At 46.5% G+C, this 120,365-nt stretch overlaps 3 protein-coding genes across 4 annotated transcripts in view; 1 reads left to right on the top strand and 2 right to left on the bottom strand.

The window, feature by feature from the left end:
* Positions 1-11,468, top strand: part of LOC126547210 (cholesterol 7-desaturase nvd-like) — a 19,947-nt gene extending 8,479 nt beyond the window's left edge. Inside the window, exons 4-5 of the mRNA XM_055063038.2 lie at positions 4,215-4,810; positions 11,258-11,468. Coding sequence (XP_054919013.2) covers positions 4,215-4,810; positions 11,258-11,422 — 761 coding nt within the window. The 3' untranslated portion in view covers positions 11,423-11,468. The remainder of the gene's footprint in view (positions 1-4,214; positions 4,811-11,257) is intronic.
* Positions 11,469-14,921: 3,453 nt separating this feature from the next.
* On the bottom strand, positions 14,922-17,335 carry LOC140218497 (piggyBac transposable element-derived protein 3-like). Of its 2 annotated transcripts, XM_072288245.1 has the most exons (3): positions 17,133-17,335; positions 16,715-16,854; positions 14,922-16,652 (listed from the first exon to the last, which is right to left on the bottom strand). In XM_072288245.1, the coding sequence occupies exons 1-3, from the start codon at positions 17,161-17,163 to the stop codon at positions 15,018-15,020; spliced, it is 1,806 nt and encodes a 601-aa protein (XP_072144346.1). In that variant the 5' UTR covers positions 17,164-17,335; the 3' UTR covers positions 14,922-15,017. The 2 variants fall into 2 exon arrangements, with proteins under 2 accessions (XP_072144346.1, XP_072144344.1); XM_072288243.1 differs by having other exon boundaries at positions 16,715-17,335.
* A 7,534-nt stretch (positions 17,336-24,869) lies between these two features.
* Positions 24,870-94,892, bottom strand: LOC126547318 (cholesterol 7-desaturase nvd-like). The gene is made up of 6 exons (XM_072288061.1): positions 94,524-94,892; positions 42,997-43,132; positions 36,153-36,341; positions 35,381-35,634; positions 26,741-26,908; positions 24,870-25,136 (listed from the first exon to the last, which is right to left on the bottom strand). The coding sequence occupies exons 1-6, from the start codon at positions 94,890-94,892 to the stop codon at positions 24,975-24,977; spliced, it is 1,278 nt and encodes a 425-aa protein (XP_072144162.1). The 3' UTR covers positions 24,870-24,974.
* Between the last annotated feature and the right edge of the window lie 25,473 nt (positions 94,893-120,365).

Raw genomic sequence — 120,365 nt, forward strand, 5'->3', positions numbered from 1 at the left:
TGCCGCCGCATCGCTCATGTTGTTGAGCAGCTTGTATGTAATGGCGCCTGTTCCGGGTGCGCTCGTCTTATTACTTTCGTCTATGGCTGTTAATAACTCCGTGATGGTGAACGGTTCATTATTGCCGGATTTTCCGGTCCCCCGTACTCATCCGGTATCGGAAATCGCCCTCTCTCCATCTTGAGGTAGATCGCCATGAGGTCTGCAATGAGCCTTTGGCCGTTGCCATCGTAAGCGTTCAGCACTTTGGTGCGGTTGCGGTTGGTTGCGGTCTTGCTGCTCAACGGGGTGATCAGGTGTCTGAGCAGGCACCAGGTATTGCGCGCCGACAGCTTTTCCTGCAGCCCGTCGCACGTACTCATCCAGTTCTCACGGCACAGCTTGGTTGCGTATTCAGTGATCTGTTTGTTGAGTATCGCGATGCGTTTGACGAGCTTCTTGTTTCGACGTTGACGCTTCCATCTTCGCGTGAGCGAGTGCCGCGCCGGCCACATGTGTGCTAGCTTGGCGTCGACGAAGGGCGTGTGCATCGTTGTCACTACCCCTTGAGTAAATCTGAAGAGCGCGATCTTTTGTTCTCACGCCCATTCTGCGTACGTTTGATGTCTGCCATCCTCCACGTTTTCTCCGGAGGTCTCGTTTTCTTCGTCTGTGTGCTTGCGCATTCGGTCCCAGAAGGTGATCTGGGCTTTGCCGAGGGCCGCCCGGAACCTTGTTCCCTTGAGCGTTATACTTATGATGCTGTGGTCGGAGCCCAGGTCTGCGTCTTCGTTCCGCCAGGCCACTTCTAGGGATCCCGCCATCCACGACAGGTCCGGTGTGGTGTCCCTGTTGACGCTGTTTCCCTTTCGAGTGACGACGCCTGGTTCATTAAGGAGCGCCATTTCGTGGTTCTCCATTGCCTTTTCTAGAGCCTTGCCTTGTTTCGATTGGTATTTGTAACCCCATGTAGTGTGAGGAGCGTTGAAATCGCCTAGGACCAGGAGCGGCCGGTTCCCCGCCAACCTCTTCGCCTGGCTCACTGTTGTTCCAAAGTCGTACTGCCTTTGTGACGGCCTGCAGTATGCGCTCATCACAAACAGGTTTCCGGCACTGCCAATCGTCCTTGCGGGAACCTCGACCGGCGTGTGTTCGCAGCCCTTTTGCGCCGTGAGGTGCTGGGTAGCTGCTATGTTGTTGCGCACCAGTAACGCCGTGCCGCCTTCCGTGGGATCCGTGTAGGTCACGTATCCCGGGAGTCTGGGTCTGCCGTGCGTCTCTTGGAATCCGATCATATCCGGTTTCTGGTCGAGCGTATTTATGTGAAGTTGTAATTCGGCCTCCTTGGTGTGGATGCCCCTGCAATTCCATTGGTAAATGATCGTTGTTTCCCCCCCGCGGATTTGCTTTTTACTGTTCGGCGTCTGCGTCATCTTCCTTTGCCATTTTTATACGACCGCGCCTGTACGCGATCGATTCCTTGACTTCATTGGCGCGTTCTTTCTTTAGCGCTGCGAACTTGTTCTTCATGGTTATCGTTACTGTCTTCTCCGCCAGTCGTTCGTGCTTGACTGACAGGGTCTTTATTTGACCTTCTAAGGCCTCTAGCCTGGCATTCATATTGCCGAGTTTCTCGTTTATATGGTTGATGGCTGCGAGAATCGCTGCCAGTTTGCCCCCTTGCGGCGGTTGCTCTTGTTGATGCGACGTCTGTGGTGCCGCTGCTGCCGTCTCGCAGTCAACGGTGGTTCAGCGTCCATCGCTTCTTGAACATTCAATGCTTGTTGCATGGGCTGCGCCTCTCCTCTCCGCTCTTGGGGGGGCGAGGGGGGTCCCTCCGCGGCACCTTGCGTTTCTCGTTGGCGTCCTCGGGCGCCGTGCTCGTTCTGGTTATTTTAGTCGCTGAGATGCCGCTAGCTAGCGCATCTATTTTACTCATGAGTCCTCTGATCTGCACGTTCTGTTCCTGAATCAGGGCGTTTTGCCTTTTGATTAGTCTAAGTTGTGTGCATTCACCGCACTCTTGACGTGTGGCGGCGTTTTGGTTAGAGGAGGTATGTGGGGTAGGGTTGAGGGGTGGGAACTCTCTGTCGTTCCCTAGAGCGACGGAAGACCTGTCGGTGCAGCCCACCTTTTTCTCGGCGAGTATCCCTCGTTGGTTGGACTCGGCCCGGGTTCTCGATCTGGTCCGGGACCTCGAACGGGATCCCCGGCGTCTTCCACTCGAGCTTCGACTGCCTCCTTTCCCCATCGTCTCCCAGCGGCGGCCGTCCTTGGAGCCAGCCGATGGCGTCTGGTCGGCCCCGTTCGGGCTGCCCCGGGAACGGGATCTCGATCGTCGGCGGCTTTGGTGGTCGCCCTTGCGGGCCGGCGGTCTCAAACGGCTCTGCGAAGAGATGCTGCGTTGGGGTCGCCCTGCAGGACCTCTTTCCTCTTGGTTGCTGTCGTCGTAGGCCCGGCGCCGCTCCCAGCGCCGGCGCCGCACCACGTACGGCGTCTTAAATTTTGCCTTACAGGCCCGGTCGGCGATGAGATGCTTGCCGCCACACAGGCCGCACTTGGGCACGCACGCATGCTCTTTCTCTGGGTCGGCGATGCCGCACCCCCGGCAGATACGATTTTGGGGATTGGGGCACACGTCCATTCGGTGTCCGACGCGGCCGCGCTGGTAGCAGACGTCGATCTGCTTGTGGTGCAAGGAACATTCAACGAGCAGGTTACCGTAACGCACGTAGTTGGGAACCTTGGGTCCCTCGAAGGCGATCACCACGGATCTGTTATTGCCAAACCGTTTCGCCTGTAACGCCATCGGGTTGTGCTTGTGCATCACTAGGTCTTGAATTTCTTGGGCGGTGTCCTCTAGCGGGATGCCCCGTATCACTCCTCTGTTCCGTGAGGCACCGATTCGTAAGCGCTCACCTCGTGGGACGTCCCTCGAATGTCGATGCGTTTCACCATGGCGTACTTGTCGGCGTGCTCCCTCTTCGAGGTACTCACGACGATTATGTTGTGCTGATGGTTTGGACAAATAATATATTCTCTTGCTGTAATTGCATCGACTTGGGCCGCCCCAGTAATGGCTCGGCTGATTTCAACCCGGGCCACATCCCTCACTTGAAGCCCGCCGCGTGGCCGCATTACAATCTTCACGTCTTCGCGCGGGAGGTCTGGCATTCTCGCACCCTTGAGCAGCTTGCCCTTGTTTACTCGTTTCATCCTGTGACGAAGGCTCTTGCCGGTGGTGCCATCGAGGTCTTTGCCACGTCTGTTGCTGACGTCAGCCGCGGCTTCGGCGCCATCTTGGCTTGCGTGGCTCCTTTGCTTCAACTTCTCGCCAGCGGTTTTCCACCCCTCGGCTCTCGTGAGCTGATCCGGCGAAATTTCTTCCCCATCTACCCCAATTCCCCTAGCAGTCGACATATTGGGTCAGTGTCCGCTTGCCAAATTAGCGATTTGTCGGTAATTGGCTGCGGCTCGATGTGACCTGAGGGTAGGCCTACCGCTTCCCTGGCCGAAGCCGAGGCCTGTGGGCGGACCTCGTGGGTCACAAAATCAGCTCTAATTAAAAAAGAAATACACCGCTACCTCGGAATTGGGTATCCCGGTGGTCCACGTAGGTTCATACATCCGTTCGATGCACTTTCATGAAGATCCGATTTCAATAATCAGCACAATTAAGGAAAATTCAGAGAGCTGCCGTGAAACACGTTCATTCAGCAATGCAATGGCTCATACCATTAAACCGAAGTACACATATGAAGTCTCTCGCGTGAAATTCGCCAGACGGTGAGGAATAAGCAGTAACATCACTTATGGGTGTCTACCGTAAAAGAACGGCAGTTGTGCTCTTTGGCTGTTGAGTTTCGCTCTTATGTGGACAATTCGCCATAATTCATTTGGGCAAAAGAAATAATTCATTACGGTGCGTCAACTGGTTACATTTCCGGAAAGGGTTATGAGCTCCTCGGATGGCGTACTTCAAGTCATCCATTCGGCTCAATCGTACGTTATTTGTTTTTGTTAACATAAATTAAAGAAGACGATTGCCTATTCGTCTAATTTGCACCTCTAGTCCGAATATAATATGCGCCTCTGTGATAAAAGCAACAATGAGGAAATAACTTAATAATCGCATCTTCCGTTTCCTTGAGAACTTTCGAACACATTTCATGAAACAACCGGTATACTACACCTTTATCGCCTCTCCTTCAGCTACGCTGCTTGCCTTCCTACAGTGCCCGACTTCGTCAAAATAAAAACTTGGACCACGGCCGAGCTTCTGGGCAACGTGTTTTTGTGGTACCACGCCGACGGCGAAGAGCCCAGCTGGCAGGTAGAAGACGTTCCCGAGGTGACAAGCGGTCGTTGGAAAGCGGGGAGGCGATACGAGGAAACGCTGAGCTGCCACATCCGGGACCTGTCCGAAAACGAGTCGGACGTGACGCACTTCAGCTACTTCCACGGACCCAACGTGCTGCTGCCACCGGAGGAGTTCGCGAAAAACGCGGGCGACACCGGCTGGGGCCGCTTCGTCACACACCTGTGGACGGCCAAGTGGTACACAAAGGACCACCGCTGCTGCGTCGACATTGCCGCCAAGATCCGAGTTCTTGGCCGGTGCCCACGCTTCTTCGACAACGTGACAAATCTGACGCTGCAGGGACCCGGGCTGCTCGTGGTGCGCGTAGAGTGCGACTTCGGCACCCAACTTACCGTGGTCGCAGTCACGCCGATGGGTCCGTTCCGTATCCGCGTGGTGCACACCATCCACTACGAGCCCCGCGCAAGCTTGCTCTTCCGCTGGCTGGCAAGCATCATCTACGCGAAATCCGTGAGTGCACTTCATCGTTCAAACCAACGCACGAACATCCATCATTCACTGCAGCGGTGACAGGAAGACAAAGGACAGAAAGGAATCGACCACACAGGGATCTGTGTGTTCGCCTCGTTCCTGCCGTTTGTTTTCCGTCGCGCTGCAGTTAATAGGGAATCGACACCTACTAACCCGGCTTTCAGTCTTTATGTAGACGCAAGACGAATAATTAAAGAAACTAATAATAGCTGTCTGGGTTTCCCGACGTATTTAAACAACCAGATTTAATTGCTCCTAGGAACACCTAATATCTTGGTTAAAAAAAAGAAAGTTGTTTGTGGAAAAAATTTCAATAAAGTAAATATGGGGTCTTACACGCCATAACCACGATCTGATAATAAGGCACGCCGTACTTTTCATTACTTGAGGTTCTTTGAAGAGCAATTAAAGAAAAGGGAAGCTGGTAAGAAAGAAGCGACGCATAAAGCGGGAGAGACACACGGTCCGATTCGGTGTCCGATTCGGCATCCGACGCGCCGGAACGGCAACCGGAATCGAGGTGTTTTGCCGTGCCGAAGCGCCGGATCGGACTTCCTGCGTGCGACAAACGGGGCAGATTTTCATCATCCGACAACCGCACCGTCGTTTGGCCGCAGCCAATGACAGCGCGGCTGGCCGGTTTCTCGCCGTCTTTTAACGCGACAGCGTTAAGGAGCTAGTGTCGCTGAAAAGCCGGTGTCGTCGGCGTCGGCGGCGTTGGCCGTGAGCGCAAAATTGCGGAAGGCAATTTATAAATAAAAGCAACTTGCTAGATGGGCTGGGTGGGAATCGAATCAGGGCCTCCAGATTGTGAGACGGAGACGCTACCACTTAGCCATGAGTTGGATAGTTCAAAGCGCGACAAAAGCGCCTCTAGTGAATGCGGTGTTGCCTTAGAAACGTGCCGTAGAAAGTTATAATGCGGTGTATATCGGTAATTATGAGCATGTTTTTTACAGAAGTCGCCGTTAAACGTGTAGCGAAGTGCGTTTCCGCTACATTTCTTCTGCGCTTGCCGCACACGCAGTACCCTCTTGCGGCAAACACAGAAGACCCCTTCCTCGCAATGTACGGCACTGCCCCGACAGGGGGCGCGCCACTCGACCGCTTCTCGCGGCCGTGCGGGGACCGGTGCGGAAGTGAGTCGCGGCCCGGCTGTCCGTGCCGATCACGACGTTCGGCTCGCGTAGATCGTTTCTCCCTCCGACACACCGAGTTCTTTGGTTCGTTCCGCTTGCTCAGGCGCACGTTTCGTTGCCGCGCCGAACGCTGTGTTGCTCGGCGCTCATCGCGTGATTGGTGGGTGCAAAGTACGATGCGGGGCGACTCGTAAGTGATGGCTGTGCCGTAGCGCATTGTCTTACACCCCTTGGCGGGTCGACGGGAACGCTATCGCGTTCCACTCTTAAAGGCGAAGCTTAAGCGTCCTCCAATTTTTTTTCCTTGCCTGCTGCAGTTTGTTTGCGACACGAAATATTTGACAGTTCAGTAAAATTATCTCGAACGCGTGCCTGTTATGCAAAGCAGTGCCTAGTACACTAGCACTAAGCTACTAGCGAGATAGGGAGCCGCGACGCGAGGGATCTCGAGGGCAGACAGCACACACCGACCGTCTGAGCGAGGCTACTCGCTTCGCTTGCACGTTTGCCCTTCGCAACGACTGCGTCCAGTAAACCAATTGTATTTAATTACGGGCGACCCAAGCGTACAGTGTTAATTGTTTTGGCAAAAATAAGCCCTCTTCGGTGAGCTTTAGTTGGATTGCAAGCGCCGTCGTCCGCAGCGTCCGCCTAGCTAGGCCTACAGGCCCTTTTGCTGGCTGTTCGCGGAGCCGTCAGTGGACAGGCGCCGTCGTGAAATGTTCTGTCACTTGCAGGGGCATAATTTTATTGACAGCGTTCGCGTAAAGCAAAGCAGTGTTGTGCAGAGTTGTTTATATTGCGTTTCTCGACGTGGATATGAATTCAAGCTGGGGTGGGGGCTGGATGTTGGCGGGGCTTACGCGCCGCTCGATCTTTCGGATGCACGCACCGTGTGCTTCGAATTCCCGTATGCCGCAAGCCGGAGCATTCAGCGCCGCACGTCGGATCCGACGCCTAACCGTACCGTGTGTCTCCTGCTTAAACGGCAGACCTGCGGCGACGCCACCGCGAAGTTCCTGCAACAGAGCCCCACGGCGTCATAGATTTTGACGGCGTCTGCACCGATTTGGTGAAGTTTTTATCGAGAGATATAAACTGCATTGTCTTCTAAAGAACCTGCACAGTTTCGACAACGTTTATTGGGAAAAAACAGCTTTAATACGCTGACACACTTTGAAATCCGTGTGGTCATATTGAAGAGCCAGCGCTGGTGTATCGGGGTGGAAAAAGAAGTGAGCATTGGTCTTCATTTACTGTTTCAGTAATCAACGTGTTGCCTCGAAATTAATGAAAATATAATTTTCGAAATATAATCGACCAGTCTAACTTCATTCGGCATTTCCCTTTACAAATGTGCGCCCAATGCATGGTATACACGAGCTATTTTTTGCATTCTACCGTCATCGGAATGCGGCCGCCGCGGCCGAGATCGAAGCTCCGACCTCGTGAACAGCAGTGGAACGCCATATACAGGGTGTCCCAACTCTCATGCACGAAGATTTAAAAATATGGAAATGCCATGTAATTCGACCGTACAAAGGTAATATTGTTTGCCGTCGCTTAGAGATACCCAGATTATATTTTCTTGCATTCCGCCAAATTACATAATTAGTCTCATTTAGTTGATCAAGTTCTTAAATAATATAATTGGATTAAAAGTGTCAGTGAGAAAACCGAAGAGCAAGATGATAAAATCCCGGTACAGCTTTCTGTAGCTCAATACGCGCTACATAAAAGTGTTTTTCTGAGTGCGAAAGAAACCCGCGAATACATGCGAAACTGCTACACTACTAGCCGCTCGATGCAAATTGCCTGTATTCGCGAGCTACTTTCAAGCTCGGAAAAGTACTTTACGTAGCACGTATAGGAATCTCTAAAGCACAAAGGCCTGCCGCTAATAAGAGCTAGTCATTGCAACGGTTTCAGCATTTCAGCAGATTGGGTGCCGCATACAAACTTGGACGAAACGCGTGGAGGGTAACAAAATAAGCACTTGCGCACTAAGAACGATACTTTGCAACTAAACCTCCACTGGGATTCGAATTCACATTCCTGCGGCAACGGGAAAGTGGAAGTGAGACACGCTACCCACTGCGCTATTACGTAACATTCGCGCTTGTTACTTTGCGCAAGGCTTTGCGCCCTATGCACCTTCTCTGAGAGGTAATAGTGTAGAAGACGAGCATGACGTTGAGTTTTTTGCAAAGAAGTTGTTCATCCCAATTTCATCTGTGAGAATCTAGCATCTCACCGTATCCTCGCTGCCATGATCTATATTAGGCGTTGAATAATCATTGGTGTCCGTCAAGGTAACTTCAGGTTCCATTCTAAAGTTCGAGCTACCGTATTTTACCGTGAAATTTCTCTATCCTGAGTGCGTCGATTCTGCCGTCAACCCGAATCTACTGAGCTTCTACTTATTTCGTGGTCAATTTTCAAGAGAGAGAGAGAGAGAGAAACAACTTTATTCGGTCCACTGTAGACGTAAGCAAGCTCCACGTCACCTGGCTAGGCCCACTCGGGTACCATCAGGTGAAACCTGACGGCCCTCTCGCGAGCCCTCTGGACTGCCAGGATTTGAGAGGTCTGATCCTGGGCCTTAATTAACTTCATCATTTCCTCTTGAGTGAAAGGGGGACCGGCAGAGGCGCAGCCCCACAGGACATGTTCGAAGTCCGCATAATCACCACACAGAGGGCAGTCCGGGCTTGGGAACCGTTCGGGGTACATTGTGTGCAGCGCCGCGGGGCTCGGGCAAGTGCTTGTTTGCAGAAGCCTTAGAGTGACTGCCTGGGCCCTGCACAGCGAGGAGTGCGGCGAAGGTACGAGTCTTCTTGACAGATAATTATATTTGCAGATTTCGTTGTACGAGCAGAGAGGCTCGGGTCGCCCAGGAGAGGACGCGTTGCCCAGCGCACGGTCAGTCAAACCTCATGTAGCCGAGTGCGCCTCCTCGTTGGGGTTGATCGAGGCACCCTCAATGGTTCCAAGGTGCGCAGGGAACCAGGCCAAAGAGTGATGTTTCATGTCTTTGGCACTTGGGATGATACGTAGGGCCTGGGGAGCCACCATTCCCATCTGAAAGGCCCTGACAGCGGCCTTGGAATCAGAATAAATCGTGTCATGTACACTGTCCGTTAATGCAAGAGCAATAGCAACCTGCTCTGCAACGCTGGAATTAGAAGTGCGGACGGTAGCGCAGCTAAGGATTTTAGAATCACCGTCGATGACCACTGAGGAGAAGGCCTCTTCTTGAACATACGAAGCAGCGTCTACGAAGCACGTTCGGTCCTTGTTCAAGCGGGCACTGGCGAGCAGAGCTTTGCCCCTGGCTCGTCTTCGCCCTTCGTTGTAGGTGGGATGCATATTTCGTGGCAACCGGTGTATGTAAATCTTGGACCTTACGTCGCTAGGCAGCTTCACAGCGTCGAGACTGACGACCGTGGGGTTACGTCCCAGCTTGCCAAGTATGGCTCGGCCCGCAGGGGTACCGGAAAGTCTGACAAACTGGGAAAATTCTTGGGCTTCAACGATTTCTTCGAACGTGTTGTGAATTCCCAAATTGAGGAGGTCTTTTGTGTGCGTTCGGATGGGAAGGCCGAGGGCAAGCTTGAAGACTCTTCTGATTAGGGCATTGATCTTGTTGCGCTCCGATACGAGCCAGTTGTGCATAGCCCCTGAATAAGCGAGGTGGCATAACACGAAGGCGTGGATAATCCGGATCAGATTGTCTTCCTTAATTCCGCGGCACCTGTTGGCGATTCTTGTCAATTTTCAAGAGAAATTTATTTACAAATAGGTTTTCGCAGATTTGGTTTTCCCTAAGCTGGTTAGTCATTCCCTCCCTCGGGGTGACTTCGCAAGACTCCGGCCACTAGGACGCCTTATAATTTTATCTGTAACACAAATCAACTAACATATTAAATTTCTGAGAGCGTCTATTGCTTCACTTTAAAAAAATCATACTCTCAAAATTCTTTAAACATCGTAGGATGAATCAGTGGCTGCCATTCGTTTATCTCTCGCTAGAAATTACCCACACCCTTATTTATAAAACGATTATCGCCTGCTTCGTGTCCAGTCGCCCATATAGAGGTGAGCGCCCTGAGAACTTGGGAACTACAACTTTTGCAATAAATAAGCTCAACGGCGGAGAAATCACTCTAGTCTGCTTATTTTTCTTTCTTTCTTCCTTCACATTTTGTTTATGTGCGTTGACAAATTGTGTCAGAAAGGGAATATAACATTAAGGGAATATTGCTTTAAGGGTTGATTTCAACTTTAGCGTGCACAGCCGGCGGCCATCGAATTGGATGAAGCAGCTACACATCGCTGTTATATAAAAAGCACCAATGCCATATTGCAGATCGAGCGACGCGTTATCATAACAATTCTAGAACAGAGTACAAGCATCGTAACAAGTATACCATAGGCCCATGTGCCCCGGTGGTTAGAGATGCAAGAAGCGCTTCTTCCCAGAGAGCGGCGCCATACAGCCACTAATTAACGAGAAAAAGAGAAATCGAGGGACCCTATTTTTTTTTAGTCACGCCCGTATGAAGCCAACAGTTACTGAAGCTAAGGAAAACCTAGGGCAAATAAATCATTCGTTGTTTTTCATTGAAGTGTAGATATTCAAGGCAAAGGAAAATTAAAGTGAACGATAAAACATCTTGCCTCCGGTGGAAGCCACAGCCTCCGCATTACGCCTGCGTTGCCTCTACCACTGCCGCTACAGCCACGGCGGTGGATGGTCGCATTTCCGCATTCTTGGGTGTTTTGTATGCGTGCAAGATGTAACCAGGGGAGCATTAATCAGCGCCAGTCATGGTAACGGCAGCGGATGTGGAACATTCTCTTGACCGTTCGATCGCGTCACGTAACCCGTGAGCTCTGGCAGCAAGCGGCTCCTCCTATAATTATACTGAATTAAGCCATATTAAAAGATGCACAATGAAAAGTGCAATAATTAACAATCGTGGAGTTTACCAAACACTTCAAGCGTAAGGGTTGGTGTTTAATATTCAGTGCGTTAAGAGACGGCTGAAGACTACATATCCATGCAACTAATGTTGTGCACCAAAAGATGCGCGGCACATCACCGGCATATCTAAACTGACTCATTTCACCACCCTTAAGCTTTAGCGCATATTTAGTTAGGTGATGTCGATTCGACGTTGCCATGACACGCGCAGATCATTTCGTTGTTCTTTGTGAGATATAGTGCTATGTATAGCACCAGTAGTTTAATAGTTCTTGTCATCTGGTCCTTTCTGCCTCACAGTTCGAAAGGGATCTGCTCGTGTGGAATCACAAGAAGATGCTGTTGAAGCCGCCCTTCCAGAAAGGAGACAAGACTATTGTCGAATTTCGTAGGTGGTACAACCAATTCTACAGCCACAGTAGCCCCACGTGGCAGGATATTCGGTCTCGCACTCTGGAATGGTGAACGTCAACTTTTGCGGTGTTATAAAATACATCGTGCTTCTATGAGTTATTCAGTTTGGTTATTCGTGTCTGCTCTTTTCCTACATTTACATTGTTTTGCTACAGTGAGCTACTATGTACAAGTCATGATCGCACGTCTGTTTCCTCGATTTCTATGCCATATTTAAGTCTTGCTATGATTTTAGAGCACAACTCTTCGGCCCCGTTCCTGTGGCGAGCGTCGGCGTAACCGAGCGAACGAGCACAGCGAAAGATGAAAGTGAACTCGGAGCGCAGCCGTCGAAGGAAGACGCAAAGAGCAAAGAGGAAAGGAGGGTGCAGTGGAAGCATGAAGCGGAAAGCGGCGGAGAGTATCGTGAAAGCGTGAGAAGAAATCTGTAGTGCGGCGACGATGGCTACGAAATGGCGCCAGAGTAGCGCGCGTCATCTGGAAGGTCCTGTCGGCGACGGCGGCTGTGAATTGCACCCACGCGTCACCCACGCGCTGGCTCTCGCTATCTCCAGATTAGCCAGGCAGTCACGCCGCACCTCGCGCCATAGCAACGGGCCACACAAAATAGGTTGTCCACGCCAGCCCATATACCGCGAAATGAAAACACGTATAGAGCTGGGCTCAAATTGCGCATTAGGTAGTAGCGCAATCCACAGGGATTTTTTTTATTTTAAGAAACGCGGAACGAAGGACGAGAAGATTGCACACAGGTGATTGACTATCAGGGCGGCACGTCTTCAGATATACATATATTTTTTTTTTTTTCAGTCGCCAGCAAACAAGCTAGAAAGCTTATTATTCGTGGAGACTTCAATGCGCCCCCCCCCCCCCCCCAGCCTAGGGGTACTAAACAGAAACTCCAAAAAGCCGCCGGCTTGCCCACGTCATGATTCTTCCTCATTTATCCTGCTGATAGAACTTGACACACCAACCAGAATAGGTAGCAACATAAGCAGGGAAACCTGCCTCAACCTAACAATGGTGAAAGGGTTAACTCAATGCTTCTGGAAACCCCAATGGAACACCTGGGCAGAGACCACAGCACCTTAGCCACTGAAGTCGAAGTGGCGACGACACGCACCCCAGAACGTGTAATCAAAATATAAAGCTAGGGTAGTTTCCAGCACAAGATATCCAAGTCTGAACAACATGACACAACCTCCCTGCACGAGTGGACACAAGAGCTACAAGCAGATTTTAAAGCTTTCACCAAGCAACTCAGTGAAACAAGGGAGAAAGCGGATATGGACAGATATCTGCTCCACCTCTGGGAGGCGCGAAGAGACCTGACCAAATGACGGAAGAGGCAGCGGCAGAACCGTAGGAGGAAAAAGAAATCGCACGGATGACAGCAGAAATGGAATACGCCACCGTCCTAAATAAGAACTATTGGTACAACCTCTGCGACCGACTTAAGTGCAGACTTAGCACGCCCTTAAACGTGCTCCCTGGTACGAGCACTGCCTAGCCAAACGCACACAAAAACACACACAACTAACGCCATCCGCACTATCATCCACAAAGAACAAATGGATGATGACGCTGTGACCCATGTCGACATTACAATTTATCTTGTGTTGTCAACCAGTCATATATCGCTACATCGCATGAATGCATACAGGTCCCTTGCCTGGCATAACTATTTCACGAGCGGGTGGGTGCGGAACCTGTCTGCCAAGAAGTTGCCGTCAAAGCGTGTCGTCGTGCTTACCCAGGTGAGTTGAACGCATTTCTTTTCGCATTTCACAGCCGTGCGAAATACCGATAACCACGTAAAGACATACCAGAATAAATGAAATTAATTATTTAAAGCTTCAACAATCTTTAATTTTGTCATAGTTGACCGCGCCGTGATCTCGCCGAGTGGGGAAGTAGGGCACCAAATTTTACACTTGACTCATAAATAAGCCAACGCAAAGTGAAAGTAAGAAAAATCTCTCCTGCTTCAAAAGTGATGTGATGTTAGTCGAAAGAAAAGTGGAACTAGTGGATGCAGTGTTTACAGAAACAATCTCTAGTGTGTCGACTCCACCGAACTGTCGAGTTCTCATTTATCGCTGCTTTTTTTCCGTAAATTACTTGCAATTAGCTGCAGCAAGAGCATGACAGCTTCTAGCAAAAGTTGTGCAAAATCATTGCCTGCCTTCTGTAAGCCAACAATCAAACAGCAAATCAGGTGCTCAGTCGCCACCTGAATTTCTTTAGCAGCTGATGTTAAATTATCCTTGCCACGAGGGTGAACGATAGGGAGGCATATGGAAAAGAAAAATTAGCTCGTGTGTTCACCAACAGCTCACCAATATGCTGTTCATTCTTTCTCTGCACGTGAACCAATTGATGTTCAAGCAATAAGAGTAACTGGTCATGTTGAGATTGAACTGCACAGTAAACCACCCAGTCATACGCAAAAAAAAAAAAAATCGACATTGTGCAGCAGTGTCAAACGAGAGATCATTCAGATATATAAGAAAGAGTAGGGGCCCAAGGACGGACCTCTAGGAACACCTGAAAGAACTGGAGCCATTTATAATTTAGAGTCGCCTATTTGAACATATTGTTGGCGTTGCCTTAGGTAAGAGTCAATTCACTGCAGGATACGCTCATTTCTGAAGAGATACTATAGTTTTAATATGTTGGAATGCGACATGAGGTCAAAGCCTTTTCCAAAGTCTAGACAGATTTTGTCGACCTGGCAACCATTATCAAGAACTGCAAACAAATCGTGAGTAATGTGAAGTAACTGGGTCACTGTGGAAAGGCCGCGCCTGAATCAATGCTGACTGGTTAAGAAAAATATCGTTGCCTTCCAAGAACTGCTTAAGTTTGAAAAGAAAATGTTCTAATATCTTGCTAGCTGTGCACAATAAGGACACCGGGCGATAAGTATAGTTACTGTGAGCTTATCCCCGGTTTTATGCACCGGTATAATTTTACCTATTTTCCAATCGGCAGGAATTTCCCCCTTCTGCAAACTTTCCAAAAAAATAATATAAAGATACTCAGCACACCACTCCGCGTATCTAAACAAAAATTTATTTAGAATTTCGCCGGGTCTCAAAGTTTTCCTAATGTCTACATTCAACAGTGCCGAAAAACATACCTTCTTCCCCGTTTAGTAGCTGGGAAAGTTCATACCTGGGTGCGTGGCTGAATTTTGTGCCCTTATCGGTACTACATAAAAGAAAAACAGACGAAAAGTACTCATTGTATTCCGTTGATATGCAGGTTGCGTCAGTAACGTCTTTATCGTGCATTCTCAAGTGATTCCTTCCTCTGTGTCATTTGAAGCCAAGACTTTCTCGGATCCGTTCAAATAACGTCGTGCATTTTGACTTTAACCCTTTGCGACACGCATTAGGATATAGTCATCAGAAAATTTTGAAACTGCCTGTGTGCACTCTTGATGAACAATATTTCAGTAAAAAACCATAAACAAGCCGGTACCTTAGGTACTTAATAAATTAGGTCGCGTCCTCATATGTACACACTGTGACTCAATACAACTAAGTCAGCAAAAGTCAACCGAAGGCTTTATTGCATGAAAATATTGCAGGTAGAGCGATAAAAAATTCCTCTTTGGTCATCAGCTGATCAGCCTTCTTGCTTACTTGGTGTGATATTCATAAAAACAGTCATTAGTGGCGGACAGGCACAAGAACACTTCGCACTTCCTGCACCGAACTCGTGATTTGGAATTGCATCCAGGCTTCCGGCAACGCTGTGGGAATCGTGCATCCACGTGCTGAGGCCAGTGCGCTTTACCATCCAAACGAACAGTGTTTGTAAGGAGGGGTCCACTATTATGAGGTGCTTTTGATACCCTCTGTAAGCTTTCCGCACTTGGTCGCCCTCGCTTCTTCTCCAAAGGTTTCTCGGAAACAAGCAGGCTCATGGCAGTATCGGTTTGAAACTGTAGCATGTCCATCGTGTTCTTTCGGACAAGGCCTTCAGCAGAAGCATCTCTTAAATACTGCAACCATGAGTTTGCAAGCGCAAATGAGGTGAGGTGTGAAATTACCCTTACAGGCCATTTTTTTGTCTTTGCTCTGATGTGATAGAGCGACATGATAAAATCCAACTTATCAACCCCACCCATGTGGCGATTATACTCTAGTATAGCCTGTGGGCATTCTACCTCGATGCGCTCCTTTTTCGAGGAGCTCCACCTGCTCACAGCCCTAGCTTCACCAGTGGAAACCTGTGTTGAGGCCACCGTGACCAGATTGTTGTCCTTCCATCGCACAAGGGCAACGTCTCCTTCCTCTGTCACCTTGACATCGGTGCTCCCACGCTCCTCCTTTCGCATTTCTTTTTCGCCCTTCAGCTTACAACCCAGCAGCCTGTTGCACCTGATCGTACCCGTGGCAAGGATTCCAATACCTTTTAGCTCCCTCAGAAGCAGCACGGACGTGAAGTAATTGTCAAAGAACAATTTCAGGTTGCGGTGCTGTGGGAATGACTCCACAAGTCTCATTACCACACAGCCCCCTAGACCAAGGTAGGAGAACTCCCGGTCTACTCCTGTGCCTTTGCCCTGATAGAGTTCAAAATCATGCGCCAGACCATCGGTGCTGCATCGCACAAAGATCTTCACACCAACAGGGTTTGGCTTACTTTTCACCACCTGTTTTGCTGGGACCCTTCCTGTAAATGCCACCATCTGCTCATCAATGCAGTTATGTTCAAGCTCTTCAAGCTGAAGGCACCGGGACCTAATGACATCGAGGAGCGGCCTCACCTTCCAGAACTTGTCCACACTGGATGCATCCCTTGGCTCATTCTGGTCAGTTATGTGCAATGCGCTTCGCAATTTAAAAAATCTGTTTACCGCCATTGCATCTGCAATTGCAGAAATTCGGGTACCGCTTTGCCAATACATGCGGACACGTGGGAATTTCAGGACACCCATGTAAATGAGAATTCCAAAAAACACTTTCATCTCTTGCACGGAGCACGAAAGTTCGTTTCCTGTGTTCTGCAAGGCATAAATATTTGTGTACTTCGTGAAGTCCTCGAACACTTCATCGGTGAAATACTTCATGAAATACTTTAGCGGTTCTTCTGGCGTTGATCCGCCAAGCGGGTGGTAGGTGCAGCGCGTGTCCACTGGATCGAAAGGTTTGGAGAGCCACTTGACATGCTTCACTTTTTTCGCAGGCATCTCATCACTGTCACTGAGATCACCCTCGTCGTCTGCAGGATGCATTTTAGGGTCATGCTCCTCATTCGATGCAGTTACCTGCAAACGTAAAGGCAAAATGATGCAACTGCTAACAAGAAATTTCGCTATTTGCCACTTACCGCTTGAGCTGCCTGTACATCGGCGACTTCATCGTCAGAAAGATCGGCGTCTGACACATCTCCATTCATGATGGCGTCAAAAAGCTGGTCTACTGACGAGTTCGGAGTCTTGCGTCTTGTTCTCGCATGAGTCTGGATGCCTATAAAAGGAAAAAAAGGCTCAGTAAAGCAGAAAAGCGACATTCGCCGCAGTTACAGCAGGATGAACCGGCGGCCGCCTAAACGGTGCATTTGTGACACGTTGTGTACAAATAGACACGCCATCGTAAACATGACCACCGTTTCCTAACCAGTAGTACAATAAAAAATAATTCCGTATTATTCTTATCTATAGCACTTAGTTATCAGGTCCACAGCTTTAGTTCCAGCTTAATCAACGTTTTAAATAGGCAGAAAAGATAAAGCCAAGAGCACCTACTTGACGCGCCGTAGAACGTCGAGGCGTCCATCTTGTTTTCTTGTTTTGGTAATGCATTTGGCGCGGCAATCACGAGATGGCAGCACCGTCCGGTAGAGCGGTAAATTCGAATGCGGCTCCAATGGCCCAAGTGTTGATGACGACGATAGAAGCTCGCAAAAAAGCTCGTGAAAATCGCGTGTACAATTGTACACGCCGTGTCGCAAAGGGTTAAAGAAAGTGTATCTGCACGATTTTATTTTTGAACGCAAATCTGATCGCAGCATAGTCAAGATGCCGCTATCTCTCTGGGTTTTGGACTATAGTCGTTTTATGCCCCGCATTAGATTAAGTATTTCGCGCGTTATCAAGGGACTTTGACGTTTGTTTTTGTTTTTCTTGGATGTATTTATTCGTGCAATATACACCACCCACTTGAAGTGCTGCCACAAATTATTAACACTTGTGAAGTTCCTGTGACACTGTAAAAAGTGATCATAGTCTTGTTCCATGAAGTCTAATATGCTGACATCGTCCGCATTGTTAAAGTAGGACCGTGGTTTGCTGCGCTCAGCTTTAGGCCACAGATGGCTTTTAAATAGGACACAGGAGTGGTCCGATATACCAGGCACGATGTCAAGAGCGTAACACAGCATACTGACGTTATTGTATATGAAGACGAGATCACGAATCGAACTTGATACTCAGTCTAGGGCATTGCGGTATCTACTATCTGCTGTAGATCGAAGGCATATATATGTGATATCTAGCAACAGAACCGCGTATTGTCATTTTGAAGTAGTACACACCAAATCCCAATCTAAATTAGGCAAGCTGAAGTCGCCACTCATTATAACGCAATTATAGCGCTTTTTTTTTTGTCTTACAAAAAGTCGTGTAATGCTTCCAGCATAGAGATGTCAGCATTGGGTGATGTATAGACAGCTCCGATAAGTGCGTTTTGGCAAGAAAGTTTGGCAGCTATCCACACAACTTCAATCTTCGTATTGTGTGGGACTAGTGTATATTAAACGGCCTTCTTAGCAGAAGTGCCACTTCTTCCGCTCTTGAACAGTGACAGTGACGGACAATTTCATGCGTCACAGGTACAACATCTGCATTATCTATGCTGTCGTGAAGTCAAGTCTAAGTTACCACGGTGATATCAGGATCATAAGCAACGAATAAAACTTCCAGGTCGTCGCATTTCTTTGCAATGATCCTAGCGTTGACATTCATAAGAGACAACGTCCTTCGGTTGTAATAAACTACTGGCTGTGATCGGTGGTTATTTTGATTGCACTGTTGGGTGCAGTCGTCCCAAGAGCCTGGTCATTGCGTAGTAGATTGAGCAACTTCGTTCCGCGCCTCATTCCAGTGATAAAGGGTTCCATTGATTTTAACCTTCTCAAAAGCAAGGATAACCTTATCCCAATGGGACCTGTTTACTTCGGTACTTGTCCAAAGCTTCTTACGGCTAGACTGCACCATAAGTGAAAAGTCCTCCGAAATACTGAATCCCGAACCTCGCAATCTACAGCAGTTTTTCAAACTTGCACAGACAATGGCAATATGCGGCCCCCTGCACACAACCTTACGACGGAGTTCCGGAAACCTAAAGGCATCGAGTTTGCCTTATCCAAGGCAATAAAAAAATAATGGACATCATTCACATCAGCTCTCCCGACTCACGTGAGCCATCGCACCCAATGCCACAAATTCAAGCTACAAGGCGAGAGGAACTTGAGCAGTGCCATGCCTCGATTGCAGCAGCTGGAGTTATTCCTGCTTTATTTATGTTCACCCAAAATATAGTTCAAACTTTCATCCACCGAAAGAGAATGAGCCTTGTTTTGCCCACACACTAGGAAGCATAAAAGCCAAAGCAGAAGATTTGCCAGCATTGGTGGTTCGCGAGAGGAAGTTTTCCATTCACTTTCTATATCTCAAGAGTTGGTGAATCGTGTTGAGAGGAACATAAAAGAAAAGTCCAAAAGTTCGAAGTGATTTGCACACCTAGCTGTTATAATAACCGCATCTGTAGCTGCGCAACAAGCATGAGCCAGCCATCACTCACTTCAGTTAAAAGAATTTGTTACGGTGAGAGTAACAAATTTCTGTCAGCAGCTATAGGATGGCGACTGTAGCATGAGAACCCGCATGGTGGAGAGAAGTAATTAATAAACGGAAAATGAGACTATTACGTCAAACCCTTCCCTTTACTTCTCATTTGATAAATTCAACTTCGCCTGCCATCTCCTAGCCGCCTGATTAGCTCAGATGGTAGAGCGGCTGCTCCGGAAAAGCGGTGGTCCTGGGTTCGGGTCCCGCACCAAGACGAACTTTTCTTCAACTTCGAAGCTTTTCTTTCGAGGAACCCGTATGGGTTTCCTTTGTAGCACTTAGCTACGTCTGGGTGGGTGTCTCATTTTCCCTTTATCAATGTAGCATGAGAAGCTAGAATTTTTCGAGTTACAATGCGGAAGCAATGCAAAAGCACTAGGGTTATGTTCACAGAAGAATGGGTACTTATTTTTATGCGTGAAGCAGCCACACCTTGCAGCGATCCCTGATTCATTTGTTAGTTGTGCATGGTGTGGTTATTATATTGTTCAACTCAAGTGAGTGTCCATATTCTGCTGCCCGTTGTCACATTTTGCAAACCATAAACACTTCTAACTGTTGCTTTGAGCAAATCGATGGAGTGGTTCATATGAAAAGCACACATGCGTATTACTTTCAGCTCCGAACGTACATTCTAGTGTGTTGGGGTTAAATACTGTGATTGGTGTCGTGTGGGCGCCAGCGTTTGCCTCACATTGAAAGAGTGGTGGAGGACACACATTTATTAAATGAAATGTTGAGAGCGGTGACATGCTTTTTCACCCAGAGCTGTTTGCAGGTTCAGGACAACATTCATTTGGGCATTAGTTGGCGCTATTCCTTCCTAATTCACTGTTTGCAGGGTTTTTCACGAACAAAGATAACTCCAAAGCGGGAAGTGGTGGTTGAGCTGCCACATTCTCCTACTTCATGTGCCCAGAAACTGGAAAGCTGTCTGTTTGCGATGGCAAAAATTGCCCTTACAAGTGGTTTCATTACACTGCCAGAGGAATTAAGCGGGCACTAAGGCAAAAGATGCGGCTTTCTTTGGACTGTTCAGCAGAAAAATGTTCTTAATAGTGTTTTGCCATGTGCCTACAAGCAGAAACACTTAAATGGCCCTTCACCAGGAGCAATTGCAAATTTTAATTATACACTGAAGTTTCAGAACGCTATCTACTAACTGAAACACCGGAATATATTGCTACAACTTTTCAAATTTGTCCGTTATTAGAGGAGGCAGGATAAATTGAAATGTCATCTTGTAATGTTGCCAGGAAGCAAGCTATACTGCCAGTATAGATGCTCCCCCATTTGCCTTGACTAGCATATACAAGCGTCATTCCTTCCGTGCCATTCCCTATAAGCTTGCCAAGGTCCCTTGCCTTGTTTACACCATGAGCCCCACTTACTTCTCTCTTCATTTTTCCTGTGTGGCGCACTCTCAAACAGAGGTATTGTCCGTCCTGCATTGGTTTACTCATCGAAGTCGGATGCCATAATCGGTAGCGTTGCAGACAGTGTCTTATCTAGAGGCACTTGTGCATCGACCTCGACTCTCTTGAAAGCGGGGGCCTTATGAGAGGATGGGCGTGCGGGGTTCAGCTTGAAATTTCAGCTGTGTTCGTCCCGTGCAGCCATTTTCTAATTTGCAGAAAGCACTGCGATCCACCGCACTTGTCACTTTGCAAGCTGTGTTCTTACAGTGTGTGAAATCAAACTTGTAATAGGCTATGTCAGCAGGGGAGAGGGTAGGGTGTGGGGAGCCGTTCTATTGCGTTCGCAGGTATGTTATGTCAGAGTGTTCTGTCAAACGAGGCTAAAAACGTTATGGAGTTTAATATGTCTGGAACTGGACATTGGGTAATGAGGGATGCTGCAGTGCATGTCTCGCAACTAACTTTGACCATCTGGGTGTAGCATGCACAGAAAGCATGATAAATGAGTATTCTTGCATTTTGCTTCCATTGAAATACGCCTGCAACAGCCAGGGATAAATGATTAAAAAGGCATGGCGTTATTCCTATCATTCTGGGCCTACTCTTATTTAGAGTGCATATATTTCACGCAGGCGGGTCCATGCAATAGCGCAGAGGTTTAAAGAATAAAGATAAGGTATGACTCTTGTTAACCACTCTTCTATTTCTTTTTGTAATGTGGAATTGACATTTTTGAACGGAAAGTGATACTTCTTGTGCTAAGGTTGTCATTTCATTTCCATTAGTTTTATTTTAATATTCTATCAGGCTCTAAGCGTGCGCCGCGTTGCAAAAAGTTTGTTTGTAAACTTTAATCGGTAGTTCACTACATGTAAGTGTTTCTCTTTCGTGTCCTTAACTGGTGCTGCTTGCAATACATTGTTACCAACTAGCCTATCTTGTCATCCTAATAACATTATGCAGTCAGTAGCGTTTTGTTTAAGGCTGATCACGTGTTATTTTTCTTTCTTTTTGAGGATGGTTTTGTGATAGGCACTGCGAGAACTTCAATGTTCTGACCCTTAAATTGTTATGCTTGCGCTCACTGTTGCCATGGCTGTGCCCTTACACGGGCTGGCAAAAAATTAAACTGTCATTGTTCTTTTCGCTTCAAATACTTTCAATAATTTGTAACAAAAGGTACGGTAAGCATTCAGATGTATGCACGCTTTGAAACTAGCGAGGTGTGACATCAAAATAAAAGAGTGTGTATTTATGTACCATTGTTGTAGGAAATCCCTAAATGTGCTGTACACTTATATACAATTTTATGCAATGACATGTTTCTTCCAGCCAGATGGTCCAATAGGAGCTTTTTTTTTCTTTTTAATTCTTAGTTCTGGAGTGTTCACAAGCTTTGAAACTATCCAGGTCTGACCTTTGCATTTCGTAAAATATATAAGAAAATCTGGAAATAGCATTTGCATTTATTATGCAATTTTTGGCACGGACATGTTTCAGCTGAACAATGCCTTAACTCCTTGATGGACAGAGAGACGTATTGTTCTCACTTTTCTGGGCAACTTCACTGCCTTTTTGGGGTGAAATACAACTACGATTGTATTTTTCTTTGTTGTTCTTTTTAGCTCTTGTTAGAAATTTTGTTTTTTTTTGTTAAATTTCGTATAAATGAACAAGGTTGCACTGATTACTTACCTAATTTCTTTACTGCTGTGCTTTTTTTATACTTTCACCAATTTATTCGTTAAATTTCTTGCACTAGACGCTGGAAATTGCCAAGCCCGTTTTCCGCATAAAACAGGGCGTATTATTTTATTTGTTTTAATTCTTTAAATACTTTTATACCTCTGGTTGTGCCAATGAAATGGTTACCTTTTTATCTTCGTTTGTTGATAGGCTCTCTTATTGTTATATTGTTATTTCCTATGTTTGCTTTCAGCTCCTTAGTCTGGAAAAGATACAAATTGAAGAGAAAACCTTGAGGAGGCTTGTTTACGCATGCAGTGCTTGATGCAAAATAATGTTCGGCATTTTCATGTTGTCCAAGTGGCTTGAAATTAGAAGATGGGAGTGTTCAAGATTGCCATTCCCTGGCGGATTTATTGCAGCTACCACTAGCTGAAACTGCACAACATGAGCCCCGCACAACTTGTGTTATGAACTGTCCAGTAGCACCACCACTCGCAGTAGACTACTTTGTAAACAAAACTGCGACTTCCGCAAAGCAGGAAACAATACATCACTTGTACATGTCATTGTTATCTAAAAGTTAACGTCAGCCATAATGGTAAATGTTTATATGCAGGAATCAACCGCAACTTTACACATTATCGTAATTTGCCGACAATTTATAGCTCCAATAATTCTGCTCGAGATGATTCGATAACTGCGTAGCTTCTCCCTACACTAATGGGGCTTTTAACATTTCGATATCGTTCTCTTAGCACTTGCAATACAGTATTTCTGATTGCCATTTCTTTTCAGTGTTTTCAGTGTCAATAAAGCACTGAAAACCGCAACATAAGCTGTTGTTCATTTGTTATAACAAGTTTATTTCTGCAGTTACATCAACCGACACAAAATCAGTAAAATCTAGGGATGTTCGAGCATTGAATTGAATATTTCCATTATCTATGCAAACTGAAGTAGTATCAGGGTTGCACGGAGTACCTTTGGCAAACAAGCTTACGTTAATTCATACATGTGATACTCTTACTCTAGAAGTCTGGTCAAATGAGAAGGTTGCATATATGAAACAATTGGCACCTGATTGTAGCTGGTGCTTCATAACACCGATAGTAATTAGAAAAAGAACACCACACGCATGTTGTAGTGTCGTGATAGTTGAAGGAGCTAAGTGTAATACTACAACACTGCACACCTCTTTAGAGGGGCCCTAAACCACTCGTCGGGCTTGGTGAAATGGCATAGTCCGCAGGTAGCACACGCTCTTTTGAACATCTCAGCCAAGTTTTGCTGTCGTACGCGGTGCTGTGAGCCCGCAAGCGGAACGCGAAGTGACTTTTCTGTCAAATGCTCTTTTTTGAACAGAATCCTGCTCTTCATTTTCTCTGACGTAGTAGTTCTGCGGAAACCCGCAAGGTGGAGAGAAGTAATGAATAAATGGTAGTCCCGGGTTCGAGTCCCGGACCAGGACGAATTTTTCTTCAACTTTGAAGCTTTTCTTTCGCGGAACCCGTATGGGGTTTCCTTTGTAGCAACTGCTACGAACGGGTGGATGTCTGATTTTTCCTTTATTCTTCATTTTCTCTGGACACTTTATTTCATAATAAAGTCGATTCCCGTACGTTGCTGCTATTGGTAGCTGCAGTCTGCTACGTAGCGTAGATACCACGGCCGCCGCGGGTTGCCGTCAGGAGTCCATTGACTAAGCGCACTGCGGCTCTCTGAGGACAACGGCGTTTGGCTTGTGTTTAGCGCGTCGTAGGCGCCGAAATCGGAAGTCGTGGTGTCTACGTTACCATCCAAAATGAAATTATAACTGCGCACCACGGTGACATTCAGAAGGCGGAACATTGTGGGCAAGCCCCACTCCGCCGTAGCCTTCGCAGTGCAAGGCATTGAAAAAGTAGAGGAAACACAACGGAGGCCGTGTTGGATTACCAATAACTCCGCTTTTGCTGAACGCATTGGAGTACTTCTTGCGCAACGTTTTTCTGAAGTAGCCTATTTTCCCTTCAAATGCCTGTCTCCACTTCAACAGAAAGTGGTTCAGGGCCCCTTTAAAGAAATACAAACATGGTGAGGTTGACCCAACAGTAAGTCGCTGCGCCTACTTATTTGATGAATGGAAATAATTGTGGAAGTGACTTGGTCCATACATCTGCTCATAAAATGTTGCCTCTGATTAGCAGCTGCAGCCGCTCTGCGGCAAATTCACTCTGATGGGTCTTCATGTGCATCAGACTTTCTTCCTATCGTCTGCAACAACGCTTGTCAGCCCTGTTAGCATTCGGTAGAAATTAGTATTTGACAACCTCAAATAAACGTCAAATCGAATAGCATTTCAAACATTTGCACACCCCTTGCACGAAATGTTCAGAAATACACACAATCGCACATTCAGAAAAAAATGCCCTGCGTGCGAATAGCCCATCAATACCCCCCCCCCCCCCTTTACAGGAAAGAGATTACATGCAAAACGCATTCCAAGCACACATGCAAGACAAGCACCGACAGACAGATAGCCCAGGAAAGTGCGTGAAGTGCCCTGAGAATGCTAACGCTCCAAAAACCTTATAATCAGCATAGAAATATAATGGGAACAAAGAGTTGACTCTTATTCACAGACGTCCACGTATCACCAGGACAAGCTTTTGTCTTTCACTTGTTGCCATGTCGGACTGCTCTTGCTGTAAAATTGGCTGTACCAATTTCTGAATTCCTTGATATTGTTATCTTCATCCAACAAAGCAGGCTCTTTAAAGGTCTTCTGATTCCATACAGCGACGTCTCTGTCCATCTGCGAATGAAGTTAGGAGCAGGATTTGTAGTACTGCGAGCAGCGAAGACATGTGTAAGTGTTTCATTAACTGACTAGCTGTTGAAGTGAAAATGCAAGCGCTGGTTTGATACTTGGGACACGTGCTCCAGTTATACAGTTGGGGGAATTACCATACATTGACTTTATGCGGCGTCTGTACATGAGCTACTGTAAGACCTCTCGTGGTTGCTTTCGGATGCATGTGAAGAATACTACTGCCTGCTACCAAGTTGTGCTATCTTCAACTTGCGCTCAGTCAAAGTGAGCCATAAAAATGTCATAGAATTCCATAGATATGATTACAGCTCTTATTATAAATGCTGTTAAGTGTAAGTAAGTCCAAGTTATAACGCATTCAATTGCAAACACAAATTCAAGGAGTTACTTTACAAACTGCGCTATATTTTGAAAATTATGCTGCTTAAGTCTGCACTCTAATGATACATGGTATTTTTAATTTAATTACCTCTTTATTCGAGCCCTCGGGGCAGTTTTATATATGGCTCTATTGGAGACCGTCACATTTCAATGCACCGCTAATTTTTTCAATCTTGAAAATCACGCCTAATTTTAGATGTTCACAATCTAATTACAACGCTCAATCCAAGCAATAGGAGTTTGTAAGAACCATGTGAGGCCTTCTTCAATAACGCGCGCGCCACACTCATATAGATTTTTTTATAAAAAAAAAAGTTGTTAGTGTAGCGTAAGGGGTTTTTTTTGCAGGTTAGTTTCACGTCAAGGCAGACATACTTCAGTTTCAGTTTATTCTTTAAATACAATGCATTGGTAAGATACAATATACAGATGAAGGTCCCAAAGTCAGAGACTGCCACGCGACCCTCGGTTAATAACAATGTAGAGATGCATTAAAGAAGAGCAAGCTATAGTAAAACAAACAAACACAATCGCGAAAATACAACCTAGAAAAATAATATAAATGAAAACAAATTGTATGTATATAAGCCTATACTGTATAAAAAAACTGTCAATACATACAAATGACAAATGTAGTGTAACGAATGACGTAAACTTAGTTACACATATAAAACAGCTTAAGGGCATGACTAAATGTACGAAAGCATGAAGATTTGACGCTAACGGGTAAACCATTCCACAGTTTTAGAGCAGCGAATGATGTCATTTTTTCATAATTAGAATGAACCATAGGTAGTAGAAAATTAGGTTTACGTGCCGCTAATAACGTACGAGAAGAATCATTAACGAGCAAAATTAATTTAACCATTTTTAGAGTCCTCGCCTCGGGGCAGTTCATATGGGAAAGTTAGAGGTAGTTACACCTTAGCTATGTGTATGACAACTTCATTGAATATCCTGAAAATTGATGGCCTGGATTTTCAGTCACTAGGAGCCACCCATCTATAACAACCGAGGCACAGACTTACCATGTTGATGATACCATGTTCTGCAGCGTGGCACCAAAGCCAAGACAAAAGCCCAGGTCTCCCATAAGAGCGGTGAACAATGCGCGTTCGAAATGGAGCCTCCGGCGTCGCCGAAACCACCGCAACGAATTCTCCGAAAATGTTGCGGACCGTGACAATGGTCACAGCCGGGCCCACCTGCCTCACGACGCCTCGGCATTGAGCGAACTTCGGCTTCCATCCCATCAGCGACATTTGTATGGACAACGACGCGGAGACCTCCTCACCGGCCACTGCGAATTTCGCGTCCCACTTGAGCTCCATGAGGCGACACAGCCACGAATCTCTGGGTCGCCTCGTGAATTCCTGCATGAAACGCAGATAGCGTTTGTTACAGAGAACATAAGAAGATCAGTAGACGCCGTATATATGGACACTCCAAGCGCATTTCAGCCGTCCCCCTGAGATTCCGTATAAAGTCCAAGGGCGATAAAATCGTCGTCGCACGCCGTATGCTGTATGTGTGAGTGAAAGCGTGCGAGGGTGAGCTGGCGATTGCGGCTCAATTTTGCGCACGGGAGAAAGGAAAGCGGGAAGGGAGCGCGCCTTCTTCTTTCGCGCGCAAGGCTCCGGGGGGAGGGGAGGGAAGGGGACGCGGGGGGGGCTCTGCTCCAGGCGGCTGTATCTTGAAAGCCAGCTGCGACGGGGACAATGTACGCCGTATGTGGGAGGGCGGGGGGGGGGGGGGTGCTGCGTTCTACTGCGGGCGGCGCACGCCCGGACCTCTGTAGCTTCAAAGCTTTCTGCGACGGGGACAGAGTCCACCACGCGCTGTGTTTTCGCGGCTTAATTTGCGTTGATGCGAGACGGACACATAGGTCAGTTCGCTCGCTGCTGCTGACGCGCTTCCTCATTCCAGCGTTCTGAAAGCGAGTTTCCGCGGTCATCGAGTAAGATGTGTTCATGTTTTCTTGTGCGCGCGTGTCACCATGGCTGTTATGTTAGTTAGTATGCCTATGTTTAAAAGTTGATACGGCCGAAAAATCTACTATCCTTACTTCGCATAGATGTTCCCTAATTTGCTACCACAAGCGATGCTTGGCCTTTCAGGCTAAAATGCGGATTTTTTTTTCTCGTGACAACTGTAAGGTATGTGACAATGCACAAGGTGAACAGCGCGTAACTATCGGTGAAGGAAATTTAGTAGTGCAGGTACGGAGCATGAGGGTGGTGCGGCGATGAATGATGAGTTTACCACGAGAGCGTGTAAGCTTGCTTGTAGTGTATTTTGTCTAGTAGTTCTTGCGTGCTTTTTTAATCACTTCAAGAATCCTGCGCACTTTATCGCAGCCACTACTTACTGAAGGTGTGCCCTAATATGTGAAGTTTTAGTCGTTACGGTTAGTGCCTAGTGTGCTATTGCTGCTGTTGTGTGCAGTCGTCTGAAAAACAATTGCGGACCACGTGAAAATATGTGAAATTGAATGTTCATCCCAGCTATACAAGCCCGGCACGTGCAGTCTAGATATTGTGCGCTCGGAGGCATGATATATCATTCACTTCAGCCCAACGCCTACTGACGGTGAGCGTTTGGTGGAAAGCTGAACGCAATGTTGTTAAACCGCAGCTGACGTGGCCCGCTTTTGGCTGGGCCGCTGAGTAGAGGCCACAGCTGCTTTTGAGTTAGCAGAGGTCGCTGAGCATACCGTACGCACGTCTGCGAAGTGACACAACTAGTCAAACAGCAAAAAAAATATATCAACCAACGTCGACGCGAAAAAAGACAAAGCAAACGTGCGTGGTATATGTATTTGTAGGCACTGAAATGGGAGAATTAAAGATGGTTCAATGTTCCATAATGGCATGATATTTTTGCATTATTTACATTACGTTTTCGTTCCATTGTCAGATCAATCTCTTTTTCCGGACCCTCTATTTAGTTATTTCAGTTCGAGTTTTCATTAGCTTTATTTTTGCGTTCTTCTTACGCGCGTGTACGGCGACGTTGTCTTCATTCGCGTCGACTCTGGTTGACACGCCTTGCTTTCTTTCAATTCGATATTACACCCTGGAGACGCGAAAAGGCCAGTTTTTGACCAAGAGGCCAGGTACGCCGATCCCGGAGACAGCGCAATATATGCTGCAATTTTTCTACTTTCTTGACGCTAATTACGCCCGTACCATTAATTTTACCTACTCGGCGACTAATTCTCGCTTCTATCATTCAGACCTACATTTTGATAGCTTTTGTGACTCGCCACGAGGCTCTAAATGCGCGAAAGGGCCTGTTTTCTGACCAAGAGGCCCGATAGATACTCAGATACCACGTGCGCCAAACCCGTGTGAAGCCGGCAAAGATGACCTTTTCTCCAAGCAGAAAGGACACAATGCGCAGTGCTTATAAGCTTTATGTGTACAGGGAAAGCATCCTCCTTTTGGAGGCGACGCTGCGACCGTTAATGTTTGCTGTCATGAAGGAAAGGACACATACACCTGCTGCACCTTGACCGAATTGTATCACCTGGCTGCCTTGAGTGCTGCAGTGCGCTTTCGGTCACTGCTTTTTTTTTTTCGGAGCCATACTTCTGTTCCGGATACGGTGCAAGTAGCGCAGCCAGCAGAATTAGGAACCAAATTCCGCAAAAAGCGACAGCAACATGAAAATGCATATGCCAGATTCGCTGCTCTTTTTGGTATTTGTGGTGGTTGGTGGAACGCCTCATTAATTCACTTATAGAAGAATTGTGCGCAATGCATCGCCACTAATCAGAGTCGACTGCCTGTTCTGCTGCGGCGCTATAGAAGCAATCTGTAGAGCAGCCGTGGGACATTACCGCCATAAACAGAGAATAGGGGAATATGTTACGGTGGCATAGCAATGATCTGTTTAATGTGTTGAAGAAAACACCATATTCACAAATTCCAGCACATGCAGAACCCAGTATCTCGATGTTATGTCGCAAAAAGCGGCAGCATGCAACAATTCTGAACGTGTCGAATGCGTTCGAAAGGGTCGTGTGGCAAAGAAAGCTTGCTCTTAGCATCTGAGAACCTCTAAACGACCTACTAGTGAAACTATAATCTCAGAAGAAAAGTTTTGATTGAAATAGACAAACACGCCAGTTACTGTTTACTGTAGTCAACCTTTCGAACAAAGAGTCACTGCTCTAAAAGAAGATATAACAACGGCCTCACCAAACGCCCCATCAACAGCCAATGTAAGCACTGGTGCGCCTGCTGTCAAGCGGCCCCGTGTTCGAATGCATGCAAGGCTACTATATACGTGTCCTACCTGTCTTTTTCTTTGCTCGCAAGTGTTTACAATATTCTCTTGCCGTTGCCGAACTCTCCTAACATGCACCACCGTGTATTTCTAATATGCAAGATAGCAAACGAGATAATGACTTCCTGTTGACCCCTCTACATTTTCTCTTATTAACATCGTAATAATGATTTTTTGACATCATCTTTGAAACGGGACGGCGACAAAAAATCACCAAGGCTGCTTTAGGTATTCAGGTTTTAGTACATATAGTCCAGCCAAGCAATTTGCCCATCTCTCTTCGATCTTTCCTTTCTTCGTTAAAACTTATCTATACAACGACCCCCGCTCTGTCTATCTCTGCTATTTTTTATCTACTGGCGGTAGTCTAAACTAATGTCCCTTTATGAGCTTTAAAAGCTAAGTACCGGAAACATTTGCGGTGCCGCCGACGCACTTTATCGGACAGCGCCCAATTCCAGCTGGAAGCTGCTTCCGTCCGCCATGTTCTTCCTGGGCCGGTCCAGCTGCTGAGTTATACGACGCTAGCACGCTTGTTTTCTTGCTTGCGCAGTTGTGTCGGCTACAGATATTCAGCGAAGGTGACTTCTGTATGTCTGTCACTGTTTGCTGAAGGTCAGCGTATCCTTCCGGACGCTTCTTGCTGCCTGCTGCGGCAATGTTTCTTTGTTCGCCTCAAGACAACGATTTACGCATATTAAATCAGATAGTACAACTGCGGGCACAATGCACGTTTCGAAAAGCCCAGCATCAGTCTGAATAGCGCTAACAAGATTCGGCTATGAACGGTAAATTCGGCTTTGTGATCGTGGGTTCGTTCCCGAGCGCAAATGACGCGTAATCGCGCAGCGCGACATCCTACTTAAAATCGCTTAGTTGAGCTATTGTTAAATATTTAAACAGCAATGTACAGGAGATTTGATAGTGGTTTATTAGAGTACAAAACGAAAGGAAAAGACGCTGCCGGCCGCGACAATTGCTATCTGAGGTTTTGCGCACACAAGCTGCGGCCAGCATAAATAAAAGGGATAGGGAGAAGATGGCAAGGAGAGGGACTGAAGACGGCGAGCAAGGACAGGGAAGAGCTACGCGCTCTGTTTACTGAGTACGAAAATAAGTTTGCACCGCTTGCACGCGAGTGTTCCGGCACAGTTCTGAATTGTACCACGGACGAGTGATCGTTGCAAAAATCTGGAATAACGCACTTCATATACAAAGCTGCAGGCACATTACTGAATTGTACTACGTACGAGCGACTGATCGAAACATCGGCAATAACGCTCTGCATATACAAAGATGCGCGCTTGCACTGTCCCCTCGCAAACTAGGCAGCCACACTACGACTACGCAGTTTCATCGCTCGCACCGTCTACAACAAAACAGCACGTAGATAACAACTGGAACGTATTACTGGCCCGTTTCCCTTCTTGTCAGTACCTAACTCATTTGCCACGTTTCTTTACTGCCTCTCACAGCAAAGCCATGACTGAAAATGCTGCGCTCATGTGCACACAGCGCGTACAACCGCGCCGCCGGAGCGCGTTAGGAAGAACATGGCGGCCGACTCGAGCCGCAAGGGAAAGCGTAGAAGGAGAGGAGGAACTTTTCGCTACTTAGTAAAACCGGATCTTTGGATTTTAGTCTAAACGTCTCTTGCTTACCTCGACCGCTGACCGAACGGTCAGCCGCGGGCGGCTGACGGTTCGGCGCAGCCTAGGTGACTCGCGTGAAGGCCAGAATACATGGAGCGAATATGCGACGAATAGTCGGCGTTCGACGCCCGGCGGCGTACGCGCGACGCGCGGCGGCGGAGAAAACGTCGTTCGCCGCCGATCCAGCTGGCGCAGAAAAGTTCGTCGGGCGGCGACGACACCGGAAGCGGCAAACGAGCGGCGCCCCAAAGCGAGCCAATCAGGTCTCACTATCCGCCCCGACTTCCGGCTAGGCTTCCCCGCTTGTCCGTGTATCCCGATCCCGCTCTATCGTTCACGCCGGTCTCCCACTTTTCGTATTCATGGCATCCAAAGTGGCGCGGCTGGAATTTAACAAGTTAATAACAGCCATGGTTAGACAAGCTCACGTGCGCTACTTTCGGGTCTGCTTGCTTCGGCCGCGCGCGCGTTGAGCCACAGAGTGAGTGAGTGAGTGAAAACTTTTGAGTCTTTCAAGAGTTTCGCGGTTACGAGGTCTCCGTCGTCTTCATCTTCTTGGCGCTGGCGACTTGAGACTCCTCTTCAGCAAGGGTGGGCCCCTATTCCAAGGCTCCACTGAGTCGTGCTGCATCGTTCGCGTGCTGCACTAGGGCCCTTTGGGCCGTGAGCTCGCCGCTGGTGAGCCGACTCTCCCATTGCTCCGCACTCGGGTGTTCGTGTTTGTGGAATGCTTTGTTGCGAACAGAGCCGCGGAGTTGGAGGAGCCGAAAGTTGTTTACCCGCCCAGTCTTGCCACAACGCATAGCATCGCCGCTTTCTTTAAACTACATCGGCACATGAATGTCTCAAACACATAAAAAAGACTAGACATCATTTCTAAACAAAATTTGACGCGTTTTTAGAGTGTTCCGTAATTCAAAAGCGATAATAATTGTCGTTAAAGTTTTTTTTTTGTCATGTGTTTCACGACAGCGCATTTGCCTCGTCTAGCCACACTGATAACAACGCAGCGACTCGCTGGCGGCGGCCGGCCTGGCTTCGCTCCATGTAGCGCAGCCCGACGAACATACGGCGTCGCGCCGCGGCAGAATTTCTCCCGCCCGAACTTCGTCGTGAAAGTTCGCTCCATGTATTCTGGCCTTGAGGGGAAACTGAACGGAAACTGACCGCGCGTTTCGAACAACCATCTCCGATCGCTCCGCAAATAATGTTTGCGTCAGCTTTGAATCCCAACACTTGTGGAAAATGGACGTTCCCTACGTGTATTGCTAAGTGAACATATCGGCATTCCATTATTACGTGCTGAAATGTATCTGGAGTCTTGCTGCAGCAGGCAAATGCCTCATCCCGTTTCGAATAATTGATCCTGTGTGTTTTCGTCTTCGGGCAGCACGGGCCTCAAATAGCGAGGCACTGCCCGTTGTATTGTCGTAGAAATTTTCTCCTCTCCTTTCTCTTGCGTATTTGTAAATTTCCATTCACTTTTTTGTTTCCATCGTTTGCATCCAGCTTACTATATCTCTTTCTCTCGCTTTCTATTCATGAGTCCGGTATGTCCATTTACACTTTCACTTACCCTGTACTTGGTTGCCAGCTTTCTTGACCTCTTTCTCCATCCTGAGATACGTGTGCACTTTAGCCGTCGACTTCTTTTCATCCATGTGCCTGAGTCTTTCTTCAAAACTAATTCTGCTCTGCCCTTCTCTGGCTACAAAAGAGGACCAACCCTTCGAACCCTGCGCTGCCTCATGTGTGGTTTTGAATGTGTGGTTTTAGCGTGGGCCCCCATCGTAAGTCGGCCCACCGAGCTTTGGTTACCTCCCAACCACGACAATATCTCTGACTTTAATCACAAAATGTGATTCGCAAGCATTTAGCGCTGACACTATTACTCCTTTCCGAATTTCTCGCACCACCTCATCTTTATTTTAGGCCCAAAATGTTCTGTTTCATTATACCTGCACTCCTGTTCCTCTTCATCCTCAAATTATGTATGTGGATATACGGGTATATGTTTCTTTCGTTTCTGTATACACCCAACTATTTTATCTTAGATGGCTCATGGAACGAAAAATCCGATAACCGGCGTTACGTTATGACAGGCGTTATGGCACCAAAATTCATGGCATCAAAATTCGGAGGGAGTCGAGCTCAATACCTGTGCTGTGAATTAAGATGAATTTAATTAAGACCCACAACCTTTAGTGGCAGTCGAACCCACGACCTTTGGTGTTAATCAGGGCGAATTAGGCCATCAATTTCTTAATAAGAAAGCGTGCAACCGAGGCGAAGGAGAAGCATTAGCACGACCTGTGGTGTTAAGGCAAATTTATTTAAGGCACTCGGACCAGCAACCTTTGGTGAGAGTCGAACCTTCAACCTTTGCTGGAACCAAAATTGAATGGCACGAACACTGGTCGTGCCACCATTGATTCCCGAACCAACGACCATTGATTGAAGTCGAACGCCCGACATTTGGTGTTAATCAAGGCAAAGTTAAGGCACAGTTAATTAAGATATAGTTAAATAAGGCACTCGCACTCACTACCTTTTGCGGGAGTCAAAACCACAAGCTTTGGTGTTTAATAAGGTAAACTTAATTAAGCCACTCCAACCCACTACCTTTGGGGGAGTCGATCCCGCGACCTTTGAGGGGACCAAAATTCAATAGCACCAAAATTGTTGGTGCCACCATTGATGGCCGAACTCACGACCACTGGGAGGGAGTTAAACCTACGGGCTATGGTGTTTCATAAGGCAAACTTATTTAAAACACAGTTAATTAAGATAGAGGCAATTAAGGCACTCGAAGCCACGACCTTTGGTGGGAGAACACAAGTGATAAGAAGTAACAACGCATTCGAATGAGAATGTCAAGTAATTTAATTAATGTCTAGTGAGCGCTCAGGCTTTCGCCTTCATCCTCTTTAGAGCATGCTAAAATTACCCACTTTTTATTCTTTCACTAAGGGGATGACTTCCTGTTGAATTGATACCACGTCATTACTCGTCTCTTCATTGAAAATCATAATTCCCGATTCCTCTGTGCTAAACTTAAGGCCTAGATTTGAAGCTACATTCTCACTTATATTCGCAACTCTCTGTAAATCCGTTGCATCGTCTGCTAGTAGCGCTATGTCATCCGTGTGCATAAGACAAGGGACCCTCTGTTGCACCCTTTGCCCGTTGCCCACCGCTGTGAGATAAATCAGAAGTTAATTCGCTGTTTTCCAGTCGTCTTTCTATGCCCTTAACATAAAGCGTTAACAACAATGGAGATAGAAGGCAACCTTGCTTCAATCATCAGTGAATTTCCAGAACTTCATTGCATTACCGACCTTCCCATGCGATTTATACTCCGTTGTCTATACATCTCCCTGAGTAGCTTCAAGAAAGTCATCTGTGCCCTCATGCTTGACAATATGACGTAGAAATTCCCAGTCTATGTTGTCGTAAGCGCCCGTAATATCTAGAAATGCTATCCATAGAGTTGATTCTGAGCTACTGAAAACTCTATGCACTGATTCAATACAAAGATACAATCCTCTAAGCGTCTGCATGGCCTGAAGCAATTCTGTAGTTACACAATTTATGACTGTTCTCCACCGACTTCAACAACATGAATTTTATTGTTCGCATTGCCATTCTGTACATCACCAACGTTACTGTAACTGGTCTGTACGAGCTCGTCATATCCTTATCCCTTCACTTTTATAGATAAGATTCATCCTGCTTTCACTTTCGCGATGCCACTAGTCAGCTGGGCGCTGCTGCCTTGCATAGCCCGAAACATTGGTGTCTATAGCGGCCGTATAGCGTTTTGGAGCAGTGGCACTTTCTGTCACTCATGCATTGTGCCATGGGGCGCCTATGTGTTTCGAGGCCTTCCACGGTGTTACGCACCTGTAGGGACAATAGGCAAGTGGCTGCGTGCAGGCAGTTTAGGTGAACTCCGTCGGCCACCTTCTGGGCAATGTCCTGGATGTGACCCGAACAGAGCGTCTCATAGCGTGCCATCTGTCGCATCGTGCCGTTGGCCACATCAGTCGGAGCGTCGATCATCCACGAGGGTTCCTCTCCGTCCGCATGGAACCAGACGACAATGAGGCCGCACGATTCTCGACAAGTCCATGCTTTCGCCGACACGAATGACGGCGCTGAAACAAGCAAGTAAGTCATGAATATGATCGACCGCTCTTCAGTCGAAGAGAGTAAGCGACCTATCGGCTTTCTTTTTAAACCGGTTTCACGAATGCTTCGTTACTATTGATCCAACCCAATTGCACGCACGCGATATAGCGGTGTTCTTAAGCAGCATTTCGAAACCTGGGCTGGTATAATGCAAGAATTCACCTCGCTCGAGGAATTCACTCATCGCTAACGACCTGCGCGCTGTGGTGATAATGTAGGTGGAGCGCCACTCCTACGATTGGCGAAACGTGAAAAGGAAAGGAATTGGAATAGAATCGTTACATCATTCTGGACCTGCATGTATTCTGCGGCTATCAGTCTGAAAACTTTAGCTCCTACATGAACGCACCTATAACAATGTATGACGTTTTCTTCAGCCGTGCTTCACATGAATAAGTCACGCAATTCTAATTTCAGAAGGTTTATGCAGCATGAAGTTAAAGAAACAGTGATATTGTTTATAAATAAGGGCTCCACATCTCACTTTTGCTGGCATACGGTACGTATGCGCATGCTCCATTGTTTCCTCGGAACCTCCACCCATGGAACGGGCACTCGATGCAATCCCCTACCACGCGCCCCAATACCCCCAGGTGGGCGCCCAGGTGGGGGCAGTAAGCGTCCAGAACGTGCGCAACGCCGTCCGTGGTGCGGAACGCCACCAGCTCCTGGCCTGCGAATAAAAAAAAAAAATAAAGCTCGAGCAGAATAGCTACCTGTGGTACAGAAATAATTGCAGAAGAATTGCCTGTGGAACAAGATATGTTTATAGGTATGCCTAGGCATAACATTTACTTCAATCCGTGCAGATTTTTGTGCACGCCATCTAGCCACCGTACAAGGCCGCTTTGCTATAATCTTCTACATGCATGTTAGAAAGCAAATATATTTAACTGCTTCTGAATTCGGCAAAGGGGGCGAACAGTGCAGAAATCAAAATGTCAGTTTGCATGCGGCATGCTACCTTCTCAGCGGCATTCACATCATCCCATTTGAGCACCGTTCTCCTCTCTCGTTTGCCATGAACTTCGTAATCGTAGTGGGAAATTACGCAGCAGGTAATGACCACTTGACAGATGATAGTAGAAAAGCATTCGCCAAACAGCATTAGTCGAACGCACAAATAATGCTTGCTACCACCTCCATCTCTTCCCGTCGACGCATCACCGCTGCTTTGTCCTGCGGTGCCCGCACACTCCTTTAAAGCGAGGCTTTCTTTGCCTACCGTTCCGGGTTTGCAATGTTTGCTGGCTGGTGCACTCCGCATCTCCTCGGATATACAGTAGCGAACAAAAAATGATATTTTGCATTTGGGTAATGTGTGCTTACTGTTAAAGGGACTGGCAACCAATTTTCATAGTACCCGTGTTTCTTTGTTTTTATATTGCAACAGAAAGCTTACTGGTCAGGGTGTCCAATCCTACAGCGTAACTTAGGAAAACGCCGTGCAAAATTTTTTATCAGATTTTTTCGATCTGCCTAGAGGGTGTAGTCGTGATGAACAAACATGCCAGAAACAGTGACAGGTGAGCTACATAGCGATTATACGCCGCCATTGGCGGGAAGCAGACAAGTGCGGTTCTAAGTGTAAGAAAGTAATGTTACAGCGAAGCTCTCTATGGCTACAGAACAGCATATATTTCAATAAAGAACAAGCTCAAAACAAGCATCCGAACAACATAATTGATAATACGGTGCTCCTGCACCTACATGGAATCGAAGCACGTAGCGCTTTCCGCATACGCTTGCCGGTAAAGATTACTGCTGCGCAAGCTGCCACGGCGACGGCAACTTGACTGCAGCATACGAAGCAAGGAGTGACGTAACGACACTTTCTTACGTAAAAGAAGAACCCGCCTAGCAACTGATTTGTGTTCTAACAGTGCTATGGGAGGGCCACGTATGGTGAGGACTCCTGGAGAGCAGCGCGCATACGAGGCGCGGCCGAATTTCTCTTCTCCCTGGTCCACTCTTTGTAGGTGCACGAAGTCGCGGCGCATGCCAAGTCGCAAGCCGTCAAAATGTCTTACTATAATAATTACATAAAGTACATCCGAATGCCCCCACGTCAATAGTTTCAATCTATATCGCAATGGGTACGATCGTTCTAGTTGTGGTTTACAGCTTCGCTGTCACCACCTTCAACACGTGGATTGGAGGCCATTTTTTTTTTTTTTTTTATGAAGTCGATGTTCCTGCCTTTCATGCTTTGTGAAGCATGAAACTCTCTCACTGAAACACGCATGAAACACTCTCACTTTTGCAATAATAGGTGGTGTCCGAATATACGCCTCAGCGACGGCTCCCTCCAACTAACACAAACCGATACCGAAGGCCATGCTTTTGCTGGCTGCATGCACCAGGCTTTATTTAGCCAAGCCAAGCTAAGTGGTAGGATATGACAGTAGTGCTATAATTGCATTGCTGGCACCTATTCAAGTCACTACTCGTCCAATGCATTTTCTATATCAAATAGACTGGGGGTACTAACTCGCAAACTAGGGCGCGCACAACAGCCCTCATGTGCACCGTCATGCATTGTACAGCTGTGTCCGGTCTGACGCTCCACTCGTTGGCACCAAAGCAGCGTTGCTCGCTAGCGTGAACTTTTTTTTTACTTCGAAATACGTGTAGAATAAAGCGCAAACGCTTAATAATACCCGAAGTGCAATTTTAAGCAATAAGTATGCTGTACTTTATAACAGCGTACTTATATATATACTCATATACTACATTCTAAGTACCAAGATTTCACCGCCAGGAAATTATACGTAATTCCTACATAGACAGCGCACAGCACGCTGGATTCTTATCACTATGAATCATGGTCATTTCATTTCCATCAACACGCTTCGGATGCTCCTTCTATCTATCTGTCATAGTAAGGTTTCATGAGCACAAAATGTACGTGCCATGTGAGTTTGCATTGCCTTGAACACTCGTGTGTGGCAGGCTTCACTTCATTAGTAAGTTCACTATGTCGGCGAACAACTTCATATGGCTCAAAATATCGGCAAAGAAGTTTTTCGAACAGCCCACGACGCCGTGCACGGGGTGCAAATACCCACTTTCTCACCCGGCACATAATTCGTTTCACGATGTCTCCAGTTGTAATGTCTTGCGTTGATCCGTTGTTGGCGACGCACTTGGTATCTCGACAACAGGCGGGCTTCTCGGCTGTTCGAAAGAAACCATCTAACTCTGGAGGGTAATCATCTTCATTTATCGGCAGCATAGCATCCAATGTTGCAGTAACTGCACTGCCGTATACAAGCTGGAATGGTGTGGCTCTAGTCTTTTGTACGGCCGTGTTATAGGCAAAGATGACGTAGGGTAAAATTCCATCCTGCATCTTATGTTCAACATCGACATACATAGAGAGCGTGCCAGCGAAAGTTCGATTTAGGCGTTCACTTCGACTATTGCTTTGCAAATGTCAGGTGGTAGTTTTCCTATGGTGCGTATGAGTCAGCCGCAGGATGCATTGTTCCGCTGTGATGGCTCTTCCGCGATCAGTAAAGACGACGGTTGGAGCGCCATGCCAGAGGAGTATGTTGTTTCCGAAAAACTTGGCAAATTCAGCCACCGTCCATCGGTGCAGGGAAAAAATTAATTATGGGATTTTCCGTGCCAAAGGTACGTTCTTATTATGAGGCACGCCGTAGTGGGAGACTCGGAAAATTTGAACCACCTGGGGTTCTTTAACGTGCACCTCAATCTAAGTAGACTGCTGTTTTCGCATTTTACCGCCATCGAAATACGGCCGATGTGGACAGGATTTGATCCCGCGACCTCGTGCTTAGCAGCCCAACACCACAGCCACTAAGCAACTACGGTGGGTTCGGTGCAGGGAGCCTCTTTCAGCGTATCTGGTTAAGTTTATCTGTAACAATCATGATACACTTTCTCCCAAGTGAAGATGTAGGGAAACGTTCTTGCCACACCAAGACAGTCGATTCCAACTCGTTGAAATGTTTCTTTCGGCGGATCTACATGTTGTAGAAGGCTTGCCTGTTTCACAGACGGCGATTACGCCTTCGACATCCGCGCAAGACTTAAGATAATGCTTCACTGAAGCCGACCATTTGGGCCAATAATAATTCAAAATAATCCTGGCGAATGCTCGACTCGCGCTCAAATGTCCAGGTGTGGGTTCATCGTGACTTCCTTGGGAAATTTCTTGCCGCATATATATTTGTAAGCACTACAAACAAAACCTTTTCGCTTTTTGCCTGAAATTCCTCTTGTATAGGACCTTCCCTCCGAGGCAGAACGATGACAGGCCTCTGGAGAAAATTTGGGGTACTTGGATGTGGAATCCTTCTAATCGTTTAATGAGTGGTAGTAATTGTTTGTCAGCGCATCTGACTTTCCGCGATTTGTGTCGTTTCGACAATGCCTAAGAACGGAAAGTCATTTTCTTGTGACAGTGCTGCGTCTACAGGTGCGCGTAACGAGCAGTCGCCATCGGTGTGCTTTCCTCCAACACTGTATACCACCGTAATGTCATAATCTTGCACTCGGAGGCTCCATCTCGCTAGTCATCCAGATGGGTCCTCGAGGTTCACCAGCCAGCAAATTGAATGGTGATCACTGACTGCTTTGAATGGTCTGCCGTGTAGGTATGTACGAAATTTACTTATGGGCCAGAAAGTTAGACATTATTTTTCTGTTGATGAATAGTTGGTCTCTGATATCGATAAGGTCTGGCTACCGTAGGCTATAACCTATTCGCTATTTTGCCACTGGACCAGGATGGCACCGAGGACGACATTACTGGCGTCCGTGTGCATTTCCGCGTCAATTCTCTCGTCAAAATGAGCAAAGATTTGAGGCGCTTGCAGGCGTTTTCTTAACTCAATAAAGGCGCTCTGTTCCTCACTTTCCCACACGAAGGATATGTCTTTTTTCTTTAAAGTTTTCTTAGAGGTGCCGCTATTTTTGAAAAAATTTTTGACGAATCACCTATAGTAAGCGCATAGACCCAAAAAAGCGTCGTTCTTACTTTTTGTCTTTGGCCACTGAGAACCTTGAGACGGCCGCTATCTTTTCGGGATATGGTCGAACGGCTTGAGCGCTGATGACCTGTCCAAAGGATGGAAGTTCTTCAAATCCGGATTGACACTTTTCCGGCTTGATTGTTACGTTCGCCGAACGGATTGCCTCTAACACTAACTGCAGTCGCTCCATGTGCTGCTCGAATATTGCGGAAAAGATGACCACTAGGCATACTAAGCGAGGCTGACATTTTCAGCTGGAAAGTACAGTATCCATCATGAGCTGCAACGTTGCCGGCGCAGAAGAGAAACCAAGTGAGGAAATCCTTGAATTCAGAGTCCATCTGGGGTGACAAATGCAGTATTCTCGCGGTCTCGATCATCCACTTCAATTTGCCAATATCCGCCTTTCAGGCATATGGAGGAGGAAGATATTGCACTTCGTAGCCGATCTAAACCCTAGCCCTGCTTAAAGAGACGCGTGGGCTTGGCGAACAGTAACGGATAGGGTATGGCGACCGTGGTTGGTGATGACGAGGTGAGCTGAAACTCTGACGCGTACATAAGTATTATTCGATATCGGATGGTTTTTCACCCTTCTGGGGGCATAATGACTACATGTAAAATCCCCTAAGACAAGCTTGACGGTATGGGCGAAACAAGTGCAGGTGACCAGCCTCTCCACAGTGAAGACACAGAGACCTACGGTCGGCGTCACGCCTCACGTCCCTTTTTCTGGGTGCGCGGTATGATTTCGATCACCACACGAGCGATCTGCGTGGTACTTAACTGAATGCAGGCTACATGACAATATATTGTCGGCTCACATGTATCTCTAAAGCACACCAGCGTGTTGATAGAATTATGAATTATATTGTCACGGTGCACCGAATGGGAGATGCGAGGTCACGTATTATAAGAACAGCCTGATTAGAATATCAAGCATAGAGCCGTCTTTTTCGTCTTTGGACCTTCCACAATATACGAGACGGAGTTAGATAAAACTCCCCGTCGTCGCCTTTGTCGATTGCATAGAGCAAATATGGCAATATTTAATGGATTCTCTCATTTACATTATTTTCCTTGATAAAGTCATTGTCCCTTCTTGGCCAATCCTCCAGAATTGGGTATCTAACACATGAAGACAAGAGGTACAGATTTTCTAAAGGTTGCTAGACAAGCGTAGTACTTTTCTGCACATTCAGCTGTCATCACCATTCTTCCCTCGAGAAGCATCATACATCGTCATCGTCCTCGTGACATCGTTCCGCAGACGTCTCACACAGTGCGTCCGACTCATTGGAAGTTTGCATTTCGAAATAGCATGTGAACGATGTAGTGCATAAACATAAAAATTGTATAATAAGAAAGTTGTGACCTTTGTGGTGAGTAAACAAAAACAGTGCATGACATTAAAGGTTGCATGGGATGAAAGTAAATAAAATTGTACGCAACACCGTTAGTTGTAAAACATCCAATTAACAGATTTAGAAAAGCTTCGCTTCACTTAGATTGCAACTTCTGCACTGGGTCTGCATATTTATCTCTCCTCAGCTCATTGAGCAAACCTTTTAAATTATGGGGTTTTACGTGCCAAAACCACTTTCTGATTATGAGGCACGCCGTAGTGGAGGACCCCGGAAATTTCAACCACCTGGGGATTTTTAACGTGCAACTAAATCTTAGTACGCGGGTGTTTTTGCATTTCGCCCCCATCGAAATGCGGCCGCCATGGCCGGGATTCGATCCCCTGACCTCGTGCTCAGCATCCCAACATCACATTCCGCAAACCTGACACATGAGGCAATTCACATTTCGCCGTGCAATGATAGCAGTCATTAGCCATGCTTACATGGATGCAACAGTGGCGCATAGCATCGAATCGTATTTCTAGCACATCGCATTCAAGCAAAATGCGGTAATGCGCTGGGGAGGCGAATCGCATTTATATACTTCGAGATGGTAGATCGAGTCTGGGTAAGACAACTCACACGGTTCTGGCGTATCGTATTGGGGGAAAGGGCACACATTGATACAACGGGCAGCGTGTGCTCTCCTCCGCATTCACCGGCGAAACGCCCTGTAGCGGACAGAGTGTCAGGCTTGTTTCAAACGAAAGGGGATGCTGTACATGTAAAGGCTATCGCATAGCAATATTTGTAAAGTCCATCACGAGAACCATTTCACCCTGAATGCACATCGAACTCGACGTGCCCCAGAGAGCTCTCACAAGCATGGCAAGCTGACGACTGACGCGACCAAACAATCAACGCCACAGGCTATAACAACCGTGATTCCCTCATTAAATCTGTTCAGAACGCTTATACTTACCAAATGCATGCAGCGGTATTACGTCGTCGACACCAAGCTCCGACGACTCTAGCACCGGAATCCAACCATTTGGGAAAACTGGTGGCAGATGTTCGCTATCGGCAATGTGCCTGCGCCTCCAGTGTTTACTGCGTCTCTGGAATTACGAGTGTATACTAACTGTTAGCTTATGTGTAACACTTGCATGCAGATATAGTGGGCTGCCTGAGGTACCGACATACGGCAGATTATACTTAGCAATGCGCAAAATTTCACTAGAACCACAGTAATATGTTCAGCGAAAATGTCAGTTAGATCGCAAAGCAATCTGCCGGCCACGAAAGAAAACGTTGGTGTAATTTGTATAACATTCTCGGTTTATCCCACATGTAAATGTGAAGTTCGTACTCGTAGCGCAGCAATAAATGCATAGTCTGCAGAAAAAACAACTATCAGCAGTTTTGACCAATGATCGAATCAGTGACAACGATAGCTTGCGCAACACTGGAGAGGTGCCACAGCGAACCTTCCTATCTATATTCCTTGGTTTCGCTTTTCACTTTAAGAGTGTTTAGAATAGCCGACTCGTGAAGGGTCTATTTGTACTGAGCACGAGAATTGAGTGCACAGTGACTTGTTATACTGCCCCCCCCCCCCCCTCTATTCTCTGAATACCAAAATCCCCTTCTACTTGGCCCTTCTTTACCCTTCCCCCCCCCCCCCCCCCTTCCAGAGTAGCACATACAGGCCGGTAAACATCTCTGCTTTTGAATGAAGAGCTCTTTCTATCTCTTTCTCAAAGCAAATAAGTTTGCTCTCGCCAGACGAGCAGTAGCGACCGGAGGCACGTAGCAAAATGGATAGCAGCCTCTGATTGGGTGAAGATGGTCGTGACGTCTGCACTGGTGTCTCCAAAATCTGGATGCACCTGATTTGAACGCAATGCGGTGCCGTGCGCAAGCCAGTACTAGTATGGTACTAGACAACATATACAGTAACTCTAGCCACACCGAGGCATACTATTGATTCACGTCTGGCAACACCACATTAGGTCAAGAACGCCCACTTTCTCGTGAAACAAATATTTTGTCTGTGCAAATTACATAATTTCAAGACACTCAAGTATCAATTTTGCAACTCTGTAACTCATCATTAAAATACGGCGTTATAACTCTGTAAACCACGCCTATTAATATACCCAGAGTAGACAAAATTGATGATTACAGACCACGCAGATATATACGAATAAGTTGTGAGCTGAAGTTTTGGAAAGCCCTCGTAAATATCGTGACAATCTTACGTAGGGGATCAATTAATATATCAAATTTGTACGCTCTAAATGCTCCAACAGATGCAGTTTACATAACTTCAATGTCCGTTTGGTGCAGAGGTATGTTTTTGTAAACTTCATGTCACAATTTTTTTTTTATTTAGCAGCTATCGATAATTCCTGTGAGTGAGTGAGTGAGTGAGTGAGTGAGTGAGTGAGTGAGTGAGTGAGTGAGTGAGTGAGTGAGTGAGTGAGTGAGTGAGTGAGTGAGTGAGTGAGTGAGTGAGTGAGTGAAAACTTTTGAGTCTTTCAAGAGTTTCGCGGTTACGAGGTCTCCGTCGTCTTCATCTTCAGCAAGGGTGGGCCCCTATTCCAAGGCTCCACTGAGTCGTGCTGCATCGCTCGCGTGCTGCACTAGGGCCCTTTGGGCCGTGAGCTCGCTGCTGGTGAGCCGACTCTCCCATTGCTCCGCACTCGGGTGTTCGTGTTTGTGGAATGCTTTGTTGCGTTCGCACTCCCAGGTGATGTGGTAGAGTGTAGGTTTGGCACCGCACCAAGGGCAGGTGGCCCTGTATTGTGTCGGAAACATCTTATTGAGCACGTGTAAGTTGGGGAAGGAGTTTGTTTGTAGTCTGCGCCAGCTGGTCGCTTCCTCCTTTGTGAGGTCTCTGTGTGGTGGCGGATATCTAATTCTAGTTCCTCTATGTAAGTTCAGGGTCTCTGCGTATCCCCCCTCGCAAGCCTGTAGGTGGGTCTCCGGGGCATCCGACCGCCCAGCTCGGAACGCTGCACCTCGAGCTAGGCTGTCTGCCCTTTCGTTCCCCCCTATGCCTACGTGACCCGGGATCCAGATCAGTTTGTGCCTGGGCTTTTCCTTCTCGGCGGAGGTGGCTCCGCTGAGTATTCTGAGGGCAGTTTTGCTGATTCTGCCTCTCGTATAGTTCCTGCACACCTCTTTTGAGTCCGTCAGTATGTTGAGAGATCGGCCTGTTCTATAACCTTCCGCTGCCGCCAGCGCTACGGCAATCTCCTCGGCCTCCGCTGTGCCAGCGACCTTTGCCGTGGCATACGTGATCGGGTTTCCTTCCTTGTTAACCACTACCGTCGCGGCCACGCGTTCTCTTCCGTGTAGATATATGGCGGCGTCCGTGTATACTGTATTGTCTAGCTGGGCTAGCGTTCTCTCAACGTATTCGGCCCTAGCTTTTCGCCTGTTTTCGTGTAGGTTGGGATCCATATTTCTCGGCAGTGGTCCCACATTAATGGTTTTCCTGAGGTGGTCCGGTACAGAATTCCTGTGAAATATTCCAAGCCATGAATCAAAATTCTGCTTCTGATTCAAAATTCTGATTCCCTCGAATTTGACTTTTTCTCTCAAATTACAACAAATATAATTCGAATCAGTCCAGGGGTCGCTTCATCAAATCATTTCTGCGTTTTGCGAGTATTTCAATTAAGTAAATTATGGGCTTTTGCGGGCCGAAACCACGATCTGATTGTGAGGCCCGTCGTAGTGGGGGACTCCGGAAATTTGGACTACCTGGGGTTTTTTAACGTGCACCTAAATCTAAGTACACGGGTTTTTTCCGCATTTGGCGCCCATCGAAATGCGGCTGCCGTGGCTGGGATTCAATCCAGCGTCCTCGTGCTTAGCAGCCCAACCTTATATCCACTCAGCAACCAACGGTGGGTACATGTATTTGAGTAGGGAAAGTGGAGTTAAGGATAGTAATCGGAGCCAAACAAAAATTTCATAAAAGGAATAACCCATTTTTATGGTGCCCATTTTCTTTAGTGCAATGCAAAGCTGCAATGATGCAATGGTAAGAATGTCGAACCATGATGCGGTACAGCAGAAAACGCGGTAGGACACTTCATATCAGAATTTTCTGTACGCATTGAGGATGCAGTCGTTCACTGGAAGCATGCTAAAAACAGTGATAGATGAGCGCGATAGCAATTATACGCCGGCATTGGTCGAAGGCATACAACAAGCGTGGTCGTAGCTGTGAGAAAGTGTTATTTTCTGGATCAAGCCCACTTTCATGCGATTCATGTTTTCCGAAGTGTTAAATTTTAACGCGATAGCGTTGAAGGCCCCGTGTCGCAGAAAATGCGGCGTCCAGCTTCGGATGTCGTTGCGGCTAAAAGAATTTCTAACCATGCGGACCCAGGCCCTCCATGTGGCGCAGGGAAGTTGTCGAACTAATTGAACTTCTTAAGCTAAAATACGTAGAAAAATCGTAAAGTACGATTTACACACAACCTACAGACATGTTATCGTCGGATTGTAATTTGAATATACGAGAAAACATAATTGTGTTACGCGAAAACTAAGAACACACGCAAGCCACTTTTTCAGCGTTTTTACCCTTCTATAGCGGCCATGGCCTTCCAGATTTGCTCGCGAAGTCTCAAAGGCCATAAAGCGGCGCGCTTCTTCCTTGCAGCACCTCCAGATGGCGCTCGCCTCCGCTGCATCGTGGCCCACGCAAGAGGCAGCGTTTCTACCAGAAGGCTCGCCTTCGTGCATAGCGTTCGCCGCCAGCGCTTTCCGGTAAACATCACGGTTATACATAAGCTGTAGTTGCCAAGAAACATGAGAAACAGTCAGGGATCTTTGAATGCTATCGTGTTCCATTAGGCCAAGCTTATGCGTCCGCCAAATTTTTCTTCAGTAATAGATACGTGTTTCATAGTTTCCTGTCGAACAACTTTGGTCATTAAGAAGTCAAGGACGTTTTTTAGCCAAGCCAAGTTCTCTAAAGTGAAGCGACGCTTTTACACGTAATACGCAGTTAAGCGGGCTGTCGTCGCCGCGCATGCGCTTTTGATTTCCAAAGCACGTCGTCTCTCGAAGATATAAGCGAGCTGGAGCAAAGGATTTTATTAGTTCGCATGCATGCTCAGACTTTCGCGCGCGTACAACAGCAATCATGTGCGCCACCAAGTGTTGAGTGACGCTAGCGCCGCTCCTTAGCATGTACATGTTTTTTTTTAATTCGTGATACGTATGGAATAAAGCAGAAAGAAATAATAATATACGAACTGCAATTGTAAGCAACAAGTACGCGGTACAAAATAACAGTCGACGTATGTACTCCAGTAATCTCATATACTACATCCGAAGTACCGAGGGTTCAGCGCCAGTTCGCGCCACTTAATGGCTTTCGAGACTTTCTTTGGCAATATAAAATATAATTCCAATTAAATCGCCAAAAGCACGATTGATTCTATCAACATAAATCAAGGTCCTTTAATTTGCGTGAACGTTTCACAACATATTCTTTCCAGTTGTCAGTTCCCTTAAAGCACATATTTGTTTTAATTATCATCGACGATTTTCAAACGTTCTCAGCTCTGGTGAGTAGAGCACATGTAGAAACGAGGATATAAACCTAGGACGCGCATGCATGAAAAGACGCTTACAAGATGTAGAGAAATAGACCGGCAGCTCATCCTGTTTTGTACCTCTTTCGGTTCGCGTACCCGGTTAGCAATGGTGCATGTGTTGGCCATCCATGAACCACCAATGATGCCATGAAGAAGTCCGGTAAGCTTACCTTGCTAAATTTTTTGGAAGCATGACGTGGCAATATAATCCACCATGCACCGCACATCAACGCAACAACGGATACCGCAACTCCAATCTTCCATGTTTGCGGCCCCAGCCAGTCCACACCTCCGTTTCTGTTCATATCGTATCGTCTTCAAGCGCGCTGTCGAGCAGAAGGTGACCTGCATATCATATACCACTGCAGACATAAGTATAATAGCAAGCAACTAAATACACTCTCAAATGAGATTATGGCCTTTGGAGCCGAGTTATCGGCTCCGAGATCAAGCGGTGCGCGGGCGCGCCATCCTGTCTCTGAGGCTGTGGGTGCGTTTTTTGTTTGTCATAGAGTCATGGTTCACAACAGCGGCACTGTAAGACACAAGATATGTGCTACTGGTACTACTAAGCTCAAACGGAGAAACCGCTGATTTAATGCACAACATCTCTCAACTAATTAATAGGGCAAAATACAGCTTACGGAGTTAGTATTGAGGGATACCCGTGCTTGTAGAAACATGAGCTAGCGGGGTTAACATGGAAAGCCACCTAGCCACGGCCCTTGAGCTCACCATACTAGATGAAGCGGGCCAATCCCAACAAAAAGACCACTCCATCAACGGCTTCATTTCTATATGTCAATACTTCCGAAAGGAATGTTTCAGTCAGCTAGACTAGTGGCTACGAGTCAACAGCCTCTTTGAGCGACTATATAGTACCGTTGTGCACCTCAGGACGAAGCGACAACACCAGTGTCTTTTTTTCTCCTTTCATTCTTTCGTCTCCTAAGTCCCGTTCTCTTACGTAGAGTAGCAATCTGGAGGTGCCTTTTGTTTTCCTCCCTGCTTCCCTTCACTAATATTTTTCTCTAGGTGAAAGGGAATATAGCTAACGCCACCTTGTTAGGATCCAGTTTACCTAGTTTCACGCGGAGGTGTTCCAGAATGTACTTAGAATTGCACGATTTGAATTATTCTGGCCATCACTGAGCCGAAACCGCAGTGGAGAAAAAGAAACATCATCATAATCAGCTTATCTTATATCCACTAGAGGATGAAGGCATCTTGCTGCGACCTCCAATTACCCTTGTTCTGCGCCAGCTGATTCCAACAGGCAACTGCGAATTACCTCATTTCATCGCTCCACCTAGTCTTCTGCCATCCTTCTTTTCTGCTTCTCTTGGGACCCATTCTGTAACCATAATGGTCCACCGTTATCTAACCTACACATTACATGACCTGCCCAGCTCCATTTTTTTCTCTTAATGTCAATTGTAATATCGGCTATCCCCGTTTGCTTTCTGACCCACACCGCCCTCTTTCTGTCTCTTAACGTTACGCCTAATATTCTTCGTTCCATCGCTCTTTGCACGATCCTGAACTTGTTCTCAAGCTTCTTTGTCCGTCTCCAAGTTTCTTCCCCACATGTTATCATTGGTAAATTGATTGTACACCTTTCTTTTCAATGGTAATAGTAAGCTTCCAGTCAGGATCTGACAATGTCTGCCTTTTGCGCTCCAACCCATTTTTGTTCTTCGCTAAATTTCCTGGTCATGATCAGGGTCTCCTGCGAGTAATCGACCTAGGTAAACGTATCCCTTCACAGACTCTAGAAGCTCACTGGCGATCCTGAACTCTTGATCCCTTGGCCCGTTATTGATCATTGTCTTTGTCTTCTGCATATTAATCTTCAATGCCCCTCTTACACTCTCTCTGTTAAGATCTTCAATCATTTGTTGTAACTCGTCCCCAGTGTTGCTGAACAGGACAATGTCATCTGCAAGCGAAAGGTTGCCGAGATATTCGCCATTGATCCTTACTCCTAAGCCTTCCCAGTTTAATAGCTTGAGTACTTCTTCGAAGCATGCAGTGAATAGCCATGGAGAGATTGTGCCTGTTTGTCTGACCCCTTTCTCTATAGGTATCTTTCTACTTTTCTTGTGGAGAATTAGGGTAGCTGTGGAATCTCTGTAGATATTTTCAAGATATTTACGTAAGCCACTAGTACTCCTTAATTATGTATTGCCTCTATGACTGCTGGTATTTCTACTGAATCAAATGCCTTTTCGCAAGCTATGAAAGCCATGTAGAGAGGCTGATTGCACTCTGCAAATTTCTCAATTACCTGGTTACTTGATTAATTACCTGGATGTGATCCATTGCACAGTATCCCTTCCTGAAGCCAGCATGTTCTCTTGGTTGACTGAAGCCAAGTATTGTCCTTATTCTATTATAAATTATCTTGCTGAATATTGTATACGATACTGGAAGTGAGCTAATGGGCCTAGAGTTTTTCAATTCTTTAGCGTCTTCCTTTGTGTGGATTAGGATCATGTTGGCATTCTTCCAGTTCTCTGCTACCTTTGAAGTCGATAGACACTTCGTATAAAGTACCGCCAGTGTTTCAAGCATTATGAGTCCGCTATCTTTGATTAAAACGACTGTTATTCCATCTTCTCCTGCCACTTTTCCACGTTTCACGTCTTGCAAGGCTCTTCTAACTTCATCGCTAGTTATAGAAGGAGCATCTGTATCCTGTTCGTTACTACCTCGAATGGAGGTATTGTGGCTGCTCTGGGCACTGTACAGGTCAGTATAGAATTCTTCCGCTGCTTTGACTATAACTTCGAGATTTCTGATGATATTACCCTGATTTACTTTAAGTGCGTACATCTTGGTTTGTCTTATGCCAAATTTCTTTTTCAGTGATTTTATGCTGCGTCCATTTTTTACTGCTTCCTCAGTCTTTCTCACGTTATACTCTTGAATATCCCTTATTTTCTCCTTGTTGATCAGTTTTGACAGTTCCGCGAATTCTATCTGCTCTCTTGAGTTGGACAGTTTCATTCTCTGTCATTTCTTTATTAACTAAACATGAGAATATGATTAAAATAAACCCTAACGCCCACAAAACAACCAAGCAAGATAGCAGGACTAATTTAAACATTCATGATGCTCTAAATGTTCTCACACAGGTAAACAACAAAAAATGCCCCGACGATTACAATACACCGTAATACGAAATTTGAGCGCAGCTCTACTCATGCTTTCCTTTTGCGATATATTGGCTGGCAGATACAATCTGTCTCTTGCAGTACGTTGGAAACGGAGCGAAGTGTGACGTGACTGTCTCGCTAATCGGGAGATCACGACGGGAGCGCGCGGGTGACGCGTGTGTGCGATTGACAGCTGCAGCCGCAGACTGGCTTCCGCTCATGCAGCGCGTCGTTTCCATATATGGTATCCTGCGACGCACTCGCCGCATGCCATTGGTGAACAGGCGACAGTGCACTCCTCTGGCGTCATCTCGTAGTGGTCGTCGCAAGTGTTGTGCGGCACTATGCTTTTGTTCTCACGCTGCGCACCGTGTTAGAAAATTGAAGTATGGTGTTTTACGAGCCAAAACCACGATATGATTAGGAGGCACGCCGTAGTGGGGGACTCCAGAAATTTGGACCACCTGGGGTTATTTAACGTGCACCCAAGTCCAAGTACAGGGGTCTTTCCGCCCCCATCGAAACGCGGCCGCCATGGCCGGGATTAAATCCAGCGACCTCTCGTGATTAGCAGCCCAGCACCATAGCCATTGAGCAACCACGGCCGGGTCGCTGCGTGTTTGCTTTCATCTTTCGCTGTGCTACATCGAGGGACAACGCCGATGCTCGCCGAAGGAACGGGCGCCTAAGAGTTGCGCCCTAATGTAAGCTGCGTGATTGGCCACAATTGCTCGTCAAGCATCTTGCTGCTGCAAGACATCGGTCGCCTGAGGATAAGCCGCTTCTTGCTCTTGGGAATTATCCGCAGCTCGACCATGGTGTCGCAGGAGGAGCGGGTGAAGCTATTCTTGCCTTCAGCCCCCTATTTGCTGGACCAGCGAACACCACAGGCTGGAAGGTAGGACGGAGGCTTTCGAACAAGCTCCCAAACAGTTATTTCTGGTCCCGCTTACTCTTGAAGCTCGGGTTCGCAGCCCGACAGCGTCGATTCTCCGCCCGCCACATCCGTAGTCTTGATGATGATGTTGACGTTCTGCTTTGATGGCGTGTATACATTAAGTGGGATAGGCCAAGAATCAGACGGCAGGAATTAGCTTCAGAGAGTTCCTATTACAAGAGGAGAAATTGAAATTAAAATGAAAAACAAAAGGAAATATCGGAAAGACTAGAATAGTACGCGAGTGAGAAGTCAGACTAAAGATTAATTAAATCATGGGGTTTTACGTGCCAACACCACTTTCTGATTATGAGGCACGCCGTAGTGGAGGACTCCGGAAATTTCGACCACCTGGGGTTCTTTAACGTGCACCTAAATCTAAGTACGCGGGTGTTTTCGCATTTCGCCCCCATCAAAATGCGGCCGCCGTGGCCGGGATTCGATCCCGCGACCTCGTGCTCAGCAGCCCAACACCATAGCCACTGAGCAACCACGGCGGGTGAGAAGTCAGACTAACTGAATGAAAAATGTGAGAGAGTTAATAGGAGAGTACAAAGGAGAGTATGAAGACAACCGCCAGTCTTCTTAAAGCCTTGTTTTCCTTTCTTCTTCTTATCTCTCTTCAAGAATTCATGTGATTGACTGTTGGTATAAGTTTATTTTATTTATTTATTTATTTATTTATTTATTTATTTATTTATTTATTTATTTATTTATTTATTTAGTTATTTATTTATACTGTCAACCCTCATAGAGGGTCATAACAGAGAGGACAATACAATTACATACATCAAATATGTACAATTCCAATGTACGTAAAGTAGCTCAACACATGTCAATTCACAATGAATAAGCTATTCACTTAAATGATGTTCAGCACACTTCTGACATTTATCAAAGTACTTACAATGAACATCAACTCGCGCATATCACTTGGCACTTCAAAGCTAAATTGGAAACTCCCGTAAATACGCCTCAGAAGCATTTTCAAAATTGGTGACATCTTTTAGGCTAACAATAGCGTTTGGCAATTGGTTCCACGTTTCTATTGCATCCAGGAAAAAAGAGTATCGAAATGTATCAGTGTTGGTACGGTACGGCTTTATGACGTAGTCGTGGTTAGTTCGCGGGTTTCTTTTGCCTGGAGCGTGTAGATATTTGAGCCTATCAATCTTAAGTTGACCCTGCATCATTTGATAAAGCATCTTCAGCCTATATTTCTTTCTACGTACTTCAAGAAGATCCAAGTTGCAACGTTGTAACATAAGCGTGACCGATTCCTTCCTTCAGTACGTCGAAGAAATGAAACGCGCCGCCAGTCTCTGTATCCTTTCCAATTTTCTCTTAAGCGTCTCTTGATGGGGACTCCAAACAGCGACTGAATATTCTAGTATCGTCCTAATGAAGGTGGTGTATGCAATAAGTTTTACATTACGCGATGCATGTTCCAGTTTTTTTCTCAGAAAGTATAACTTTTGATAGGCAATCATGCAGACGTTATCTATATGATGGTTCCATGTCAAATTTCGTGTTATTGTTACCCCTAAATTCTTGAACTGGTGCCCATTCTCCAATAAATGTCCTCCAATGCTATAAAAAAAGGAATAGACAGTTTTCTTTTTGGTGATGTGTGTATATGTAGATTTGGGATAATTTATTTCCATTTTGCATTTCCTACACCAATCGTCTAAATTTTGCAAACATTTCTGAATATTAAGCTGGTCATCAAGTTTAGCAATTGTGGTGTAAATTAAGCAGTCGTCTGCGAAAAGCTTAACTTGAACACCCTCTTCTGCCACGCTACTAATGTCATTGATATAAAGGAGAAACAATAGTGGTCCCAATACTGAGCCTTGGGGCACTCCTGAGAGTACAGCTAATGAATCTGATACATAATCATCCAGTTTACCTACCTGAGTACGGTTGGTTATATATGCTTCAATCCATTTTATTATCAATTCATTTATTCCTGCATTACGTAATTTGAAGATTAATTGGACATGAGGTACTTTATCAAAAGCTTTCACAAAATCCACGCAAACCACATCAACCTGTTGTCTTATATCTACTGCACCCGCAAAGTCATGAATTACCCGCCGTGGTTGCTCAGTGGCTATGGTGTTGGGCTGCTGAGCACGAGGTCGCGGGATCGAATCCCGGCCACGGCGGCCGCATATCGATGGGGGCGAAATGCGAAAACACCCGTGTACTTAGATTTAGGTGCACGTTAAAGAACCCCAGGTGGTCGAAATTTCCGGAGTCCTCCACTACGGCGTGCCTCATAATCAGAAAGTGGTTTTGGCACGTAAAACCCCATAGTTTAATTTTAAAGTCATGAATTGTTTCTATTAACTGTGTAACAGTTGATAACCCGGTGCTAAAGCCATGTTGATAAGGATATAGTAAATTGTTCTGATCTAGAAACCTAAGTATGTGTTTTGCTATTATATGTTCGAAGACTTTGCAGGTAACTGAAGTAAGTGACACTGGACGGTAATTTGTTGCCTGTCTTCGATTACCTCCTTTAAAGTGCCGCGACCTGCGATCTAAGTGCCGCGACCTGCGAGCTCGCACCGTATTTAGCCGCTCTTTCAAATGCATAAGCATTTTTATGCTTACCCAACGAGAAAACCCATCCATCCGTCACGTAAAGCGAATCGCTATGAAGAAATTAATGTTGGCGAGGTTTGCAGCATTCAAAACAAATAGCTAAAATCTAGTGGTTGTTGGTAGCGAATTTTTTAAGCCGTCAATTTTTTAATAAAGCTTGTTGAACATCGCACATCTAGAGAAAACGAAACTAACAAATTTACACTTCCGTAACTCAGAAACGAAAACAGATAGCACAATTCTGTAAATTACATTGATAGTACATCTAAAGCGGACAAAATTATTGTCAAAGTGGTGCCACCGCTGTCAAATTGACCCCTAATGGGTTAGTTGGACTTTTGCAAAGCCATTCTAAACAATGTAACATATCAACGTAAGATATAAATTGATACAGCAAATCCCCTTGAATGATCCACTTGAATGATCTAACGAATGCAGTAGACACTACTGCGATATCTGTTTTTAGTGCAGAGCTACGAATTTAAACGTCGTGCTTTCATTTTTTTTTATCTTACCAATTTTTGGAAGTTCTTTGTGAAAGAATCGGGCCCTAAATCAAAATACCGCTGGAACACTCGCTGTAATTTACCTTTATTTCTCGAATTCAACAAATTTCATTAAAATAGGCCCAGTGGTTTGCTCGGAAAAGCGTTTCTGCGTTTTACTTCTATTTGAATAGGCGGTATCGGAGTTCGGCACGAGCTATAGGTTTAGCTGGGGGCTCCTATCGAAATACATGCGAAATCGGCAATAATTTTTCATAGCAACCCCTGCATCAAATCTTATGAGTTATGTTGAATTTAAAAGAAAACGTTAAAATCTACCGATTTTAGAAAGCGATATTTTATTTAAGCGGCCTACTTGCTTTACGTAATTTCTTTTTTAATCCCAAAATTTTAAGACAGAACTTGACGTGTGGAATTCTACCTCAGACACTAAAAACGATATCGCAATTCTGTAAACTGCACTAAATAATACAGCTAAAGTGGACAGCAATAATACATCATATGCCACCCTGAAGTATACCACTAACTTGTGAACGTTGTATTTGCCAAACCCTTCCAAACATTGTAACAAATTCACACGAGTTGTAAATTCGTGCATAGAATTTCTCCGTTTTTGATGTTCCAATGGATGCAGTTTATAGAAAAGCGTATTTGTTTCGCATGGGTAAGTTGCAGATTTGTAAACTTCATGCTGCTTTCCTGCAAGTTTACCGATTTCCTGAAATGGTTGTGAAAAATTCCATTCTCTAAATCAAAAATATATTTGCTGTAGTGACTGCAATTTCCCTTTCTCTCTTAAATGCAACAAATTTCATTCAAATCGGTTTCGGCGGTTTTCTTATAAAAGCATTCCTGCGTTTTACATCTATTTGAGCAGCCGGCATCGGAGATAGGCCCGAGCTAAAGCTTCTTGTTAAACAGTGAGTCACGGCGGTTCTATAGGAAATCCATGAAACAGAAGCCTGACGTATCCGCAAGCCCGTGGCCACCGTGGTGCGGAAATAAAAAAAAAACGCTCAAGAAAAAAACATTCATCGGAGGCGTCCCAGGAGCCGTTATCCAATCCAGACAATATCTGGAATGAAGACGAACTGTCTGGCCAGGTGTCCAGCAAGATCGTCGATTCATTGCTAGTAGAGCAAGTAGTTGGCCATCTTTGAGATAACGCTGATAAGCGCACTCGTTTCCAGGTGCCGAGGGGAAGAGACATTCCCAGAATGAGTGAGTGAGTGAGTGAGTGACTGATAGAGAGAGAGAGAGAGATTGTGTGTGTGTGTGTGTGTGTGTGTGTGTGTGTGTGTGTGTGTGTGTGTGTGTGTGTGTGTGTGTGTGTGTGTCCTTTCTTTATTGTGTTTTATTTAGTTGTGCGGCATAGCATACGTCATGGCGCGATTTTCGAAATCTTTAAGGTCGGTACGCCACGTGGTGGCGAAAAAATGAAATTGAACGAAATGTCTCTAATTCCTGGGTACGTGGTCTGTCGAGCGCTTCACAGACCTCGTCTGATAATGTTGCCCATTAATGGCATGAAGTCGGTTCTTAAACAATCGATATTACATGTCTTTTCCCGCATCAAACTTTCATAACAAGACTCAAATGCGTGCTCTACTGTTTCAACATCATTAAAGACTTCCCCGTGATACCTTATTTATTTAATTTCTTTATAAACCGCATGTTTCTTCTCGTCGCTTTTTGCTCGTTTTGCTCCAAAAACTCTCGGCCCATCTATAAACTATCGGCCCGTGCCCTTAATACCACACCCCTTGTACTTTTGTTCATCCAAAACTTCAAGCTCAGAGTTCTGTGATTTTTTTCGAAAATAATCCCCACGAAGAGCTTTCTGCGCAGAGCATGGATTTTAACCTAAGATGCAATTCCTCTTCACGCTCTTTTTCTTTATGCTGGACAGTGCATGCTCTTTCGATTGCAGTGTATTTAAGGTCTCTTTTAAAGAATTCCCATTGTGCAATGAATACGTAGTTGTGCACGCTACCCAACCGTTTCTGCAAAGCGGCGCAAAACCACGCGTCTATCGTCTTTCGCAACCATAGTAACGCGGAGGCGCAAGTGGCGTGACTTCACTACCCTAGCAAACATGCCGAGCGTCAGCGGCAGCACAGCGTGCTAAAAGGGGCGAGTGTGTTCAGGGGCGGCACGGGCCAAGCATTGCTGTGAGGCCGATAGTGCGCAGGAGTCCGGCCCGTGGATGCCAGCCCATGCTACAGCAGGGCCGCCGCCAACATCCGTCATTTCTGCTGCTGTCAGCCGTGGTGGTCGGGGCCCGCTAGCGTGTGCGTTCAATTTTGTGTAGTTTGTGATTTTTTGTAGTTTATGTAGTTCAAACGACGTATTTGTTTAAAAGGAAACCTTGCTTTTTCATGAGGTGTTCCCGTTTAAGTTATACACAGCGGTTGTCGCCGAAATATAAAGATATCAATGCAATATAAGGTATGCAATGACTTGTTTGTATCCAGCTTTGAAATAACTCCCGTAAGTGAAACTTACAATTATAAATTAATGAAAAACTAATATAAAATAAATTAGTTCATAAATAATTAATTACATATGTATTAAATAAATAATTCAAGCTAAGCGTTCTCTTGGCTTGTATTACTCATATTACCTAAAAATTCAGGAATTTGGTAAATCATTTGGTTATTAATTTTGTTATCTCGAATAGAGTGTTGACCGTGGGAGTTTTAGAAATTAAGGGGTCAGTCACCTTGCAGAATGTCAGTGCATTCTGTGAGTGATATCTGCATACGAAGGAGCAGGGTTTCATTGATAAATTTTTTCAAGTGTGGCACGTGATTGCAAGAATCGCATGCACATTTCCACCGTTGTTGATTTTCTGCAGCCTAACTACGTATAAGCAACAATTGTGACTTCTACAGCTAACTGTTGTATAACACTTGATTTCATACTATCAAATTTTATGTAACGAGTTGGCTCGCTCACCTTTTTGTTATGCTTAGCCTATCTTAGCGCCCCTCACGCAATACTCCACCTCGGAGCATGTGAAGACCTTGAATAAATAAAAAATTAAGTTACAAACATTCACAAGTGCAACCAGCGCAACGAGCCGTCGTTGCAGAGCGTCTCGGGGGAAACACGGCGGCTTTCATACATAGATGGATGGATGGATGTTATGAGCGTCCCCTTTGGAACGGGGCGGTGGGTTGTGCAACCAAGCTCTTGCTATTATACTGCCTAATGCCCTACCTAGGTTAAACAATAAAGAAAGAGAAAAGGACACTATGAACTACTCCACCCAAATTTTCTGATCCCCTATTTCGAACTGTGCTTTTGTACGTCTCCATTTTTTGTCGTTTCCCTACTTTTCTTCCACCAATCCTCTAATCGCCTCTTACTAATGCCCTATTGCGGACATGTTTACTTTTCCACTGCTCTCGCTGAACCCAAGGGCTTCAAGGAGGCCAGTGGCGCCTAAATCGACAGCTGGGTAGACGTCTTCCCAGCCCACGTTTAGCGGCGCCACTTGGTGACGTCTATAAAAGGAGCCTCAGGCACGGGCCCTCCTTGAACGCACTACCCCCTTCTAGTACACTGTAGCGGCTGCATAGGTTATGGCAGAAACAACTTGAGGAAGCACCTGGGACGAGCGGGGAACAACAGCATCAAGAGTTAAAGGCGAAAGCGTTGGCGGCGCTGAGTCGAGCGAAAACGAAACGTTCAGACCGCCCACGTCGTTGTCAGGGTTATCACAATGAGTTCTTTTTTCTAAAGGTGAAATAGAACTGGACAAGCAGCATTTTATTTCGTCTTATAATACAATAAAGGCTGTTTTGTACAACGAGTGGTTGAGTACTAGTGATAGAATTTAACTGAGGAGTGCTTTTGTCATCGGGCAAGTACTTGAATGTCCCGGGGGAGTCTCTAATCGTGTCCTGCACTTACTTCAATTCCTCGATTATTAAGGCTCTGTTCGCGATAATATTGATGCCTTAGAGACTCCCGAGCACTAATCTATCACTTTAGCTTGACTTAGTATTTGCCTTTAGTGTCCCTTTAAGTAAGGTATCAAGGATCCACGCTTTTCTCATTTTATGACGTTATACGTTCTTCACAGATGCCGGGAAAGCTTCATCATAACATTTCATAAGTTTAGATATGAGTAGGTGCTAAGCCATGTTAGGATTCTTTTCTCTGAACGCGTGATTACAATGTGTTTGAATAACACGATGCCGGAATATGTCTAGTGTTCTAGCGCTGATCTGACGTGACCGCACTTTTTCTTTAGCTTCGCGACCATCATTGGAAGAAGGAAGGGTACAAAATATCGGCAAATGATCGTTTACTTCTACTGCCAACACTCCAGCAACGCAATGCGTCGGTTGTATGTTCGTGAAATATAAATCATGTAAAGTCGCAGTCTGTACGTTTTTTATGCAAAATAATTTGCTAGTACATTCAACTACCATGACGCTGTATCCTGTGATAAAATATCGATATTTACGTCACCCATTACCACAAATGATAAGCGAGTGTGACGCAAGTATTTCAGAGCATATTCCACGAAGTTAGCAAACCCATATTTACTCCCAGAGGGTGGTCTATAAACGAACGCAGCAAATGCTTTATCTAGCCGTATCATAAAACACTCTACAACTACGTTAATAATAGGAAATTGTGAGATCACTTCATATTTTAATGATTGCTTAACCTAAATAGCCGGACTGCCTCCTCTTCCTAACGGATGCACTAGGTCATTGTAAATATAGTTTTCAAGTTATGGTGGATCTTTGCTTACAGATAGCCATGTTTGTGAGAACAACAGTAAGTCAAAACTAAATGAAAAGGTGCCAAATATATCAAGGATCATATCTGTCCTGTTGTGCATACTGCGGGAGTTTAGATGAAAGTCCTTTATGCACCTGCGCGCATCCCGAAGTAGTCTGTTTAAAGAACTGTTATCATGATAATCATCGCTAGGCATTGTGCTAACAGTGTTCATGAAACTTACGCGAGCGTCTGTCAGTTTGGGCTTATTCCGATACTCCGTTTATTCTCCAGCAGTTTCTCCCGCTTCTGCGGTCATCTTATCGAGGTCGTTTGCGTTTCTTATTTACAGTACAGGTGAGCCCTCGCTTCTACGCGCAAAGACCTTGCCCCCCGATGCACAAACAACTTTCCACCGCATTTCCTTCTTTCTCGGTATAGCTGACCCAAGAAGCTGGTCTAATTAACATAACGGCGTTGCAACCGCGTTTCTCTGTTTCTCTATACGAGTTTCGCGGCGTTTCTCGCAATTATACCAAACACAGCAGCATACAACGAGGAAAAGCAGGCCAATTTTTTTTTTCAGTGGCCGTCCACCGCTCCATACACGCGCACATTAGTATTTATACATGGCCCACCTAAACGTGCAAACATATCTTAAATGTCACATATTAAGCAAATTGATCCAGGGGTATATGAATGCAGTTTTATATTTAGTTGATATTTAGATACACGGATATCAAAAAAACATCTCTTTGGATTCCAGGACTAAAAGCTGCAATCAGCAGCTTGACAAAAAAAAAAGTTATGCTCGATCCCCCTTTCAAAGGAATCGTAAAACGTTAAAAGGGAAAGTAAAACGTGTCTTCACCGAAGCAAGCTGTATCACCCCCCACCGTGGCTTCGCGGCTATGCTGTTGCACTGCTAAGCACAAGGTCGCGGGATCAAATCCCGGTCGCGGCGGCCGTATTTCGATGGGAGCGGAATGAAAAAAAAAAAAAGAGAGCCCGTCTCCCATGCATTGGGGGCACGTTAAAGATCCCCTGTTGGTGAAAATTAATCAGGAGTCCCCACTTCGGCGTGTCTCATAATCGAATCATGGTTCTGGCACCTGAAACCCCAGAATTAAATTCAAAACAGAAGCTGCTGCATTTTTGCTTCGTGAACTCACAGTCCGCTGCAGCGAAAGGCGAACGATTTGCGGGTCGGCGGCCGTGTCGCAAGTTTACTTAAAGGAACACTAAAGAGAAAAATTATTTCTTCTGCATGTATAAATTACCCTTCTACAACACCAAAAACACCAACCTTACCACGATAAGACGTTTAGTAAGCAAGAAAAAGCGCAAAAGCGAAATACAGATGGCGACGCCTCCTTGAAGTTCCCGCACCAGGTCGATGTGACGTCATAGATGTTGACAGCGTCTTCTAGGGCCTATTTATTTATTTCGTGGTACACATTCACTGCGCTGTGTTCTAAAGGAACCGAAGATTAAACATGACAAGTTTAAGGAACCTTTACTGAGCCAAGGCGGCCTAAATACGAAAAACATCCTTTTGAATCATTGACGTCACACCGACGTACCAGCGTCGGGGTTTCGGCGCGAAATTCAAATACTCATACTTTGACCTTCATTTCCCCATCTAATATTCAAACAACTATATTGAAATGACCGCCTGCAGAGTTCTGAAACAATGCCTCATCAGTCTAAAGTGATTTATTGTTTTGCTTTGGTGTCCCTTTAACGCGCGGCGTCCTGCCGCCGAGTCACTTCGCCGAAGGTACGAGCATTTTGGTCCGGCTTCGAATATAGTGTCTAGGGTAGCCAGTTCAGTTGCGACGCGCTGAGCTTCAGCAATGACAGCGGCAAAGTTCGCAGAGTGCGCCACGAGCCAAGCGAACGTGGTCTACTTCACGCTGGCGTGTCTCTCGCCGGACCAAAGCGAAGTTCGCCCTGGTAGAAACGACGTACGGCGCGAAGGAAAAGGACTGAGACATACGACACAAAATGCGCTGACTTCCAACACTATTTTATTGCCACTGCCAAGTGATCTGTATATATACATGAGGGAGCATGCGCAGAAAATGAAAAGCGGACAAAATCAGTGCCCATTTGGGCGTAAATTGCTGGGACTGCGATGCGTGCCCCTCTTTGAAAGTACGGAAGTTTTGGCGAGACAGAGATTACAGCTCGCATGGGAAATAATCGAAGCAGATTTTATCATAAAACCAAGCAGTTTGTGCATTAGTTCCCCTTCTATCGCGCTGACACCTTGTGAAGATATGTATCCGAACATATAGCGCTAGTAATGTGCGTTTCTTTCCGTGACCATGTACTTCGCACAAATGACTTGCTGTTAGAGCACCCCTATTCCAAGTTCTTTCGCTAACTTACAATAAGAGTTTAGTTTCCTGTAATTATATCAAGCATATTAAAAGGTTGCCCGTATATGATTGTTCCGTTTGAAATATTTTCGACTATAACGCTTTCGAGCACTTGTTAAGGATTGTTTAAAAAAGCCAGTTAGTCATCAACACACATTTGACTTCGCCCAGACGTTAGCCATAATGCCCCCTTCCTCTCTCACTCACCTCTCTCTATCTCGATCTCTCTCATTTTTAATAAATTTGAACTCGGTTGCCTTCACACTTCTTCTAGAGCTGTGGTATAAATGCTGTGTTGTTCGTAAAACTCATTTATAGAGCTCCAGATCGCATACATGCGCAATTTATTGTGAAGGCCGTAATTAGTCCCCACACTTTGAACTATTTCTACGCATTACTCATAACTGACCCCTTATTTTCCCCAAATATAAGCAAGGTGCCTTCTTTTGGTTAACCGATGAGGCACCTCGTATGGCATGAAATTAGGGAGAAAAACGAGGGCTCGGTAATAATTTGCAAAACTTTTGTTTAAGGCAGAAACCTGATAGTTTTGCAACACATTACACTTCAAATTCTCTATGTCGGAATTGGAAATAGGTGTCTCGTGCAGTTACTTTAGGAATCTGGGAAACATTTCGAATAACGACAGTATCACACCCTGGAAAGCTTTAATAAGTCTCTTTCTACAAAGGCTGCGATTAATCTACATAGAATAAACATTTATCGGCTGTCACTCACATGCTTCCTCCTTCACCAAAATATAAATGCGTATCGTATAGCTCACCGAGGAGACAGGGAGAAAATATCTGCAAGACGTGCATACGCAACAGGAAGAAAGCAGATTACAATTCAATTCCTTGTAATTGTACTTCATTAAATGCACTTCATTGAAAAATGTACTTCATTAGAGGTAACAATTACTGCCCCACAAAAGTGACTGAGAAATTAAACAAAATTAATGGATTCCTGCGACGTAACTTTCCCCCGAACTTTTAACATTGCACAGATACAGTAAATAGAACGAGCTGGCCTTTGCGTCCTCTGCAGCCCTTCACGTATTGTTTACCTTCACTAACAAATGCTTTTGTCTTCGTTTTTTCAGTTTTCGAGGGTCCTCTTCCCTCATTTTCTTGTGAAGGTATCATGGGCAACGCTTAACAATTCCTCGATGCGCGCACTCTAGGGAAGGGCAGTGTTGTAATATACGAACACCATGCACGCTGGGGTTACTCAATGCCTTGATGCTCGGGCGTGGGTCGTCTATGAAGCACACCGCTTCATTGTTGCAGGGGCTCGAACAAGGCGCTCCCGGTAGGGACAGTGAAAAGCTGAAAATATTGTACGTGAATGATTGCCTGGCATTAAGGTCCGACGTGACCGTCACTACCGAAACATACCATCAACGGTTCATTAACACGGCCAACACCCGGTGGAACGTTATCAGATGAGGAAGGAAAGACGGAACAGCCGGGTTTGTCTGTCTGAACATGCACAGGCTACTGCGCCGCACCACAGCAGGCTCTGCAGCTATTGTAGCTCTGAATTAATTCAAGTGCTGAAACTGGCTTCGCCTGTTACGACTTGTCCAATCAATAATGTAATTAATTGGTTACACGTAATTGGTTAATGAAGAAAGTATTTGAATTGCAGCGCGTTACTGAGTAAAAAGGTGATCTATGCATTACAAAACCTCCAGTAAACTATCATTGACAAAAAATTATGGGGTTTTACACCGTAGTGGGGAACTGCGGAAATGTGGACCGCCTGGGGTTCTTTAATGTGCACCTAAATCTAAGTACACGGGTGTTTTCGCATTTCGCCCGCATCGAAGTGCGGCCGCCGTGGCAGGGATTCGATCCCGGGACATCGTGCTTAGCAGCCCAACACCACAGCCACTAAGCATCCACTGCGGTTAAATTATCATTAATTACAAGTCATGATTACATGTAATTCATTACGTGAACGTTTGGCAACTATACATGCCTTGCATAACTCGCAAAAACTGAAAGTGAGTATTCAATATATATTTTTAAAGCACATAAGTACCACACACAGTTTTAACTTTTAGTACACGTCACCCTTAAAGTAGCCCCTACTTCCACAAAATATTGAATCTCTGGCATCTTTTGGTACTGCGAGAAAAGCGGGAAACTTTTGAAGAGTTTCATATAACACCTTGAAAGAGGCTGAAATCGAGCGCTTAATTGTTACTCACATCTCAAGTTTTGCCTTCCTATTGTCCTTAACATTCCCAATTGTTTCTAAAAATATAAATTTCGGGAGTGTTTTAGTTCTGTCAGAAAACGGTTAAGACTGGCATATAATGTTTGCGAGTACCACTAGTCGCATTAACGCCTTTGTTGCAAAGAAAAAAAGACATGTGCTCGTGTCACTATTTTGTAGAAACAGTCTAAAAATAAAACTGACCGACGACGTCATAAGCGACGCCTGTCCATGAATAAAAATTCGTTACTGTTGTGACACAATTGCACAATCAAATTCGACACAATCATCAATTACACAATCAAATTCTACAGTCACAGCTGTAATATGTTTTAAGAGCTTTTTGATGGCGGTAAGAGATTGAAAATGCAATGCTATGTCGACTATTTCTGAACACTGATCCAATAGTTCTAGTATTTGATAATACGACGATTCAAACGCGCATAAAAAAGTGACAGTAGATGGAGCCTCGCTCTCCACTGCTCAACGTGTAAATATGCCCCAAATTATAAGGACTCAATAGTGGTGGCATGCCGTAACGAAAGGCTCAGCAGAATGGTTGCAGAAGCGTAAAGTATATGCTCTCACGAAAAGACGGAATAGTTTAAGTTCAGCGCCGATTGCGCTAACCGACCGGCAATTGTCTTTTCTGGCCGGCCAGCAAAAATCCGAGTAGCCGGTTCCAATGATTAGCGCCTAGGCAAGGTGCGAACTGATAAAGACGCACGTGTCAAGCATCGTTTACGCACGTTCGACATACTTTTGTCTACAAATTTTTGGGTTTCGTTTTCGATTTGCCCATCTTTCCTGTGCTGCACGTATGTTGCCCGCATTGGCGATTCTGCTGACGATTTCGCTACTCGAGTAACTACTCGCTACTCGAGTAACTTTTCTAATAACTCAGATGATAGAAGCGCTTGATCGTTGGTACTCGTGCTCACGTTTTGGATCTGTCTTAAGGATCCAGTGCTGTATTCTAATTATGCTATTCCAACTAGCGCCAACGCAGCCCATAATCGATTTCAAGCCGCAAGACACGTAATTGTTGGGCGCGGCTGATTAAAATACTTTACCTGGAACCACCCTCGCGATTAGGTTAAACACTTGGCATTATTCAAGCAGCAATAGCTAAACCTTCTTACTGCCCAGCACCAGCCTTCTCGGCAGTGCGAAAGTGCACAGCGCATAAGGTGCGTCGCCCGCTACAGAGCGTCGCGGCTATAGGCACGAAAGACAATCCTCTCTGGCGAATCAGGGGATACGTAATAACAAAATGGATGGATACATCTCTTCAATCTTTTTTTTTCTTCCTCAAAACTTCTCTATCTGCCTTGTACCGCTACCTATGCCTGTAACAGATCCGTTCGTATCGATCTTTTCCCTGTTTTCGCATTCTTTGCATACAATTCGCTGTCTCTGTTTCTCTCACTTTCTTTCTGATGTGCCCTGGTTTAGCTTGACCCGGGAAACCAGAACTTGCATCATGGTTGACCCTGTTCCGCGAAACATCCGCCCAGTGCATAACGAGGGTAGGAGATTCGCGAGAGCCAAGTCCATCCTTAAAAAGATAAATCAGCAAAAACTAGATGCCCTCTTTGTCGATGCTGCCAGATATGACAGGGGATAAGTTCGCTGTCTCGGTGGTAGACGCGGCAGGCAACCTGGTCAATGCAGCCTCTGTTTATACGAAGTTTGCCCATGTGGCCGAGGAAGCGGCGATCGCTCTGGCTTTTCACAGCTCAAAAGTTCCCGCTATCGTCTTCTAGGACTCGCGCACGGCGGTTAGATCCTTCTCGTCCGCTCTGTTATCTGAACAGGCGAACAGTATTTTGATTAGAGCACTTCAAAGGACTAGGGAAAGCAGCGAAGGAGGATCCCACATCTCGTGGTTCCCAGCCCATCTGGATAGCTCAATTAACCCGCTTGGATGTAATCCTAACGAGCAGGCCCACCGGAGAGCGCGTGATTTCACGTGCCACGCTGTCGCGGGTAGCCAGGCTTGTAACGAGGTCAACATCCACAAAGATCCATTGTGTACTTTCCACGAAATTGTTTCCCGTTATCGACTGGGCAGGAGGAAATTTCCACCCCCTCATCCTAAATTGAACAAACCTCAGGCTAGCAAACTCAGACTTCTGCAAACCCGTTCGTATCCCACTCCTCGGTCTCTTAACAGGATAGATCCTGCCCACTCACAGTCGTGCCCCAAATGTGGTCATGACTCATGCTCTTTTGAACACATGCTCTGGCTGTGCCCAGCCCTTAACGCCTCTCCTCCCATAACGAAAGAACAATGGCAGGAATCTCTCAAGAGCAGCAATCTCTACATTCAACTCCAGGCTGTCCAGAGGGCCCACGACATTGCGGCGGAACTTCATCTCCCGGTCCCATCGTGGGCGGCGCCACCGACTTGACCTTCGGGAGCCTTGACCTTCGGTTTTAACTCCCCAAGATCGCAGTCCCTCAGGACCCAAATAAAGTTCTTGTCAAGTCATGTCATGTGCCCTGGTTGTCTATTTACAGTTCCAATTACCCTCTACTTGGTTGCTAACATTTTTGACCTCTTCCTACATTCTGTGTACACGGTTTTCAGGTACAAATACTTGTGTACTTTAGTCGACCATTTATTTTCATCTATGTTCCTGAGTGTTTATTCAAAACTAGTTTTGCTTTGCGCTTCTCTTACTTCAGAAGAGGCCCAACCCATGTCACTCTGCACTGTCTCATTTGTGGTTTTACCGCGGGCTCCCAAAGCCAACCGGCCTGCCGATCTTTGGATAACTTCCAACCGCGGCAAGATGTCCTCTTTTAAGCACAGAATGGCATTTGCGAACGTTAGCGCTGGCACTACTACTCTTTTCCAGGTACCACGCACCACCTCATACTTATTGCGGCCCCAAAGTGATCTGTTTCATTATTGCAGCATTCCGCTTCCCCTTTATTTTCAGATTATCTTGCTGGGCGCTCGAGTAAGTATTCCCTTCATTTATGCCGAGGTAATTATATTGCTTGATTATGAGTCAGACTTGCTGTCGAATTGGTACCACGTAATTACTCGTCTAATACATCATAATTGCCGATTTCTCTGTTCTAAACTTAAGCCCTGGATTTGACGCTGCTTGGTCACAGATATTGGCAAGCGTCTGTAAATCTCTTGCATTGTCCGCTCGTACCACTATGTCATCCGTATACATCGGTCCGGGGACTTTCTGTTGCACAATTTGTACGTTACGCCCATGTAGGGTAAATCAATCCCAAAGTCACTGTTTTCCAGTCGTATTTCCGTGTCCTTAACATAAAGCGTGAACAACAATTGAGACAGAGGACATCCTTGCTTCAGTCCTTGGTGAATTTCCACCACTTCGTTACATTTTCAACCTTCCCATACAACTTGTATTTGGTCGTCGCTATATACCTCGATAAGCAGCTCCACGGAATCGTCATCTATCTCTTCGTGCTTAAGAATATTCCCTAACAATTCGCTCTCTACGTCGTCGTAGGCTCCTTTAATATCTAGATAGGCCATCGATAAAGGTCTATTCTGAGCTACTGAGCTTTCGATGTCCTGAGTAGTACAAACATATCCCCTAAGCGTCTGCCTGGCCTGAACCCATTTTGCAGTTCCCCCAGTAAATCATTTTCTGCACCCACTTCGACATTTGAAATTTTATGGCTTGTATTACCATTGTATGTATCATCGACGTTACTGTAGGTGGCATGTACAAGTTCGCCTTATCCTTATCACCTTTGGCTTTGTAGACGAGGTTCATCTTGTTTTCACGCCATACAACCGGAATTTTCTTCGTTCTAATCACTTGCTCTATGGCATTAGTCAGCAGTGTCTTCCTCTTTGGACCGAGGTTTTTAAATAACTGTATTGGGATTTCATCCAGTCCTGCTGCCGTGTTATTAGAGACATTTTCTTCTTTCTTCCAGTAAATGTTTTCTATGCTCAATTTGGTTTTCGCAGGCTTCTCTGTTGATTGCTGGATCTGTTTGAGCCTGAATAAGGCTTTATTATGTGCCGAAGGTATCTCCAACAACGTATGTGATGTACCTGAGCGCATCGTCTCTTTCGAGGATGTTACCATCTTCAAACCGTATAGCCGTTTGCAAATCTTTAGATGGAGCTTCGAGTGCTCTAACCTTGATTCCAGAATATTTTTGGGTGTCTGTTTCTTTTTGCGAATGTTATGCACCTAACGTTCACTTGCGCATTTAATTTTCTCTTGCATGAGCTCACTCGCCACCTTTTTTCTTTTCTCGCTATTTGTTCCATCTAAGGAGCACCTCTTCTTCGTGTAATCCAAACTTTTTGGCTTCTCGATGAACCCTAGATGCGTGCTTACGCTATTCTACAGCTTAGGTTATGTGCTTGTTCCACCACTTACATGTTTTCCTCTTTCCAATTTAACAATTCTTTTGCCGTGTCTGTCTTATCTCCTGCTATATAACGTCCAGCAGTTTCTTATATTCCCAGATTATTGTACCAAATGCCTCCATTTTCTTCTCTGTGTTTTTTTGCTTTCTCTGTTTCCTCCCCTCCTTCCTATCTTCCATTTTTGTGCTGCTGTCACCTCCCTTCTGAAGAGTAGGCAGGCGTTGTGCCCCTTCCGGTGACAGTTGCCAGCCTGCTCCTCGCTTTGCCTTTCCTGTTAATTGTATATATGTGTTCAAAACAAATAATAATAATTTTCTTTTCATACATATTTAGAAATTTTAATGCTATCGGTTCGTGTTTTGCATTAGTAGCTCTCCCAAATATTCAGGGTAAATGTTTATGATCGGTACCCAGGCTACCTTTCCCATGTTCACATATCAAAATTTGGTCTAGTCCTTCTTAGACCGTTTCTGAGACTAAGGCGTAGTCAATACATGACTGCCTGTTTCCGCATTGCCACGTTATCTGTACATAAGGCTTATTACACAGCATATCCAGTTTTTCTGGACACATAGCAACTAGCGCCCCAAGCGGCCGTGGAAAGAGTGGGTTTTTCGTTAATAATTCAACGTACAGGTCAAAAATAAGAAAAACTTCAGGTGACAAATATGTTCTAGAAGACAAGCCCCACGAGTAAAATGCAGTGATTATGCTGCGGCAAGCTGTAATTTTGTTCCCAGAGCGCTTAAAGATTCAGCAATGGAAGCATGTGGAAACGACGAAAATTTGTACGGGATTTTTGAGACATCCCGGCAACGGTGCCCGCATTTCGATGAGGGCGAAATGCAAGAACGCCCGTGTACGTAGAGTTAGGTGCACGTTAAAGAACCCCAGGCGGTCAAAATTAATCTGGAGTCCCCCACTACGGCGTGGCTGATGACTGAACGTCGACGACACTTCTGAGTCCCAAAGACCCATTTTAGAACCTGCTCCGTGCACTCGTCGTCATCAGGCGAAGTCAATGAGTTAATAGCTGAATGAACTATCTTTTTATATGTACCGCTGTTGAAAATTTCATCACTGACTCTGCGGGAAAGACGGAATAGAAACAGAATACAGGAAAATGATCTCAGGACGTCCCACTATCTGGAGTTGTCCGTGATGGCATGCCTAAACCAGCAGCTGCTAGAGTTAGGTCGATCGTGGAATTTTAATCTCGGCGCATAAAAGCATCAGCGAACATTTTTTGATGATAGCCACGACCAACATAGCACACCACACGTATCTGAGCGACAATCCCACCTGATATGATGTGAATTAAAGTCCTTTGCAATGTCAACTCTGTCCCGATTTTCTCAATAATTCAGCCAAGTAATCTGTTCTATGGACGCCTTTAGGAAAGAAAGCGTTCGCTGTGGTATAATACGAGCGCATCTAGGCAGAACTAAATGAATAGCCAATAGTTCATCAATAGTAAGCAGTTGCATGATTTCTTGGTGTATAACAAGCCCTGTGAAATACATTTTGGGGACACAATAGCAACTAAACCTTGCCACGGTCATAAATACGGTCTACTATGAAGTCGCGAAAATTAGTAAAAAGAAATCATTTGACCGCTGTCAGCCAAGACTCTAGTAAATGAGTTGCGTCTGGAGCATAGGTAAAACTAAGACGTTGAACATCTGTTCAACAGAACTGCAATTGCAAACAGAGCAAACAGAATCTGCAAACAGAGCTGCGATTTCATTGAAGAATTTTCAACTCCGCCATGCATGATTATTTCAAGCCAGAAGAGGTTCTTTCAGAAGGCCTATTTCAGTACCTCAATCTTCTTCATGCGCGAAGAACCTTCCTTGCTTTTTGCCTGAGAGTGTTCAGAGCTGGTTGGCGAGAAATTAGAAGCGCTGCGCTTCTGTGCCGTGTTCACAATTTCTACATATGTGCTAACAAGAGCTCTAGGCGTGCTAGCGATATCATTTTTCATTGGTATCATTCTGGGTGACTCATGCGAAACAGATGGTACGAAGGGAATACCAGAAGCTGTAGGAGGGTGAGCTGAAGGCTGTTCGATACACAGGAATATGAACTTTAGCTAAAAGAACCTGCGATATTCCATCAGAAAAGGTAGTCAGCAAGTGATCCACTACGCCACTCAGTGACCTCTTCCCAGCTGCGACCGCAGACGTCATTATAGTCTTTTCTAGCACTTCATCAGATAGCCTCTACGTCAGCCTATGTATGTTTTCTGTACTCTGAAAGTAGAAAAGCGTCTATTTTAAAACACCCGTTGCGATATCTTAGCACTGAATCACATGTGGAATGAGAGCAACGTGCTCTCTGGGATGTGTGATGCGGCTATATCCGACCGTACGCTTATATTTGCTTTACTTCCAGTTATGACACCGGCAACGACCCCAGAAACAGCCCCGACAAGCACGAAATAACTATGCCCTATTGCAATATAAGCTTGAGGATACGCATGGCAAGTTTGGGTGTAGTGAAGTACCAAAAGCCGGATTTTCGAAGTTTACCTCTGCTTTCACAAACGTACTATCCAAATGTACAACATATTCAGACCACAAATATGAGCCACCGCTCGGTCGTTGCATGACTTGTGAAATAGCTGATGTGGCAGGAATAAAATACACGTGGCATAGCCATAGCCAAGAACAACAATTGTTACCAACAAGAGTTTCGCGTATCGACAAAGTGGTATCTATGACAAGAAAAAGGTGAAAAAAGAATTTAATACCTTGCAAATGCAACAGGCAGGGGGAAACGCAGAGAAAATTAGGAATGCAATCATTAGCATGTTAAGAACGACATCCAATGAACATACTGCTAGTGATAATGCTGATTCAAATACAATCGAAAAGTTCAACAGCTCCTTTGTAAAAATGGGCTCCCAACTCAGCCAGCTGTCGCTTACATATGCTGAGATAGATGTGCAACCCATGCTATATAATTTTACTCCAGACACTAGAGATGACACAGAGATTACTGCGGCGGTCTCTGGAATGGCCAATCACAATACATCTGGCTATGGTGGCATAACTTTAGAGTTGCTTAAAGACTTGTTAGTGCCGACAATGAGCAGGCTATTCAATTATGCTATTCAAGAAGGTGCATGTTCGCATGCTATAAATGTAAAGAAACGCGCTCCTAATTTATAAAAGATGGTTACTGATGCTGGTTGTTATACCGGCCAGTACCGGTATTAGGCATTAGGAACACATTATTTATGTTGTCATTTGTTAGCATTATTTGTGCATGTTTATGGAAGCACCTAGATGCTAGCAATGTTATTATTTCTTCCTAGCATGACTTTAAAACTCATCTATACACATCATTCCCAGTTATGGATCCAACGCAAGTCATCTTTAATTGATTGCACATGGGTAACGTATCAGTATATTTAATTTTAGACCTCAAGAAGGCTCCTGACACTGTCATACACTCTATCCTGTTGTACAAGTTGGAACATTCTGGTTTTAGAGAAAAACCATGCAATTTCCAATTATTTGTTCAACCGCAAGCAGTATGTCAGTGTAAATGGTTTCTCTTCTTCACACCGTGCACTTCTAACAAGTTAACCTGAAGGTTCCGTTTTAGGGCTTACTTTATTTTCACTGTTTGTCAATGATCTCCGCCGTGTTTAAGCAGTCCGAAAACTGTAATGTCCACTGATAATACCGCATTTATTTTTCTCAGAAAATCTGTACACGATATTCGTTTAATCGTAAACAGAAAACTATCACAAAACAAACTACCCTTACACGAAGTAGTTTTAAAACAAAATCCTTCCGGTTTTGCTCAACAAATAAACGCGTTAATACGGCACCTGCTACAGGTTTACTCTGATAACTGTTTTTTGGAAGAGGTTGATTCTGTAAGATATCTAGGCGTTACATTACACTGTAAGCTCAGATGGAAAGTGTATATCAGTCATCATCATCATCAGCCTATTTTATGTCTGCTGCAGGACGAAGGCCTCTCCCTGCGATCTCCAATTATCTCTGTCCTGCGCCAACCGATTCCAGCTAGCCCCTGAGAATTTCTTAATTTCATCACCCACCTAATCTTACGCCGTCCTCGACTGCGCTTCACTTCTTTTGGCACCCATTTTGTAACCCTAATGGTACACTGGTTATCTAACCTACGCATTACATGGCCCACCCAGCTCCATTTCTGTCTCCTACTGTCAATTAAAATATCGGCTATCCCTGTTTTCTCGCTGATCCACACCATTCTCTTATTGTCTCTTAATGTTACGCCTAACATACTTCGTTCCATCGCTCTTTGCGTGGTCCTTAACTTCTTGTCAGGCTTCTTTATCACTCTCCAAGTTTCCGCCCCATACGTCAGCACCGGTAAAATGCACTGATTGTACACCTTCCTTTTCAATGATAATGGTAAGCTTCGAGTCAGGAGCTGACAATGTCTGCCGTATGCGCTCCAACCCATTTTTATTCTTCTATGAATTTCCTTCTCATGATCAGGGTTCCCTGTGAGTAATTGACCTAAGTAAACGCACTCCTTCACAGACTCTAGAGGCTGACTGGCGATCCCGAACTCTTGTTCCCTCGCCCGGCTATTCATCATTATCTTTGTCTTCTACATATTATTCTTAACCCCACTCTTTCTCTCTTTCTGTTAAGGTCCTCAATCATTTGTTGTAGCTCGTCTCCAGTGTTGCTGAACAGGACAATGTCATCTGCAAACCAAAGGTTACTGAGATATTCGTCGTTGATCCTTATTCCTAAGCCTTCCCAGTTTAATGGCTTGAATACTTCTTCCAAGCATGCAGTGAATAGCATTGGAGAGATTGTGTCTCCTTGTCTGACCCCTTTCTTTACAGGTATTTGAAGTTTGAAGTTTATTTGTCCTGCCTGCTTACAGCCAGGACAAGTCTTCCTACTTTTCTTGTGGAGAATTAAGGTAGCTGTGTAATCTCTTTAGATATTTTCCAAGTTATTTACGCAAGCCGCCTGTACTCCTCGATTACGTAAAGCCTCTATGACTGGTGTTATCTCTACTTAATCAAATGCCTTTTCGTAATCTATCAGTAGTCTGCGTATAATTGGCAACGTCATGCTTTTCATGATGCATGCATCATCATGCATCACGACCATTTCAATACCCCGTCTGAAAAAATTACTTATTACCCTATTTTTCACTGTCACCGAACATGCTATTGTGAATCGTGGGGTTCTACAGTTCGGTCTCATTTAGGACCCATCATGCCACTCCTAGAAGGGGCTTTACGCATTATGATGTTCCGTACTGTTCCTCATTTCAACAAATATTTTTTCATGAGCTTCGAATACACCCATTCATGTCTGACATTGAAGTAATGGCGTTAAGAACCAGTGACATTATATACAATAATCATCCATTACGCATTGCCCTGTTTACTGTACCAACGAGTAACACTTTGCAAACGCAAACAAGATACATTTTATTTTGTCTGCCACCCGCAACGTATACGGCAAAGGTGTTTTAGAACATTATGAGGTAAATATACAGAAAGCAGTACCAGTTGACATTAAAATAGCGACCTTTTCTCAAGCAATGAAGATTATATTTGGCAAAAATTTGATGCCGTTAATGTTACCTATGACAATCGTAGTGTTCTTGTATATGAAACTTTTTTAATTATTATTCTTTGTTTGTTTGTTTTTGCGTGTTTTTGTTTTTTCGATCTCCATTTTGGCTCTATCTTGATGCGAATGTTATGCGATTGATTTCCTAAGTGTGGTTTTATTACGGTAATCGCTTGAATGCGTTATACATTCAATGTGTTGCTTAATCTTATATGTGATGTGCTGCAAATTGTGCGTGATCATGAGCCTCCACTAGCTACAGCTATTGGCCCAAACAGTTTTCTGGTGTGCTTTGCTTTTGCTTTGATCGAATAAAATAACATGAAAATTGCTGGCCGATAAAAGCCTGGTTTGCGCGTGCCCAACCAGTGTACGTGTTCTGTGCCATCAAACTGAGCTTTGAGATGGCTGGAAAAGGAACCTCTGTGCCATTTTTTTCAGATGCAGCGCAGTCCTCACGATCTGATCGGGGGAGGAAGCCTTTAATAAGCTGGTGCAGCGTCATTCTATTATTCATTTTATCAACCACGCCTACGAGCTCGGCATTTGTGTTAGAGAGGCTCTTTAGAACCTGTATGGAATCGGCGACAGAGTTAAGGTGGCGCCCGAAATCAGATGGACAAGACATGTTCTGTTCGAGAACGCAATCGCAGAGGTTATACTAGCGAAATCTTTTAATGCGAAAACATTATATGCTACCTGAAGCGGAAAATCTGGCGTCCGGCGTTAACATCCGACAGTACGAAAACCCACGTGACCAAGCGATGACGCCACGCTCCCGGCGCTGGACCTGCTGCGGCTCACACTGCGAAATCCCACGGTCAACAGCCATGGCGTCGGATGAACAGCGTGGTGCATACCCAAAAAATCGACTTTGCGCAAATTCGAAGCTTGAGTTGACCCACGTTCAAAATCGACCTGGCCAACTTCCAAAATTGACTCGGCCCAACCTGAAAATCTGGGTCGCCCACACTCACAATCAACTTTGCGCAATTCAAGCACATCACCACGGGAAATATGTCACGCGGAAGAGTCCACAGCTTTCGCATTTAATGTCCGTAAGGAGACTGAAGTGCCTCTGTAACTTGATTTCTTCAAGCACGTTCGTCTCCCTGTACAATTCCTTCACCAGTGGAACGACCAGGGTTTGACTCGACGTACCCCGCGCAAAGCAACAAGAGAGCAAGACACGACAACAACAGCAAATATGGCTTGGGACTCGCGACACGAATACGCCCGCACCATTTCCAAACCGTTCTGAGCGGATGTGCACTACAATGATTCTCGGGAGGAATGAACCGACACGCGGACGCTAGGTATACACAACACCTATTTACACAACAGTAAAAGGGGGAATTTCTGACGAGAAAGATACAGGTCCATAGCAGAAAAGAAACCAATTCGCCTACCTACAAAAAAAAAAATTGTGTTGGGCTGCTGAGCACGAGGTCGCGGTATCGAATCCCGGCCACGGCGGCCGCATTTCGATGGGGGCGAAATGCGAAAACACCCGTGTACTTAGATTTAGGTGCACGTTAAAGAACCCCAGGTGGTCGAAATTTCCGGAGTCCTCCACTACAGCGTGCCTCATAATCAGAAAGTGGTTTTGGCACGTAATACCCCATATTTTTTTTTTTAACCAACAAAATTCAAAGGCACAGCTTTTCACGATCTGTTTGACGCCGCAAATCCTGGGCGGCAGCAGTTACCTCTCATGTAGTCTCCGGTGGCGCTGCCGTTATCTGACGTCAGAGAATAGCTTGGTAATGTACGACCGAGGCTTGAGGCCTTGTTCCTCGCTGTGCAGAGGTTGCAGCACGTGTCCGACGACGGGACAGGAAACGGGGGACGACTTCACTAAATGCAAAGGCCCAGCTTAGCACGTTCTGTTTGAGGCCGCAAATCCTAAGCGACTGCACCTGCTGCACTTGCCTTTTTATATAATCTCCGGTGGCGCTGCCATTCTGTTACGTAATAATCTTGCTAACGCAGGAGCGACGCTTTCGCACTTGTTCCTTGTTGTGTAGTGGTTGCAAGTTGCAATATATGTCCAACGATGCGGCAGGAAACAGGACCAGTCTACGAAATGCAAAGGCACAGCTTAGCACAATCTGCAGATCCAACGCACACCTAGGAATTTACGTGGAGCAAAGCTTTCGTGAAGCGGTTATTCGAACGCTATAAATGTGCTGATTTCATTCCCTACGTCTGTGGCGTAGGGGAAACTGGTGTGCGGGCACGTGCTCTCGCGCACTTGCGCTATGCAATGTGACACGCGCGGATGCGCAGCGATCATGTCAGTGACTTACACATCTCATACGCCGCATTGCGCTGTCACATCACGTAAAAGTACGCACCACCACGGACAAGCTTGCGCGTATCAGGCGCCCAAGCGTGGAACTTGCGAGAGAGAGAGAGAGAGAGAGTGATGAAAGAGAAAATGGGTGCGGATGCGTGCCAGCTACTGGAGCCGATGTGCGACACGTTGGGCACAGGCGACATCTTCCGCCAGCGTTTGACTCTAGCCTTAGTATAGTACGAAGTTCTCATTGAAGATGGCGCAGGCAGACCACATAAAGTGTCGATATTTTAAACCTTGGTTGTTTCAACAATGCTTGCTTGGCATGCTCGTGCGTGAATGCGTGTGAGTGTGAAGAGTGACATGTAGAAGGTAGCATGTGTAATGTTTCTCACACTTGAATACGCCACGTATTCCTTCGACCGCGCGTTAGTCAGTCGGAAGCTCAATTGGCAGTACGAGATCTGCCCAAGAATCTTGCAAACTATGAAAATATAAACCTTTCGCGTTTATTTAAACATTCTGTGTCGTCTTTCAAGAAATTCACTCCTGACTCTAGAAAAGACCCACGGCGAATGACACCTTCAGAACTTACAAAAGAGACGTTGATAGTTCTCCGACAGAGACTTGACAGGAACAAGGCTTCTCTTAAGTTACTTCACTTGCACTTCTCAAGATAAACTCGCCAGTGGTCTTTTCAACATATTATGTCAATGAAAAATATTTTTCAAGTCATCCGCACAACTACAGGAAAGCCTTGTGAACCAACAACTTACGCATTTACACCTAGCAAAAATAAAAATCGACTAGCGCGTTCAAGACAAGTTTGCGCAATAGTAACACAACAAATGGTGGTATAGAGTATACCAAGTCGCAGCGGATACTTACAGTACAAAAGGTATGCCGCTACAGGTCTTCTTTACAAGATGCATCACGTTCCGTTTTGGGGGGCTGCCTGTTCTACAATTAATTCACGAATATACCCGACACATTTGGTATGTTTTGTCCGCCAACGCCAGAATATGCACTGAAACCATGCGTCTGTATAAGAGCATACTGAAAATGCGCTGCCAGTGTAACCTTGTGTTCCATATGTCATGTATGTCAGGCGGAGTAGGCTGACGCAAGACATGGATAATAAAGAACGCTGGTAAAGCCTTTCGTCGTGCCGTAGATGTAAACTGAGCTGATGATTATGGCGTCATTCACAGTATATGATCAGTGACAACGACCATGTGGTACACCGGCAACAAAAGTGCTGATCACTTCACATCGGTAAAAACCCCATGTTACTTTTAATTTCGATTGAATAATTGCGAAGCTTAAGATTTGAGCTCGTTGGTTGGACATTATCAAATTAACAGCGTGAATATAGAACTTGGATAAAAGAAAGAAATGAACATGGCGCTATCTTGCTACTGGTTTGTTCCTTTCGAAGATGACGCTTTTATGCGATTTAAACAACAGCAACGACGACGACGACCACAACGAAGTAGAAGAAAACAAATAAATAAGAAATGAAATATAAAAAGAAATGTTGCTCGAACAACGCAGTTTTACGCAGGTCTCTCGCCAAACAGCGGTGCTTCTTCCGAGAGGCGATGCTAATGAAAGGCGTCGTCCCTTTCTAGTCTAGCGGTTCTTGTGAACCCGCACAGTTCTCGATAGCCACGTAAAGTCCGGGGACTACAGTTTAAGGAGTCTGCAGCACTGTACTTTCTGGTTGTGATGACGTGCTCAAATCTATGTGTATATATATGTGTATATATATATATATATATATTGTTGGAATCTCAGCGCTGACACCCGTTGTTGCAAATGGGTCGCAAGCCCCAAGGGTGTCGTTGGCCTGGCGGCCTGGGGCACAACTGGAAGCATCCGAAGGCCCCGGCAAAGCATGAGTCGACTGGTAACAGAACAACTTGTTTATTCTAGCATCGCAAAAGAGCGGGCGGTCAGGTCGACCGAAGTGGAGAGACGGGAGAGCACGTAACTCAACGGAAGAAATCGGAGCCTCCCTCTTGGCGTCCGGGGGCAGCTGCTTTTATACTCTCGCAGTTGAGGGGAAGGAGGAACACCTCGTCAGAGGCGCACGTGATGCGGGGCACGGACAGGCTGAGAGACATGTTGAGACGAGTGTAGTGACGCATCTGCCGGGCCGGCGCCGGTCACACCTCCTCGCTTCACACTTGGGGAGCTCCTCTCCCCGGCTGCGGCGCTTTGACAAGCGTGGGCACCAACATGCACACACACACACACGCACACTTGAAGGCACGTGGCATTGAAACATGCCTGGACGCGCTTGGCGGGGAGGCGTATCGGCGGCGCTGAACGGGCCAAAATGTCCGCCGCTCGATGATGCTCGTAACCGAAGTGGGTCGTCCCTCGGCGTTTCTTGAGCGCAGCGCACCGAGAAGGCCTCGTTCTCACGTTCAGGTTCACACAGGACACTGCAAAGTGACTTCGGGAGAGCTGCCATTTTTGTTTCTCGTTCCCAGCAAGCGCTAGAACTACGCCGAAACTCAACCGCTCAGTCAGCAAGCACGGCACAACCCTCACTAAGCCCTGCCAGGCTCTTTCCCCTTTTATACTACTGCCTAGTTCCTTACAGTAGTCTAGCAGCACTCAGAACACGTCTACAAATTGGAAAATTGCACTAGAAAGCACGTCATCACTTTGAAACACTAAACAAAAGCAATATGTTAAAAATCCTGCCTCAGGAAGAAAAACATCAGTAACAAACAACTCTGAGGCTGATTCCTACGTTAGGGGCTTCGACTTAAGCCATCGGCGTTACCGTTGAGACTCCCCTTTTTGTAACGCACCTCAAAGGAATATTGTTGCAAAGCGAGGCTCCAGCGCAGGAGGCGGCCATTTGTGGAAGAGATGGTCTGCAGCCATTGGAGAGGGCAGTGATCCGCATCGAAGCATGCGAAGCGGAGATCGCAGCGAGCGATCGTACACTAGCTCAGCTGGCGAAAACCCCGTAGCCGCATGCGGCGCGGTCCTTAATGCAAACATCACCCCAGGCAGACACAGCTCCCAGTCAGTTTGTTGTTCAAAACACAATGCTCTCACCACGCGCTTCATGACGGAGTGGAGCTTCTCAACGGAATTCGACTGTGGGTGGTACACTGAGCTGTGTAACAGCTTTACCCCACACATTTCGAGAAAAATTGTCGTCAAAGCGCTAGTAAACACTGTGCCCTGATCTGATTGGATTTCCGCAGGAAAACTAACTCGCGCAAATATGGACAGTAGTGCATTGACTATCTCAACAGAGCTGAGTTCTTTAAGCGGCACTGCTTCAGGGAACTTTGTCGCTGGGCAGACGACAGTCAAAATGTGTCTGTACCCCGTGGCTGTTACCGGCAGAGGTCCCACTGTATCAATAACGAGCCGTCTAAAAGGCTCCGTAATGATAGGTACCAACTTCAACGGCGCCCTCGATTTGTCCCCTGGTTTGCCCACCCGCTGACAGGTGTCGCATGTCTTCACAAAGTGGTCTGCGTCCCGAAAACACCCTGGCCAATAGTACTCTTGCAAGAGACGGTCCTTAGTTTTCTTAACTCCTAGGTGTCCGGACCACGAACCCCCATGCGACAAGCGCAACAGATCCTGACGGTAGCACTGAGGCACGATCAGCTGATCGAACTCCACTCCCCTGCGGTCTAGATACTTCCGGTACAGGACCCCACCTCTTTCCACAAAACGAGCATTTTTCTTGGCGATACCTTCCTTGACATTGCAGCGTATGTTTTCTAGGCTGCCATCCTTTTTTTGCTCGGCTATCAAAGCCGACCGGCTGACTTTTAGCAACCTATTAAGTCCGTCTGACGTAGGCGCGATGAGCAAATCTGCAGATAGCTCTTCTAACTTTCCCGTGTCGGGCATTTCCTCTCCAGTATCTGGTGCCTTTAACGCTACAGGCTCAATTTTATTCAGTTCGGGCGTGCTCTGAATATCAGCTTGCTGCGCCTCTGACCCTTTCTCATTGTTCGACAACGTCGGCCCCGTAACTACCGCCTTTGCAGCGAGCTCCCGAACCTTTGATCTGGTTAAGGCCTGAACGCTAGCCTCACCAAACAAAAGCCCCTTCTCGCGCAGGAGGTGATCGGACCTGTTCGAAAATAGGCACGGGTACTGGGGGGGCAGCATAGATGACACTGCCGCCTCCGTCTCAAGTGCTCCAAAAGGTCCTTCAATAAGCACTTTTGCTACGGGCAGACACACGCTATGAGCTTCCACGGCTTGCTTGATCCATGCGCACTCGCCCGTGAACATATCGGGTTCTACGTAAGAGGGGTGAACTACATCCATTGTAGCTGCGGAATCGCGAAGCACTCGGCACTCTTTCCCGTTCACGAGGAGGTCTCGCATGTAAGGCTCGAGAAGCTTCATGTTCTCGTCAGTGCTGCACAATGACAAAAACACTACTTTTGTTTTTGTTTCTGGACACTGCGCCGAAAAGTGACCCGGCTTCTGGCACGTATAACAAACGCGCGCTTGCCTCGTCTCGAACCGCTTTCTGCGTTCGGCTTCGGCTGCCGCCGTCTCCTTAGGTTCGGTCGGACTGCTTTCACTCGCATCCGCACTACGTGTGTTCCCCCTTGCTCTCATGGGTGTGAACTTCGGCCTCTCAAACTTCGAGCCAAATTCACCCTTTTGACCGTCCTTAGCTCCGCGAGCCTGACGCGTCACAAACTCCTCGGCTAGCTCAGCGGCTCTAGCCACCGTACTAACGTCTGGCCTATCCAAGACCCAGTACCGCACGTTCTCAGGTAACAGACTATAAAACTGTTCCAGCCCGAAACACTGCAGAACTTTCTCGTGGTCACCAAACGCTTTCTCTTCTTTGAGCCGCTCCTGCATGTTTGACATTAGCCTGTAGGCAAACTCTGTATATGACTCACTTCTGCCTTTCTCATTTTCCCGAAACTTCCGACGGAAAGCCTCCGCTGACAGCCTGTACTTTTTTAGCAGACTCGATTTCACTTGGTCGAAATCCTCTGCCTCCTCTCTCTTCAAGCGAGCGACTACGTCGGCCGCCTCGCCGGGTAACAAAGTGAGCAAGCGCTGTGGCCACGTTTCCCGAGAGAACCCCTGCTTCTCGCACGTTCGCTCAAAGTTAACCAGGAACAAACCAATGTCCTCTCCAAGCTTAAACGGCCGCATCAGGTCAGTCATTTTGAACGATACTCGTTCTCCTGCACCGTGTGCCTGACTTCCATTACGAGCGCGTTCTATCTCTACCTCGAGACGCTTCATTTCCAAAGCGTGTTGACGGTCGCGCTCTTTTTCTTTCTCTTGTTGCTCTCGCTCTTTTTCTTTCTCTTGTTGCTCTCGCTCTTTCTGTTCTTTAAGTTCGCGCTCCTGTTTCTCTTTTTGCTCTTTAAGGTCGCGCTCCTGTCTTTTTGCCCTCTCCTCAATGGTCTCAAGGCATTCCGACAGCTCGTCATCCTCAGCTTCTAACTCAAGAATAGCCCTCAGCAGTTCTGGTTTTCTGAGTTTGTCTGAGACATCCAGACCCAACTCTCTTACAAGCTCCAGCAATTTCGGTTTGCGCAACGACTTCAAATCCATGGCTGCTCTGAATGCTGCTTTCTCTACTGCCTACTATTGTCTTGCCGCAAACTAACCCGGCAGCAACGACAACCACAATTACCAGCTCTGTTTTTGACACTAACAAAAGCCTGGCAAAACTCAGAAGAAGAAAGTCCCGCACTCACCAAACCTCGCAGCCAAGAATTCAGCGCAGTCGTTCCGCTGCAGGCAACCAGTCATCACACAGGGCTCGTTGCACTGCTCCCGGATGGTCGTTGTGCTGCTCAGCATACAGTCAACCGCATATCTTCGCTGCTGGCCTCCGTTGTCGCGATCTCACCGCTGCAGACAGTTGTTGGAATCTCAGCGCTGACGCCCGTTGTTGCAAATGGGTCGCAAGCCCCAAGGGTAGCGTTGGCCTGGCGGCCTGGGGCACAACTGGAAGCATCCGAAGGTCCCGGCAAAGCATGAGTCGACTGGTAACAGAACAACTTGTTTATTCTAGCATCGCAAAAGAGCGGGCGGTCAGGTCGACCGAAGTGGAGAGACGGGAGAGCACGTAACTCAACGGAAGAAATCGGAGCCTCCCTCTTGGCCTGTGGAACGCCAGAAGGGACAAAGGAAGAGTGAGAGGAATAATTATTAACCGTCGTGACCTGCTTGCGAAGGGAAAGGAAATTCCGAAGCCGTGATAAAGTGAGGGAAACTATTCGCAGGGCAGATAATTTAGAAATAAGGCGGCAGTGGGCGATCCCCCCCCCCATACCACTACTACTAATATCAATACGATAACAATACAATATCAATGCCAATACCATACAGTGCTATAAGTATACTATACCAATACTACACCAATACCAGTACTATATCTATAGAATACCGATACCAATGCCATATAGTACTATGCATATCATATCATACCACTACCAAACCAAATACCATACCATAGCAAAAATACCATGACAACGTGTAAGGGAAACAATGAAATATTTGCCATTTATGGTGATATTTACGATAAAATTGTATCAGTCAGATAACAAAATTTATACACTTATTCTGTGTCATTGTGTTCGTTACCCGCATGCATATTGTCGGCTTCAGTGTGGCTGTTGAGTAATTTGTGGAGTTGAGAGCGTAGCATTTGTTCACCGTAATTGGTTCTGAATCGAGGAATACACCAGTAATTATGATTGCGCGTGGGGTAACGTTTTTCTTGCCTGGTTAAATCAGCGAGGTAGGCAAAGGAAGGGTTACTGCTCTTACGGTCTGTTTCATATCGGCGCAGTTGAGTAAATCGTTTTGTCAACTGTAAATTTATCATCCACCTGGTATAGTAGGGTGTACTTGGTTTTGCATGCGCACCAGGAACACGTCCAAATTTTCACTGCAGGCGTGAACCTGGATGATAATGACTCACACTGAGCTGATACTGTTTTGCAGAAAGGGGTACGTGGTCTCTTCGTAGGTAGAGAAGATAGTGACGAAGCGTGCGGGCACGATGTCGTATATGAGCCCATAGCATTTAACTGTGGTATACATCGTGATGAGGTAATATAGAGCAATCGAATAGTTCCCGTCATTGATGCACTTCAAGGAAGGATTAGATAAATATGAAGAGCCTAAGCCTGAATACCTTGGATCACAAGTAGGCTTCTTTTGGTTGCATTGGCTAGGACGAGCAAGCTGAATCGCAGAAAGCAAAGGAAGGGTGCCATATAAAACTGCAGCATCGCTCTCACAGACATTCCCCATCAAAAGCAAGGACCGCGGGCCTGGCTACGCAACCCAAGACGTCGCCTGGACAGCTCTATCACCACGCCCTACTCTCGCCAACTCCTCGCGCAGCCCACCCCAAGTAAGCTGGGCTAAGGTAGCCTCTTCCAGCTGCTCCTCAAACCAGGCTGCTAATAATGAATCCCTCCTTAAAGAAAATACAATTCTAAAAGCCGAAATTCAAAGACTTAAACTAGAACTCCAATCTCGTCACCCCTCTACTTCAACCTCTGAAGCCCCTCTCTCTAACACGACCCTATCGACTCATCATCCATCAGCCCTGCCATAAACCTCTTCACACCGCCCCATGGACACTAGCCGCTCCACTGAACGGGAACCGCTTCACCCTGCCCCCAGCAAAAACGGAAAACTCCGAGTACTCCACGATCAGAGGACACCCTGGACGAGACAATCTTAAATTATAATGACAGGCTAACCGCTTTGGAGACTAAATTCCATAATATACTCACTGCAGTTGAAAAAATCAATACAGATTACACAGCCAGGAATGAAAAGCTCGACAAATTTATTGAATTCATACAAGCATAAATCCAACAAACTACAAGTTGGATAGCTGGAGTAACCGCGAATCATCCTAACGTAGTTGCACCTGCTCGATCCGCCTCCCCACCAGCTCCGCTTAACAATGGCCAATAACCCGATACGCTCCAATCTTGAAGTGTGGCAATGGAACTGTAGGGGGTTCCGAAAAAAGAAAGCACACCTCCAGCAGTTTCTAGCCTCCTCTTCTAATCTCCCAGCTGTCATTGCGCTTCAGGAAACTCACGGACTAATCAGCTTCCCATGTTATAATGTCTATCAGACCAATAAGGTCTCCCAGCCCGATACGGCAATTCTTACGCAAAAGCGCCTCACTGCCAATCACTCCCAATTCGACAGCGTCGATATAGAGCACGATTTTCTAGAAATTATTCCTCGCAAAAATAATGCATCTGGCCTTTACATTCTTAATATCTATAGTCGTACACAAGACAAACATCACCGCTTTGACTCCTTTTTCGCACAAGCTATTGCCGCTGCCACCCACCACCCCCTCCTAATTGGCGATTTCAACGCACCCAACCACTTGTGGGGTCACTCCGTTTCTACTCCTAAGGGCAGAGCCCTATGGATCCACATACAAAACCACAGACTCACGTTACATAACGACATCGATGCACCAACCAGGCTAGGCAACATCGTAGTTAAGGACACCTCCCCCGATCTTACGCTTACACACAGAATCCAACACGTCACATGGCACAACTCACAATTAAACCTCGGTAGCGACCATTACATCATTACCGTCACACTACAATTCAAACACAAACCCTTTGCACCCAAACTCCTCAGCCTCACCAATTGGGACACTTTTCGAGAGGCCCGCCAGATATCAGCTCCCACAAACATTCAAGACATTTCAGAATGGGTTCAGCAACTACACTCAGACGCCCAGACGCACACTACCACTCTGCCCCCCGAAACCGCTCTCACTACGGTTGATTCCAAGCTTCTACACATGTGGGAAGCCAAACAGCCTCTTCTCAAACGGTGGAAGAGGCAACGGTGCAACCGAAAACTAAGGCTCAGAATTGCCAAATTAGACCTCCAGATACAGGAGTACGCCACACAACTGGCCTGCCAGCAGTGGGGCCAGGTATGTGAAAGCATGCATGACAACCTCGATAACAAGCGCACATGGCAACTCTTGCGACACTTATTAGACCCTACCACATCGCACATACACCACAACCACAGCATAAACAAACTGCTACATGCACATAAAAACAATCTCAACAGGCTCTTCGACGACCTCCGCCATAAATATCGGCCTCCCGCTCAGAAGTATGACATGCCAAAATATACTGGCGAACCCAACGAGCTACTAAGCGCCGCTATCATGGAAGCAGAGGTTCGCCATGCCCTCGCCACCCTGCGCACAATGTCAGCACCAGGCCCCGACCTTATTAACAACAAAATACTCCGCAATCTAGACAACTCCGTCGCAGCCATCACGGCGTACTTCAATCACTGCTTTGACACTGGCACCCTCCCTAGTTCGTGGAAAGATGCCAGGGTAATTTTTATCCCAAAGCCAAACAAACCACTCAACACTTCTAATCTCAGGCCTGTATCACTAACCTCTTTTCTCGGTAAAACACTCGAACACGTCATCCTCAACCGACTCAGTAAACACATAGAAGACAACAATCTTTATCCATCAGAAATGGTAGGTTTCGAAAATCTCTCTCATGCCAAGATATCATGCTTCGAATGAAGCATGACATCATTACACTCAATAGTAGTCTAGATACGCAAGCCATTCTCAGTCTAGACCTCCACGGAGCCTTCAATAACGTTTCACATTCCGCCGTCCTCCGAGAGCTTAATCGCATTGGGGTTGGCGGAAAGACGTATGACTACATACGTGCCTTCTTAGCCAACCGTACCGCAACCATATATACACATAGGCACAGAGCAATCACCTTCGTACGTTTTAGGTAGCTACGGCACGCCCCCAAGGTTCAGTGCTTTCCCCTTTTCTTTTTAATCTTTCTATGATGCCGATGGCACGAGCATTACGATCTATTCCTGATCTCAAGTTTTCTCTCTACGCCGACGACATCACTCTTTGGACAACTGGCGGCTCCGATGGAGAGATTCAAGACACTCTACAGGCCGAAGCAGACGCCGTCGTGGCTCATGCAGGGGCTATGAATCTCACATGCTCCCCTGAAAACTCCGAGCTACTTCTCCTGCCATCCCACCGGGGGGCCAAAAAACACATGTCTATAGTATACAGGTCATCCTAAACAACATCCCTGTTACTAGAGTGGACAGGCTCCGGGTGCTCGGTTTACACATTCAAAGCGACCGGCTCAACACATATGCCCTACATACACTCCAAACCACAGTCGATCACACCCTGCGCCTTCTAGGGCGAGTCTCCAATAAACATGGCGGACTAAAGGAGGCCGAACTTCTCCACTTCGTCCAGGCCTTCGTTATCAGTAAGATTACATTCGCAACACCATATCTACATTTTCTTAAATCAGAATCAGATAAAATGGACACTCTTTTACGCAAAATATATAAATTCGCTCTGGGGTTCCCCATACGTACTTCCACTGAAAGGCTAATGCTTACTGGCACCTTCAACACACTTACTGAACTCACAGAAGCCCACCTCACATCCCAATATAGCAGACTTTCTAACACCGCAACAGGTCCACACATTCTACAAACTCTTTCTATCACTCTGGCACCCATCATCAAGATTAAATACACCATTCCACATCACATACGCGAGAACCTCTGCATCCCCCACTTCCTAAAAACATGCAGCCTGTGCACCACAAACAGCGCAGGAAGCAGCGAGCAAAGGCTCTCCAAAAACAATTCTCCACTTCAAAAGACGCGCTCTATGTTGATGCCGCCGAATATGGGAACAGAAATCATTACGCAATATCAGTCATTAACTCTCACGGCCAGATCGCAGCGGCCGCCTCCATTCCTGGCTCTTCCTCGGAGGAGGCGGAGGAAGCGGCCGTAGCCCTGGCCCTCACAATCCCAAATTCATCAGTTATCGTTAGCGACTCCAAATCAGCCATACATAACTTCGGAGCGGGCAGGGTCTCTAAGCCAGCCCTTTCCCTCCTCTTGGCCCATCCTTTCCAACAAACTGTGGCATTATTCTGGACTCCCGCGCATGCGGGCCTTGCCGGAAACGAGGCGGCTCATGCCAGTGCCCGAGGATTTACAGTCCGGGCTCAGGCAACAGATGTGTCGGACCTCGCCACGGAGGAGGCGCCGTTTACAGCGCGGGATCGACTTATTGCCTACCATGACATCTGCACACACTACCAATTAGACCATTTAATCTTTCCGCCACTCATGGGCAAATCCCCGCGGAGGTGTGAAGCTCTGTGGCGACAGCTGCAGACTCGCACCTTTCCCTCCCCTTACCTCCTCCACCGCATTCATCCCTCCATTTACATTTCTCCCTCTTGTAAATTCTGTGTCTCTCCCAAAGCAGACTTAAACCACATCATGTGGGGGTGCCCTAAGCACCCTCTTCCCCCTTTCCTCAAGCAATTAATATCTAGTGAGGAGCAGTGGGAGGCTGCCTTGCGCAGCTCGAGACCCGACCTTCAGGAGGCCATCCTGAAGTGGACTGAGAGGATAGAGGAGGCCTACTTCAAGTAGGTCTTCCCCCCACCCTCTATTCCGTTGCCCCCTTCCCTTTAAAGAGGGATAAATAAAGTATTTCATCAACATCATCATCCCCATGTCTTCCCGGCAAGGTACTTGAAAAGATGACCGACACGTGACAGCCGCTTCTTCGTCTACGACATATGAGGGCTCCACGAGAGATCTGTATCAATAATGAGACTTAAAAATTTGTATGTCCTTCCATACTGTATCGTTTACCTATTGAGGGGCATATTGTAATATGTCATGGGCTTACGCATGAATGCCGCAAGTGCCCATTTCTTAGTTGTTACTTTGAGGCCTTGGTTTCGTAGGTAGTTTGTAGTCTAAGTTGCAGCTTTCCGGAACCTTGCGTGCACTTGCAGACGTGTTACACCGGGCTCCCTAATACAGATATCCGCATACAAAGATAATTAAACTGTCCGTTAAAAATGATCAATGGGACCTACCAGTACGTGCTAGATAGAACAGCATAGAGCTGAGTTCCACGCCTTCGGGGCACGCCGCTGCCGGCGTAATGCGCAGTAATATACATAGGGCCATCCTTGGCGCTAACAAAGAAATATCTCAGAGAGAGATAACTGTACAGTCAGCGAAACCTCCGACTACCCACTCCTATCGCTTACAGAGCGTCGAGGATTGCTTCATGCATGACGTTGTCGTACGCCCCTTTGACGTGGAGGAATTAAGCAGCGCAGGGACACTTAAAGCCTTTTTGGTGCTCTATGTACGTTACCAGGTCGATGACATTATCAACAGACGAACGGCCATGCCGGTCTGTTGCCATGGCCTCTAGATGACCTGCCATGGCCTGTCATGGCCTCTAGATATAGACATTGTGGTGTTCAAGATACCATTCCAGCAGTGCAAGGATCATCCACTCCATTACCTTACCCATACAGCAGGGTAATGCGACTGAGTGGTATGATGAATGCTCCAAAGCGGACTTGCAAGGCTTCAGAAGTGGAACAAGACGACTAATCTCCCAGCCTAGTGGAACCATGCAATGTCGCCAGCCTTCATTGTATATATTAAGTCAGACACATTGTGCCTGCTAACCAATATAGAACAGGGATCTGAATGAAATTTTGTCACATATACACAGAGCTTAGCGGGTGTTAAGTGCGCATCAGCTGTAAGCGGCCGAGAGTTCGCGCCAGCCATCCCACAGTCACTTTGTTCCCCTCGGTATGATGTGCAGTCGTTTGCATGAATTCTCTGAAGGTCAACACCTTCGCCTCAACAAATGTCCGATTTAACGCAATGGGGTGATGCACCTGCATGGAGCCCTATCTTCGTTTTACATTGTTCTTCTGGGCTGGGAAAAGCACGAATGATGCAGTACCCTACTCTGAGAATTAATCAATTGTGAAAGCAATGAGTTCAACGTTATGCGCGCATACATTTTCGCTTTTGACGGGTGCGAATTTACAGGGTGTCCCATCTAACGTTAGCCAAGCTCTTAAAAACGTCGCAGTTTCGCCCGAAAGGCGAAGGAAGCAACGATTGCGATAGCAAATTAGTGGACAGCTATACGACGTAAGGACAGCAGTTTTATCGTCCGTATAAACTTGTAAACATGGACACACTAACTAAATTAACAAGTATGGTGTCGCGCGCGAATAAGCAAAGATAAACATATTTCTCACTCAATGACCTCGCAAACTCGCCATAAAAAAGCTGGAGTGATGAAGTGCAGCAGCAGCAGCGAGCGTATAGACAAGAACGGCACCGAGAGCGGCGCTGCTGCGCCGGCGTTGAAAGCGCCGCATGCGAAGCAAAATTCTATTAGCGGGTGGTACCCCTCTCCCATCTCTCGTTCGCGCCGCCTTGATTGCCTTCTGCACTGCGCGTGTTTGGGCAGGTTTCGCGCCGCGCGCGGAGTGTGCCTACGTGTGTGCGCGTGAAGGGCGGTGTACAGTCTGTTTCACATTTAGGGGAAAACTCGGAGCGCATTGCATCGCGATGCGGCGAGCACTTGAGTCAGGCGGCGGCAGCAGCTCGCGCAGGTGCTCATGGGGCGGGATCTTGAACGGCGTCGTTTGCAACGGCGGCGCGCGCTGGCCGCATTGCCGCTAAACGTTCTACTATCAGTTGCAGGGCGCCGATCTCATCGTTACGGCGTGAAATGAGCCGGTATTCTTTACTGTGCGTTGTGCGACGCCAACTTATATGCCTCAAAGGTAAATTCATCGCTGCAGGGCAGTTATAGACGACGTACTGATTCCATGCATTCTTGACGGCCCGTTTCTGGAAGGCGACTATATATTCTAACGCGATAGGTCGCCGATCCACACTGCTCGTGTGGTGCAACAACTGCTAGAAGAGCGCACGGTCACTCTCTTGGAGTGGCCGCCTCAATATTGCCCCGGGCGCCAACATCATTTAAAATGTCTGGGGCTCGTTGAAAGTATCGCTGGCGCACCATCCCCTCTATCAGTCGCCCGAGGATAGGCTTCGATCCACCATCGTCAGCGACTGAGACGTGCTGCGAATGAACACATCCCTGATCAAGTCATTCTGCACTTCACTGCCTTCCAGGATGAGCGCTGTCATCGCTGCCGCTGGGGACATGACGAGATACTAACTGAAGTTCCGTGAGTGACGTGTCCAATTCCCCGTCGGCGGGCAGAGTCTGTCTGGTGTAGCGAATGATTGTCGAGAAAAATCATTTCCAGCTCATTGTCTGAACCTAAAACATTCATTTAATCGTATCCGTTTGTTTCATCGTGTTCGACTCCCATAGTTATCATTGTTGAGTGCTTTGTTTTCCTTTCGAGTCAAACAAAGACTGAACACGTTGCGCGCACATCTTAGTGCGTCTTGTCGCTGCTTATTACGGTAGCACACACAGTGAAGAAATATACGTGCACTACCCCTGACAGTAGCACGCTTCCCGACAATGCGGCCAGCGCGCGCCGCCGTAGCAGACGACGCAGATCACGACTCCGCCCCTCGAGCGTCTGCGCCTGCTCGAGCTGCTGCCACCGCACGACTCCATTGCTTGCCGCATCGCGATGCAATACGTTCCGAGTTTTCCCCTAAGTGTGAAACAAACTGTACACGCTTCTATTTGCCTTTAAGAAGATCGGTACACTTGACGATTATTTTTATGGCTGCAATGCGACGAAAGGGCAGCGTCTGCTTAACCATGTAAGTGACGCTGAGCAGGTGATTGGAAACGACATCGTATGTACCGCCGGAAAAATCGTCAGCACATACGATGCGGCACATACATACGGCACATACGAGCTAAAGTCATTTTGGAAGTTTCTCACAATATGTTTGCTACAAATCCGTGTTGTCTCTGATGGCGACAACGGTCTTCCATCGACACTGTGCGGAAATAAACAAAATATATCGATGACTTAAATGATATTGCGCGACAAAAAACGACACGGACGTGAGAGACGACACACCAAGCGCATGTCGTCGACACACCAAGCGCTTGGTGTGTCGTCTCTCACGTCCGTGTCGTTTTTTGTCGCGCAATATCATTTAAGTAATGGATTACCAACTTGCCCGGAATGCTGCTCTCAAAAATATATCGCTACATAGCACAAGTACGACATGCGAACACAACTTCAACTAGGGCGTCCCCTACAATATGGAATAGAAGCAGCAGTGTAAACAGCTTGGCCATTTTTAACAGTGCTCAAGAGACGGAAGTTGAAAGTATTAGTAATCATTGCTGCTTCAGCAATGCCGGCGCGACCAAGATGCGGGCGTGTATCGTCCAGCAACTCGATCGATCGGTGCATTGGTGAAGCGGGAATGAACTCTGGTCATGCTCAATGCATCGTGCACATATTCAATTTCTCGGCACGCGTGAACTTCGGCCACTGCTAGCGCATACAACAGAAGTGGTTTCCATTCTTGGGCAGCGCACACATAAACGAAACACGAGAAAGAAGACAGGACAAGCGCTCGTCGAACAACTTAAAGTTTTTATACGAATAAAAGGATTATGTACCGATTAATTATTAAATTCATGTGGGTTACATATAAAAACCGTCATACACTTAGGAGTGATCAATGAACGAGCTCGCTTCATTTGTCAGTTGTTTACTTCGCTCGGCGCACCGCAGTAATCCATGTCTGTCGTCTGCTTTTTTCGTACCATTTTCTTGTGAATCGCCAGAATTTCACTGGTGGCATCAATCCTTTCATGTTTACATTGCTGTCGTGACAGTTAACAACACAATAATAATTTCCGGTCATCCTAAGAGGCGCCGTCGCAAACAAGAGACGTTTCGCCCGCAGCGCGAACTGAACGCGGGCGCAATCATGAAGAGAAGCGGCGGCGGAAACCTACCCCCGTTGGAGGTGAAATCTTTCCGCCAGGGGAGAAACGAGCGCTGGCGTCTAGGATGAAACTTGGCGTGCGGTCGTCTATGGACCTTCGTGCTGCGTCTCGCATCAACGAGAACTAAGCCGCGAAAACACTGCGCACGGCGGACTTTGTCCCCGTCGCAGATGGCTTTCAAGATAACAGCGACCGGGGCGCGTATAAGGAAAGCATATCCCCCGGCCGCCGGAGGGGGGGAGGGGTCAGAGCTGTGCGCCTATTGGATCTCGCCACAGGCCACTTCCGCTAGCATGGCAGCACCCATGGGCCGCGGCCTTCAACGTTGCCTCCGATATTTCAGTTCGTTTACGCTGCGACACTGGGCTGTCGCCGCGGTGAACGCGATGCAGTAGTGGGCACTGACACCCATTTGGTGATAGGAGCACGCATCACTTGCATTGTGGTGTATCCGAGGCACGTGGAGCAACTTGAAATGCTTCAAGAAATGCCTGTGCAACGTTGCGCAAGGGTTGTGGCCTTTGACAACACCACGCCTCGCTGCCGAAAGCAGCGTCGCTCCGTTTTCAACGACGCTGAAAAAGCATTCATGCGGAACGTGGACACGCGCTACTTCGAAAAGGAAAAAGGCAGTGGCGGCATGATCATGGAGCCACGATAGCCGATTCCTTAGCATGAGCTTCCTTAACAGGTCCGGTAACATCTGTGCTGCCCGCCACTGCGCACATCACTGCAGCCAGATATAGGCAGTTTTCTTTCACCGAAGACAAAAAAGGCGTGTCATAAGCAAAATTTACAGATTTCATGCATCTAAATTATTCTTGCAAGCGACAATGGTGTCCTAACCGGCAATTCGAAGTATCCTTTAAAAGGCTGCGTTGCCGCATTGCAACACTTAATTTTTACTTGCACAGATGTGGTGAGGCGGTATCCCCTTTGTGCTACCTCTGCAATGGGTGGTAATCCATCTATCATTTTTTATTATCGTGTCGGCGGTTTTGTACTCACTGAAAACGATGTCTAGAAATTCCGCTCCGAAATCTAGGGCTGCCTTTAAGCAGTACTGTTACACTCTTCCTTGGAGCGACGGTATTAGGGTACAGCCACAGGAACGCTTGCCTAGCCATTTTTAATTTCCAATGTGACACAAGAAGACTGCCTTATTAACATATGGTAGCTTCAATATTTGATTTACTTCTTCGTTTTAGAAAATTCGAAAAGTGAAAACCCAAATTCACAGTTAAAATATTCTTAATATTATAATTCACAATTTAACCTTCTCATGCTTAAGTATATCCTTTACTTTATGTATTTCAGTAATAAGTTCTTGTTACTACTCCTATCAAAGCAAGGCTGACTATCGTATTAAACGTTACTTTATCTCATTTTCCTTTTTCTATCACATAACTAATTATTAAGTAATTATTTTATTTTTCAATCATATTACCACCAGATTCATGGCCTATCCCCCGTAGTGGGTTTGTGCCATTAACTGAGGCTTCATCATCATTATCATCATCATCATCATCATCATCATCATGTGTTGAGGCCACAGCAATAGCGAAGAGACGGTCCGCTTTTGTTGAAGTTCAGAGTGCATATTTCCGAGAACGCTAGTACGATCATGTAAGACTTAACACCGCATACGTTACGCGGATCGCGCACTTGCTCTATATAATTCGGCGCCACACAGAGTGACTGAGTGCATGCCACGCGGAATGAGAAGCGGGCATATATTTGCAGATGTGCGTCCATAAGCCTTGAAAACAGGCTTCAAGCCATAAGCACTTTCCTGCTCCCACGCGTGCGGCTTAACTGATTGATTGATTGATTGATTGATTGATTGATTGATTGATTGATTGATTGATTGATTGATTGATTGACTGATTGATTGATTGATTGATTGATTGATTGATTGATTGATTGATTGATTGATTGATTGATTGATTGAAACATTTATTAGAAGGGATGGCCCGTGGCCTAAGATAGGGGTGAGGGATCAGGTGAAAGAAAAGATGCCTGCCTCCTTCGCAAAGGACAGCAAAGCGTTAATTCTTCTGGTGGCATCTGCATGCGGTGCGACCCAGTCTTCGTACGATGCCACCTTTAGAGGTCGGGTGTGCTTGTCCCTGAGGGTGGCTGTGGCAGGACAGGACCAGATCAGATGTTTGAGATCGACGTTGATTGCAGGGCAGTTGGGGCATCCCACTTGTGTGCCTCTCAACTTGCTCAGAACATCCGGTGTAATAGATGCCTTAGCTCTTGCTTTGTGGATGAGAACCTGGGCTGTTCTGGCAAGGCGAGTGGGAATGGGAGGAAGGATGTTAGGAATGGACTCCCGTAGTAGAGCCTTCCTCTCGTGTTTCAACCGGGCAATCTGGTGATCTGGTACAACGATGAATGACGAGGAGCTATAGTTGTGGTCCAGCAGGGACTGGCTCACTTCACGTCTGCGATGGCGGTCTTCTCTAATTTTATCGCCTGCAGCTTCATGGGCCGCTCTGTTCCCCGCTCCCCTCATGTTGTGCGGCTTAGCCAAGCCTGTGGCGTGTTTTGCGTCCAAGCCTTGGGGTGGCATCACCATCAAAACGACGACAGCGCACCACCGGCAGCGGTAATAGAAGCGCCAGCTAAGCCTTTATTGTGTAAACTTTATTTGCAACTCTTCAAAACAATACCTACAAAAAAATATTTATATTTTAAATTATAAACTTTTTGAAGACAATTCAGCCTAAACACTGAGAAATATTATATCGTGACTTCTCAAATGGATAACTGCAAGAGAGAGAGAGAGTAGGCATTCCTGACCAGAAGAATAGTCGCAACACAATTCGCCCTTATGAGAGCTACGTGTTCATGCTCAAATCGAGCTGCAGTTTATGAATATTGTGAACGAAGTGGCGTGACATCTGCAGCTACAAAAGTGGAGGAACTTTAGCAACATACCAACCTGCGACGGCTCTATGTGGTCGGATGTATTTCTTCATTTAGCGGCGGACAGCCGGCGTTCACCAGAAATGTGCGGCGGGACTGTACGTAGCATCTTCTTGCACATAAACAATTATGCATATTACGCTGCAGTATGTCTTCTGAAAAGCTATTCACGTACATTTTATTTCATGTAAACATCGATGCTGTTACAATAAAGATGCTTGTTTGCAGCAAGTTGGTGTGATGAGCGTTGTGATTTCGCTCAGCCTGTGCAGCATCGCTAGCCTTCAACGGTCAATGTACAAGCACATTCTGAGTGCGATATATATATATATATATATATATATATATATATATATATATATATATATATATAAACGATGTAAACTTATAATAAACCTGGCCAAAGCAAGCGGGCAGCGCTACAGCAATAGCAGAAGCAGACGACGCCGGCGTCGGTCGTCTACTGTGCGGTACTCCTCACAAGCGTCATTGCGCTTTCGATACACATTTAACCTTCTAAGCAATTAGAAATTATTCAAACGTCGCCTGTTCTTTCTAAATTTAAATTTAAGTAAACGTTTTTCTGCTATCAGTACAACTACCGTTAGAATCCAGGCGGCGCTAGCATCGCATGCGAAAGCCGGCCCCATTGGCCCTATGGGAATGTCACGGGCTTGGCTTAGCTCTGACCTCCCATTCTTCGCGGGATGTGATTTGTCTTATACCCGCTATGCGTGAAGGATAAGCGCGTGGCCAACATGTAACTACCTCACCTTTTATTGGAATAAAGCGCAGATCAATGGGGAGACTCTACTAAAACACCGAGCTTGCTACGATTCTTCAGTTATAAGAAAAAAACGGTAATTTTTGATGGCTTCAACGCATGGCAGTTCTGTAATGTAGTGAAGCGAGTAAAAATTTTTGCTCATTCGTAGTGTAAGCAACGCGTTGTTATAAAACTGTAAACGTCACTGGGCCACGCTTCTAGCCTTTATTATTATCTCAGGTGCTCACATGAGGCCTCCGCGCTGAAGCACACACTGTGTTGCAGTGAAGCGAAAAGAGAATTTGTTATAAAAACTGGAAACCCCACTGGGCCACGCTTGTAGTTATCTCAGGTGCGCACCTGAGGCCTTCGTCTGCCAGTATTATTTATTTTCGCTTGCTATACAATTTCACCGCAGTACATACAAGTATTGTGGAGAAGCTTCTTAAAGCACTTTTACCATAATGAAATGGGTATAACCTCCTCCCTCACCCTAAAAAAACAAGAAGGATACCTCCTTGATCACAAATGATGTAAAGAAGCGTCCATGAAATGGGAGCAGAAACAGGTTCGTAGTCTTCAGAATTCGTCCCTCATCTTGTAAATATACGAGCATGTCTTGGTTTTATTGGCATTGTTTAGGCACAATTTTTTGAAACCAACGCTTATTCAAACAAGGCATATAATCTGAAAAAGTGTAGAGGATTCTATAATGCCGTGCGGTTACGAGCACAAGCAGAGATACTTGATCCACATTTGGTACGCTAACTAGTGACCTCAGATAAAACACCTGACAAAACAAAGCAAGGGGAGAGCTTATCCACTTGATGGCTTGATGGTAGCGTATTGGATCGACGCTTCGTCTTATAACTCAGGCATCACTCGACTAGCCTAGAAGAAACAGAGTAATGAGAGGGAAGTACTTCTCAATTTGTTCATAATTCTCAAGGCATGCTGAAGTAAGCTTGAGTTCATTATATGTGCGTGCAGAAGTGCGGTAAATGAGAATGCTTTCATCCAAACGTATAGCGTTGCAGAGCGTTGTCCTCATGAGCAACAGCAGACTGGCATGTTGTTATTGTGCCATCAAGCCTACTTCACAATTTAGAGTATAAAAAGACGTACAAAAAGAAACGTATTTCATGATGGTAAATGTGCTTTAAGAAGCTTCTCCACAATACTTACATGTACTGCGATGACATTGTTTAGCAAGGGAAAAGGAAAACAATACCGGCCGACGAAGGCCTCAGGTTGCGCACCTGAGATAATAATAACAACTACAACCGTGGCCCAGTGGGGTTTCTAGTTTTTATAACAAATTCTCTCTTCGCTTCACTGCAACACACTGTGTGCTTCAGCGCGCAGGCCTCATGTGGGCACCTGAGATAACAATAAAGGCTAGAAGCGTGGTCCAGTGAGGTTTAGTTTTTATAACACGTTGCGTCCGCTACGTATGCGCGAGAATTCTCACTCGCTTCACTTCAATACACTGAATGCTTTGCTTCATTACACAAGTGTCGTGCGCCGAAGCCAACAGAAATTACGTTTTTTTTTTTTTTTTTTCTGACTGAAGGATCGTAGCAAGCTCGGTGTTTTAGTAGAGTTTCCCCACTGATCTACGCTTTATTCCAATAAAAGGCAAAGCAATTACGTGTTGGCCACGCGCCTATACTTCACGCATAACTGGTATAAGAAAATCATATCCCGCGTAGAATGGGGAGGGTTAGAGCTCAACCCCACGCACGGCAGCCGGAAAGTGTTTATGGTTTGAAGCATGCTTCGATAGCTTACGGACGTACATCTGCAAATATATGCGCCATTCTCATTCCGTGTGGCATGCACTCAGTCACTCTGTGTGGCGTCGAATTATTCAGGACAAGTGCGCGATTCGCGTAATGTATGCGGCGTACTATGCGTACTGATCGTACTAGCGTTCTCGGAAATATTCCCTCTGAACTGCAACAAAAACTTACCGCCTCGTCGTAATTACTGTGGCCTCAACACATGGCTCCATGATCATCCCGCCGCCGTCATCTTCCTTTCCGATGTGGCGCGTGTCCACGTTCCGCATGAATGCTTTTCAGCGTCGTTGAAAACGGAGCGACGTGGCTTTCGGCAACGAGGCGTGGCGTTGTCAAAGGCCACAACCCTTGCGCAACGTTGCACAGGCGTTTCTTGAAGCATTTCACGTTGCTTCACGTGCCTCGGATACACCGCAATGGAAGTGATACGTGATCCTATCACGAAATGGGCGTCAGTGCCCACTACTGTATCTCGTTCACCGTGGCGGCAGCCCAGCGTCGGAGCGTAAGCAAACTTAAATCTCGGAGGCAACGTCGGAGGCCGCGGCCCTGGGTGGCCCCATGCTAGCGGAAGTGGCCTGCGCTGAGGTCCAATGGGCGCGCAGCTCTGAGCCCCGGCGGCCAGGGCCAGGGTCAGGGATTGCGGCCAGGGTTTTCCGTTACGCACTCGGGCTCGCGCACGCGGCCGCCTCGGCCGCCTCGGCCGCCCCAAAGTAGAACCCCCCCTCCCTACTCTCCCCCCCCCCCCCCCCCCCGGAGCCTTCCGCGCGACAAAAGACTGCGCGTTTCCTCCCCAATTCCTCCGTTGTTTGCGCGAGATTGAGTCCTGATCGCCGACTCATCCTCGAACGCTTTCACTCGCACATACACTATACGGCGCGTGGCGGCAATTTTAACGCCCTTGGACTTTATACGGAAACTCACGGGGACGCCGACGGCAGAAATGCGCCTAGAGGGTCCATATAATTGATTTCGCAATAAAATAAGATATAGAACATACGAGCACGCAAGCAATGGTATTCTGTCAGCGCTGACCTACCGCACCAGGAGTATTTTTTCACAATTTAATTATCAATAGCTAACTATATCAGATTAATTAACCAACTTTCTAATTACTGAATTGAGGGCCAGAAGTTTGATAGAAAAGTAATAATTGCGTTTTAAAACACCCGATTCAGTTGCTTTCAGTGTTCATCTCGCGTAATTATTTCTCCCGCGTTATAAAGAAAACGCACGAAATATGAAAATAGCTGCACGATTACGGCGTCCGCGCACCACGACACCTGCGGTCCCAGGCGTTGGTCGGAAGAATTAACACTGCTCAATGCTGTGCGACCATTCATGGGAGAACGTACAACGTTTTAAGCTGTTGACCTATGTTTGAAGAGCAAAAATGTGCCTTGAACGCCGCATTGATGATACTTAATAATCGTCCTTTCAGCATAGAAAAGTTGCTTGGGCCATGGAAAAATGCATCATTACAGCCATCAGCTCTGCAAGCTCTAATAACCTTCTTTACTGAAAATGACGTTGTATGTAGATGTATTACAATTTGTATGTCCTTGTGTGTTTACGTTATGTCGCAGAATTCTGGTGTTTTCTGTGTGTGCTGCATGCAGCATTGATTTGTGTACTGTTTTTATTTTCCATATTGTATGTTTGCATGTTTACGAGATGTGCATTATTGCCAGATCGTTTGTTTCCGTTTCATATCACCTCATATTATCATCCTTTGCCAATTGGACAATCTCCTGTTTGCGGCGAAGCCTGATATTTACACTGAGAGAAACATGATAATAAAGAGATGTCACCGTTAAGCGGCGCCAGCTACTCTTTTTAAATAGAACAAATACATAATAAAAATGAAAGAGCAAGCCGGGCTAGCACAAAGGGCAGTGCGACGACCAAATTGATGCCTCCAAACTTCTATTTAACAATAACACATAGTGACGTAGCACATGACTATGTGCAACTAAGCCGAGTAGTAATCGGCGACGTGGCGAAAAATGAAGGCTCTGGCGTGGCACTCAAGACAGTTACTTTGCCACGAAACAATAATATGTGTTGGTCGTAAATGCTCAGCTGCCACTTTTATACTAAATTTGCGATGCTGCTTCGAAAGCCGCGAGTTTCGACAAAATTATAAAATAACGTTGGAGGCTTACTACTTGGTTAAAAGGGTATAGTCGAGTCCCTAGCGTATGCCATGACGGTACTGGTAAACTCCACTTCTTAAGAGAAAGCTTTAGCTCGAGAGCTCCTACCTAAATATATGGGAACTTAAAATCGTTTTTCTCGGCAACCACTGCATCGGGTTTGGTGAGGTTTGTTGCATTTAAAAGGAGTTAATCTCTGTTACTGGTAAAGCGGATTTTCAATTTACACCATCAATTTCTTTAAATTTGAAAACTACAAAATTTCATAAAGATCTGTAAATTAATAAAACTCTAACTCAGCATTAACAAAAGATATCCCAATTCTCTCAATTTCACCTAAATGAAATCTAAAGTAGTCAAAATTGTTGTATTGGAAATGATAGAGGGTATGCATACCAAGTGGAAATATGCCACTAACTTGTGAGTAAGACTTTTGCCATATACTAGGCATTACCATAGAAACCACGCATGTTTCCAACTCTAGTCCGCTGGAAGCGTTGCTTGCTGTTGTGATTTGCGTTCAGAATTTGCGCCGTGCTCGCCTGGTAAATGATAAGCCCATGCAATGATCTACTCACTTCGATGCTGATCTCTCCTTCGATATGGTTGCCTATATCAAAGTATAGTAGAACGTCTGTTTCAGTTCAAAATGAAGCGCTGAGAGTGCTATATAGATTTAAAAGCCCAACGTTTCCAATAAAAGAAAGAAAATAATGTTGAAAGACTAAAAGTCCAATCATCATAAGCTTGCTCCCCCGCTATTTCAGCCTCACCCCCTTTTCCCAAAACTCTTGAACATGAAGAAACAAAATATTACAGGTCGAAAGGAAGATTTGGGCTGCAACGATAGCTCATAAAAAAGAAGGTACAGAAAAAATAACGGGTGTGGGGGGGAGGGGAGGCAAGCAAAGTGACACGCGTGCACAGGCGCGCCAAGGTGAAGCCCTGAGTGACATGCGAGAGTGGCGAGTCGTCAAGAATTTCTCAGTTTGTTTAGCCGAGCTGAGGGAGTGAGGGCTGGCGGAGGTTGACAACCAAAGAGAAGGGAACGAACGAGCACCGCGGCGAGTATCCGATCGTCATCGCCCAGATGCGTTGCCGGAGCAGCGAGGGCACCAGCGACAGCCCCGACGGACGCGAGAGACGCATCCTCAGGCGCCGCGCTTCAGGGCCAGAGCTTGGCCCGCGGGGCGACAGTCTCGCATCCCCCTTGCGCGCAGTGACAAGCGCGCGGCTGCGTCGATGGGACGCGTTTGCAGTCGGCCGTCAAACTGAGCGCCACGTACCGCATGCTAGCGCCCACAGCTGCAGCGAACTGCCCTCTCGCGCTGTTCCTCGAGGTTTCCATTCGGGAGCGAGCAGCAGTGCCACCGGTGCGAGACGGACAAGAAGTAGCAGCTGCTGGCGTTCTCTTGACACCCGTAGGCATGCCCTCTATCAAATAGTTTTTGCCGTGTAGAGAGCTATAGTGACTGTTTTCAAAGTACCCAATCTCAGGAGAACTGCCACGCCCGTCAAAATGTCAATGGTCAAAACGCTGCAAACTGGAGACCACTTTAGTGATTTTATGTATAGCTCGGGTGGTGGGTGCGATCGAAGTTGTCAAACAAGCTCGAGGGCACGGCTGTTACGTTAAGGCAGTGTTTACTAAGGGTTTGTCTCGGGAGATTTGTACAAATACTGTTGAGCGACTCCCACACAAATACTTTTCTCAAAGGCCACACGAACCTCGTAAACTAGCAACTGCCATATTCCTTGGCATTCGTGGCAGAGCTCCATCTTTTTTGTTGTTTGCCAGGCTCGCACAGGCCGTGCCGTAGTCGGGAACATGAAACCACACTATCACACACAGTGAGAGCAACCTCTCGCGCGCCGCCTTCCGACAAGACCTCAGCACCTGTAATGCGACTACGCGTCGAGCTCTGAGCGGAGAGCGCGACGCTTGCAAAGGGGAAAGCGCGGCATGGCCGCAGCTCCCAGCACGTCCATCATCCTGAAACGCCGCTGTCCCCCCGCGGGCTCGGGGGTACACGTTGGCGCGCGCGAGCACGCGCGCGCGTGCGTGCGTCCGGAATCTTCCGGTGTCGCCGTCCGAGACGACGGGAAGCTCGCACTTCGCGTCGGCGGCCCGTTCGGGTTACCACATCTGGTGGCCAGACGTCCGCGGAGCCACAACGAGACGCGGGGCCGCTTTCTCGCCTGCGGCGGCGGACTCCGAGGAACTCGGCCCCGAGCGGGCTGCCCGTGAGCGCGGATGAATAATCGCGACTCCCCGCTTGAATTGGCAGCGCTGTTTCATGCTTGCGACCCCTCGTGATCTATGACGCTCTACCGGGCCTTGCCACGGGCGCTGAGCCGAGACGGTGCGGCCGCGCTTCGCCGAAGCCGTGCTGCTGCGCCCTGTGCGGCCCTACCGCAGTCGCTTGCGTAAGCGCGCGCTCCCTAGTGATGGGTGGCCTCCAGGAGCCCGGCACTGAAAGGCGGATTGCCCTGGCGACGGATTCAAAGGGAGTTCTTTGGGAAAAGAGCGCACAGACGTAATGAAGAGAGAGCGAGAGCGCGCAGGCCCTGTAGCCTCTAGGGAAATGTCGTGTAAACTCGTGTTACTTCCAACTACACTTGGAAAGATGCACTTTCGATATAACGATCAAATGGCTGCAAAAGTGGACAGAAATTAACCATAATGCATCCATAATGGCGATATTATGCTTGACAAAATAACAATGTATATCTTGAGTATCTGCTACCCATACAAATGTCTTTTCAAGCTTTTCTTAGAAAACACGAGGAGGTCGTTGTCCGTAGGCAGACCTATAACCTTGGAACTGCCGTTGGCAGTTGCTTCGCGTGAGCAGTGCCTTATGAGTGTAAATGACGCGCCAACCAATACCTATGCGACGCCACATGAGTTTTCGCTCACGTATTTTTAAAATTGCCAAGATGCTAAGCCATTCCTCCTGCGCTGCGGTATGCAAACATAACGGCGAAGAGTGAACTTTTTAATGCATCAGATAACAGCGAGAAAGAAGTTCTATAGTGGAAAGGAGGAAGGCCAGCCATAAGCTGATGGCTCCTACCTGCAGCAGCTGATGCGTCCTTGTCTTGTCTGCCTGAAGAAGCGGAAGGAAAAAGAGAGAAGTAAGGAAAGGCAGTGTACTAAACTGTCTAACTGTCTAGTTGCGCAACGATCAGTGCGGGCAGCGCCCCATTCGATTTGCTTTTAGACGTGGCACGCATAAACAAATAGGCATCTCTCTTAACACCCATAGTACGCTGCCAGCGAGACAGTGCAATATAGCAGTGAATCATCTGAAAGGTGCGAAATGCACGCTAGCAAGGGACGTATAACACTCTAGTTCGTTCCTTTGCGCTGCCAAAGTCGGTAAGCGTGATGGTTTAGGACAATCATATGAAGACTTAAGTACAAGAATTCGTCGCTCCTCTATCACTCTTGCAGCGGCAGGTTGAAAGCGCTATTTGTCCATACGTCGCGTGTACGAGAACATTGTGATCAGAGCCCGGAAGCGGATAGTGTTGCGATGTTTTTTTTTATATGTATATTTCACGTGTTTCCCACCGGACACGGTTAAAGTTATTGCTTTATAAGTAGCCAGATAGAAAAGTGCTGAATGGTATGTTTCAAAGGATGCGCAAGAAGTTTCCTATTCAAGCTTATACCCTATTTAAGACGTGCGAAGTAAATATTCTTGACCAGTTACGCAATTAGGCAGAACCCAGAATATAGCGTAATTGGCGTGACAGAGAAGCCAATGACATGCTTAAAGTCACATTTTACTGCATGGCGCCAGAAGAGCTTTAACCTTGGCTAAAATTAAATGGGACACTCTGTACAGACAGGGAGAGAGAAAGCAAGGAGAGGAAAGGCAGGCTAGTCAAACAAACAAGCTTCCGGTTTGCTACCCTACACTGGGGGTAAGGGAAAGGGGGAATAGAAAGAGGGAAGAGGGAACGCTGCGCACACGCGGGATGATTCACAGGGCTATAAACGGTAACTCAGGCCTGTGCACTTCAAGAACCGCACCAGTGCACCGATAGTCTTTTGAGACAGCGATGGATGTGGTCACGGTCCGAGCTTCCTTGGCTCCGAAAATGGTCCCGAGCCCATTCGGTTTAAAGTTGCCCTGTAGACCTCTTCTGTGCACATGGGTGCTGCATATAGTCACACTCGTGAGGCTGTGCACCTAATAGGCTGCCTTAGTTAGCAGCGATTACAGGAGTGCGACAATTGCGGTACATCCCACTCGCTTACGCATGACCTCAATACGCTAGGAACAGCTCATTAAATTCATTGGGAAAAGTGAAGATTTTCATTCTTTATAACTTCGCAAAGATGGCGGTGATCTCATCAGCATGGAGGAAGGAAATAATAGCAGGGAGCATTCCGCAACGCGATTGAAGCCGATGTGGCGGCCCAACACGTGCTAAAAACGTCAGGGCGCGCAGTATGTTTTAGTATTCCCGGTTGATTTATTTCTTTTTTTCTTTTTCGATACACATTCCAAACCATTTGAGTCTTCAAATTAACAAAAACATGGCTACCACCACAGCGCTTTCGCTTAATGCCGCGCTCAAGTTTCTGGATCGTGGCAGCGGATCGCGGTGTTGCGCTATGAGTGTCCGTTCGGCGAGCCGCATCAGAGAGAAAGCCTATGAAGCGTGTCGGAAGTTGAAGGCGAATGTTGCAGGCCTTTCCGAAGTTGCGCGGCTTTGCTGCACTGCTGACTGCTCTTGCGGTACGTGTGCACTGCGTTGCGGTTCGTGTTGCAGTAAATTGCATTGTAATGTCTGTTGTCATTTAAGAAGCTAAGCACGCATCTCCTTCACTTATAAAGGGAGGCTAAAAATTGTTTTGGTAAACTGGTCAGTTCTCGTGTGAGGAGTGCACCTTTCTCTTTAGTTCGCCGATACATGTTATAAGTTTTACCCGCCGTGGTTGCTTAGTGGCTATGGTGTTGGGCTCTTAAGTACGAAATTGCAAGATCGAATTCCGGCCACGGCTGCCGCATATCGATGGAGGCGAAAAGCGATAGCACCTGTGTACTTAGATTTAGCTGCACGTTTAAGAACTCCGGGTGGCCCGAATTATTCCGGAGTCCTGATCTACGGCGTGCTTACCAATGAGATCGTGGTCTTGGCAAGTAAAGCCACACAAATTTTTGCAATAAGATTGTATGCCTCCGATGACCTACCACTTGTTCGTGTTCGTGTTCGCAGTACGCAGTGTTCGAAGCAGGGTCAGTGCTTGGGAACATAGCGGTGACCGCATCATCCGGCCGTATGTGGGTCTCAAAACTCCAAAAGCTGGAACAAGCGCTGTTTGCAGTTACTGCTGCTTTTCTTGGGAGCAGATAAATTGACAACGCATCGCGTTTCACGTGAAAACAGCATAGCACGTACGTAGCAAATGCAGCTCACCGTTTCTTGAGGGAGTCAGCGTCATCTGAGGCAGTAAGCTCCACCGCGTTCGGCCTGCAAAGATGACTCCGCTCCCGCAATGCGATCATTCACATGCATGCAAACCCTCAAACGTAAGCTGCCACTGATCCAGCAACAATGGAAATCAATAAAGCTGACACAACAGGGCAAAGTACACACGGGCAAGGCCTCGGTCAAAAAATGTAGTAAATACATATCGCTTATTATCGCTCAGAACGGTCTGTTTACTTGGCCGAAGTATACCTGTAGCCTAAATGCGCTGACGTTGGATTGTGAACCTCTCACAATTCATCCAAAGTGCGGAACACATGCCCTGCAGGAAACGAACGAAGCGAAACAAGCATCCAGAGAAAAATGCGACCAGAGATGCAGGCAGAGCAGCTGAGTAGCCACGGAGGCTAGCAGCTGCCGGCTGAGCGCGCACCGAATAAAAACTACCGGTAACCAAACGTCTCGGCAAATCTCGAATTTCCTCCGTATCTCGACGTGAAAGGTGATGTGTTGGGCCACCACTGCGGCTACACGGAGCGTTCGCTTGCCAAGGCTGGCTGCGTGACATAATGCACCCTCCTATCATTTTCTTTTCTCCATGCTCCGCAGTAACCAAGTTGGAGCTGCGTCTGCAACGTCACGGTTATACAATGGTCAACTCATTTGTACAACGGTAAACAAAACTTAGTATACATGCTAGTAGACGATGGGCAAGAAAAATTAAAAAACCAATCAAAGTAAGGTACGAACTGGCAGTAGAAATGGCAACACAACCGGCAATATAACAGAAAAGTAAAAAAAGAAATTAGACGTTAGAGTAACAGCATAGTAGTGGTAGGTTAAGGGTTTAAAAAACATAACAATAGGTGTCTAAATTAATCTGGATTACTTTCATTTACAATGCTGTTGGGTAGCACGTTCCACAATTCAATAGCACTAGGTAAGAAAGAGTTGTTGAAGGCATTAGAGGAACCATGGAGACGTTGTAGACTCAGGTTGTTAAAGAGACGCTTAGAAAAGCGGTTGGGCGGAAGTAAAAGAGTGTTCTTGAGCTGTGGCAAATTATAATAGAGTTTGTTGAGGGAATAGAGAGAAAGTTGTGAAATCTTCCTACGAAGTGTTAGGCTAGGGATGCTGAGGGATGATTTAATTGACATGAGATCGCTTAAAGTATCAGCATAATAGTATGACACTGCTTACATAGTTGTGCATAAACATCAGAAGCAAAAACAATAAACGTTTACAAGTACAATCAGGCGGCGAGATAAGTTTCGAAAGGCAACTGTACAATTAAATACTTGGGTATATTCATGTTTTTACAGGAGTGGAGAGACGCCACCGTTCAAACAGCATGTACACATGCAAGAATATATATATATATATATATATATCTCTTCTTTTACTAGTGTGCCTATTGTTGAACATGTTCTTTCTGCAAGTACATGCTGGTTGAACCGTGGCGTCTCTCCACTCCTGTAAAATCCTGAATATAACCAAGTATTTAATTGTATATATATATATATATATATATATATATATATATATATATATATATATATATATATATATATATATATATATATATATATATATATATATATATATATATATATATATATATATGTATATGTATATATATATGTATATATATTGTAGAGGGTGTTTCACGTGGTGTGCAATTGAAAGGTGATGTCATCTCGTAGGCCCCCCACATGTGTTAGCACGTTTTTCATACCGTCGATACTACATTCTAAAACAAAATTACACCCTTTGGGTTGTATGTTGCCACTCAACAATGAACGTCATCTGTCTTGTCCGCATTTCCTTTTTTTTAACGCTGCGTGCCCGGTACATCCCAGTAAAGAACGGCATGCGCTTTAGCAGCATGACATAGCATTCCCGACAGGAAAGTAGTGGGCCCGGCGTTTTGAAGAAAGGAAACGCAAGCAAGGCAGATGGCGATTATTGTGGTGTGGCAGATATACACCCCAAAGGGTGTACCTTTGTCTAAGAGTGTACAGTGACCTTGACGTGCTTTGTCAACAGCCGACTTCATGATGCTCTTCTCACGCAAAAGTCTCGCGCAATTTATTTCGGTCACTGCGTCGCAGGCTGGGGCGGTTCGTCAATGAATGAAAGCCGCCCACTCAGCAGTATGGGCTTCGTCAAAAATGCTTAATCTTCTTTCAAAGCTTATTAAATCCAAATTGTTCGAAGCTAGTCACAGAATTATTATCGCCCGCCATGGTGGCCTAGTGGTTTGGGCATTGCGCTGATAAGCCTCAGGACGCGGGATTGATTCATGGCCGCGGAAGCCTAATTTCGACGAAGGCGAAATGTAAAAACGCCCGTGTATCACGCATTTGGTGCTCGTTAAGGAACCCCAGGTGGTAAAAATTAATACGGAGTGGCCTACTACGGCGAGCCTCATAATCATACCCTGGTTTTGGCACGCAAGACGCCAGAATTTTCAAAATTCATTATCGTCACGAAAAGAGAAGAAACAATGGAAGTATTTCGAAGTATGAGATAGTCCTTGAGCTCAGCTTTTATAGCATTTCTATTGTAGCCACGGCGCACCTTCCCTCACTTTCGTTTACCCAATGTCAATCACACAGGGTTGAGGAATCAATGAACGTTTAACAAACGCCGTCTCCCGTATGCGTCTCCGTCAGCAATCACTGTTAACGTGCCGCTCGGTACCGCACCTGTCATCGAGGAGCTATAGCGCTAGTTAACTTACGCTTGCGTCCCGGCTGCAATCGCGACTGCTGTGCCGGACAAAAAGGGAGCCAAACTGAGAACAACATAAATATCTAAAGCTCTACGACCAGGTCCCACAGGGAAGTCAAACCCGTCGCCGCGAGGGGCGCCAGCGCGTGGATCCTCGAGGCTGAACCAGAGAGCAGCGGGGGCGAGAGGCGTGGGCGTCATGACAGCTCGACAAGCGGCAACTTTGGTGGCGGAAAACAAACATTCGGACGGGGACACGTCATTCCGCGACGCGCAGGTCCTATATGCGCGCTTCGATCCCGGCGCCGAGCGGGACGAAATTCGCGGAAAAGACCCGCACAGAATGACCCAGCGAAAACAAAGGAACGCGGGGACGGGTTCAGAAAAGGCGAATGCGAGCGAAGCCAGAGAGAGACGTACAATGAAGGCAAGAAAAGAAAAAAAAAAGAGCACGAGAAGCCGTGTGTGGGGCGGTTGCGAGCGGGAGGCAGCAGGCAGCTCGGGGCACGTACACGCGCAGACACCCAAAGAAACACGGCCCGGCGCCTGCCCTGCACTGGCTGTGTAAACAGGCGACAGGAAAAGCCAACCTGGGCAGAAAAGCGCGCTGCAACGGCTGAGGTCTGGGACGCGCTAAACAAACTGGCCTGTCTGCGAGCCAGTCAATGCTGTCAGGAGGATTCACGCGCGCTGCAAAGGATAACTATCCGCACGTGCACCGGAGGGGCGAGGAAGCACGGCGCCCTTCCGCCCCTGAGCACCCCTCTTCCACCTGTGCCACCGAGGGAAAAGGTTGGCTCGGAAGCTTACTTGAGGAAGCAGGCAAGGAAACAAAACTTACAACCCGCCCAGTACACGCGTCTACTAACGGGTCCCTCCTACACACGAGCGTCCGAATATCAGGGCGCGTTTCCTCTATGTCTACTGATTACCTGAAAAGACTGTTGCGGAGTGACAGCTAGCAAGATGAAATTACAAATTTTTCAACGGTGATCCTATATTCCCTATGCCGCTCACACCTGAGTGAGAACGAGGTTATGTGTTCGTTCAACACGAGTTTAAATCACGGAAGTTGTGGAGCCATACATGCGTGTTATGGCGATCTTGCGAGGCTATCGTTTTCTTCTTGATTTCTTCTTTTTCTTGTTTGTGCTTTTGCAGTGGTAGGCTGTTTTGTGCTCTCATGTGCCTCGAAGTGATGAAGGGTGGTGGTCAGAACTGAAGTCAGGAGCCCAGGCATTATTACAGCAGGCGCTTTCGTAATAGTGCAGTAAGTGTTGAACGCAACAGAATTTGAGCCATTCAGGTGCAGCCACAATGTTCATGTAGAATAATCACAAGATCATAATGAGTTCACAGGTTTATTCCAACAGACATAAGGATAAGTAAGGTTCCCATAAGGCACTGAAGTTGTGACTGTGTTGTGGATTCATACAGGACCGCGCGTTTATTCGTTTCAGTGAGATTTAGCATGCTAAAGAAAATAAATGGAGTCATCATAACCGGAATCTAATCAAGTGGGTACGGGGCTCATTCTGTGCTAGCTTGCTTCCTTGCTTGCTTGATTTATCGCGTTTGTTATGAATTATTTCTTTGGATACACATTGTTTGTCGTAAGTGCAACTAAGCTTTTCACGCCTACATTTTTCTGGCCTCGTGAGAATACTTTAATGCGCCTTGATAATGGTCTTCTTACGAAGTGATTTATTGCACGTTGGGTCAAAACGACGTCTGTTGGGTTTTTTTCAGATCGGAAAAAGCTTCACATTCCATGCTGAACAATTCAGCGCCTTCCACAGCCTCAGAACCATGCATCTTTTCCGTAACTCCAACATCGGACAAAGCATTTCTTGCGTTCACTCGAAAGACCAACTTTTTCTTGAAATAAATACGCAGATTCTGCATTATGGAGATTTATCCGGGCAGAGTACTGCGCAAAATGGCAGCATGGAACATGTACGCTGTAGCTGTTTCCCGCGTCATGATATTAAGAAATTTCTGAGGTGTCTTACTTTCTTTTTTTCCTTCAGGACAGCCAGCCGCACTCCTTGTTCAATGCGGGATTACAGCCAGCGGAGAGGGGCGGGAGTAGTATTATACGAGCGGTGCGTACCAGACCGGACTAAAACAGCCTGTAACATGCTAGCGTGAGCTCGACTTATGCGCGTAACTACGCGATCGCCTGAAACCGCTTGCCGGCTGAATGGACAACTGCGCGCCCTTGTCTTCAACGGCCTGCCCATATACTATATAGGGCCTGCGTAAACCCCGGAAGGGTTGTAAAAACAAACACGGGGCTCAAAGCACCCCCATGGCAGGCGACGACCGGCTGACAAGGGAACCCGCTGACGTCCGATGCAGTGTAACAGAACCTCTGCTTCGCTGTCTAGTACGCAGCATACGCATATTGTACAGGCCTTCTTTGTTCATTCGTCCTTTATGTCTTTCATTCCGTACTTCCTTCTTCATTCGCTCCGTTATTTTCGCTTTTTTTCCCATCGGTTTTCCTCCTTTTCTCTCTCTGTCGGTTTCGCTTCTTTGTTTTCTTTCGGTCTTTGAACCTCCGTTATTTCTCGTTCATTTTTCTTGTTTCTACTTTTATTCTTCTTCTGAATCTCGTTTCTAGCCTTTATTTATTTATTTATTTGCATCCAATTTATGCTACCGTAGACTTTCGCTGTCGCTTTATATCGGCTACAAAGTGAGCGATTGTACCATTTGGTTCTTTCAAGTTTGTTTTGTGGCTGATGCTTTTGTTGTTGTCGTTGTCCATGGTGGTGGTGGTGAGCGGAGGAGTTGTGCGGCATTGCTACATATGCATACAAACATTGTCTCAAATAAACGACCCCACGAGATTTGAAAGAAATTGCAAGGGGTTTTACGTGAATGAACCACGCTGCATGCCACTCGGATATTTTTAATCCGCGATATATTTTTTTAGTCTAATAATGAGTTATATTTAGCTGCTTGAAGCTTTCATAAACAGCTGATCGTGAATATGCGATGAGAATATCATTCCACTCATTTTTTTTTTCAGTGGACGTTGAATATATGCGTAATCCTATGAGCTCTAGTTATGGATAAATAGACATGCTTATCGTAGTGTCTACAGCGTACAACGTCTGGAAATGCGACTGCGAGACATTTGGGGCTGTAATTCGTGAAGATTCATTTCTTAGCATCCGCCCACTGGGTATCCATTTCCGACAACAGCGAAGACTCAACTTCGTGCGATCCTTTGACGAAGAAAAAACAAATGGGAAACGAATAGAATATTTAGATATGGCGGCCTCTGATATAGCAATGCCACCGTTAGCTCAGTTAGCGTTGGCCCACCACTTCGTTACTGATTTATTTCAATCAAGAGGACATTTAGTTGGACTGCCTGTACCATTTAGAAAATTGTTTTAGAGCGTTTCGGAAGCCGTGTGTTACAGCAACTAAGCTTTACGGCGAGCATCAGCTAAAATGAATGGCAACAAATTTACGCGTCTAGTGTGGTGCAAACGTATACACTGCACGCATATTATTTGGCTGCGATAGGGGGGTATTGTGATACGAACGTACGACAACATTTCGACAAACGACCAGACGAGACGATCCAGGTTTGTGTTGAGTATAAGTTTACAGGGTTCACGGGGTTTGGCTGCCTAGTGTGAGGCCCCTCCTAGTTTTGATCGTGTATTTCAAATTCGTCTGCGCTTCCTGAACCTGGAGTAACACTATCGGCAGAGTTTTTAGGCGTGCTGTTTGTTTTAGTAGAGCTAGAGATAAGTTATGCAAGCCAGTTGCATTTTCGCGAACCATGCGCTTTCATAAATTCTTTCTTGATTTTTCATAAGCCAGGAAACCGACATTCATTCGCTGTTTTGGAATGCTATTGTTTTTGAAAGTGGTCTTTTCCGCATGAGTTACAAGAGAAATGCGCCTGACAGTTAGGAGCCCTATTTCATAGTTTACAACGGCAGAATTAGTGATAATTGTTACAGCTGTGGGCTCAAAGAACATGCGTGAGGCACCGACAAAATGGGTGCCTGTTACGGATTTTGCTTCGGGTTTAACTTCTTTTGAAAACCTTGCTGAAGATAAACCACCCGTGTTTTTTGGTCCACTCGTCCTTTAATAAGCCATCGTCATATGTCATATGAAGTAGGATATGGAGTAGCCCCCAGAACATTGCAACATAGTCGAGCCATCAGTATATAGACGTCTGTAATTCGTGTCGGTTTTTTTTTTTTTTTTTTTTTTGCTACAACACCCTGTACAAGAAGAGTAAACTTACTTGTTTCAGTGCATATGATACTATGTAAGGCATTTTCCGACGTCCTGGAACTGTGAGCTGTACACGTGGATTTCTCAAACACCATATAAGAAACATTGGCAGACACAGGTACATACCTGATATAAGCAACACACTATGTGCACGCACAGTTGCACGAAATGTCGTGCGAGAACTGTCTGTGGGGAAGCTGGCAACGTGGTGGGTAGGAGTCCGGAGCGAAATGTCACACGTACACATGCATGCATTGTCTCAACGGCAATGTGCGTTCCCAATGTGTAATCGTGAGCGATTGCCATAGATTACACTGTGAATGCGCTCAATGGTAAGCCAAGGCATATTCTAAGATCTTGCGCTTGAATTCCCTGAATTATACGCACGAAATTTCTGCAGTTGGAGATGGCGGGTAGGCTTTACCACCGAAATCTAACAACCACCTCCGTGTAAAGTTGTAGCGTAGAGAGCATGGGCACTTGCTATGTTTTCCTCGCTAGCAACTTAAACATATAGCAAATTGTTGTCCGCCGTTTTTCACACAGTTCACATGAAGAGCTTAGGAAAGGTGTCTGTCAATTACCATTCCCCGAAATCTGGGACTTCTGGCGAACAATATCAGCTGCCCGTTGATTGATGTCACGTGTGCAGACATTGACTCTCAAGTAAATGTAACCACTGCGCAATTTTCACATAATATCTTGAGTAATTGTTCGCGAATGAAGATGATGTTAGATGCCTTCTGAAGCCGAACACGAAGCTAAAGCCGTTCGGCACGTACCCGACGTACAAAGAGGATTAGCCATCATCATGAAAAGGTGACTAAGTCTTATTTTTTTGCCATTAAAAAAAAAAAGAGGCGAGGGGGGTAGTGAGGAAGGGAGTAGCAATGCAATAATAGTTTTTTTATAATTGACTGTTCTGCATAATGTACAGAAGTGTGGAATGTAGGCGTTTGGTTAAGCATAACTAGGCACAAAGGGCACCAATCCCCTCCTGCAAAAATATATGTCCCCCGAAAATAATTCTTACCCAACGACTAAATGAAAGAACGTAATTTTGATGCCGCACTCGAACGTGAAGGCTTTCTTCTTGACCAGTGTAAATAATGCGATTCTCCTCCGACGCTTAAAGGGACGCTAAAGAAAAACACTAAGTGAGTTTAGACTGATCAAGTATATTATTGTTTGAGAACTGAATTGTCGTTAATTTTGCGATAATAAGTTTATTATCTAAAAAGAAAATCAAGATTAAAGTTAAAGTTATTGAATTTCACGCCGAAGCCACAAAGCCGGCACGTGCGTTTGAAGTCAAGTATTTCAAAGCAATTTTTGTATTTTGACTTCGTTGGGCCCAGTGAACGTTCGCTATCGTTGCCATTATCAGTCCTTGGCTCCTTTAGAATGCAACATATACTATTTTTAGCCATAAATAATGAACTATAGGACCTAGCAGATGCCGTTAAATTTCCTGACGTCCCGGAGGGCTGGTGCGGAAATCCCAAGGCAGCGTCGCCACCTGTCTTTAGTTCTTGCGCGTATTTTTTTTTTTTTTTTTTATTTACCAAGCGTCTTTTTGCGGTAAGAGTGGTGTTTTACGCGCAAGCGTACATTCCCCGTCTGTGAAATTGGCGAGATTAAGTTGGAGGCTGCCGAGCTGAGAAAGGGAAGCGAACTCCGGGGGAGGAGGGCGCCTGGATGTGGAGAGCTGGAGCACGCCCCGGGGAAGGTACGCAGGAGCGCGGGCGAACGGGGAGGAGGAAGGACGCGGAGCGTCGCAGAGGAGGAAGATAAGCGGAGGCGCGTTAGGTTCACCTCTTCCACCAGTTCCAACGGACTCTGTGTGCGCTATGTATGTACCGGGATCGTCTGGCGATCGAGAGGCCAAGCGAGGACTGATCAGCAACGCAAGCGACCTACCAACCCTGAAATCGTCGGCATGCGCCGGGCACAAGCTGAACAAGACCGGCAAAAGGCGCGGACTAGGCGTGTCCAGGAGACTCCCGAAGAACGTGCTAGGCGGCTTTCGACAATGCGGGTGTGTCAGGCACGACTTCATAGCTTAGAAACTCCGGAAGAGCACACATACGCTAACGCGTAATCCACGTTCACGATTTTAAACCTCACTATACTTTTTTTAGGTTAATTTACAAATAAACGTGGAATAATCTTTCTTTTAATTGTCCCTTTAATGTGTGTACTATCACGAGCAATCACAGGGGGAGATCACTGGGAAATCACCGAAGCTGAAAAGATTCTGTAGTCAGGTGATTCCTTTGTGAGCACATCCATGACGATAGTTTTGCTTTTATTCCGACGAACGAACAGTGGCAAACTACCTTTCATTACGAACTGGGTCGATGGCGCTCGTGCAACATCGCACAATATCTTCGTAACATTATCTTGGAACCTTGGAATGTGTTCCGATTGCGAAGGCGGTGTAGCCTTCACACTCCCACTCGTGAACGCTTGTAGAACGTTTGTACCTTTGTCTCGCTTTGTTTCTTTCCAAACTCTGGGAGCTGCCGCTCCCTTGTTGCGGCAATGGACGAAGAAGCCCTCGAAAACCTTCCTGGAGCCAAGCCATCACGTGTGGTCGCGTCCAGGAAACGTGGAAATGCGTCAAGTGACACGGACAGCGAGGCAACCTAGTTGTACTCGGACAGCATCGACTCGTCGGACGACGATTTCACACTTGTTATGAGCCGAACCACAAAAAGAAGACTACTACGGAGGTCGTCGCCAAGTGTCTCCACCGTGAAGACAAAACCACAGCGCTGGCCGTACACTATGCTCTTCATGCCTGTGGACCCAGTGTCCAATCTGCGACTCCTAAACAGGCAAGTCCTTTCTGCGTTTCTTGAAGGAATCGCGCCAAACGAGATAAAGGACGTGAGAATAAACGCACGGAAGAATGTCCTTGCAGTAGATGTTCTACACCGTAGTGCACTGCAAAGCCTGCGGCACGTAACGGAAATCGACAAAGTACAAGTCCGATCCATGATACCTACAGGCTGCAATGACAATGTCGGCGTCATTTATGATGTCGATATTTCTATACCAACCGACGACTTACCTATATTAATAAAGCCAACTACAGAAGGCACTCTTATCACGCACATCACAAGACTTGGCAACACACGTTGCCTGAAGCTGTGGTTTGAGGGAAACAGCCTTCCCTCACACGTCAAAGTTGGCCACGTCCGCCATCCAGTCCGCCCATCCGTACCGAAGCCCCTGCAATCCTACAAATGCTGCAACATGGGACACGTAAAAGGTGTCTGTAGGAATAACCTCGTGTGCCCACGGTGCGCTGAATCTCATTCAGCAGATGCCTGCCACGCAACTGTGTTAAAGTGCCCTAACTGCCATGGTACTCATGAGGCCTCATCCAATGATTGCCCGCGGGTGAGGAACGAGCGAGCAGTCCTCAAACGTATGGTACGGGACCATTCAACCCACAGAGAGGCTCCTGCTACTCTCAGGCGACGACGACATTGGCACCGAAGAGCATCACAAAGAGTTACATCTACGGAAAGATATACACCATCTTCCGGCAAAGCGGCTACCGTATCAACGCCGACTTCCACAAAGACAGACGCTGCGAAAACGAAGAAAGGGGCAAGTAGCGCACCTCCTGAAGAGTGGCCTACACTTCCACGAGCACAACCTGCATCAGAGTCACATCAAATTGCCCCGCCCTCAATGACCTCACGAACCGCGGATGCGATGACGACTGAAGATCGCCAAGTCATAGTGATGCTGAAGTCACTTATGGACGCCATGCGCATTCTACTGAACAGCATGAAAACCCCGTCGGCACAGAGCGCACTGCAGGTGCTGGACACATTGAGTCCGGTGCTTGCGACTCTAGGGTATAACTACAGCCCGAGAATTGCCGTCGTTTCAAGAGGAGGTCAAGAATGCATCTGTGTTTCAGTGGAACGCCAGAGGGCTTAGTTCACGCATGTCAGACTTTGGACAGTTTGTTTTTACGCATCAATTTTTCAGTATCGTGATTTGCGAGCCCAACTTGTCAGCTCCTATCAGACTGTCCGGGTATGAGTGCTTTATGTCCTCTACCCACGGAGAGTGCAGCAAGGTTTTTGTGTTTGTACGCCGTGACTTGACTTGCCTCCTGACGAAACAAATCAATACGTTTGCTTAACAGTGAAGAAGAAAAAGCCCACGTTAACAATTCTTGGAGCCTATTTATCTCCAACAAGCCGTCTAGATTGTAAGCACTTATGGGGAATTTCGACATCGACTCCACAGCCATGGGTGCTCACTGGTGACTTTAACGCCCACCATTACCTATGGGGAAGCTCCAAAGTGAACTGGAGAGGCAGAACGTTGGTGTCCTTTGCCTATGAACTTGAATTTTGCCTGTCAAATGATGGAAGCCCTACTTATCTGCGGGGATCAGCGTATAGCAGCTGCTTGGACCTAACTTTCGTTTCACGTTCGCTTTCGAGAAGAGAGCACTGGTCTTCGGATCTAGAAACACGGAGTAGCGACCACATCCCAACCTATATGAAGATCGAAGGTTTGACTGCCTCCAAGTCCTCCAGAACCGTCCAGTGCACCGATTGGCCTAAATACAAAATAATAATGGAAGACTGTTGTCGTGACGGCACCTCCTATAACCTACAGGGCGCGATAAAGGATGCCATACAAATAACCACGCATTCGATTTCGAATAGTTCTTCCCGCACCGATTTCGACATCGAACTAGCGAAACTTCGCGCAATTCGCCGTCGTGCTGAGCGAAAATACAGACGCACGAAGTCCAATCATGATTTGAGATGGGCTAGACGAACACAAAAGAAAATACAGCGTCACATGAACAAGCTGGCTTCGGGACAATGGGTATCCTTCTGCGAGTCCCTGGATCCGCGAAAACCTTTGTCGCTTATATGGAGGACTGTTCGTGGCCTTCGCACAACTTCTGGTCAGCGGCACCCGTTTAAATCTCTGGCACTTTATCTACAATGTAGTGATATTGACGTCGCTGAATCTTTCTGCAGAAAGATTGCTGGCGAGGCAAATTCCGATGGAACGGGCACGGGAACGCTCGACCACCCACTGTTCTCACGCGATCCCTGCATGGAATGCCCTTTTTCTATGGAAGAACTAGAAGCTGAGCTGGCTTTGTGCAGGCGTTCTTCAGTGCCAGGACCTGATGGCATTACATACCGTGCCCTGTGTAACCTAGGAGACCAAGCTCGGAAGGCACTCTTGCTCCTGTACAACGACTCCTGGCAGACGGGTACGGTTCCGCAAGAATGGAAGTCAACTCGCCTGATTCCACTTCTCAAAGCTGGCAAGTCGCCTTTGGACATTTCCTCACACCGTCCGATCGCACTTCCCAGCTGTGTCGGAAAAACAACGGAAAGAATGATTTTAACACGTCTGGAATGGTGCTTAGAGTACTATGAAATCTATCCACATGCTATGGCGGGATTCAGACGGGGCCGTTCGTCAACAGACAACGTTGTTGACTTGATAACATTTGTGCAACACCAAAAGGCTCGTAAGCGACTATCTGCTGCTCTGTTCCTAGACGTTAAAGGGGCTTATGATAATGTCACCCATGAAGCCATCCTTAGCACGTTAGAAGCCGTCAGACTTGGTGGTAAGATATATATGTGGATGTGCAGCTACTTACACAGGAAACCATTCTACGTGCACACAGAAAATGGCCCGACATCCGAGCATTACGGTAGCCGAGGAGTCCCTCAAGGTGGAGTGCTTAGCCCGACTCTTTTCAATCTCACCCTCTGTGGATTAGTTGACAACCTGCCAAGCGCCGTACGAATTTCCATCTATGTGGACGACATCTGCATTTGGGCATCAGATGTGACACGACTTCAGCTCCGCGCTCGGCGTCAGAAGGCAGCCACAATGACATCTTGCTACCTTCGTGAACAAGGACTTGAAATTTCACGCGGGAAGTGCGCAATGGTGGCATTCACGAGGAAGCGAATATCTGCTTACGGCGTATCTATTAACGGGCAACTTATACCATACAGCAGAAGTCACACGTTCTTGGGAGTCGTAATTGACAGAGACCTATCTGGGACTCCGCACGTGAATTACGTGAAAAAGCGGCTGACTGCTATCTGTCACCTATTCAGGTTCCTTGCAGGAAAAAGTTGGGGAATATCTATACAGGCCATGTTACAGCTGTACATGGCGTTGTTCGTTGGTTTCCTGCGATACAGCCTGCCTGCAATATCCAACAGCTGTAAGACTAACCTGCGTACGATTCGGAGTATTCAAGCCCAAGCCCTTAAGATATGTTTTGGCTTACCACGGTGCATCAACGGCTGAAACCATTGCCCTTGCGCAGGATTACCCAATCACGACGCACATTACCGTTGAGACAATGCGTATGCATCTCAGGCATTATGCTAGAACCCCTTCCCACCACTTGGCGAGCCTCACTGCTGCAAGGCCCTGCTCGACATTTAGTGGTATTGTCAGTGCACATGGTGCGTCGTTTACTTCAGGGTACGCACCTGCGGCCAAGCCAGCGTTTCCTCCATGTTGTTTGAGCCGTCCACAAGTACATGTAATGATTCCAGGCCTACAGAAGAAGACAGATATAGCGGCCCCTGCTCTAAAACAGCTGAGCTTACTTCTTCTGCATGAAAAGTACAGCAACCACGTGCACATCTATACCGATGGATCGACTACATCGTGCAGTTCTGCTGGTGCCGTGGTTATACCAACGCGAGGAATGACACTGCGGTTCAAGACATCGCATCTCACGACCTCAACGGCGGCAGAACTAACAGCCCTGCGTCGAGCACTGGAATTCATTGATTCTGAAAGACCTACAAAACGGGCTGTGTTCTGTGATTCAAAACCGGCATTACAGTGCACGCAGTCAGTTCTCCGACATGGATACCATGACCAATTGACATACGAAGTCGCGAAACTTTACCATCACGTCCAACAAAAAGGTCACGAGGTCGTTTTTCAATGGGTACCTGGCCATTGTGGAATCAGTGGCAATGATTCCGCCGATAACGCTGCTCGCACAGCACATCAAGAAGAGCACAGCGTTCCAATTGCGCTTTCGAGGACAGACGCCGCAAGGCAGCTTCGACACCTGGCACGCAGCCTCACACTGACCGAGTGGAACTCGCGAAACTTAGGACTTACACGACTGCATCGACTAAACCCTTCCCTGCAACTCCGACCTCCAATCGGACTTCCTCGACGTGAAGCTACGCTTCTCTGTCGCCTTTGGTTAGGAGTTGCCTTCACAAAGGCATACTCTACATTAATTGGAATGACTGACAGTGCAGCATGCGAGGTCTGTGGCACCGAAGAAAACATCGACCACCTGCTGTGCCACTGTCCACGCTACACTCCAGAGAGACAAAAACTTACCAAAGCTTTCCAAAATCTGGACAATCAACCGCTTTCTGTGCAGGTGCTGCTGGAACACCGCCCCCATTGCCCGTCGGCCCATAAAGCGGTGAGGGCGCTTTTGTGCCTCTTAAGGACGACGGGCTTGTGCGACCATCTGTGACTTTTAATGCAATTTCTGTTGGACCACACACGTCAGCGAATTCACCGCAATTTCCTTCTTGCCTTCCCTCCTCTCTCTCCCTGTTGTCTTTGTTTCCCCTTTCCCTTTCCCCTGGTGTAGGGTAGCCAACCTGACGTTATTCTGGTTAACCTCCCTGCCTTCTACTTTTCTCTTTCCCTCCACTCGTGACGCACGGGAAAGATGGGGAATTTACGCGCACAAATTTACGAGTGCTCTTGCTCGTGGCATGTGACGTGACGCCCGAGCCAATTGTGTCAAAGAGCTGGTTGGCGTTGGCACTAGAGAATTATACGTGCGATTTTGGCCTCATGGTGCATGCATTGGGCGGCTAGGCTGGTAGTCGCAGGTTTGATCTCACCATCGGAGATTTGAACTT

The sequence above is a fragment of the Dermacentor andersoni genome, chromosome 1 (genome assembly GCF_023375885.2).
Source record: "Dermacentor andersoni chromosome 1, qqDerAnde1_hic_scaffold, whole genome shotgun sequence".
Taxonomy (NCBI): Eukaryota; Metazoa; Arthropoda; class Arachnida; order Ixodida; family Ixodidae; genus Dermacentor; species Dermacentor andersoni.

What these genes read in the sequence shown, in the direction of transcription:
- LOC140218497 (XM_072288243.1), bottom strand. Translation starts at nt 16,897, where the DNA reads ATGTCGCTTTTCTGCTTTACTGAGCCTTTTTTTCCTTTTATAGGCATC. An exon ending in ATGTACAGGCAGCTCAAGCG is followed by an intron (nt 16,653 to 16,714) that starts GTAAGTGGCAAA and finishes TTACGTTTGCAG; the next exon opens with GTAACTGCATCGAATGAGGA.
- LOC126547318 (XM_072288061.1), bottom strand. Translation starts at nt 94,892, where the DNA reads ATGCCACCCCAAGGCTTGGACGCAAAACACGCCACAGGCTTGGCTAAG. An exon ending in CTTGCCTATTGTCCCTACAG is followed by an intron (nt 26,909 to 35,380) that starts GTGCGTAACACC and finishes CGTTTCATGCAG; the next exon opens with GAATTCACGAGGCGACCCAG. An exon ending in GCCGAGGCGTCGTGAGGCAG is followed by an intron (nt 25,137 to 26,740) that starts GTGGGCCCGGCT and finishes CTTCATTCGCAG; the next exon opens with ATGGACAGAGACGTCGCTGT.